The sequence below is a fragment of the Triticum aestivum genome, chromosome 3B (assembly GCF_018294505.1).
Source record: "Triticum aestivum cultivar Chinese Spring chromosome 3B, IWGSC CS RefSeq v2.1, whole genome shotgun sequence".
NCBI lineage: Eukaryota > Viridiplantae > Streptophyta > Magnoliopsida > Poales > Poaceae > Triticum > Triticum aestivum.
Genome location: NC_057801.1, coordinates 5,359,840 through 5,504,018, shown reverse-complemented (window position 1 = coordinate 5,504,018; position 144,179 = coordinate 5,359,840). Strand labels below are relative to the sequence as shown.

The 144,179-nt window shown below is 45.9% G+C and overlaps 7 protein-coding genes across 7 annotated transcripts; 4 read left to right on the top strand and 3 right to left on the bottom strand.

Moving 5' to 3' along the window:
* The first annotated feature begins 2,487 nt into the window (after positions 1-2,487).
* On the top strand, positions 2,488-22,016 carry LOC123064192 (putative serine/threonine-protein kinase-like protein CCR3). The gene is made up of 3 exons (XM_044487724.1): positions 2,488-2,560; positions 10,144-10,264; positions 21,398-22,016. The coding sequence occupies exons 1-3, from the start codon at positions 2,488-2,490 to the stop codon at positions 22,014-22,016; spliced, it is 813 nt and encodes a 270-aa protein (XP_044343659.1).
* Positions 22,017-49,497: 27,481 nt separating this feature from the next.
* LOC123064251 (uncharacterized) lies at positions 49,498-61,894 on the bottom strand. The gene is made up of 3 exons (XM_044487771.1): positions 61,628-61,894; positions 50,045-53,226; positions 49,498-49,936 (listed from the first exon to the last, which is right to left on the bottom strand). Exons 1-3 carry the CDS (start codon positions 61,649-61,651, stop codon positions 49,933-49,935), a joined length of 3,210 nt encoding a protein of 1,069 aa, XP_044343706.1. The 5' UTR covers positions 61,652-61,894; the 3' UTR covers positions 49,498-49,932.
* Positions 61,895-65,639: 3,745 nt separating this feature from the next.
* LOC123064250 (aquaporin NIP4-1) lies at positions 65,640-67,023 on the bottom strand. Its single transcript, XM_044487770.1, has 3 exons — positions 66,770-67,023; positions 66,193-66,609; positions 65,640-66,081 (listed from the first exon to the last, which is right to left on the bottom strand). Exons 1-3 carry the CDS (start codon positions 66,911-66,913, stop codon positions 65,776-65,778), a joined length of 867 nt encoding a protein of 288 aa, XP_044343705.1. The 5' UTR covers positions 66,914-67,023; the 3' UTR covers positions 65,640-65,775.
* A 7,800-nt stretch (positions 67,024-74,823) lies between these two features.
* On the top strand, positions 74,824-89,640 carry LOC123064190 (uncharacterized). The gene is made up of 5 exons (XM_044487723.1): positions 74,824-75,049; positions 82,280-82,414; positions 83,091-83,359; positions 84,677-87,842; positions 89,534-89,640. The coding sequence occupies exons 3-5, from the start codon at positions 83,333-83,335 to the stop codon at positions 89,638-89,640; spliced, it is 3,300 nt and encodes a 1,099-aa protein (XP_044343658.1). The 5' UTR covers positions 74,824-75,049; positions 82,280-82,414; positions 83,091-83,332.
* Positions 89,641-106,573: 16,933 nt separating this feature from the next.
* Positions 106,574-117,939, top strand: LOC123068192 (uncharacterized). Its single transcript, XM_044490680.1, has 4 exons — positions 106,574-106,759; positions 106,843-107,050; positions 114,136-117,293; positions 117,402-117,939. Exons 2-4 carry the CDS (start codon positions 107,009-107,011, stop codon positions 117,403-117,405), a joined length of 3,204 nt encoding a protein of 1,067 aa, XP_044346615.1. The 5' UTR covers positions 106,574-106,759; positions 106,843-107,008; the 3' UTR covers positions 117,406-117,939.
* A 2,397-nt stretch (positions 117,940-120,336) lies between these two features.
* LOC123064249 (uncharacterized) lies at positions 120,337-125,471 on the top strand. The gene is made up of 4 exons (XM_044487769.1): positions 120,337-120,467; positions 121,005-121,200; positions 121,824-124,909; positions 125,004-125,471. The coding sequence occupies exons 2-4, from the start codon at positions 121,177-121,179 to the stop codon at positions 125,005-125,007; spliced, it is 3,114 nt and encodes a 1,037-aa protein (XP_044343704.1). The 5' UTR covers positions 120,337-120,467; positions 121,005-121,176; the 3' UTR covers positions 125,008-125,471.
* Positions 125,472-129,248: 3,777 nt separating this feature from the next.
* On the bottom strand, positions 129,249-130,638 carry LOC123068191 (uncharacterized). The gene has a single exon (XM_044490679.1). It carries the CDS (start codon positions 130,602-130,604, stop codon positions 129,492-129,494), a length of 1,113 nt encoding a protein of 370 aa, XP_044346614.1. The 5' UTR covers positions 130,605-130,638; the 3' UTR covers positions 129,249-129,491.
* Positions 130,639-144,179: the final 13,541 nt, after the last annotated feature.

Genomic DNA, 144,179 nt, shown 5'->3' with positions numbered 1-144,179 from the left:
AGAGGACCGCCAAGGCTGTGCTGGCCTATGGCGCCATCCCTAGGCAGAGGTACTCAGAGGAGGCGTGGATGCAACACCGGTTCCTGCGGGAGCAGGTCAAGTCCGCGGCGCTCCAGGCATACCTGTCGTCCCGCGTCGGCATCCACCTCCTCGACATCGAGGCTGTCATGCATGAGGGCGACCCTTCATCTGCCCCGCCTCTCCGCGTCACGTCTCGTCGTGGGCGGACTGTCCAGCGCCCTCCTCTTACTCCCGCAGCGGTCCAAGTTAGTAATAAAAAGGAGTTCAAATACAGGAGCACGGAAAAAGGCAACTTCAATAAAACAGTAGAGAAATCAAGTCAGATTTAGCTTTGTACTCCTATTTACTACTGTAGAGCTCCTGCTTTCTTTGTTTCGTTGGCCTGTCCGTTGTACATTAGACGACACCAGCAGGGGAAGCGTGAGACGTGAGAGATATTCCCTATTTTATTTGAGTGATTTGATAACTAAGGAAAATGGTGGATTTGAAAATATTGTAGCAAAGTGTTCAAATGTGAGAGGTCGATCAAATCAAGGGGTAGCATTTCTAGGCTACGTAGGTCTGGCTTCTACCTATCCAAAGTAAAGAGAGGTTATTTTATTTTGAAATGGTGGGCGGTAGAGTTTTGGGACGGTCAAAAGGAAACCGGAAGAAAGTGTGTGGGCTTTGGCTGTGTACTTTTGGACGGAGGATTGCCATGCACATGACCGGCTGGAGGGAGGGATATCCTCGGGGGCAAGGCATGCAAAAGCATTACCTTCCCGTAGCCCAAACCCAAACCACCCCTCCTCCCTCTTCCTCCTTCCTACAAGAACCATAAAAGGCCCCCAAATTCCACCCCGCAGAAACCCCAAACCCGCTCTCTTCTCCCCTTCCTCTCCAACGTCAGCCAACCATGGATCATGGTCGTAGCGCCACCATCAAGGCTCGCCTCCGGCGTGCCATGGCCGCAAGGCAGAGCTACGTCATGCGCGTGGGCGAGGACAATCTGAGTGTGGTCATCACCGCCAGCAGGAATGACGCCCGGTGGTGGATCCGGAGGACCAACTCCTCAACGACCAGGCAGTCCGGTCTGGCCACCTCGTGGTCGGCCTCGCCCTCAACAGGCCCCCGCGCGGCCACGGGGACGGGGGACGTCACCTCCCGCCGACAACCATCCAACTGTGCACCGGCAATCGCCGCCTCGTGTTCATGGTCGCCAAGGTCTCGGTCTCCTCCTGAACAGCCTCCAGCGCTTCATGGCTCATACCACCGTCACCTTCATCGGTAATCACGTGGTGTCCGACCAGTGCCTCCTTCGCGAGACCTACCGCCTTCGTGTCACGCGCGTCTTCGACATCAAGGCGGCGACGGGCCTGCGCAAGGCATCCATCGAGAGGACCCCCGAGGCTGTGCTGGGCTATGGCGCCATCCCCAGGCAGAGGTACTCAAAGGAGGCGTGGATGCAGCTGCGGTTCCCGCGGGAGCAGGTCAAGTCCGCGGTGCTCTAGGCATGTCTAGGCCTCCCGCGTCGGCATACACCTCCTCGACACACAGGATGTCGAGTGCGAGAGCGGCCTTTCATCTGCCCCGCCTCTCCGCGTCGCGCCTCATTGTGGGCGGGCTGTCCAACGCCCTCCTCTTACACCCACAGTGATCCAAGGTAGTATAAATAGGAGTTCAAATATAGGAGAACGGAAAGGGCAACTCCAGTAAAATAGTGGAAAGAGCAAGTCAGCTTTCTCCTATTTATTACTGTAGAGCTCCTACTTTCCTTGTTTTGTCGGTCTGTCGCTGTACATTAGACGACACCAGCAGGAGAAGCGTGAGACATGAGAGATATTCCCTCTTTTAATTGAGTGATTTGATAACTAAGGAAAATGGCGGATTGAAAATATTGTTGCAAAGTGTTCAAATCCGAGAGGTCGGTCAAATCAAGGGGTAGCACTACTAGACTACGTTGGTCTGGCTTCTACTTTTCCACAGTAAGTTTACTTTATTTTGAAATGGTGGGCTATAGAGTTTTGGGACGGTCAAAAGAAAACCAAAAGAAAGTGTGTGAGCTTTGGGTGTGTACTTTTGGACGGAGGATCACCGTGCACATGACCGGCTGGAGGGAGGGATATCCTCGGGGGGAATGCGTGCAAAAGCATTTCCTTCCCGTAGCCCAAACCCAAACCCCACCCCTCCTCCATCTTCCTCCTCCCTACAAGAACCACCACGGCGCGCCTCCGACGTGCCACAGCCGCAAGAAAGAGCTACGCCATGCGCGTGGGCGAGGACAAGCTGAGCGCGGACGTCACTGCCAGCGGGAGTGACGCCCGACGGTGGATCCGGAGGAAAAAGCTCCTCGACGACCAGGCGGTCTGATCTGGCCGCCTCGTGGTCGGCCTCACCCTCAACAGGCCCCCGTGCGGCCACGGGGACGGAAGTCACCTCCTTCCGGCCACCATCCAGCTGTGTGCCGGCCATCGCTGCCTCGTGTTCATGGTCGTCAAGGCCGGTCTCCTCTCGAACAGCCTTCGGCGGTTCATGGCTCATCCCGCCGTCACCTTTGCCGGTAATCACATTATACTATTTATAGGTGTTGTCTCTTAGGTATATGTTAATTTAACAATACTATTTTATATAGTTGAAGTTAATTTTGAGATTGGTTACTGTAAAACAATTATACTAAATTTTTATACTTTTCTATAACTTTGTTTTATCATGCAACAATATTGATCACTATAGTTCATTATTTTCATATTTAATGATGCAACTCATTCCTTAATATTAGTTAGTAATATTTGTTATATAACTGTTATGTATATCATTACAAATACACTTGCATTGTGATAGCTTTAAATTGTATTTTGTAACAGAAAATCATCTTTGATTTTTCTTTTGGCAAATTGCTAAACTATATAGAGAAAATTTTCTTGTGTGCGTGTGTGTTCGTCTGTTGTTTATAGTCACATATAATGGTTGAGATATCTAAAGCGTATGATCAAGTAAATACTTTAATGGTAGTTTCTAGTATATGATTAGGTAAGCATATTTATATAAACTTCTAAAGCATCAGTTATAGCGGGTTCAGTAATAAGGGGACTGCATGTGTATACTATGTATGTTGTATTAAACTAATAACATTTATAGTAAACACCAAAGAACTTAAAGCTAGTGTAAACTATATTATTTCCATATACATGCGATTTGATCATCTAACATGCTCACCAGTAATGTTTTGTGTAGCATATGTATAGCCCAATATATATCCCATGTAGTCGCGTCTAAAGACGGTCTGTCATCTCGTGCTTGTAATACTCCTCCATCTTAATGAATTGTGCTTTAGTGTTTCTGTGGTTTTTACCATAAAGGTTCGCACGTAAAATTCTGTGTCTCTTGTGTCTTGTTGATCTTGTTTTATCTAACAAGTGGTATACAAAGCCAAGTTTATACAGATTAGATCGAGACGAGAGTTAGGGTTGTGTTCATCGCGCCGCCACAAGTCACCGAGACCAAAGATGGGCTTTTCCGCTGCAGCCATTGTACTGCAGCAGTCCACCGAAGTCGACACAAACTTCTACTGCAGACCGCCGTAAAATCGCCAGTTGTGCGCTCTACCGAAGGATCCTAGCGAGGCATCACCTCATCCACCGAGTTGTGAGCAATGTACCTTAGGCAATCACAAGAAGGTGAAGTTCTAACACTTCAGTTGTTACAACTAAATGTATTTTTGATTATGTGAATTCTGATTTATGGGGACCGTCTCACAGAAAGTCACTCGGTAGTGCTATTCACATGTTGACTATTATTGATGATTACTCAAGAAAAGTTTGGCCTTATTTCTTGAAGCATAAATATCAAGCATTCTCAGCATTTAAGGAGTGAAAGATTATGATTAAAGGACAAATTGAAAAGATGGTAAAGATACTTCGCACCGATAATGGTAAGGAATTATGTTCTAAACTATTTGAGAATTATTGCAAGTCTGAAGCACACTACATCGTTCCTTTTTACTCCTCAACAAAATGGTGTTGTCGAGGGTATGAACATGACCATTATTTTCAGGGCTCGTTGCATGTTGTCCAATGCATGTTTGCATGGACGTTTTTGGGCTGAGGCCGCTTCCATTGCTTGTTATCTTATGAATTGGTCACCATTTATTGCTCTTAATAAGAAAATTCTAATTGAGATATGGTCTAGTTCTTCTGCTAATTATTCACAGTTGAGACCACACTTTTAAATTGTGATGCAAATTCTATCGTATTGTACTAGATGTAGTACAAATAATGTGGGCGTTGCATTAACGTCGGCGCGTATGAGTACAACTCATTTTACTTGTCCTCCAAGGACTCTTGCATTGCCCTCGTATATACCCCATATAGTCGCACCTACAAAAAGTCTGTCCTCTCGTGCCTGTAATACTCCTCCATCACAGTGAATTGCACCACTAGTAGATAAACCACCATTAGTCCCGGTTGGTAAGGGCCTTTTGTCCCGGTTCCTGGACCGGGACTAAAGGGTCGTTACTAATGCCCTGGCCCTTTAGTCCTGATTCAGTCCAGAACCGGGATAGATGGGCCTCCACGTGGCCGGTGCGCCGAGCCTACGCAGGAGAGCCTTTGGTCCCGGTTGGTGGCACCAACCGGGACCAATAGGCATCCACGCGTCAGCATTTCAGGGGCTATGGTTTTTGTTTTTTTTTTGAAAGGGGGGGGGGGGTTGGGGGTTTTGGGGGGTTGATTAGGTGTTTCATATATTGTGTTAGCTAGCTAATTAATAGGGAGAAGTGTCCTCTCTTATCTCCGTGCTTGGTCGACGCTACGTACTATACATAGAGAGGCCCTCGACATGCTAGCTAGTAAGAAAATGAAGGAAACCGTTAAGTACAGAAGTTCGTCATGCATACCGAGGGAAGTGATCGATCGACCTCTCCTTCTCCGAGAGTTGGTCGAACAACAAGTTTTCGTATTATCTATCCCACGCTACTAGCTACATACATATACAATATGTAAGATCTCTTACAATCCTCTAGCAATTGAAATCAACTTCCACATGGTATTCTCCGGCTTTATTGATGATGTGGTCAAGAAAGAATCCCGCCAATTCCTCTTGAATTGCTTTCATGCGGTCTTGTGGTAGGAGTTCATTCCGCATCTGCCATGTCTAAATTGAAGAAGGGGGTTAATACATATATATGAATGAAACTCAACAGAAATGATGGTGTAATAAAATGAAATTGTGAATATTATTGCTTACGCACTTCATATTGTCTTTTAGAGTAGCCCCGCTTATTTTTCAAAGTCGCGTTGTAGATGAACTCGCACACGTAGTATCCACAGTAATTATTCCCTTGTTCCTGCCACAAGCACTTTACGAGAAATAGAGGTCAATCAAACTGATAATGAAGCATTATAAATGGCATTGATGGAAGTATAGCTATAGAATCAATGGGAGATGCGCGCAACTAGCTAGCCAGTAGTACTTACTTTCGGGTATGTATATTGCAGCTCCTTCAACAATCCCGGAGCTTCTGCGGTGAACTGTTTCCAAACCCTGCAAGACAAAGAAAATAATAATTATTACTTGAGATATCAGGAAATGAACAAAAAGTTGCCGATATGGTGCGATAATGATCGATTGAACTTACCTGTTGAGCATTTTAGTCATGTCCGCATAGGTTTCGGGATCTTTTCGTCTCGAGTCTAAGACGGTTACTAGTCCCCTCTCAAGCTTAATCTCCAGAAGAACATAGTGGAAGCTACGCACGCATGCATAACTCATCAATTACATTACTATAACCTCGCTCGAGTAATAAGGGAAACTGAATATGCACACGACAGTAACACTCACCCGAAGTTGTAAGGAAAGAGTATGGTATCTTTGTTTTGATTTTTGATCAATGATTGTAGCAAGTTGGCCTCGGCCTCTTTGGTGTGCTTTTTAACCTGAATTTCATCTATGATATTTGTGTTAATGAACCCAATATCATACATTTCTTGTTTTCTGCACTCGACGATCTTTAATCTGCATAATATAGTGAGGATAATTAATTATAAATACATGCAATGAAAGAGCTGAGCTATATATAGAGACTTAATGACAGAAATAGTACTTACAGACAGTAGCAAAAGACCGTTAATTCAACAAGGGCCTTTTGATTGAAGAACTCGAAGAACTCCTCAAACGGAACAGGCAACAGATCAGTTCCAATGAGGTCGTGCTCCACTTTAATTCTCAGATACAAAGTATTCGTCCCCCCAAACTCTCTGCAGGTTTTCATGTACCAACTATGGAATCTTTGCATCATCGTTGTTAGAGATTTTTCATCTTTGATGAGAGGCTTCCCGTACTCGTATCTGTGTTCGACCACCTCCAAATCAAAATTTACATCGTCAGGCAGGTAATCTGCAAGATTGCTATAACCGGGCACCGTCCCCAGAGCATTAGCGACGATGTCGCCGCTAGACACATTGAGAAGGGGGCACGATTGATTTGCTTGTTTGCCGAGCTGGGCAATTTTTTTCGCAGCTGCTCGTTCTTTTGACCTTTGATGTCTGACAGTACTTCCCGACCGCTCTGCTTCAAGATATGCCTGTTCAGATGCGCTCATAGTTGGTTCTCGGTGGAGACTTTGGTGGTTTCCTCAGGGCATCGATAGTGCGCTTTGCTTTCACCGGATCTACCTTCTCCTCCGCAGGTGGATGTCTCTTTGCTTTCAACCCTTCAAAGAAGTCCTCCACTTCGGTCCGCATGATCTTCGCGTTTTCCTCCTCGGTCCTCTCGTACGGTAACTTCTCTAGAGGCTTGAGAGAAGGACCGTATCTGTATTGCCTCCCGCCTCTGGCTGTACTGCTAGACGCCGGAGCAGACGGGGCGCCTGCGGCGTCTGTCTTCTTTCGTGCTTGCTTACAAGGCAGAGGAGAAGGACTATGACGTGCCGGAGCAGCCGGGGCAGCGGCAGGTCTCTTCTGCCCTTGCTGACGAGGCGGAGAAGGAGGAGGCTACTGGCTGCTCGGGCGCGCCGGCGCAGGAGGAGAAGAAGGCGGAGTGCCGCCACGCGCCGGAGAAGGAGGTTGAGTGCCCTGATTGTCACTCGTCGGAGGAGGATGCGGTGGAGGAGGCGGAGTGCCTTGACTCGCCGGCGGAGGAGGAGGAGGCGTCCAGTTCGGAAGCTTGATGAACTCCTTCCGACATAGGCATGGAGTCTTTAGAGAGAACCCAGCCGAGTCTCCCCTTCACCGGTAGGGTGGTCAAGCTGGAGGTCCTCAAATCCCTCCGTTATTTTGTCCACCGTCACCCTAGCATATCCTTCTGGAATCGGACGACAGTGAAAAGTTGCGCCGGGTTTTGAAGGTCAAACTTGGCTGACAGCCGCCTTGACTTTTAAGTTCTGCCATTGCGTCATAAGGTGGCAATTTTGAGACTCTGTGATAAAATCCTCAGGGTACCTAGCAGGAGCCGTCAAGACATGCTCCGGCTGAAGCAGCTCGGTGGAAGCCACGCTGCTTCTCCGCTGAGATGGCGGGGTAGCTTCGGGGGAAGCTTCGGCAGTTCATTTGCTGCGATTTGCTTCTCGTTCCTCTATTGCTTGTACCCTTGCGTGCAACGCCTGTAGTTCGGTCTGCTGCACTTTCTTCCTCCTCTCCTGGCATTTGTAACCGCCTGCGTACGGAAAACCAACCTTCCATAGAACGGAGCCTGGCGTGCCTCGTGTCCGTCCAGGGTGCTCAGGATTCCCGAGGGCCATTGTGAGCTCGCCGTTCTCCCTGTCTGGAACGAACGTCCCTTGCTGCGCTGCATCATATAGTGCCGAAGCCTCTTGACTGGTATTTTCAGTTGCTTGTCCGTCCAACGGCACTTCCCTGATACAGGGTCGAAGGTTCCGCCAGCCCCGAAGAACCAAGTCCGGCAACGGTGTGGCCAGTTCATTGTTTCTGGTTCGATCCCTTTATCAAGCAGATCATTCTTAGCCTTGTCCCACTTAGGCTGGGCTTTGAGGTAGCCACCTGACCCTGTGTGATGGCGAAACTTCTTCTTTGCAGCATTTTGCTTGTTTGTCGCCGACATCTTCTTACTCTTTTTCGATGTCTTGTGGGCCACAAATGCGGGCCAGTGATCTCTGATCTTCTCATATTTGCCGGTGAATTCTGGTGTCTCTTCTTTGTCGACAAACTTTTTCAGCTCTTTCCTCCACCTTCTGAATAGGCCTGCCATCTTCTTAAGAGCAAAAGACTTGATTAATTGCTCTATAACTGGCTTCTCTGGATCCTCCTCTGGCGTTAGGGTGAAATTTTCCTTCAGCTCAGTCCAAAGACCATCTTTCTGCATATCATTGACATAAGACACCTCAGGGTCTTCGTTCTTAGGCTTATACCATTAGTGGATGCTGATCGGGAACCTGTCCCTAACAAGAACCCCGCACTAAGCAGCAAATGCGTTATTTTTCCGGATGGGTTCAATCGGTTCGCCATAGCACGCGATTGCTGTGATCTCAAACCTTTCATCCGAGCTCAACTTTTTCTTCGGGCCTCATCTCCTTAGCAAAGTTGTGCTCGATCCGAAGGGCTAGAAAAAAGAAGAAAGACGAGAGTTAATTAATATGTGTACATATACCAAAACAATGAATGCATCAATTAGCTAGTCAGCACAAGCTTAACTAATATATATACCTGGCCAGACTCGGTTCGGTCACCGGAGCCGTCATCACGGTCTCCTTGCACCGTCATTGGGTCACCGGAGCCGTCCTCACAGTCTCCTTCTTGCACTGGCATTGGGTCAAAGGAGCCATCATAATCTTAGCCTGCTTCTTCACCCTGTCCTTACAGACCATCGGTGTTGTTCATAAACGAGAAGACGACATCACTTCCTTGTGCGATTATGTCCCCCAACACCGCTTCTGTTGCTTCGTCTCGGGGGGTGTCCATAGTTTCTGCAAATATTTACAACATGGCAATTATTATTCAAACATGACAGATGGATATATTAGTGGCAAACGTAGAACTAGCTAGCTAATCACAGTAAGGAATCATATTAATTAGTGGCCTCGACGCTGCTTCTCTAGGATTTGGGGTGGCCTCGACAACGCTTCAAGGGGGTAATATCGACAACGACGAGATACATACACGGGAAAATAATGTTATCGGGGAGGGGTATATCGACCCCCCCCACATGTTGAAGTTATCGGGAGGGGGTATATCGACCCCCCCCACGTGTTGAAGTTATCGGGAGGGGTTTATATCGACAACGACAACATACGTACATGGGAAAATAATATTATCAGGGAGGGGGTATATCGACCCCCCCACATGTTGAAGTTATCGGGAGGGGGTATATCGACCCCCCATGTGTTGAAGTTATCGGGAGGGGTTTATATCGACCACCCCTCATGTCGAAGTTATCCGGGAGGGGGTAATATCGACAACGACGACATACATACACGGGGAAATAAGGTTATCAGGGAGGGGGTATATATCGACCCCCACGTGTTGAAGTTATCGGGAGGGGGTTATATCGACAACGACGACATACGTACATGGGAAAATAATATTATCGGGGAGGGAGTATATCGACCCCCCCTCGTGTTGAAGTTATCGGGAGGGGTATATCAACGACGACAGACCCGATAAAACATAAGAAAACGAAGAAGAAATAAAAAGAGGAGAAGAAGAAAGGAATAGAGGAGAAGATCGAAGAAAAAAAAGAAGAAAATATTCTATTTTTTTCTTCTTCTCCTCTATTCCTTTCTTCTTCTCCTCTTCTTTTTCTTCTTTTTTCCTCTTCTTCTCCTTTCTTCCTCTTCTTATTTTCGTTTTTCCTCTCCTTCTTTTTATTCTTCTTCCTTTCCGATATATAAAACTTTTCTTCCTTTTCCCTATTTTACGTTTTCCTCTACACTAACCTAAAATGCACTAACCTTCTTTTTCCACTCCTTTTTTTCTTCCAAATATGAACATATACATAAATTGACAAAAAATATGCACAAAAACATACACATAAATTTTCCTATACATATACAATTGTTTTACAAATATGCACATATATATGAACATATACATAAATTGACAAAAAATACATTTATGAAAAAAATGATATGAACATATACACACACATATACAAAAAAATACATTTATGAAAAAATGTGAAATAAAAATGCAGGGCAGGGGCGGCGTGCGGCGGCAGCTAAGGGCAGGGGTGGCGGCGCGGTGGCAGCGTGCAGCGGCGACGGCGGCCAGTACAGGGGGGGGGAGCAGGAGAACGGGGCGGCGGTCACAGCGAGGTGGCGTCGGTGACGAGGAAGGCTCGGGGACGAAGGACGGTGAAGGCGCCCTCAGGGGCGAGGGCAGGGGCGCGCGGGCTCGGGGACGACTTCGGCGACAGCGACGGCGAGGCATGGGCGACGGCGACGGCGCGGTCGGGGGCGACGGCAGGGGCGGCGGACGGCGTCGGGACAGCCTCGCGTCAAGGGCGCGGGGCGCGGGCGGCGACGGTGGTGGCGACGATGTCGGCGGGGTGTGAATAGGGCAGCATGGCGGCGGCGTCGGCGCAGGCAACTGCAGAGATGACTGAAAAACGCTAAGTGTTTGCTTAATAGCAAAGTCATTGGTCCCGGTTCGTGGCACCAACCGGGACCAATGCCCCCTTTAGTCCAAAACTGGCCTTTGGTCCTGGTTGGTGGCACCAACCGGGACTAAAGGAGGGCATTGGTACCGGTTGGTGCCACGAACCGGGACCAAAGGCCTTGCGCTGCCTGCAGCCAAAAGTTTAGTCCCACCTCGCTAGTTAAGAGGGGCTCGGAGTGGTTTATAAGCCCCACTGCGGCTGCCCTCTCGAGCTCCTCTCTAATGCAGGCTTACGGGCCTAATGTCACATTATGCTGTTTGTGGGCCTATTGGGTTTCTAGTCGTATTCAGGCCGTGGTGGCCCAATAGGTGGCAGTTTTTTTATTTTTTTTCCAGTTTTTTTGTTTTGTTTTTTGCATTATTTATTTTCTTTTGTTTTTTTCTTTATTTTTTAATTCTTTTTTGCTTTTAGGTCAGAAAAATTATAAACTTTCTGTTAGTGCCATTAGTTTTCAAATTTGAATAGTTAAAATTTAAATTCTTTGAAATTTGTGTGAATCACAAGTTTGAGATTAACTTTACTATAAAAATAGTTTTTTTTATTTTTTGTTTTGTTTTTTTTCATTATTTAATTTCTTTTTTTTTGCTTTATTTTTTAATTCTTTTTGCTTTTAGGTCAGAAAAATTATAAACTTTCTGTTAGTGCCATTAGTTTTAGAAAAATTATAAACTTTCTGTTATTGCCATTAGTTTTGAAATTTGAATTCTTTGAATTTTGTGTGAATCACAAGTTTGTGATTAACTTTACTATAAAAATATTTTTTTTCTAGTTTTTTTGTTTTGTTTTTTACATTATTTATTTTCTTTTGTTTTTTGCTTTATTTTTTAATTCTTTTTGCTTTTAGGTCAGCAAAATTATAAACTTTCAGTTAGTGCCATTAGTTTTAGAAAAATTATAAACTTTCTGTTAGTGCCATTAGTTTTCAAATTTGAATAGTTAAAATTTGAATTCTTTGAAATTTGTGTGAATCACAAGTTTGTGATTAACTTTACTAAAAAAATGAGCATAGATGCGCCTATAGACAAAATTCAACCTAAATTCAACCTAAATTTCTATGAATTTCAGAGAAATTCAGTATGAATTTAGGTAAATTCCCTGTATAAGGGCATCTATTTTCACTTTGAGAGGAGCTCAACAAGGCAGAGAGGGAGGGGCTTATACACCGGTGTGAGCGCCCTTCGGTTGGCGAGGTGGGACTAAACTCTGACCGCAACGAGGACCAACCCTTTAGTCCCGGTTTGTGGCACAAACCGAGACTAATGGTCATGGGCCAGGGGCGAGGCGCATTGGTCCTGGTTCGTGCGTGGAACCGGGACCAAAAGGTCCAGATGAACCGGGACCAATGGCCCACGTGGCTGCCCTCTTGAGTGTTCTTGGTGAGAACATAGTTGACAAGGAGCGAACCGGGATTAATGGTATTACGAGGGCCGAACCATAAGACATTAAAGCATTTCAAATGATCTCTGATTGAAAGTTGGCATGGTATCATAATTTCACCCACATAGCATGTGCATGTACAAAACGGACAATGGTATCATACTCGTCTGTTACAAAGTTGGCATGGTATCATCATAATAGTTGCGGGAGAAAGTCTTCACTTTTTCTTCGCTTGTGTCATTTGCTTATTGCGCCGTAACCATGGATAATCTTCATCGTTTATCAGGATGCTTGGGTCAGCCTTGACTTTGAAGGGAGGAATTTCATGAAACTTTTCATAATCTTCAGGCATGTCTGTCTTGCCCTCCACTCCCACAATGTCCCTTTTTCCTGAAAGAACTATGTGGCACTTTGGCTCATCGTATGATGTATTCGCTTCCTTATCTTTTCTTTTTCTCGGTCTGGTAGAAATGTCCTTCACATACATAACCTATGCCACATCATTGGCTAGGACGAACGGTTCGTCAGTGTACCCAAGATTTTTCAAACCCACTGTTGTCATTCCGTACTGTGGGTCCACCTGTACCCCGCCTCCTGACAGATTGACCCATTTGCACTTAAAAAAAGGGACCTTAAAATCATGTCCGTAGTCAAGTTCCCATATGTCCACTCTTGGTTGTTGCATCAAAGTGGACACCGCTGTTTTGGTTGGTGCTCTTTTGATCTTGGTCAATCATGTAAAATGTATTCCCATTTATCTCATATCCTTTGTAAATCAATACAGTCAAAGATGGTTTCCTGGACAACATGTACAGCTCATCACAAACAGTGTTGTAACCTCTGAGACGTGTTTCCAACCAACTGCTGAAAGTCCTGATGTGTTCACATGTAATCCAGTCGTCGCACTGCTCCGGGTGTTTGGAGCGCAAACTGTTCTTGTGTTCATCGACATACGGGGTCACCAAGGTAGAGTTCTGTAGAACTGTGTAGTGTGCTTGAGACCAAGAATATCCGTCCATGCATATTATTGAGTCCCTTCCAAGCGTGCCTTTTCCAGTCAGTCTCCCCTCATACCGCGATTTAGGGAGACCTATCTTCTTAAGGCCAGGAATGAAGTCAACACAAAACCCGATGACATCCTCTATTTGATGGCCCATGGAGATGCTTCCTTCTGGCCTAGCGCGGTTATGAACATATTTCTTTAGGACTCCAATGAACCTCTCAAAGAGGAACATATTGTGTAGAAATACGGGCCCCAGAATGACAATCTCATCGACTAGATGAACTAGAATGTGCATCATGATATTGAAGAAGGATGGTGGGAACACCAGCTCGAAACTGACAAGACATTGCGCCACATCACTCCTTAGCCTTGGTACAATTTCTGGATCGATCACCTTCTGAGAGATTGCATTGAGGAATGCACATAGCTTCACAATGGCTAATCAGACGTTTTCCGGTAGAATCCCCCTCAATGCAACTGGAAGCAATTGCGTCATAATCACGTGGCAGTCATGAGACTTTAGGTTCTGGAACTTTTTCTCTAGCATATTTATTATTCCCTTTATATTCGACGAGAAGCCAGTCGGGACCTTCATACTGAGTAGGCATTCAGAGAAGGTTTCTTTCTCTTCTTTCGTAAGAGCGTAGCTGGCAGGACCTTCATATTGCTTCGGAGGCATGCCGTCTTTTTCGTGCAAACATTGCAGGTCCTCCCGTGCCTCAGGTGTATCTTTTGTCTTTTCATACACACCCAAGAAGCCTAGCAGGTTCACGCAAAGGTTCTTCGTCGCGTGTATCACGTCGATTGAAGAGCGGACCTCTAGGTCTTTCCAGTAGGATAGGTCCCAAAATATAGATTTCTTTTTCCACATGAGTGCGTGTCCCTCAGCGTCATTCGGAACAGCTAGTGCGCCGGGACCCTTTCCAAAGATTACGTGTAAATCATTGACCATAGCAAGTACGTGATCACCGGTACGCATGGCAGGCTTCTTCCGGTGATCTGCCTCGGCTTTGAAATGCTTGCCTTTCTTTCGACGTTGATGGTTGGTCGGAAGAAATCGACGATGGCCCAGGTACACATTCTTCCTGCAGCTTCCCAGGTATATACTATCGGTGTCAAGTACACAGTGCGTGCATTGCTACGTCTTGAGCTTGCATTGGTTTTCCCCGAAGAGGAGAGGATGACGCAGCACAGTAGTGTAAGTATTTCCCTCAGTTTTTGAGAACCAAGGTATCAATCCAGTAGGAGGTCACGCGCAAGTCCCTCGTACCTGCACAAAACAATAGCTACTCGCAACCAACGCAATTTGGGGTTGTCAATCCCTTCACGGTCACTTACGAGAGTGAGATCTGATAGAGATAATATTTTTGGTATTTTTGGTATAAATATGCAAAGTAAAAAGTAAAAGCAAAGCAAGTAAATAAAGTGATGGAGATTAATATGATGAGAATAGACCCGGGGACCATAGGTTTCACTAGTGGCTTCTCTCAAGAGCATAAATATTCTACGGTGGGTGAACAAATTACTGTTGAGCAATTGATAGAATTGAGCATAGTTATGAGTATATCTAGGCGATGATCATGTATATAGGCATCACGTCCAAAACAAGTAGATCGAAACGATTCTGCATCTACTACTATTACTCCACTCATCGACCGCTATCCAGCATGCATCTAGAGTATTAAGTTAAAAACAGAGTAACGCCTTAAGCAAGATGACATGATGTAGAGGGATAGATTCATGCAATATTATAAAAAACCCATCTTGTTATCCTCGATGGCAACAATACAATACGTGCCTTGCAACTCTTTCTGTCACTGAGTAAGGACACCGCAAGATTGAACCCAAAGCTAAGCACTTCTCCCATTGCAAGAACTACCAATCTAGTTGGCCAAACCAAATAAGATAATTCGAAGAGACTTGCAAAGATAACTCAATCATACATAAAAGAATTCAGAGAAGAATCAAATATTTTCCATAGATAAGCTGGATCATAAACCCACAATTCATCGGTCTCAACAAACACACCGCAAAAAGAAGATTACATCGAATAGATCTCCACGAGAGAGGGGGAGAACATTGTATTGAGATCCAAAAAGAGAGAAGAAGCCATCTAGCTACTAGCTATGGACCCGAAGGTCTGAAGTAAACTACTCACACTTCATAGGAGGGGCTATGGTGATGATGTAGAAGCCCTCCGTGGTGGATGCCCCCTCTGGCGGAGCTCCGGAACAGGCCCCAAGATGGGATCTCGTGGATACAAAAAGTTGCGGTGGTGGAATTAGGTTTTTGGCTCCCCTTCTGATCGTTCGGGGATACGTAGGTATATATAGGAGGAAGGAGTACGTCGGTGGAGCTCCGAGGGGCCCACGAGGTAGGGGGGCGCGCCCAGGGGGGCGCCCTCCACCCTCATGACCGCCTCTGGCGCTTCTTGGAGTAGGGTCCAAGTCTCCTGGGTCACGTTCGGTTGGAAAATCACGATCCCGAAGGTTTCATTCCGTTTGGACTCCGTTTGATATTTTGTTTCTTCGAAATACTGAAAAAGGCAAAAAACAGCAATTCTGGGCTGGGCCTCCGGTTAATAGGTTAGTCCCAAAAATAATATAAAAGTGGAAAATAAAGCCCAATATAGTCCAAAACAGTATATAAAGTAGCATGGAGCAATAAAAAATTATAGATACGTTGGAGACGTATCATGCATGCATGGTATCCCTTGTTTGTCTGTCCTGAAAGGTTACTGAGAGCGGGCCAATCGTTGATGGTCACGAACAGCAACGCCTTTAGGTCAAATTCCACCCGTTTGTGCTCATCCCACGTACGTACACCGTTTCCATTCCACAGCTGTAAATGTTCTTCAACTAATGGCCTTAGGTACACATCAATGTCGTTGCCGGGTTGCTTAGGGCCTTGGATGAGAACTGGCATCATAATGAACTTCCGCTTCATGCACATACAAGGAGGAAGGTTATACATACATAGAGTCATGGGCCAGGTGCTGTGATTGCTGCTCTGCTCCCCGAAAGGATTAATGCCATCCACGCTTAAAGCAAACCATACATTCCTTGGGTCACTTGCAAACTCATCCCAGTACTTTCTCTCGATTTTTCTCCACTGCGACCCGTCAGCGGGTGCTCTCAACTTCCCGTATTTCTTACGGTCCTCACTGTGCCATCGCATCAACTTGGCATGCTCTCCATTTCTGAACAGACGGTTCAACCGTGGTATTATAGGAGCATACCACATCACCTTCGCAGGAACCCTCTTCCAGAGGAGCTCGCCATCAACATCACCAGGGTCATCTCGTCTGATCTTATACCGTAATGCACCGCATACCAGGCATGCGTTCAGATCCTTGTATGCACCGCGGTAGAGGATGCAGTCATTAGGGCATGCATGTATCTTCTGCACCTCCAATCCTAGAGGGCATACGACCTTCTTTGTTGCTATGTACTGTCGGGCAATTCGTTATCCTTTGGAAGCTTCTTCTTCAAAATTTTCAGTAGCTTCTCAAATCCTTTGTCAGGCACAACATTCTCTGCCTTCCACTGCAGCAATTCCAGTACGGTACCGAGCTTTGTGTTGCCATCTTCGCAATTGGGGTACAACCCTTTTTTGTGATCCTCTAACATGCGATCGAACTTCAGCTTCTCCTTTTGACTTTCGCATTGTGTCCTTGCATCGACAATGACCTTGTGGAGATCATCATCATTGGGCACATCGTCTGGTTCCTCTTGATCTTCAGCAGCTTTGCCCGTTGCAGCATCATCGTGCACATCGTCTGGTTCCTCTTGATGTTCAGTAGCATCACCGTATTCAGGGGGCACATAGTTGTCATCGTACTCTTCTTCTTCGCCGTCTTCCATCATAACCCCTATTTCTCCGTGCCTCGTCCAAACATTATAGTGTGGCATGAAATCCTTGTAAAGCAGGTGGGTGTGAAGGATTTTCCGGTCAGAGTAAGACTTCGTATTCCCACATATAGGGCATGGACAACACATAAAACCATTCTGCTTGTTTGCCTCAGCCACTTCGAGAAAATCATGCTCGCCCTTAATATACTCGGAGGTGTGTCCGTCACCGTACATCCATTGCCAGTTCATCTGCGTGCATTATATATAATTAAGTGTGTCAAAAACCATTACAGAACATCATGAATAGATAAATAAGTGACCAAATTAATAGAAGTTCATCATCACATTAAAACCAAAGTACATACATAGTTCTCATCTAACAACGTATAGCTCTCCAGAGCATCTAATTAATTAAACCATACATTGAAACTATGTAAAACATTTCAATCCGAAAACCATCGCATTATATAAGATGCAATAATAAAAGTAAGAAAATAATACAAGTATCTATCTAAACATACAAGTAAGAATATTTTTTTCTTTCAGAAAGAAGATAAGAACAAGAGGCTCACCACGGTGGTGCCGGCGATGAGATCGGCGCGGGTGATCGACGGCGGTGAAGACGGGGACGGGGCGTGACGGACCGCTAAACCTAGACAAATATTGAGGAAAATGGAGCTTGGAGGTCGAGCTTGGAGAGGAGAAAGCTTAAGTAGTGTGGCTCGGGCATTCCATCGAACACCTTATGTGCATAGGAGGTGAGCTAGAGCACCACCAAGCCCTCTCCCCCTCGACGGCCAGAAAAAACAGAGCAGTGTGCTCTGCTCTTATGCGAGGGGGTATATATAGGCACCTCATTGGTCCCGGTTGGTGGCATGAACCGGGACCAAAGGGCAGCCTTTGGTCCCGGTTCAAGCCACTAACCGGGACCAATGGTGGTGGGCCAGGAGCGAGCCCATTGGTCCCGGTTCATCCCACCAACCGGGACCAAAAGGTCCAGACGAACCGGGACCAATGGCCCACGTGGCCCGGTCGGCCCCCGGGGCTCACGAACCGGGTCCAATGCCCTCATGGGTCCTGGTTCTGGACTGAACCGGGACTAATGGGCTGACCCGGCCTGGACCTTTGCCCCCTTTTCTACTAGTGCGCCTTGGTGCGTCCGTGGTTTTCCCCATAAAGGTTTCCACGTAAAAATCCATGTCTCTTGTATCTCATTGATTTCGTTTTATCTAACGAGGATGATCATCTCAAGGACGAACATAAGCTGTTGCATCTAAAATATCTGAGCCTTGCCGCAAGTTTCCAGGGAATATTGACAAGTTACACTGCTTAGAGACACTAGACCTAAGGAAGACAAAGATAGAGATATTACCACTGGAGGTCATTGGGTTGCCTCACCTAGATCACTTGTTTGGAAAGTTAATGCCTGGGAAGACTCGAAAGTTGGTGAACTAGAGAAGGTGTTACGCAAAAAAATGCTTGGGAAGACTAGAAAGTGGGTGAGCTTTTTCGATAAAGGATGGATTTATCTAGAGGATACATAACACAATGAGCACATATCCGGCATCTGCATAATTAGGATGCACACAGGCAACACGAACACACACACACATAAAAATATATCAACAAATAGCAAAGTCATATAAGACCAACGCTATGTGTAGACGAGAAAAAGAAGAAGGAAAAAACCTGAAATTTCACATCCGTGACCGGCAAACTAGCGAAGCAACTGGGCCGGCCCGTTTAACCAGTTAATTCGTTCCAGTTTTGGGACGTTTTTTTCTCCCAATTATAGTTTTATTTTTCGTTTTTCTTTTCTTTTCAGTTTTCAACTTTATTTTACTTTCTTCAGGAAATGCCTAGAAATTTTGAACATTGTTTGGAATTCAGAAATTTGTTCCTGTTTTTCAAATAGTGTTCACACTTTTGAAAAATGTTTGCTAATTTGAAAAATAATGTTTGGAATTTCAAAAATATATTTGTGGTTTTTCAATATTGTTGGGGTTTCTCAAAAAATGTTTGAAATTCATAAAAATTTCCGTATATATCGACCCTAGCTCGTCGCCAGTGAGTGCATACGACCTTCTTTGTTGCTATGTACTGTCGGGCAATTCGTTATCCTTTGGAAGCTTCTTCTTCAAAATTTTCAGTAGCTTCTTAAATCCTTTGTCAGGCACAACATTCTCTGCCTTCCACTGCAGCAATTCCAGTACGGTACCGAGCTTTGTGTTGCCATCTTCGCAATTGGGGTACAACCCTTTTTTGTGATCCTCTAACATGCGATCGAACTTCAGCTTCTCCTTTTGACTTTCGCATTGTGTCCTTGCATCGACAATGACCTTGTGGAGATCATCATCATTGGGCACATCGTCTGGTTCCTCTTGATCTTCAGCAACTTTGCCCGTTGCAGCATCATCGTGCACATCGTCTGGTTCCTCTTGATGTTCAGTAGCATCACCGTATTCAGGGGGCACATAGTTGTCATCGTACTCTTCTTCTTCGCCGTCTTCCATCATAACCCCTATTTCTCCGTGCCTCGTCCAAACATTATAGTGTGGCATGAAATCCTTGTAAAGCAGGTGGGTGTGAAGGATTTTCCGGTCAGAGTAAGACTTCGTATTCCCACATATAGGGCATGGACAACACATAAAACCATTCTGCTTGTTTGCCTCAGCCACTTCGAGAAAATCATGCTCGCCCTTAATATACTCGGAGGTGTGTCCGTCACCGTACATCCATTGCCGGTTCATCTGCGTGCATTATATATAATTAAGTGTGTCAAAAACCATTACAGAACATCATGAATAGATAAATAAGTGACCAAATTAATAGAAGTTCATCATCACATTAAAACCAAAGTACATACATAGTTCTCATCTAACAACGTATAGCTCTCCAGAGCATCTAATTAATTAAACCATACATTGAAACTATGTAAAACATTTCAATCCGAAAACCATCGCATTATATAAGATGCAATAATAAAAGTAAGAAAATAATACAAGTATCTATCTAAACATACAAGTAAGAATATTTTTTTCTTTCAGAAAGAAGATAAGAACAAGAGGCTCACCACGGTGGTGCCGGCGATGAGATCGGCGCGGGTGATCGACGGCGGTGAAGACGGGGACGGGGCGTGACGGACCGCTAAACCTAGACAAATATTGAGGAAAATGGAGCTTGGAGGTCGATCTTGGAGAGGAGAAAGCTTAAGTAGTGTGGCTCGGGCATTCCATCGAACACCTTATGTGCATAGGAGGTGAGCTAGAGCACCACCAAGCCCTCTCCCCCTCGACGGCCAGAAAAAACAGAGCAGTGTGCTCTGCTCTTATGCGAGGGGGTATATATAGGCACCTCATTGGTCCCGGTTGGTGGCATGAACCGGGACCAAAGGGCAGCCTTTGGTCCCGGTTCAAGCCACTAACCGGGACCAATGGTGGTGGGCCAGGAGCGAGCCCATTGGTCCCGGTTCATCCCACCAACCGGGACCAAAAGGTCCAGACGAACCGGGACCAATGGCCCACGTGGCCCGGTCGGCCCCCGGGGCTCACGAACCGGGTCCAATGCCCCCATGGGTCCTGGTTCTGGACTGAACCGGGACTAATGGGCTGACCCGGCCTGGACCTTTGCCCCCTTTTCTACTAGTGCGCCTTGGTGCGTCCGTGGTTTTCCCCATAAAGGTTTCCACGTAAAAATCCATGTCTCTTGTATCTCATTGATTTCGTTTTATCTAACGAGGATGATCATCTCAAGGACGAACATAAGCTGTTGCATCTAAAATATCTGAGCCTTGCCGCAAGTTTCCAGGGAATATTGACAAGTTACACTGCTTAGAGACACTAGACCTAAGGAAGACAAAGATAGAGATATTACCACTGGAGGTCATTGGGTTGCCTCACCTAGATCACTTGTTTGGAAAGTTAATGCTTGGGAAGACTCGAAAGTTGGTGAACTAGAGAAGGTGTTACGCAAAAAAATGCTTGGGAAGACTAGAAAGTGGGTGAGCTTTTTCGATAAAGGATGGATTTATCTAGAGGATACATAACACAATGAGCACATATCTGGCATCTGCATAATTAGGATGCACACAGGCAACACGAACACACACACACATAAAAATATATCAATAAATAGTAAAGTCATATAAGACCAACGCTATGTGTAGACGAGAAAAAGAAGAAGGAAAAAACCTGAAATTTCACATCCGTGACCGGCAAACTAGCGAAGCAACTGGGCCGGCCCGTTTAACCAGTTAATTCGTTCCAGTTTTGGGACGTTTTTTTCTCCCAATTATAGTTTTATTTTTCGTTTTTCTTTTCTTTTCAGTTTTCAACTTTATTTTACTTTCTTCAGGAAATGCCTAGAAATTTTGAACATTGTTTGGAATTCAGAAATTTGTTCCTGTTTTTCAAATAGTGTTCACACTTTTGAAAAATGTTTGCTAATTTGAAAAATAATGTTTGGAATTTCAAAAATATATTTGTGGTTTTTCAATATTGTTGGGGTTTCTCAAAAAATGTTTGAAATTCATAAAAATTTCCGTATATATCGGCCCTAGCTCGTCGCCAGTGAGTGCGTCCTGGAGGACCCGCCTCGAGGTGCTGCTGGGCGCGGCCCGGGCCATCGAGTACTTGCACCGTGGTGCGGATCCGCTGGTCATCCACCGCAATGTCAGCTCCTCCAACATCCTCCTGGACGCAAGCTGGACGCCGCGCCTGTCCGGCTTCGGCTCAGCGGTGTTTCAAGAGGCCGGCAGGGAGCACGGCGGCCAGCCCGTCGGGGAGGTCATGGGCACGTTCGGGTACATCGACCCGGCGTACAGCTACACGACGCACATCAGTCCGGCGAGTGACGTGTACAGCTTCGGGGTGGTGATGCTGGAGGCGCTGACGGGGAGGCCGCCGGTCATCTACGGCGTGACCCTCCTCGTGGACTCCACGCTCCCCAACTTACAGAGTGGAAAGCTGCGGGATGTGCTGGATCGCCACCCGGCGCTGCAGCCAACGCCACGTCAGCTAGAGGCACTGGATCTCGTGGCACAAACGGCGATCCGCTGCCTGTGCCCGCGCGGGCACAATCGGCTGGCCATGTCGGAGGTCGTGGCCAATCTCCAGAGGGCACTCGAGATCATACGCAACAATGAGCCAATGCCATGGGGACGCGCAAGCCTCATTTGACCGAAAGTTAATGATACTACCAAAAATATCGACATATATCTTTTAAACTAGTATAATCATGCACGCGCAATGCACGTCTCCTTACAATTCAGAATTTGAATTCCTAGAGATCACAGTTTCAATCTGCCTATATCTACAATCATGCATGTGCAATGATTTTTGTACTCGTTGAGTTTAAATGTCAATGATTTATTCTTTGCTGAAACAATAAAATGTATATTTATCTCGTGATACCTCTATGAGGTATACCAAATCAGTACTGTTAGAATTAATCCGAGGCCATCGTCAATCATCCGAGGATCAAGCAATCACACGAGCACGACACCGAGATTTGTTAACGAGGTTCACCAATATGGCTACATCCCCGGGGCCTGACTATGGGCGCTCCTCCCCATGACACCGCTACAATACCGCACCCGGTCGCCCTGGACTCCGGCACATGCCACCGGCTTCCCCTGCGTTCCGGTGCTATTATGTTGGCATAGGTTACATCGTGTGTCTACCCTCGCTATATAAGAGAGGCCTAGGATACAAGTGTCCTACTTGGACACGACTCCATATCCTATCTAAACACAATACAACTACAAGTCCAACTGTAACCTACCTTGTACACAATATTCGACACAACTCTAACAAACTCCACCTTGGCGAATATTCACCACCATCTTGAATTCGTCCATGCGTCAAACTTCCATGTACATTGGACTTGAGCTTATTCCATGAGTACCGCTGCTACTCCAAAGACTCCATATGACTCCACCTGCAACTTGTGGTCCCTTATTTTCTTGACCACAGTCAACACTCGAGCAAAATTAAGTCCCTTGTTACTCAATTTGGGCTCCCAACTTCCAGAGTATCCGTCCAACGCCATCACACACTGATCACTGACCTGCGTGAAAGTGAACAACTCACATATTTGGTGTCACACATAAGAGTTACCTGAACTCAACGTCACCGCCCCTTTCTTGACCGCCTGTCTGAAACTTGAAGGAATTTCACCATTGCTTGTATTCATTCCGAGTCAAATTCGCAGTTGTCTCACCACATGTATGACCACCAGAGCCCTGGTCCGTCTCCATGCACCGTGCGTACCGCACGCCTCGCCGCTATTTCCGCGTCGAGCCTCCGCTGTCCCGGTCCAGTCTCAAGGGTCGCGTACCCACACCACTCAACCCCCACTGCAGAGTACCATCGATCATCACCGACCGATGACGAGTTTCACGCTTCCATCAGACCACTGGGCTCCAGTCCGAACTACGTGTCACTCGCTTTTTTCCCGCTGAATAGGCTTCAATTCTCTGGATCCTTACACCGTAGCCCCTCAATCCAGCTCCACATTCAACATGACTCCATCGTAGATGATCAGTCCACCCACGCGTCCCGTCGACTTCAAGCTCTCATGTGCACCGTCTTGAATCAACCCCGCGCCATAGTCTTGTCGAAGCCACACAAGCACTCAGGCCCGTGCCACGTGTTTCCACGCCCAGAAGTCGGTCACCATCAGCATCACGCTCCTATGTCGTCGTCGCCGATCCCACCACCGTCTTCTGTACCAACCGACTCACGTCGATCAATCAGACTGTCTAGTCCGATCTAGGCTCCAAGATCATCTTCCACGAATTTCCATCCATCACATGATAATTCCATCACAGCTGACATGACTTCCCGCAACGCCTTCAAGCATCCATATTGTGCCAACAAATCTTTCACCCTTGTCTGTCATAACCCAAGGTTTTTAGTTGCGTAAACTTATTCACCTCAAACCTGGTACCCGTTGGCGCCATGGTCCTTTGTATGGCTGACCCTATGAAAAAATTATCTGAGCTTTCCACACAATGCCCAAGTACACAAACCGAATCTCCATGTACTAATAGCAAAACCAAAAGAAATAAAATCTTTGGCCTCCACGTGGTGGCTCCCTTGCACAAAACTTTCAATGCTAGCTCTCCCTTGCCACGACCTTCTGCTTTCCGATGGATGCGTATCCTTTGATGGATTTTCTCACTGTTAGGAATTAATTAATTAGGTTAATTAACTATTAATCACTGCTATGTCGGTGCCACTTTTGGCAACTGCCTCCTTTTGTAACCGCCTTGTAAACTGGGTATAAATACCCCAATCTTCAATCAATAGAATAACTGTTCATTCATATATCTGTTTTCCATTCGCTCCTCTCTCTCTTTTTCCTCTTTACACGTTATCAGCCCTTTGCCCTAACCTAGAGCGAGCGATTAGGCCACTAGACAGTGCCGGTGGCACCGGCGCACATCAATCCGTCACCGGCGACGTCCTTGATGCCCGAGAGGCAGCCAGATTTCTGCCCAGCCCTCGATGCATCACATTGTCCCCGGCGGCGTATCGCACGAAGGCGCGGCGGCACTTCAGGAAGTCGCAGACATCAGGCGCGAGGCGCAAAACAGCGGCCATGGTCTCCTCTGGAAGCAGAGCGCACGGGCCGGCGTCGCGATCGGCGAATGGCAGTGACTGCGCCCCTCTCCGTCTGGCACGGCAACGACGAGACAGGGTACGGCAGCGGCGCCCTCCGGTGCGGCTCGCTGCAGGCGGACTCGCGTCGCGGCATCCCGGCGAACACAGACAGTGTCCCGCGGCGTTCTCAGATGCAAATCACGGCGACCAACGCCCTTGGACTGCCCCTCCACGGCGAGTCCATCTCTCCAAAATCGGCAGGGGCAGCCGACGCGGCCCTCGTCTTGCGTCGTCGCGGTACGGTGGCGACCGGCGTGGCCTTCGGCCTGCGTCCTCGAGGAATGGCAGAGGCCTCTGCGCAAAGATGCATAACTACTCCATCTTGGCCTCTGTAGCAAACGAAGTGATTTGTGATCTATCCATGATGAGTGGATAACGACAGGACCCTTATCCATTCGGTTATTTGAGACTAAGGCTTTCTAGTTTCTATTATTGACAAATAAGTTCTGTAACTTGCATATAGGCCCACAGGCTCACTCTAATATGCAGTTTAGCAGTACTACTTTCTTTTATTGCCAAATAAGGCCATCAGCCTTAGTAACTATGCGACTTACACTCTTTGGTCTTGTCATATTGTGCATATATCGGAAAACATGAATTCTACATGTATTATGAGCATATTACTACTATTCAAGTGTCCATACATTGCAATTTCATCAAATTGCAATAACATTGTATATTAGAAACGACGGTGCCATATTATACATGTTTGCCTCAGCATTCATTGTAAATATCGGTTTTAGAACAACATGTTTCTTTCTTTAGCAATTGGAGTTAATTTTTCTTGCAAATCTTGATGAAATCCAAAACAAGGATTGTGAAGTTTCATACTTAATATGACTACATCATATTTTATTTGTGAATCACAAGGTATTGATGGCATCTACTGCGTAATTTGCAGATTATCCATCACTACTGTGAGGTCTACGTCTTGTCATTTTGATAAGATGACTACCTTCAAGTGTTCTTCCAAATATTAATGTGACTATTCTAATTTTTTTTTGGTGAATCACAAGGTATTGATGGTATCTACTGCACCATTTGCAGATTATCCATCACTACTGTGAGGTCTACATCTTGCCATTTTAACAAGATGACTACCTTCGAAGTGCTTTTCCAAATATTAATATTTGATGTGACTACCTCAAGACATCATAAGGTAATATTGGCATCTACTGCAAAATTTTGCAGACTATCCACTATTACTGCAAGGTCTACATCATGTCACTTTGACTGATGATTACCTTCAAAGTGATTTCATAAATTTAGCATAACATAAGGTAATAGAATTATGAACATCTACTGACAAAAGTCAGATTATGTTTTCTATCACTGCGAGATCTACACCATCGGTGATTATCTTCAAAGTGTTATCCTATATAAATTGAGGTCTACACATATGAGAGTATAGAATCAGCTATCTTAAAATTTGCTCCTCTGAAGCAATTGTTGTTGTTCACTAAAATAGGTTACTCTCATAGTAATAAATATTAATGCATGGTCATTACATGTTGATTTTTTTTCTACTACTATCATTATTTATGCCTCATTTTGATAGAATAAGTGGTAGAAAATTATGCAGATATATGCATACCATGATAATTACCTTCTATTATATTGGTTAAATACATGGCAGTTGAGCCTATGTCACTATTTCTAATTATACCTAATTATAGTGTCGTACATTCATCAAAATGGATACAATAATTTATTCCAACGATCGAGTGTCTCAAACACGGTTGCAAGATCCACATCACATTGTGGTTATTATTTACATGGTACCTAACCAATGTTAAAAATTACAAAGTCCATGTTTTGGTCGTGACTCTAAAGTCACATCTTTTCCCTCAAGAAAGAAGCCCAAAAGAGTAGCAACGATTTCGTCGCATGCACTTGAAGGTGTACACCCTATGTTCACCAAGCATCACCTTGGTGGATTGTGCTCAACATGATCATTTCATCCATATATATCTTTTACTCCAAGAAGTAAATTAAATAATGCATGATCATTTCATGTAACACATGGCTATTCTATCGATAGCTAAATATGCACATATGGAATTTATATGTCACCAACTTCACTTAGTTCTCAAACTAAGTACATAATGGATGAATATTTATTCATCTCGAATATTTTACTTAAGAGAAACATGCTGCCATGAGCACATCATGAATGATCACCCATTCATGTTTCAAGACCTCAAGTCTATCGCAGATCACAATTCTGTCATTTAATCAATTTGAAGTTGAGATCCATGATCAAATATTTTCATATGTAAATTCTGTTGAAAAAGCCCTTAATACCCTTTACATGCTCATATGATGGTATTACCATTTTCCATGATCAAGAAACATGGAATTTCTTTAAATCATCAGATTCACCCAACGAGTTCTATTCCATTATTTGAAATTATTGCTAGTACTTAGTATTTTGTGCAACTTCATAGTCACAAAATAGAACCATGTGGAATTCAAAAGTAAAGTGGAGGCTAAAAGACAACCGAAGACAGAATTACCTCTTAATAGGGCATAAATCATTTTCAAATGATCACAAAGACAAATATCTAGTTTGTCAAATATGTGGTTATACAAACATCGTACCTATGATTACCAAACCCTCAAACATATGGTCAAACCACACCACAAATTTATTAAAAGGCCAATAAGTTCAATGGGATAAATTTGAAAATTTGCAAATAATAACCAGATTCTGGTAAAGAATTGTTCTCAGAATCTTCATCAGAAGGAGGACCAAAATCTAGTGCAGAAAATGGAGGATGAACTCATTTGCACTCAATAATATCGGAGACCTTAGGTAATCTCCTAATTATTCCCAAAAATAGCATTAACCTGCACTTGTACTACTACATGTAGTAGGATATTCAATATCCCATCACTTGGATACAATATTTAATAAATTTGATAGCATGGTTAAATTCATACTTAGTATTGTTGCGTACGAAATAATTTTCTAAATATTAATAAATTAAATGTCTATTTTGATAGACTTATCCATCCTGGTTTGGGGATGATTAGAAAATTATTGACAATTCTGTTGGTCACAACTTAACAAGTTGCAAAATATCCCAAATCATCAGATTTTATGCGCACTAGATGTGCCATAGGGGAAATCACTTTTAAGGCACTCTCACCTTAAAATTCTAAATGAGCCACTCAATCTTCCTTGAATACATTAAGAAGACATATGTGGATTAGTTAACCATTATGTGGAATTATTTAGATACTTCATGGTACTCATAGGAACATTTATAAAATGATTTCAAGTGTGTCTCTTATCACACACAAACATGCATGATCTTACTAAATAAATTACTCAACTTATCAAAGTAGGAGCAAATTCTCCTGAAAACAGGATCGAAAAACCCATTCGAATGGACAATGTCATTGAAATCATTTCACAAGCAATGTCTGATTATATTTTTGTACGCTATGTACATACCCAGAATGGTTTAACTAAATTTCTTATCAAAGATAGTGAAATGAATTACATGACCAATCTTAAAGAATTGTAAATTTACCAGCCTCTTGCTGGACACATACGGCCTTACACACCATAAGTATGATCTAAATCATACCAACTGCATTTCATACTACTTTCCCCTTGTAGTAACTACGTGGAAATCAACAAAGTATTTCCCATCTGCGATAATTCGGTTACATACCGATATCACCACTCCAGCATACATCAATGGGCACTCACAGAAAATCGGGGATCTATGTGAGGAATAATAATTTATCCGTCAATCAAAATTATTCATAGTCCGTACGCTGATTGCATCAGCAATAAGGATATTTCAAACATTAGGGGGAGATAAGTACCACAAAGAATGCCGAAAAAATAAATTAGAAATGTTATTGACATTTAATCCTTATATCCACGTCTCAAAGAATCTGAACTAGAAGTTTAGAGAATTATATATTTGCAACACATTGCAAATCTGCCACATACATTTACTGATGACAAGGTGTTAGTAAATTATATATTCCTGCAGTAAAGTGTCAGAAGAGTGGAGGTACCTGATAAACCACTCTTCTCCCCAAATGAGAGCAAGAGGGGAGAAAATCTGACAATACGAGATATAACTTCTCATATGCTTCCACGGAAACAGAGGAAATCACATCCTCAACTAGTAAATGTAATTCAACATCAAGTTGAAAGACACCTCACTGGATGCTCATCATCCAATGCCCGGCATAAAGGTGCACAAATGTTTTCGTGCCGGGACATCGAAACACCTTGACTCCATTTGTTGTAGGAAATCACAAGGAGTTAAAAAGGAGTACATATTTTATCCACAAACTTCAATGATTCCATCAGGATCATATAAACTAAAGACTACATTTGTCGACATATATTTCTTCTCAAATTGCTAAAACCTTTTGGGCCCAGAACCAAAATCCATGGTAGAGTGCCTCTTGCACTCATATTGGTTCACATAAAAAGGAAGCAAGTAATGAAGGATAGCACTCGCTCAACAAATGAGTGGTATTTACTGCAGTAATACCTACTCCTCATAAGTATCTTCCATATGGGATACTAAAAACTTCTCATTCATAGACAAAGTCAATGAGGTGGTGAGAAAGCGAGGCTTGTAGCAAAAGGGTTCACGCAGAGATCCGACATCGATCACGATGTGACATACCCTTCTGGTATTAGTGGAATTATGTTTCGATACTAAATATCATAGGCAGTACAAATAATACCATGCAGTTAATGGATGCAGTGACTACATACTCATATGGATCACTCATTTCGGATATCTATTTTAAAATTCCTGAAGGGCTTAAAATTCCGAATCCAAAGATAAATCGTAGCATGTTTTGTGTAAAACTTCAAAGTCACTCTATGACTTGAAATAGTCGGAAATCATATGGTACTACCGACTAAATGAGTTCCTTCTTCAAAGGGATTACTCAAAGAATGATGATTACTTCTGTGTTAATAAGGAAATCCAAAATTTGTTTTCCTTATATCACTTAGTGTATATCGATGACTTCATCATCAATGCCTATACAAGACCTAAACATATACAAAATCATCTCAAGGCGGAAAATTTGGATTAAACCAAATTTAGCTTAAGTTTACAACTTGAGCATTCTCTCAAGAATACATATCAGTCTACATATATCCAAAACATATTTGAGAAGTTCAATGTGGATATATCACACCAACAAAACGTATATGGTCGATATGAGGAATATTAACTTATATCTCAAGTTCATAATAAATCTTGAACAATTCCATCAGGAAAATCAAGATTTGACCATGATATTGGCTCTTTACTTGATCCCAACAAAGCCATATCAATGACTGAATTTGATGGAATAGCCTTCTTATGGAATTCATATAAATAGAATTTAATGGCTACTTCCCCTTATCATTCTGACATAATTACTTTATCTAAAGGCATTGAAAATATGGTTGGCTTAGCAGAATGATTAACCACACTCAAAACCATGTGGTTGAGATTCATCAGAGTAACATAACTTGATTTATCAAGATGCTACCACTTGTATTACTCAATACATACAGGTTATATGAAGAGCAATATCACAAAGCACATTGCTCGAGATCACTTATCCTCATGAATTATAGAAAAGTGATGAAATAGTTTGCAAACAAAATATTGGAAAAACTGACATATTATTCATAATGTCATGATCATGTCAATGTAATTGATATGAGACATCCTCCAGATTTGCAAAGTTTAGGGGGAGTAATCTCCCAAAGTATAACCTGTTAACAAACATCAGATTACATATATTGTACTCTTTTTCCCTTCACGAGTTTTTCCCTAATGGTTTCTCATAAAAGGTTTTTAATGAGACAATATAGATACAAGTGTTCATATATGTCATATCATTTTCTCCTTATATTTTTCCCATTGGGTTTTAAAGGAGTTTTTGATGGCATATATAATCGCACTCTTTTCCTTTATGAGTTTTCTCTCAAAGTTTCTCATAACGGTTTTTAACGAGGCATGTCATACTTTCTTTTTTCCCTATCGGGGTTTTTAAAGAAAGTACTCAAGACATATTAATTGTTCTCTAAACTCATCGATGATTTTTCTCCTTCTTCAAAGGTTTTTATCATATGAGTTATCAAGAGACAATAATCATTATATGTTGCATCATTTTCTCCTTATTATTTTTCTCACTGGGTTTAAAGGAGTTTTAGCAACATATCTGCACTATTCTCCTCATATTTATCCCACAGGGTTTTTGGAGGAGACTTTCAAAATGAAGATGATGAACGTTCAAGGCAAATACATACTAGGAGGAGTCTATCAAGATGATGTATATTCACAAAGACAAGCATTGATTAGGGGGAGTGTTAGGAATTAATTAATTAGGTTAATTAACTATTAATCACTGCTATGTCGGTGCCACTTTTGGCAACTGCCTCCTTTTGTAACCGCCTTGTAAACTGGGTATAAATACCCCAATCTTCAATCAATAGAATAACTGTTCATTAATATATCTGTTTTCCATTCGCTCCTCTCTCTCTTTTTCCTCTTTACACTCACAAATCTGATCCGCTGCCTTGCCTCGTCTCTCGTACGTGGAGTACGTCTTGCATGCACCTGCACGTACTCGCCACGGAGACAAGGTCCCGTCGGGACTCGGCCCCTTTTTTCCAAAACAAAACTCTGTCAGATTGCTCTCGCCTGCTGTACCCGACCTGTACGTGACTCCGCCGCCTGCAGCCGTGCGGCTTTCCGCCACTTGGGCCGCTGCCCACGCGGGTTTCCGCAGCCACCGATCGGTCGATCTGCTGCCTGCCTGCCCATGCGCGGTGCGCCGCCGCTGCTGCCCGTACGCTCGCCCGATCGATCCGCGATCGCCGCACGTCTAGCCGTCGCACACGTATCCTCCGTCGAGAACTTTGCCTGTTTCCAATTGCTTCGCCGAAGATTACAACCGACCAACTCTGCTTTAGCTCGCAACTCACCAACGTCCTTCGTCGCGCATCACGACCGCATCATGCAGATTTCTATCGATATTCTTCCTCCTCTAGATCAACTCTCGTTGTCTTCGAACAACCTAGCTCATGATACCACTTGTTAGAATTAATCCGAGGCCATCGTCGATCATCCGAGGATCAAGCAATCACACGAGCACGACACCGAGATTTGTTAACGAGGTTCACCAATATGGCTACATCCCCGGGGCCTGACTATGGGCGCTCCTCCCCATGACACCACTACAATACCGCACCCGGTCGCCCTGGACACCGACACATGCCACCGGCTTCCCCCGCGTTCCGGAGCTATTATGTTGGCATAGGTTACATCGTATGTCTACCCTCGCTATATAAGAGAGGCCTAGGATACAAGTGTCCTACTTGGACACGACTCCATATCCTATCTAAACACAATACAACTACAAGTCCAACGGTAACCTACCTTGTACACAATATTCGACACAACTCTAACAAGTACCCTACCCAGTGCACACTATCCAAGGCTCATGCACATATATGAACCCTCAAAACTCCACATTTCGATAACATAAAGGATCAAAATAGTTGTTCACCTTATCGTATGCACATTGTCTCATATATGCAATGTGAGATGGTCAAGAGGTTCGAAAGACTCCTTTGGAGCTTGGTAAAATGTTCGTTTAATTTGAAAACAACCCCGAATGGATTAGATGAGTGCCTGGGGATATGGGTCAGAAATTTCAATAAGATTGATGAGAAACTAATTTTAGTTGGAATCTTTGCCTTGTTCTGGTCCATTTGGAAACGCAGAAATGATATTGTCTTTCGTGACAAAAATAATAATTATCCAATGGCTCTTGATAAAACTTACGTGCGACGGGATTTTCATAGAAGGATTATAGACTTCAAGAGTAGATGCATAATTGCATGTCTTACATCAGTTACTTAATCATATCCCATAAAGTAACTTTGTAACAAGATGCTAACAACATTCATATTTCTTCAATGCACGTCTTGACTAATAAAATTCATGATGGATAGCGAGCGCAACATGCGGTCCAGGAAGCGGCGGGTACAGCTGAGGAGGCGCTGGGTGGATGAGCGAGGAGGCGTACATGTGTTGATAAGGCACAATTTTTCAGTGCCCTCATATGCTCTGCCCTCTCTTTCTTGACATATGGCATCGATATACATACAAGTATATGCTAAGATGTTCCTAGTTTAGCAAGCATGTGTGACCGTTTATCTTGATTTTTGTCTGGTTTCTTAAATTAACCAAGCTTTATTTTTATTTTTGTGAGGGGACCAAGCTTTAATTTGTGTGGTTCTCGGTCCGTTTTGTATTCAAATGTAAAAAAGTTGGATCAAACCATTTATGCATCTCACGCATGAAGAGCGAGTAGGACTTTCGCGGTTGTATTATGTGGCCTTGGGGTCATCGAAGCGCGGTGGATCTCGGTGAGAGGGCACCTGCCTCGTTTTTTGGTATTTGTTTAGGTTTTGTGTCCTGGTCAGGAAGACGACACCGTGGTGGCTTCGTAAAACTGAAATAAGATTTTTCCCTCCTAGCTCCCATTCTGGCAGTGCGTCAAGCGCCATTGAATGGCGTTTGAAGGTGTGCTTTCGATGGATCTCGCAGGATTTGATCGGCGTTTGTCTTTTGTGGATCCACTTGGATCCGGTTTTCGTTTGTGTGTGTTCGGGTGTCTATCAAGTTGGATGGTTCTGATCTACAGTTGTCTTCATCGACGACGCTTGATGTTCTGGTGCGCTCGTCCTATTGGGGCTTAGCACGGCAACTCCCCTACTGTCTACGGCAACAAGGTTTGCTTCGATAAGAGAGGGCGATGATGATGGTGCGCCTTCGGCTCGCTATAGTGTTTGTAGTCGTTGCTAGATGGTCTATGAACCTGGATATGATTTTTACTTGTAGTGTTCTTGTGGGGCCTTGACAGGATGTTGAATAAATCGAAAGTTGTTTTAAAAAAAATTACTTTTTGCATAACGAACGAATGATTTTGCATATATATATATATATATATATATATATATATACATACATATAGAGAGAGAGAGAGAGAGAGAGAGGAGAAACTTTCAAACCGTGGGCCAAACCGTTGAAACCGCTCTATGGTTGTGGTTTAGTCTTTAATAATGCCGAGAGAAGGGGTTGCAAGGTCGTGCATGTGGGTGGGTCGAGGGCGATGGATGCATTGCCGGACAAGCTCGACTTTGACAATTCCTCGGGTCGTCGGTGCGGTGCAGAGAGGGAGCCACGGACCAAAACAATGACGCGGAGTGCCCACTGGCGTCGCTACGCGCTCTCGCGCTACCATTTCCACAAACACCTCGAAGGCTACCTCCAATCTTCTTCCTTCTACTACTACTCTATGTGTTTTATAATTTCATCCAATGGTTGTAGGAGTACACATCGGAGCACTACTAATGCTTTAAGATAACAGACTAATTGAGATCCGGACGCCTCTCATCGCGGGCCTTGTCGGCGGCCTCATACTTCACTCCTAGCAAATTCGTTCTTGACGATGGCACAACCTCCTCGTGCCCCCTCTTTGTGTTCTGGAATTTTGACTGTCGATTGAGATCCTTTTGAGTACAGATCTGAGGGCTACTAAGAGCATCTCCAACAGGCGCACTAAAAGTTTATTTTTTTTGGCGCCGGACAGCTCCAGCAGAACCTGTAGCGCTAAAAGTTTTTGGGCGCACGCTAAAAAACGCTATCGCGTGCAGTATATTTGAGGCGCCGGATTACGCGCGCTTCACAATTTACACTGTGTGCTTTTTAGACACGCGTTTTTGGGCACCTACTAAAGCAAAGTTGGTCCCGACGCATTAAAAATGCTACAGTGGCGCGCCATAACGTTTATTGGGCGTTGAATTTTTGTGCTGACGTCGAGGTGGATGATACCGCTGCAGTGCAAGTGCTCGACGGCCCGGGACGCGCCAAGCAGCACCTCCACGCGGGTCCTCCAGCACACCCTCGCCGGCGTCGAGCTAAAGCCGCCGCTCAGGCGAACGCGCATGCGCGTGCGCAGGCCCACGTGCATCAGGTGGCCTCTGAATGTGCCATTGCTCATATGCTCGTGCTGGTAGACGAACATGGGGTCCTTCTCCTCCGTATACCAGCCGACGAGCCCCAGGATGTGATCGTGGCGGAGGGGGAAGAGGATCTCGAGCTCCGTCACAAACGCGTGCTCCACGTCCTGTCGCCCATGCTTGTCCAACACCTTCACGGCCACCTCCGGGCCGTCGCGGAGGCGGCCCTTGTACACCTTCCCCGAGCAGCCTGCGCCGAGCTCGACGGCGAAGTTGTTGGTCGCCGCTGCAATTTCCGCTAGCATGAACATCCTGGGGCAATCCGGTACCACCACCATGTGAGTCTGCTGCGGGTAGCCAGAGCTGGACTCCGACGATGGCACCGAGGCCATCGTCGTTGTCTGCCGCCGGGCGATGATGTTGAGGAGGCAGAGATTGAGGACGCTGATGTCGGACATGATCCTGAGGTTGACTTGGGTGAAGCACTCGGCGTGACGGCGGGACCTGAAGAACAGGTTGGCGGAGCTCCGATCCCGGCAGGCGACCACCATGTCGTGCGCCTCCTGCAGCGTGCTATTGAGCTCCTCGAGCGGCGCCACCACCTCCGGTTCCTGCGGCAGGCTAGACAGCACCCCGTTGATGGTGGGCACGCGCCGCGCGATGAGGTCGCACTCCAGCTTGTTCTGGCGCGCCGTCTCCACCGCCCGCTTGATCTTGCAGATGAGCCCGAACGCGTTGCCGACGAGCTGCGTCACCGCCGCCGCATGCCCCACAACCGCAAGCGTCGCCATGATGGTGGCTCAATGACAGTGTACAATGTAAGTAATGGTCTACGAACACTAAGTACGTGTGGTGTTCCCCTAAGTACTAGCTAATAATCAACAGCCAGAAGAAGTAGTCGTAGACTCGTACTACAAGTGGAGCTAGTTGCTTGGTTTTCTACGGGGAATCTTAGTTTTATTATATGGAGCTACAAGCTTCAGAGACTAAGTCTGTCCCAACTTCCAAGTTCCAACTTACACTGGAATAATAATATAAATTATTGAACGACCTATGGCACTATATAATGCAAGCAGATAGTGGAATAATGCAAACTATATATTGAACCTATGGCACTAGAATCCAAACTTGCACTCCAATGCAAATTATTGAACTTATACCAGAAACAAAACTTAAACTTTAGTATATTTAACATTTGGGCTAAGTCCCTCATCTTTTGGGCAGGGCTCACCTGTGCTGACAAAGACGGCACGCGTCGTCCCCTGAACTAGCTCACGCACACACGTTCTGCATACCACTGGCCTAGCTCACGTACACACGTTCTGCGTAAACCATGACAGCGTGACCGTGTTGAGTACTCCTTCCAAGTGTGCAATAAACTAGCGCATGCATGTAGTCGTGAAAAATATCGGTGTTAGTAGTGTTCAGCGCACCCATATCACTACAATATCTAATAAGCTCCCTTGAATTTAAGGGCTGTGAGCGCTCCGGGGCTAGGAGGGTAAAGTGACCACGTCACTTATTTTCTTAAATCACTTAGTCTTTCTAGGAGAACCGCGGTCTCTTACTAGGCGAGTAGGTATTATTATCTTTAATACGGTACAATCAAAATTGCTCATATACATAAGCATACACTCACTCAATGAATGCATGCACAGTTGCACACCCTATCCATATGAGCTCCTCAAAGAGACTGAGCTGCTACATCATCTTTTGATTGATGAAGCCGTCATAGACGTCTTCTTAGTCGATGAGAACGTCTCCTCCAACTGAACGTACATCGCCAAAATCCTGAAATAAATTCAGGAAAATGCGAGCATCAATGACAAGTCTGGGACTTTAACTCTGGTGATCTAGGAATACCAATGTCCTACTAACCATCCAACAGCAGGTATTGTTTACTGTTTGGGATAACCATCCAACTACGTGTGTCCAACACTTATGGGTTGCGTGTCGCTTAATCCTTGAACTAAAACCATGGCATTTATTTTGGACCAGAGAGGCTACTTTTTTGCCAGAAAAAAGGGTTACATGTCGCTCACACACATCTGGTACGAGGGAAATTAATGACGCGGCCAACTATATCCATGCCTACCAGAGTGATGTATCATCGCATATCGTACGGTTACCGCCAACTTGGCCCATCACCGCCTCCTCTGCGTCACATGGATGCATGAGCCGTAAGTCCATCACCACGCCTCATGGCTCGCACATGTCCCCATATTTCTCCCTTCCCTCATTTCGATACGCCCGAGCCATCACCATCTCCTCCACACCACACGGTTACACATGCACCCAGCCCATCACCTCCTCCTTCGTGTCATATGGTTCCACGGGTGCTGCTAGTCCATCACCGCCTCCTCCGCACCACACAGTTGCAAGGGCGCCCGGCCCACACCGCCTCCTCCGCACCACAAGGCTGCACGAGTTTGCATGTCCACCACCACGCCGCACACCCCGTCTATCGCCTCATATTTCTCCTCTTATTTTGTGCGGTAATTAACATCCAACGACGACGACGCTCGGGGCCTAGAGGAGCAGGTGACAAGGTAGGCCGCCATGGCTAGCAACCGCGCTGTACAAGGACGACGTCTGTCATCTTCGGAACTTGGTCGCCTTCATCGACACGCCATGGTCCACAAGGTCTGCAGTAAACTCCCGATACGTCCTTCCCCTTCCTCTGTCATCTTTTCTTTGGTAGCCTGATTCAAATTCAATCTTGCTCGCTTCGAGGCTAAACAAGTAGCAGATTATCTCGCAGTGTAAGGTTTCAATCTGAAAGCCTCATCCTGCACTGCTTGAGTACCATGTCTGTGCTTGTGGATTAACAAACTCAGGTAGTTTATACATGGCATGCTTTATGCTGCCTATGTTCCACAATGCAGTGCATATTAATCTTTTTAAGTCAAAAGATGTCCATGTTTGACCAAAATTCTAGAATAAACTATCAGTATCTAAAGTACTAAATAAATAAACTATAAAAGTACATGTGGATGTTGATTTTTTTTAAAAAAATTGGTCAAACATTGATAGGCTTGACTTTTCAAAACAAAGTATGCACTATATTTTCGAACAAAGAGAATATTAATTAGCATATGTTTCCATGCCTAAGGAGCACAATCTATAACTGAACTTAATTGGCACTAAAATAATAAAACAAGATGATAACTAGGTTATTCTGTGAAGATAATTTGGTTAATTGTCACCGGGTCGCTTATGCACACAACTGATCATGCCTTATTAGTGCATCAATAATGTGGCAGTCAAATGAAAGCTGAGATCAATCACTTGTACTATTATCTCTTTATCCTCACATTTCTGTCTCTTCCTCTTAGAGGCCGCTATAAACATGCTTCATTCCCTTTCCTATCGTTAGTCAGTGCAAAGCATTGCTTTTATTTGAAATATGTTCTTTCTATTTTGATTCTGACTACACATCTAAATGATCAATATTAAAAACCAGAAGCCATATACTTTGGTCCAATATTGCAACTTCCAAGATTTCTCATTCCCACTACCCTTTTGTTGTTATTGCAGACCATTATTGTTGGTGTTTTGTATTATTTGTATCTAACCAAGGTAAGTTATGAAATATCGGTTGGTCAGATCTTAGAGCTGTATGATTGTTGTAGATGTATACTATAATTAGAAGCCTCGGTTATGCATATCATAGTTTTTGAATTTGTTTTGCAGATGAATATTATCATGTCCATTCAGTATTATATGGTTTAACTATGCAGGTCCGGAACATGAGTGAAGCCAACCACTACTTTGGATATGTTTTTGGCAGTGCTGCTAACACATCAGTAACAAACAAATAAACGGTAGAAAAGTAGAACGACACGGCAAGGCGTGTGTATGCTTCTAGTCGTGTGTAAGGCTCGTGAGTCTGCTTGTTCGTGTAACCAGCCTGGTCGCCAACGATCTTGACATGCACAATTGTTATTGGAATGGCTGGTGTTCAAGGTTAAAAAAATGAATTACTCTAGCTTACAAAAAAAGGGTAAGTATCGGTACAGGTACTAAGCTCCTACGAAATAGGGGCGTCTGGTGCATCGAGGTGGTTTAAGGCGGTATGTGGGCCCTATTTTGGGTATGGTCGGTTGTAAACGTGCTTTTGACTATGAGGCCTCGTTTACCCTAGCTGTCTCTGGCTCCTCGCGTTCTACCTCTGTCGTTCCCTCTCGCGATTGCATAGGCGGCGGCGATCGTGGGGGCTTGCCTTTTCTTCGATTGGCAGAGGAGGACGGCGGTGTTCATGCTGTTGTGCGTGCTGTCGCCGGAGTTTTCTTTCTCGCATCGGCCTCTCTGATCTGCTGGGTGTGTGGAGGCGTGGAGGGCAGTGGCTGGTCGTGGGGTTTACTCTGCTTCTTCGGCTCCCTGTGTCGTGTTGAAGGTAGCGATTTTTTCTTTTTCCTCTTTTAGTTCCTTTGTTGCTGATTATTCCATTGCTTCTGTAATAATGTTGTGTGCTTTGGGGGGGGCTGTGGATCAGTGGCGGCTTCAGGAATTTGCAACTGGGTATTCATGTGTATTCATTTTGCCAAAATCATTGTTGTTTTTGAAAATTGTCACTGTTTTGCCAAAATCAACTCTGTTTTGTAAAAATCATGGGTATTCATATGAAGACCCAAGAATACCCCTAGCGCCGCCCCTGCTATGGATGTGATTTTTTTGGGGAAGGGGGTTTGGATTTTGTGCGGGGAGAGGGTGTCGGTGGTCTGTTGGTTCGATGTTTTGTTCCATGTGGGGATTGCGAGGCTGTTTTGGTGTTGTGGATGAGCAGTATGTGGATTCGTAGGTTTGTCGTCAAAGTCCTCACGCCCCGTGTCCTCTTTGCTGCTTGAATTTGCTCTGCGTTGGCAAAGAGAAAGAAAGAAAGAAGAGAGAGAGAGAGAGAGAGAGAGAGAGAGGGGAGGGGAAGAAAGAGGGATGATTTGTGGGAGGCGATGAGGGCTTCAGTGGTCGTTGGAGAGGGGGTACTGGCTTTTGGGTGGCATGCCGCCATTCTGTCCAAGCTCTGCTGCTGATTTGGGACCGCCTCTTGTGTGGTTGATGGATGGAGTTTCTCTCTGTGCCTTGTCCTAAGTGGTCTGCGAGACGGCCAACGCACATGTCTTTTGTTGCTTCTCGCAATCGCCACACGTCCTCTTCCTGCCACCCCGCTGCTCTTCCCGCGCTCCCGCTTTCTTGTGCTCTCCTGCGCCACCATGTAAAGAGAGTGAGCAGGTTGCGACGAGGTCAGAATCCTTGTTGTTGATGTTCATATGCAGGAGTAAATCATGTAGTTTTGATTGGTCAATGCTTATGAATGTTCATCTGCAATGAAGAATCATGCTCATACTTGCTGTAGGCCAGTGATTGTTCTCATTCAGTTATGTTCTTCTCTCTGGCAATGTCTTTTTACAAATTGCAATGATAGTTGAGGTGTTGCATACACTAGGATATAATGCTTAATGTTTCTTTTTTTCCAGAGTTTCAGTTAGTAGACTGCAGCCTTGAATGTTGCATAATAATGCTTAATGTTTTTTTGGAAAAAAAGTGCTACTGAATATTTTTGTGCCAATGAACTTGTAATCTAAATATTAACTATTAATAGATAGTACATGGATAAACCATAATTCAGAACTACTAGGCAATTTATATTAGTGATGTTTTCCTTTAAACGTTGTAACAAAAGGTGGGTGGCCTGGTGTTGGACTTGCCATGTCGAATTCTAAAAATACAGACTTAATCTGTAAGGGGAGTAGTTTAGAAGAAATTTTTGTTGGCTCGATCAAGTTCTGATGTGCTTATTCACATATTTATTTCCTTGCTTTGCAGGGCAAGTGTTCAAGTCTAGGAGTTGTCTACAAGTCTGCAGCTATGTTGAATGACCAATTTCACGACATTGTTGTGTTTCCAAACCACATATCTGACCTCTCATAACATATATTCTTTTACTAGCAGTATCTTCCTATTGTAGTCAATGAGCTGCCATACCAGTCCATGTTGCTGCCAGCTTCAAGCTTTTCCAAAAATTCACTATCATATATTTTCTGATATCTTCTATAATGCTCTATTCATGTAAATGTACTTGCCCTTTTGTGTCTTGCAGATACGGATCTGTACATACTTAGATGATGGTTTTTGTTCCGTTTTATAAAAGAATTGGCAAAGAAATCATCATGGTCAACATTGTTACTGAATTTTGTTATGGATGTACTGATTACATTGCATATTGTGGAGTCATATGTTCAAGGATCGGAGGAGTCTTCTTCTACATGATTACTGCTTTTGTGGCGGTTTTTTTGTTTAATCTATTGAAAAGTTTGTCAGTTCTCTCAACTTCTCATCCAACAGGAAATTCTCAGCTGGTAAGTACTGCATATTCACCTTAATCTCTTATCTCTTACTTAGGTACTAGCAAATTATGCATGAAACCGTTACCATTATGAATGATTTCGAATGAGCACCTTAAAGTTTAGGGTGTGTGCTTAGGTACTATTAATCTAGCCATTGACTGTTGTAGTTCTTTTGTTCGGATATATGGTATTTGGCAACATCACCTCATTTAGTTTTCATACAAAAACATTGTGTTTCATACTCCCATTCCATGTTTTATGGATATATAATCTGATTGTTTGTTTTCTACAGAAGCTTGCTGTAGTATGGATTTATTATCTACTGAATTGGGCATTGTGAGCTGTTGATTGACTAAAGAGGCAGCCCTCGGAAGATTTTTTATTATTTCTCCAGTAAGTGAATTCCTTCGAGCAACAGTAGTTATTTTCGGGATTTATTTGATGGATGATCTAGATTGTCTCCCTATCTATTTTCTTGCTTGGTATGCCTGGAATTCGGAAGAGGCGTGCGCCCGTGCAACTGTTTGTGTCAGTGTGTGCTTGCGCGTGCATTCGTTCCTGTTAGATCCTTTAAGCCTCTAAGCTCCTTTGATTGCTTTGCGCAATGTCGATCTTAGTATTTGTCCTGTTGAGGTGTTGATTCCAATGTTCGCGTCATTTTTGGCATGGTTGTATTTTCATAGATGGTCGTCGTTTTTCTTGAACAAAGTAATGGATTTAAAATGCCTGGAAAAAGTATTTAGTGCTGCATTGTCTCCAATTACAACGACGCATATGCTCATTGCTACCAGAAGTGCAGATGTTCAGGTCTGTTTGTGTGATATTGCTTCCGGAGCCTTTGCTCACACATTATCTGGTCATCATGTTTAGTTCCCTCCAGCTAATGTAATGATGAAATAACATGTTTCTTTTTTATGCTTATCCTCACCAGTCATCTCAGATCGTATGATGGCTTTGGAGTGGTCTACCTCATGCGAGTGGATCCTAAATAGTAGTGGCTTCGGTGGCGGGATACGTTTTTCAGACATAAGATGAGTTGTATGTTTCCTTGTTTACAACTTCTAAGAGAGGTCTCATTGCTCTGGTTTATGTGTATGCGTGGGCTGAAATATACAGATAACTTGGGTATTGTTCGCACCTCTTTGAAGGTAATTTTGAAATTCTTAAGATTGATGGAAGAAGTATATTTTGTTGTGCGAAACCAGGAGCTCTCGCAACCGCGTCACCCCTGCGGGCGACCGGCCGCGCATCGCCGCCTCCCTCCTCCAGTCCCCACCTCTCCCCTTCCTCCTGCCGCCGTCGCTGGCGCCCGAGGCCGCCCTGGCCCCGGGGTTGCTGGTGGCGGCGGCCCCCTGACCTTCCCCTCCCGGTGGCTCTCCGGCGCAGGGTGGAGCTGCACCGGGGGGTGCTCCTAGGCAGTGACAGACCGGGTGGCGGCGGGGTTCCCTGGCGCGGCGCGGGCGGGCGGCTGGACGGCGACGACGTCATTGGCCGCGGGGTGGCGCAGCGGTGGGTCCTGGTGGCGACGCTCGGCCCAGATCTGGGCCCTACGGGCCCCATCTGGGCCTGGGCGGGCCGTCGGCGGGGCGGATCCATGGTGAGACTTCCGGGAGGCGGGGGAACAGCGCTGAGCCGCGAGGTGCTGGCGGCGCCGGCGCCAGCGTGCTGCAGCATGGCCGGCGGGGCTTAGCGGGCCCGTTGTGGGCCTGGCCGGGCCAAGGGTGGCGTGGTTTGCCCCGCTGCCGTGTCCGGACGGCAACCGAGACTGTGCCGGAGGCGCGGGCCTCTTGCATGACGGCGGAGGAGGTGGTTCCCTCCCGCTCGGCCTTGGTGTTGCTGCTCCTGTCGCTTGGCTCTTCTCTTTGGTCTTCTTGGCCTCGTGTTGGTGCTCGTAGTGAGACAGCTTGGGTTCCGGAGCAACCGCGATGGTGCATGATGTTGGGCGGTGGGGTTGGTGTGCGGGAGAAATCCTTGCCGGTTCGGCCGGCTCCGATGCGATGACACCGACGGGTGACAACATTCCTTCTTAGAGGGTGTCGGTGGTAGCCATCCTCCACTTCCCTCCGTGTACCGGGGGAAACCCTAGGACACGTCCGGGCGGCAGCGTCGTCGGCGTCGCATTCCTTCTTGAAGGTGCCGCTTGGTACTCGGCAGATCGGAGCCTCGGGCGGTGGTGGTTTGTCTCCGGAGGGTGCAGCGGTGGTGGTTCATCCATGCTTTGTCGAGCTGCCGCTGTTGGCATTCATTTCTTTTTTTCTTTTGGGCTTGATGTGCTGCTCGCCCTAGCAATGCTTTGTGTATGGTGTTCGTTGCTTTGGAATACAAAGTGGGGGAACCCTTTTTTGGTAGTATATTTGTTGTGGTTGCATGAAGGTCGTTGTTAACAGAAAAGAAGAACATATGTCAGGTAGACTGGAGCAGGCCGTTGGGCAGATGGCAAACACTAAGGTGGATGTTGAGGAAGATGCCGCTGTAGCCATGATAGGGAAATTGAAGGAATCATATAGGTTTGAGATTCATGGTATGCACTTCATTGAAAGGTAACAGTGGACTACACTTCCTGTTGAAAGTGTAGTTTTAGACGTAGGACTGCATAATTTTTAAGCATAAGAATGCATAAATCATTACACACATTCACACATGAGCTGACTGGAATGTTTATTAGCATGACGGCCAATATAATTTAGGATAGTATTTTGAGATACTAAGGGATGAAGACAAAATAATATATATGGTCTAGACATGGATGTAAGTAGAGTTGGATTGGATGAACCTGCTGGAGATACCGGTACAATCAATCAGATGGCCTTATCTAAAGTAACCAGGGGTCTGAGTAGAAGGATCTAAAAAATAGTGCTCCAAACTATACCAAGATAAGAATATACCCTGTTGATTTTCAGACCAACAAAATGGTGTAGCATCTCTTACAAAAATGCGTGCATCATTTAGCAGACAATTTACAAGGATCTGGAACTGATGTTTTTCTTTCATATTCTTTGTGCTTTGCTTTAAATGTGATTTTCAGACTGCCTACAGATTACTGGAAGAAGTTGAGCACATACAACAGGAAAACCAAGCCAATAGTAAATCTTCAGAGATGAGGTATCCATTTGGAAAAAAAGAGGAGCTAGAAATGAAGAGTATGCTCAAATTTGGTTCTTTCAGAGTCCTTGTTTTTATCTTTTTGAGAATCTTCAGAGTCTATTTAGATATATTATAACTGAGCACTTTTCCTGTCCTCTCAGACTATTAGAGTTTTCAGCCGTTGGATCATCAGTTTGAGCCGTTTGAGGCCGTCCTATTTAATCTTAATCCCGCTTGAATCGCTGCGTTAGCTAATACCAAACGGCTTCGTAGTGGGCCGCTGCTCTAACGACAATTTTGCGCGCTTGCTATGAAATTGGGCCTATTGGGCTTTAACGAGTCTCCCCGCAGCCTGAAAGAAAAAACCCTACCCACACGACCCTTCCTTTCTCTCTCTCTCGCACCCGACCTATCGCCGCCATGTTCTCCGTCTCGCTGCGCTTACCAGACCCGTACCCCGCTCGCGCAGCAGCAATGGCGGTGATAAACTGCTCTGGAGCACGGCTCCATCGGCCTTGCCTGCCTCCACTTTCCCGGCAGAAGGAATTCCTTCGCCGACCACTCCTGTCTCTCATGACTTGGGCAAGCCCTATGTGCGCCGCAGCCATCGCCAGCCCCCCTATACGACAACGGAATCTGCCTTCCAACTCATGCGATGGCGCTGGTGTCCATGAGCTGCTTCTGAGGGAGCATACCAATCCACGAGATCCATGAGGTGCATGGCCGCAAGGGCATCGACACACAAATGGTCTCTATGGACCTCGAGCATGGAAAGGGTACCACCATCCAATCAGCCGCTACCTGCTGTACCTAGAATGACTACTAGGTCCATTTCTCTCCCCTTTTCACTTTTACTGGTCCATTTAGCTCTGTTTGCTTTAGTGATTAAAAAAATACAGTGGGAGCTTTAGTTACAATGGTATGATAAATTTACCGTGAGACAATTATCTATTACCTCATGCCTCTCCACGTTTGAAGCTAACTGTAATTCATTTTGTTAATCAGTGTGATAAGGATACCGTGTTATATTTTATTTACTGTAAGCTTCTTTCAAATATCAGCAGCTTATATGGTTCCTTGCTTAGAAGGTTAATTAGTCAACAAATGCATCGAATTCCTTTAGTAAATCCTAACTGATAAACTTGAAAAATATATACCATGGTTCTGGTTTTTATTCCTGTAAGAAAATGCACTTCTTGGATCTTCTACTGTTCTGCGAAGAATGTTTACCTCTCCATGCTATAATACCTCAAATTCTATTAGCATAACAAAAATACAAAATGCACATTCTCAGTTTCCAGTTAAACTTTCTCCTGACATGAGCAGAAGCTAACATCTTAGCCTCTAAATTCATATGCAAAACCAGGATTGTTACCCTGAATTTAGCAATGGAAGCACACCTTTAGTGCCCACCCATCAAAGAATTGCAGCGTGCAGCTTCTTCTTCCTCTCCTGTATCATCGTTACTCCTGCTCTTTCTTTCCTCCCAGGCTAACGCAGGTCCAGCGACAGTAAATGTAAACAACTTTCTTCATCAGTTACCAAGAATAAATTAACTAATCAGTTACAGATATATGGTGCAAAATGATAATTGAATACTTATAAATGCCTGCACATTACACACCAATTAAACACCATATAATGACCATTAGCCAGACCTCTCACACACTGTTCTTCTATAAGTATAGAGCATCTCCAGTACAGGTTAAAGAACTAACCAATTCGTGCCAAAAGTCGTTTAAAAAGTTCCTTCCCAGAGGTACCCAAGTTCTCAGTTTATGTTTGTTGTGTGGGTTTTTTCAGATCTGACATATTTTCATACTCTTCGTCCAGATGGATAAACCTACCAATCAATACCTCCCAGGTACTGTTGAACATTTCACTTCTGTATCTGGTGACGAATTGAATCACGGTGCTCACATAGTAATCCACACACTGGATCACTTACTACTTCGTACGACCAGGTACAAACAGATTTTTGAAGCCATCAGAAGGCTTCTCTCCTTGGGAAGTTTTTTTTAATGCAAGATTTTCTTACCAATGTTTATTCTCACTTCTTCCTGCAGATAGGTCAATCTCACAATGAAAAACATACAAGGACTCTTTGAACAACAGGTCCTGAAGCTGATACAGAACTAACTACAAAAGGTACAAGGGTACTTCCACGTCCAATTCCTCTGACAATGCCCGCAAAATCTTCACTCGGAAAAAGATTATAGGCCATTCTCGGTGAACTGGATGCAGGACCTACAACCAAATTAATCCATGTACTTGGTGTAAGTTGTCCTTCATGTCCACAGTTACCACATCTACTGCCTAGAAATGACTTTTCATCCACTTTTTAGGTGGCAGCAAAAGCATATGTTTCTGGACATGTAATGTTAATACAGATCGCAAGTGCACTTGGACTCTTTTTTGGGACTTCTCATGAATCTACCCTCGATATAAGAGGTTGGACTGAGATAAAAGTACTCCAAAGTAGGGGAAATGCTTTTGCAAATAAGTAGAGATTCTATGGGGACACTGCACGCACCACATACTACTTTTTAAGTATCTTGACTTTTTGTTGATTTGTGGCTGCTAATTTTGTCCTACAAGTTACTTTGGTAAGAAGAATTGCATGTAGCTGCAAATTAACTCTATCTGGAAGATAGCCAAAAGATCTTAACTTTGGTGTTTGTCAGTTTTAATTTTAGAAATATTTTGAGAGAGTTAAGATGCTTAGAAGTTTCTTGTCGTTTGATCCTGCATTGCATTCAGCTATATTTGCTACAGACAATTGTTTCATCTTCCTCTACATTCCCTATATTGACATCTGTTATATTGTGCTAGAGAGTGAAGATAAATATTTAGCTTTGATTCCAATGCCCAGTTTTTTGTGCTTTTCATGTTGGTAGTATTCCAACACTATAGTAGCTATAATCCATGTGGCAACTCTTGTGTAATTAGATCATCACACATGGACATTGTGAGGGGCTTTCAAAGCATTGGGAGATGCTAAATAGACTTATGTTTTTGTCCTTCCAGCTACCATTAGGTACTACCATTCTTCAATATATAATAGTTTTACTTTTCACATTTTCTTCCAAGTGACTTTATTCTTCTTCTTATACCATTGTACCATCTGCTATCCAGTTAGTGAAGGTTTGATGTGTTAGTTCTCTCTGCTTATGTGAGTAGGCCAAAGTTGATGATTTAAGTAGGTAAGGCCAAAGCCAAAGTTGTTCCTGAAACTTATGCCGGAAGGGCTTCGGCTTTTTAGAGGAGAAAAAATGCCAAGAGTTACTATTATTCGTAGTGTGCCTGTTCCGAAACAAGAATTTAGTGCTGTTGCGTTGGTTCTTTTCAATGTTATTATACAAAAGTTGGATGATGAGACAAATTGAGTGGATTTGAAAGGGAGTACTTGTTTTCTTCCATCAATATCTATTTCTAACCAATGCATCATGTATTGCAGATGGATTGGTGACTAAGGTGACTTGAAGGAAGGGCTCACCCTTGACAGTATTCACCCAAGAATTTTTTTTAATCAAAACCGAGTCAAATGCTCCGGCACAACAGAACTATAGGATTAGTACTCATGTGTACCTTCGCCAACACACTATGAAAAACAATGCGTCACACGTACACCTAATTGTAACTATGTTAGAGATGATGAAAAATTCTACTCCCAATAAGGATATATATTTTCTCGGTTAAGAGTTAAAAGTTGGTTTCCTGGACTGGGTGTGGAAGCAGTCTATGTTAAGCATTATTATTATTTGTAAGAGTCAGATTACTTTAAAGCTTGTCTTGTGTGGTGCTCTGAATTGAGCACCAGTCTTCTAATACATCTTCCAATCCTTAAAACTGAAACCTGTGTCAATCCTAACCTCCAAGTCCATAGCCGATGCCATTCTACATTGCAGACCAAACGAAATTCACCTTTTTTATTGATCAATATTGTGCTCCATTTTTCCATACCGATGAAAAAATGGGAAATGTTTCCAACTTTGATTACTGACAAAACCTGGCTATGTTTACACACATACAACATTTACCTGTGGTAATACCTATCATTCCATTGTAAAGATGGACGGGCGCGGCAACGCGCGCCGTCAATGATCTAGTGTATATGTAAACCCAAAGTGAAGGGGCTCTTTACCCTTTTCTCTTCTATAATATATTACGCACACTCATGCGTATTCGAGAAAAAAAATAACGAGAAAGAGAAGGTGGACGATGGAAATTTTATTGGGCCGCAGCTACTTAAGAGAACCCAAGCCCAATTCAAACACCACAACCCGGTGAACAAGAGGCCGTGAAAGTTGGCTTGTGGAGCAGCAGCCCTTCCACGATCGGCCTATCATGCATACGCGTGATAAGGAGGCCTGTACGCGCGCTTTGGCCATCCATCTGTCAGAGTGGAACCATTAGATCTTCATACCCTTGTCTAAAAAAAAAATTCTTCATACCCTATGGACCAGAACGTCAAAACGCAGTGAGACCTCATAGTTAGCTAAGTTTTAAATTTTTTAATGTGTCGCTCCGCCTATGTGATTTTTTTTAATTTTTTTTTGTGGGTAACTCCGCCTGTGTGATAGATTGAACAAACTTCTGGTTGTACCCAGACCAAGCATCTTTCTGTAGCAATTTTTTTTTGAACATTTTTCTGTAGCAAATATTAGTGCTGCCTCTTTGTTTTTATAAGACATGTCTTATAAAAATGAACAGAGGTAGTAGTAGTGGTGTTTTGTGTGTAAAGATGTTTGTATTTAGGCTGGCCACCCGCGTTGAAGCACATCTTTTTTTGGATGTGCCCCCATCGTTCATAGTGCTGTTTCCATAGAACTGCGTTCAGTGCTGGCCTAGGGAAAAACTACGGTCTAAAAACCAAGCAGTCCGTCACAAAACAAACACTAAACTATAACAAGCAAAAGGCAAAAAAAAACAATCCAGTAAAGAGATCGTGCGGAGAAAAACGGCGCGGCAACGTGCGCGAACACTTCTAGTACATTGTATCTCTAAACTTATCGGGCATGTAAATTTATCCCTTATCTTATTGATGTGTGTAATCCCCCCTCCCACCCTACCCCTAGTTGCAAATGTCAGTCGGCCACTCGGGCAGATTGGGGTGGTTAAACCCGGATTTGTACAACCCATCCATTGTGAGGCCTCATCACTATGTAGCACCACTCAGTACTGAGGAATAGCCAGTTTGCGAGCGATGTGTCCTTGATACATAGTTCACCACCAATGGGTCCAGTGATGGGGCATGTTAGCAGCGAGGACATTGCCGAGGGGCCTTCCGAATCGACCCATTAGTGGTGGCTTCTATAATGTTTTTGGCAGTTAGGGTTGCATTTACTAGGAAAGCTTACAAAAGACACACCGCTAGCCATGGGCGGGGACAAAGCCCCCCCCCCCCCCTCCCGGCATTTCCTATTTGGCTGCAGGCGCCGGTTATAGCTGTTTCTGCAAACTGGCGCCTGCAGCGGCGCTAGCTGGGCTCGGCCCAATTCCCATTTTGCCCCCTGTTTTCGAACTCATAAGTATAGCAAACAGACACACAAGTTCAGGTAATACATTACATGGCAAACACTCTCAAATGCATGTAGAGATACATAGGCAGGCAGTTGTTACAACTCCACATGCATAGCAAGCAGGCACTCATTAAACCACACACACGCCTGCGCAAATGCAGCCTGGTGGATGCACACACATAGCCACTGCAGTCGCAAACCACACACGGGCGCGCGTCGGCCAGGTCTGTGTATGCAGGCACCGACCTGTCCGTCTCTTATTTGAAAGCCACAATATATATAACACAAGGTGAGAGCCACCATAAGCTCCCACATCAGGCATTGGCAACAACGCCACACAATATCATCAGTCCAAGCAAAGCACACAAGAAAACTCAACCCTCGATCCAGCAGCAGAAGCAGGAGCATCCATCCATCGTTTTGATGTAACGACGGAAGAAACGAACGCAGCAGCGCAGAGTTCACCTATGCGACGTGGGAGACGGCGAAACAAAATGGTGAGTAACTGAATGCAACCAGGAACCAGCACAATTGTACAAAGATGGACTCGGTAGTAATATGCATAGAGCGTACCTCAGAACGGAGACCCTGGGCAGCCTCTCCTTGTAGTGGCGCGAGTGGACTGGCGGTTCGAAGTGGTCGGGGCAGTGGTCGTCGTCCCACTCCAGAACGTCCCACACGTCATTCTCGATCTCAATGGTCGGCTTCTTCTCGCCTTGGCCACGGGCGCCCACGGATGGTAGCCTGCGCAGGCTCCAGCACCCCCTGATCTTGATGCTCTCGAGCGCGGGCGCCACCATCTTGACCTCGCATATCTGCTGCAGCTTCGGGAGGTCGTGTAGGTGGATGGTGGTCAGCTTCGGGAATAGTACACCGTCGTGGATGATGTGGGGGGCATTTGCGTACTTTTTATCCAGCTCAAAGACATGCACGAGGTTGCCGCAGTGGATGATGTGGAGGGTTTTCAAGCCGTTGAAGGAGGAGACAAACACCGGGAGCACGAACTGGAGGCTGGGACAGGAGCGCAGGTGTAGGTGCTGTAAATCTTGGAAGGATTCGATGTACAAGTAAATATGGTTGGGATTTTCACTCCAAATCCAGCGGGCCATTAGGAGATCCGATGCCCACAAGGTCTCCACCATAATAAATCCATCAGACAAAACAAAGACGGTATCCAACTTTGGGCACCTCTCCACGCAGCACCACCTAAGGAAGGGACACCCGTAAGGGACACTCGTATCATGAAGAACAATGGCACGAATGGATACGTCATGCACATGCAGGGATTCCGTATAATATCCCATTAATCCACCGAGATCTCCATTCAGTTCTCTCTCCACATAGCAGCTCCCTTTAGCAATCTCTATATGCCGGTCCGACTGTGTAGTCGGAGGTTGCGGGAAAGCCTGCATCGGGGGATCGCTAACCATGCTAAGGACATCATTGTACGGGCCTGCTGGAATAATCTGCTGCAAGCTCTTTTGATCACTGGGGCCAATCTTATTCTTGGGGGTTGCTTCAAATTGAACAACTCCATCATACACAGGTGAGGAGGTGAGGTGGATATTATAAGAATAAACATCTTTAGGTGGGCCTTTACGACTTGGTCCGTCCCATCCTTTAGGTCTCAACACATCCTCAGGTGTGTCCCTTTTTAAATAAGGCCACAACAGACCCTTCAAAGAGCGAGTAAGCCTCGCATCCATAGCAACAACATGCACCTGCAACCGGAAGGATTTGATCCTGTTGATGGATGGCCGAGCACACACAATCCCAACTCGCGTGTCTATGCACACCAACTCCAGGTTAGATTTTACCTTAGAACCACTCTCATCCAACCAAATTATAGCACGAAGATGCTTGCATCCTATTAGAAATAGCCGCTTGAGCCTTGGGACTTGCACCACCATACTCTTGAAATCAAGTATTTTGATTGCAGTTTCAGAGAGGTCCAATTCTATGAGGTTGGGTAGCCAACACAAAAACAGGTTCTTCAATTGCGTGCAACCTTGTAGGGAGATCTTGGACACTCTGATATCCTTATTACCTGTTGTCGTGGATGAACGGAATTGTTTCGGAGGTAGCTCAACGGTTTGCGTCCATTGAGAAGCTGGCCCATGACCATTAAAGCTAAAATATTCGAGGGACAAAGGAAGCCCGCCAACATTTTCCAACCCATAGCAACCATCAAGTACAAGCAACCGAAGGCTACTTGTTGTTGATAGGCTTGCTGGAAGAATTTCCATGTCACTGTTGCCTGACAAGTCAAGTATTTCCATACTTGGCTTATCTATAAAAGAGTTATCAAAATCCTCTGATGTCTTCCATTGGCATGTTGGTTTGATTATTCGGAGCCTCTGGAGGTTAGGGAGCCGCCGTTGTAGGTTAGCTATATACTGCCAACCCCTGACTCCTTCTATATTTAGCTCTCTGATATTAGTCATGAGATCCATCTTTTCTTCACTTAAGATTTGATTCCATTCTGTGTAACGCAGATCCAACACCGATAGGCTATATAAATATGCCCAATCTGTATGATCATCTCCTTGACGTGTTTTATCATCTGTGCAGTTTTCCAATCCAAGGAATTTTAGGCTACGGCATTTTAGGAAAGGAGGTAATGCAAAATCAAAGGCACACCATTTGAGAACTAGCACACCAAGCTTGCTGGAATGTTCAAAAAGTACATTTGGTAAAGTTGGTGGGTGGTCAGATCTTTCAAATGCCAGGAAGAAAGATGATGTCACTGCAGGTATAGTTTGCATACGACGAACTTCTATATTCCTCGATGTGACTGATATCCAACAGTATGGGCCTTCTTTATAGACAACATCATCGTTAATTACGAGAAAAGGAAGCATCAACTGTTCCATATACCATTTAAGAACACCATCTAGCAGAGAAACATCATTGCACTTCCAATTTATCTCTCGATGTAATGCATTACTAATATCCCTTGCTGTGTACCCTTGTATGATTGCATCGCATACCCAATAGTTGGAAGCATGAGACACCCAATCAAAATTAGTGGCCATGTGAAAATTGTAATGCAGAAATAACTCATAGAGACAACAATCTGCCACAATTGTTGGGTTGATGTCCAGCATACATGGGTTGCGGGCAACTATGGTAGCAGCTTCTTGATGCAGCAGACCACAAAACTGTGACAGTGACAACTCTTTGATAGAATCACGGAAACCAAGGATAGCATGCGTATATCTTAGCTTGTTTTCTACCCTTGAACGGCCATGATTCAATTCCAGGCATCTTCTACTGAAGGTCCATATCATTACATTGTTGCCATATCTTGTAAGAGGAATTCCTACGTCAACCTCTTCATCACTTCCGTTAAGGAAAATCATCATCAATTTGGTGTCCCTCAGGGTTTGATCAATCGCTTGTCCAACAATGCCTATCTCATTCCTTGAGCTTTCATCAACTTCGTTAAAGTCATCCTCTTCATCTTGCTCATCTAGACTGGCCATTACTGAAGGGTCAAGTTCCAGAGCCTCTGCAATTGCCCTCTGCATTGCTCTTCTATTTTTCCACTCAGAGCAATCTATATAAATTATTCTGTCAAAGCATAGTTCCGGAGTGGTTCTCCTGGACGGGAGCACTGCTGCTATGGATCTAAGAACAGCGGACGCCCCGAATCGATCCCAACCATCAAAATAGATGACCTTTACGTAGCTCTTGTATTTAAGAAACCGAAATATTTCCTCTCTGGCGCCATCAACATCCGTTGAATAAATGTGCTGTCAAAACATGTTAATAAGTTAGAACACTCATTTGAATCACAATTGTTAATTACAGCCAGGCCGACGGCAAAGTAGTTAGGTGAGTAGTTAGGCATACAGTCTACCTATAAGATATCATATGTAACATGTAGGTGTTTTTTTTTACAACTAAGGACATTTACGTACGTGACCGTGTGCTAGCATGTGAGATATAGTACATTCAGCGGTGGAAGACGAAATAAATATTTGGTGTGGCGAAATCGATAGAGTGAAGTCAAAGAAGAGAGAGTAGAAGTACTGAATGCACTAATCAAATATATGGCATACAATACAATGTATAATAACCAAGAGAAAATGTACAACTCGCGTAACCAATTATGATAATCACACTCAGAAATTGCTTGCGCTTAAGAGATGTCATCTTTCGGTTTCCGTTTGCACGGAATTTATGTATATAGTCGCCGGAGTTTCACTCTCTTCCCGTCTGCCGACTACCGCTCTTCCTGGTATCGCTCGCCTCGTCGGTCGCCCCTGGCGAATTTCTGCAGCGCTGCAATTTCTAGCACATCTGACCGATCGATTTGACCGCTTCAAGTGCGTAGATGGTGTAATTTTGATAGTTAGAATTGATCAAACATGCATGCATTGTTGAAGTATGGCAACAGGTATTTTGTATGGACTAGCAGTTATCTGAGACTAGTCCTGGCCAGATTTTAGGAAGCGTCGAACTAGCACGCTGCTACCAAGGACATGTCCTAAACAGACTTGGATGCTAAGCTGAACCATGGGATTTGCACGGGTTATATATCTACTACATGAGTGAAGAAGTATGCTTAGTACGTGATCGTCATTACTTGTTGTGATTAGCATTATGGCCAGAATATTTTATTGTTTCCCTTGTAGGCCCAAGAGTATTTGTACGTGACATGTACATCTGGGGCTGCTAGTGCAAACTATAAACAACCGAATCATAGGAGGACATATCTTGTTGGGAAACGTTTACAGCCTGGGCACCGGCCGAAACTTCGGCCGGTCCACTCGCTCACCCCGCGCGTAGCGCTAAAGCAGGAGGGACACGTCATCCCGCGAGGGTCCGCACACCGCTCTGCTTCCTTATCCTTTCCAGCGCGGCTGCTGTCCACACACACCACATGTTCTTCCTTTCTTTCCTGGGCTTCCCATGTTGCTGCTTCTGCCTATCTACTTTTTCTCAGACGCCATTGCTGCAGAGTTGCTGCACGGGGCGCCCTCCCCCACGAAGCGCGGCGCGCCCTCCCCCACGAAGCGCGGCGCCGCGGGAGTTGTTGCTGCTGCAAGGGATGCCATCGCCATGGCCGTGCCCTTCGCCATGGCCGAACGCGACGGGGCTGAGCACCGGCGCTACTACGACAGGGGGCCATGGCCTGCGAGCTCACAGGCCAGGGCGGCCATGGCCTGCGAGCTCACAGGCCAGGGCGGCCAGGGCTTACGAGCTCGAGGCATGTTACTACAACTCCAGATTTGCTTCCATGTTTGTTTTTGCTGGAACCAGTGTACTAATTTGTTACCACCGTCTTTGTTTTTTGCTGGAACTAACCAAATTTTGCTGCCATGTCTTTTGCTGGAATCATTTTATACCACTTTTTTGCTACAACAGTTTTGGTTTTTTGCTACTACCGGCACTGTCGTTTGTTACATCCTTTTTCATGAGATTGTCGAGATCCTGCGCTTGTGTGTTTTGCTACAACCTTGTACAGTTTTTGCTACAACCTTCTGCATTTTTTGCTACTACTGGAGAAGCCCCTAGCTGGACCACAAGTTATTTTTGCTACAACCGTTTTGTGGTTTGCTGCAACCAGTGTCAATTTTTGCTACCACCGACTTCTTTGATTTTTCTGGAACCAGCGCTCGATTTTTTTATTTTTGCTACCACTAGCGTTTCGATTTGCTGGAACAAGCTTCAATTTTTTTGCTACCATCAGGTTTTTGGTTTGTTGGAGCGTCGTCGATTTTTTCTAATTTTGCTACCAACGTTTTATTAACTTTTGCTGGAACTGTCAAGAATTTTTGCTACGACCGGTGAAATTTTTTGCTGCGACCGGCAAATTAAGGACAAGGAACAACACGAGCTCTACAACGGGTGCTGCGGCCGGCGACGTGAGGCTCCGCGAGCCGTCGGGGGCCTCGCCGGAGATACGCCGCGGGGGCGTTGCTGGAGCTGGGCCTTGCGCGGAGATGCGCCACGGGGGCGTTGCTGGAGCTGGGCCTCGCCGGAGATGCGCCGTGGGGGCCTTTGTTGGGAGCTGCGTGGTGCTGCGAGCCGCGGGAGTTCTCGCCGGAGATGCATCGTGCTGCGAGCCGCGGGGGATCTCGCCGGAGATGCGCCATGGGGCCCGAGGAAGAAGAAGCTGGGGCGATTTGATTATTTTTTTTGGCTCCAGATTCAACCGCCGCGTGGCTCGCATCCAGCGGCTATGGCTGGACCGGCCGAAAGTTTCGGCCGGTGCGCCGGCGCCTAGCGGTGCCCTATCTTGTTCGGTTTCAGCTTTAGAGTTTTACTAGCAAAAAAGCCCGTGCGTTACAACGGGGTAACTAAAATTATATTTCGCCACTTATCACAATTGCTCTGTCTCCTCATTGTCATCAACCTATTCATCCTTTCGGCCTTTTGCAAGTTTAATTATGTACACGAGTTTGTGCTTTTCATCATCATACTGAGCAAATGCCAGTTAGAAAGGAGAGGTGGAGGTCAAGGGCTACTTCGAGTGCCATCTTAATAACTGGAGCCTCGATCTGTTTTACTCTGAGTGCCATATTCGAATGAATGCGACATAAAAAATTAGTCCGTTGAAAGAAATTTTCAGGTATGCATGTATATATATATTTAAAATATATACACATTTTTTCTGAGGAACTTTTCATATATAACATGTTATATTTGGAGTTAGTGTCTGACAGATAAATATTTTGAAGAGTATTTTAATCTGTCAGAAAAAAGAAAGATTAAACAGGAAAAGGATGTATATATCTAGAGTCATATGTCCACGTTCAACAGATTCAGATAGAATATCGGGGGAGATGAGCGAAAAAATCGTGCATATCGTTTGTGCCTGACTCGGACGAATGAGACGTAAAAAATTAGGCCGGCGAAAGGATTTTTCAGGTACGTATGTATATTTAAAATTTACACACATTTTTCTCATGATTTTCTAATATATAACATGTCATATTTTGAGTTAGTGTTTGAAAGATAAATTCTATTCCGAGCATGTGTTTGTTTATTCGTCAAGCCACTTGTTGACATTCCAAGGAACTTGCCAGCATATATAAATTGATGGGAATTGGTATGAGATAGCAATGCAGGACTATTCTCTTATTAGTAGTACAACTTTTTTTAGACAAATTTGTAGTACAGCTTTTTTTCAAGGGAATTTGTAGTAGAGCTAAAAAGGCCCCCTCTCTTTTTTTTTCTACAGAGCCTGCTTGCCAGGAAATTTTAAAAGTTGCCTAACAGCCCATAAGAGAAGGCCCATAATAAAAGGATCAATAGCCCATAGCTAGCAATCTGGGCCTGGCACTACGAGCGCAAGGGCATCTTCACGGTCAGGTCGGCATACAAACTCATGTCATCCATTAAACAGCAGCGCACGGATTGGCTTGAACACGCCGAGGGTCATTCACGGCCCACGGCGGATCACCGGTCTTGGTCTACACTATGGGGTGCCGCAGTCCCATCGAAGGTACGGGTGTTCGCATGGAGACTAGCCCAGAGTTCAATACCAACTGGAGAAGTCAGAAAACACCGAAGCATGGCTGATTCAGCAGAGTGCGGGATCTGTCATGCGGCGATCGATACATGACATCACTCCCTTTTTGACTGCCGCATGGCACGCTGTGTTTGGGCCCTATCGGACGAGGATCTTACGGAAACAGTTATATCAAACAGGGAGCAGGATGCCAAACTTTGGATGCTATAGTTGGTTGACACACTTCCTTCGGCTGATCTAGCAAGGGTTTTGGTGACAATGTGGGCCATATGGTGGGCAAGGCGCCGAGCTATCCACGACGATCAGTACCAGAGCCCACTGAGCACCCACACTTTCATTGAGAAGTTTCTGCTGGAGCTAGAGATGTTACCGATCAAGAATACATGTACCAAGGACCTACTTGCAACGCCTGGGGACTTGCATGCAAACCCCAGGGACCTGCATGCAATCAGAAGAAGACCAAGGGTCCCACCCCCACATGCGTGGCTCCCGCCTGAGAATCATGATGCAAAGTTCAATGTAGATGCAGGCTTTTCGAAGGTTGGTGATCACGCGGCGGCAGCAGTCGTATGCAGGGACAAAGGAGGAAAGTATTTGGGAGCCTCGGCCATCATCTACGACGGTCGCCTCGACCCAACCATCCTCGAAGCACAGGCATGCTGCCAGGCGCTCCACCTCGCCGCAGATCTGCAGGTTCAATCATTTTGCGTGGCTTCTGATTGCCTGGAGGTAATAAGGAACATCCACGATGAAGTCCCTTGTCGATATTTTTCCATCCTTCATGATATCAAGCACGAGAGAAACCACTTTGAAGATGTAAAGTTTCTTCATGAGAATAGAAAGCACAATGGAGAAGCACATGCTTTAGCAAAGGCAGCAGCCTCTCTTAGCACCGGGCGCCATGTGTGGCTTAGTATTTTGCCCGACATAATCTGTATCCCCATGTGTTTGAACTTCTAATAAAGGATACAATTGCTCAAAAAAAACTAGCAATTTGATTTTGTACGAGCGAGGCTAGCGTGCGACATTGGACGTCCTGGCTAGCGAGGCTAGCCTGCGACGTATTAACTTTTATTAGTACCACCTCGCATATATGTTTTAAATTTAAACCAAAAGCGTAAATTCACGGGAAGAAACGTATTATGACGGTGAACCCGACGGAGTCAATGTGTGCATTATTATGAGGGAAAGATTCTTAGAGCAACTCTAGCAGACCCCGCAAAAAATTCGACCCGCAAAACGCGTTTGCGGTTCCACGAAGATCGCGGTTGCGGGTCGAAAACATGCGTGGCCGAACAGAACCCATATCAAAACCTGCATACTTTGAAAAAACACTTTCGCGGAAGAAATTGCGCAAACATAGTTCATCACATACTACATAGTTCATCATATGATCAACAAACTACAAACATAGTTATACTACATACTACGTTAAACTAGTAATAGAGGGGTCAGATCTGACGGCGGCGAGGTCGCGGAAAAACGACGACGCCGTGGAAGAGCCAGACGCTCAATCCTCCTCGCCGGAGCTACACAGGTCGACGTACTTTGCCGCCTGCTCCGCGCGGATGCGGCGCCACTCCTCAGCCTTCTCGTTGGCGGCGACGTTGGCGGCGACCACCTGCCGCCACTAGAGGGCTTCGAGCTCCTCGGCGTGGCGCCGGCGCTCCTCCTCCTCGCGCACGCTCCGCTCGGCGATTGCGGCGGCGACGGCGTCGAAGTCCGCGATGTAGTCCTCCGGCCCAACGACTCCGCGGCGGCCGAGCAGAGCGGGCTCCTCGGGCTCCTCCTTCACCGGGGTGAAGGCGAACGGCGCCGGCGGCTCCTGCTCCTCCTCGTTGTCCGACCACTCCCTCTTCACGGGGAGGAAGCCCGCGCCGGAGGACGAGGAGGATCCGGCATAGGAAGATCTCGCAGAGGAGAAGGACGCGCTACGGCGGTCGTGCTCCTCCATCTCGCGGCGGTTGAAGCTCACCGGCGGCGACATTCCACGGTTGGTCCACCTCCGGGCGCCGCGCTTCCTCACGCCGTCCGCCCGGACGCGCCGCTCGCGCTCTGGGTCGCGCTCACGGCCGGATCTGCTACCGGAACCGCGTCCGGAGCTCCACATTCGCCCCCACATGGCGGCTGGAGGCGGGGCAGGTGGTCGCTAGCGGTGAGAAATTGGGAGAGGGGAAAGGGGAATCGGGTGGCTCGCGGCGACGGGGGGATATGGTTTGGACCCGCAAAAGGGTCGCGGACGCAGTTAGACTGCTCGGGGCGTGCGGTTTGTCGGCTGCGGCAAAAAAAATTGCGGGCCGGGCGAGTATGCGGTCTCTGTTCTGGCTGGAAAATTTGGCCGAGCCCGCATACTCGCCGGAAATTTTGCGGGCCAGACGTTTTGCGGGGTCTGCTAGAGTTGCTCTTATACGCAAGCCCAACGTGCCATATAAATGTGCCATCGTACAAGTATCGTAGGTGATTCTATCATATGCAAAGTAATTTCATGTCAAGGCCGTGTGGCCGATTGAGAGAGACCAATAAATCTATTTAGAAAAATATACTACTTTCATCTACGTTTGTCACTTGCTCGCTTTCTCTGCTGAGCCCTAGGGTTTGATTGACCTTTCTTGTTTTACACTGAAAAATGGTCGTCTCTCCTCTACGAAGGCAAGGAATCTTCGTTGCTTTGCTCGAAAAACAATTGCCCGTCGTCACGAAAGTACGATATTTATCGTGGTGTTATGCAGAAATTTCGCGTGGCAACACAATTTGGTGACTCCGCTGAGGACCGAGAAGAAGAAGAGGCACACGATGAACTCCGAAACCAGAAATGGGAGCGACATCGACCTAGAGAACATCATCGCCGTCACACTTGACGATCTGCCGAAAGATGATCGGAATGAACTTGAACGGGAGCTTGAGGAAGAGAAGGTTGAAAGGCTAAAACTGAAGTTGGCTGGATACCAGAAGAAGAGGAACGTCGTCGTCAAAAAGTAGCTCTGAGCCCTTCCGGTGCATTGAACACTGAGGTAAAAAAACTAAACCAACGAAATTGCTCATTTAATTGATGTGTCCGTAGCTAGTAACTACAGTTCTGATATAAAAAATACGGCATGTACAATTACCCAAACAGTATTTTTGAGAATTTACCTCGTCGTATTCGTTTGTTAGTGTTGCAAATCAATGATGGATATTCTAAGAAAATGCTGATGCCTCTGGAAAATAATGGATTCATTAATTTCCCTAGTAATATTCATACTGGTGCATTGGCTGCGTAACCTCATGTTCCTTTAGATAATGTTCAAGGTGGCCCGAACTATGCCAGCAGTTCAGCCAATAACTTTGTACCTAGCGTTGCTTCTCTTATTGCTTCAACTTCAGTTCCACAAAATTACAGCAGTGATAACCAAAGCGTTGGCTTAAATTTTAATTTGCAGCCACCTATTTACCAGACATTAACATATAATACACCACCGTTGCTGTCTGTTGGTATCGGGGTTCCGTATGCCGGTACCTAATTCATATTTTAATTGGTCTCAGTTGCAAACATCACATGCTCAAATTTCTTTGCCAGAGTTTTCACCGAGTGCTTGCGTTCCATCTACTCCACAAATCAGTTCTCTATAGCCCAATGATAGTTTTTCAAAGACCAGCTTCCTAGTAGACTTAAGGGTAAAGCACGTGTATATCAAATACCATATCCTCATGGTTTTAGGATTCCAGATTTTGTTAATTTTACAGGGAAGATGGTAGATCTACTTTTGAGCATGTAGGACAATTTTTTAACACAATGCTATGAGGTCCGCACATCGGATGTTTATAGGGTTAAATTATTTCCTTTGTCTTTATCCGGTACTGCATTTACTTGGTTTACATTGTTTGCTCCTAATTCTATTTCAACATGGGCACAACTGGAGCAAAAAATTCATGAGTATTTTTTTGACGGTTTAAACTGAACTTTAACTTTCAGATTTAACAACTACAAAAACCACTTCAAACTTGTATTGTGCTTTTATTTAGTACTCCCTATGTTCCTAAATGTTTGTCTTTCTAGAGATTTCAACAAATGAGTACATACGGAGCAAAATTAGTGAATCTACACTCTAAAATATGTCCATATACATCCATATGTTGTAGTCCATTTGAAATCTTTAAAAAGACAAATATTTAGGAACGGAGGGAGTATATAATAGAAGATTCCGCCTTGGTCACAGCGTTTTGGCTCGGAGGGAGTACTAGTGACCGATCCATTTTTTCACAATACAGTAATTAATCGAGTGGAACTAGAAACATCAAAAGTAACAACAGGATGTGTGATCAGTGATGCGTGCATTTCAAAAAAGGTGAAGAAGATAATTATTATATTTGACTTGGACCCTTCTGGCGTATCAAATCCTTTAGCAGAGAGAGATTTAGTATGCCTACTATTTCAGAGTGAAGTGATTGTAATGCCAGTCAGTCCTCGCCACGCTCTAGCTAGCTATATACTCCCTCCGTCCCAAAAAATAAGTGTCGGTGATTTAGTACAAAGTTGTACTAAATCAGCAAGCTTATTTTGAGTCGGAGGGAGTACTTAGTTGTGTGTTAGCGTGCCAAGGCCATTTCACAGCCAATAATTTCCCTCACAATCAGTGAGAAAGACACTGCATGCATGTACTACTTTGTGACCGTAAAATGCATAAGAGTATTACCTGCGTCAGAAGATGACTACTCATGATGAATTCCTCTGACGAAGATCAAGAGAGAAAGCCAGCAGCAAATTTAATCAAACTTTAGCTGATGAGGACTCATGATGAATCCCTCCATCGATGACCAAGAGAGAAAACCAAGCAGCGAATTTAACCAATATTAAACTGATGAGGACTCATGATGAATATATTCCTCTGTCAAAGACGAGGAGAGGAAAGCCACAAGAGATCCGATCTGTCTAACCCATCAGTCCAAGATCGCTCTTGCCACACCGCCTGCATACGCAACAACAACATGTTACGTTTGTGTTTCACCGTTTTTAACCAGCGGTGGTAAAGGAACATGCGAAGGTTTAATATGGCAGAAGTTTTAGAGGTTACGAATTAACAAAGGAAGATAGCAGATGGTACTATATTACTAATTAGTGATAGGTAAATAAATACCTTGATAGCAGACAAGAGCAGCTTGACAAAACAGAAGCGAAGACCTTCTCACTGCTAATGCACCCCTAATCCAGAGAAGAAATGCGAGAGCAGATCGAGAAGGAGTAGAACAAATTGGCTCCTCCTATTTTGTAATCAAATAGTGCACGAACTATTACTGGCTGCGCCCAGGGTCCTTTGCTTGTAGCTGCATGCATATATACCCTACTTTCTCTTTGCCAAAGCATGACGCAATATATATGCATTCTTTTGCTTTGTTTTTACTTTTGCTTTTCCCTTTTCTTTTCTAAAGATGATTCAGATGCAGATGCTCTTGCAGGTTTGATCGCCGCGGTAGTTTGCGCCAGGGAAAACCATTGCACAGCAAAGCGCAGCAATTCAATCATTCATTCTCCTTTGTTTTTGAAGGTAACTAAACAGCAGCATCATGATGGCTCCGACCAGATCTGAGCACACATTTACCATTCATCGGACAAAGATAGCGGATTTACAGGTGCTAATGTCTTTTTTACTCTCTCTGTTTTAGAATGGATAACATTTGTTTTCGTATTGGCGCGATCTCCAGCAAACATCCTTATCCATTGATACCAGTGAATATATCTTTATTTGGTGCTAGCTAGTGATGTTATCTTCAAATTATGAATCCAATAAAGTTCCATACATTTACAGTCAAACCCGAAGAGATTTGACTACACAAGTATTCTAGGAAGTCATATGTAATTTGGAGTAGAGGTAGTGCTTTGGATGAAACAAAAAATAACAATTGAACGATTTTACAAGTTGCAACATAAAAATTAATCGGTCGATGATTCTTGGAACACATGAAAAGCCTTAATAAAAAATACAAATAAAACCTGAAAATGGATTAAAAATAAAGAAATAATTGACACGAAAACAAAATAACTCATACAAAAAAAATTCATTTCAGGTATAAAACCATTCCCACAAGTAAAACCATTGAGCAATAATTGCATATATTTTTTTGTGATATTACTCCTTTTTGTGGGGGAATTGTCATATTACTTTTACTATGTAAAACTACAGGTTCGTATGGCTCCCTGCATCTTTTTCCTGCAGAGGCCATAGGCAACAAAGTTTCCTTACAAAGTTTGAATGGCGAAAAACAATGCGCGGTTTTCTGTTCCTTAATTTGCACGTACGACGGAGGTAGTTCTCTTCTTTTCGTGCGATACAACATACAAATTAGTCGATTGGCTTGTTCGCACTTTGCAAGCAGGCTCAATATTATGTCTAGGTCAACAGACTTTGAAAACGAAAATACAATATTTTTTTTAATCTTTGTTTTCCCTCGAACAGAAAATCAGATTTTTCTTCTTCTTCTTCTATATAATCTTCTGTTCTTCTTGGAGCATACACTATGAGATCCATCCCACTACACGCCAAAAGTAAACAATACAGCTGTCTGTAGCGCGGTACATGCAGCAACCGATGCCATGCAAGCGGGGTGCACCGTGCACGTAGAACGGCTAACTAGCTAGTTCGTTCCAGGTGCTCCGGCGACGACCACCCGGCTGGACGCGCCCCTGCCACCGCAGAGGAAGCCCACGACCGCGTCGGACTGCCGGACGGCTTTGTTGAAGAGTGCGCCGAGCAGCATGCCGGCGTCGGGCACGATGACGTAGATCCAAATGGAGGTGTACCGGCCGAACACGATCGCCGGGCCCAGGCTCCCCACCGGGTTCATCGACCCTCCCGACACCGGCCCGATCACCAGGGACGTGAATTTTTAGAGCACTTGCACCCCGACTCAACTATCATACCTCTCTAATATCGCTTTAAGATTCGTGCGACACAACTAACTTTTTATATGAATTTTTTTTCTTTTTTGTTTCTCCCACATAGTAGAACATATCTTGAAGTTCAAACCTATGCAGCTTGGCAAAGCTTTCTAAGTAGAATCTAAGATAAATCTTTCAATTTTTTTGTCAAACATAAATATACAAAATACGTTTTTCTATACATTCAAGTACACACTAGTTAGTATTAACTCCGTCTGGGTTTATTAGTTTTCATAGTATTTTGACTAGCAAACAAAATATGAACGCATGTCATAAAAATTGTATTGTTGGATTCATATTTGAATGTAGTTTCCAGTGACATTATTTTTGAACCCTCATCAGTGCCGCGTGACTGTTAGTGCCCGCCTTCTGGGTCTCGTCGAGGGCAAAGAGTGCCTCCGGGCTGATGAATTATATAATACTTTGATATTGTGAACAGATGAAATTTAATGTTTTTATTTGAGATAATTTTTATTTAAAATGAGTAAATAGCATAAAACTACTACTACTTTACAGGCTAGGGTTCCAAAAAACTACCGGCTTTTAATTTTTTACAGATAACTACCAAACGAGGGGTCGACTGTTTCAAAAAACCCAAAAAACTGAGTGCTTATCAATTGATTGTGATTATGACAGGTGGGCCCTATGCGTAAGAGCTCTAATTGTTTGACCATTTGTTTGACCGTTAGGTGTGGGCCTGCACACAAATTTAAGAAAGCAATCTGGTCCCTGTTTTTTTTTGTAAAAAGCAATCGGGTCCCTGCTCTCAGACAAGGATCCATTGTTGCTCCTCTCGCTCCAGAGCTGGACCTCGCGGCTCCGCCTCCTCCGACCGGTGAGCCGCCCGCCGTCGGCGCTCACCGGGGCTCAACCCTGGCCGTTGCCCCGCCTCACCTCCTTCTCTCCTACCTCTCTACGCCCGCCGCCTAGCCGTGTTGCACGACGCCGCCGGGCCAGTGGCTGCATCTACACCGGCTCCCCATGGCGGGCTCAGGCCATCGCGAGCCGCACGCCATGGCTAGGGGCTCAGGCCGTCGCCAGCCGCGCCATGGCCAGTGGCTCAGGCCGCCACCAGTCGCGCGCCATGGCCAGGAGCGCGCCAACGAGCAAGGGCGCCGCCAGCCGCGCCATGGCCAGGGGCTCGGGCCGCCACCAGCCGCGCGCCATGGCTAGGAGCTCCTCCACCTAGCCCGTCGGCCGACTAGAGAAGCCCGCCGTCGCGACGAGGAACGCGATGGCCGAGCCGCCGCCTTTCGCTTGGCCAGCGATCTGGCCGCCGGCGAGCTGCCGGCGCAGTTCTTGATTGCTTTTTGCAGAAAATATCAAGGACCCGATTGCTTTTTTCAGAAAACATCAGGGACCTTATTGCTTTTAAAAAAAAGAAATAGGGACCTGATTGCTTTTTTTAAAACTTACATAGATACTGACATGTGGACCCTACATGTAAGGTAACAGTCAAACAAACGGTCAAACAAACGGTTCTCTTATGTGCGGGTCCCACCTGTCATAATCACGATCAATTGATAAGCACTCAGCGTTTTGGGTTTTTTGAAACAGCCGACCCCGTGTTTGGTAGTTATCTGAGAAAAATTAAAAACCGGCAGTTTTTTGGAACCCCTAGCCTGTAAAGTAGTAGTTTTATACTATTTACTCATTTGAAAAGGTGTGGCTGAAGTCTGCGGCTGTAGCATTGCTGCCGCGTGACCGTTAGCCCTTTTTACATCATCTGATGGGGCACTAGGTTTAGATCATCAATTATATAACATTATCTGTTGGAGACGAAAGTTTTTTGAGACGATGTAGTAAAGTTATACATTTAGTGCTTTTTGGTGATGTATTTTACACCATCCATGCTCTTACAAGTGGACTACAGCAACCGATGCCACTTCCGAACAGCTAGCTGGCTGGCTAGTTCGTTCCAGGTGCTCCGGTGACGGACCGGCCAACGACGACCACCCTGCTGGACGCGCCCCTACCGCCGCAGAGGAAGCCCACAATCGCGTCGGACTGCCGGACGGTCTTGTTGAAGAGCGCACCGAGCAGCATGCCGGCGACGGGAGCGACGACGTAGATCCAGATGGATGTGTAGCGCCCGAAGACGATCGCCGGGCCCAGGCTCCTTGCCGGATTCATCGAGCCTCCCGACACGGGCCCGATGACCAGGCCCAGCGTCCCGACCGTCGCCCCGATGGCGATCCCTACCACCGCCTTGCTCTGCATGGAAGCCAAGCATCAATAATGGAAGCGATGGATCAGGTACCCGCCTAAAGTTTCCTCTCCGGCTCGCATGTATGTAAATGTAAATGTTTGGAAACGTGTAGTTACGGCGTTGCTTGTGGCGACGGTGGAGATGACGATCATGAGCACGGCGGAGGCGAGGAGCTCGAGGAGGAAGGGGAGCCGGGCGCCGGCCTCGGGGGGCCTGGGCACGGTGCCGTAGAAGTTGTCGTCGTGCGGCCTCATGATGGCGTTGACGGAGAGGCAGGCGAGCACGGAGGCGCCGATCTGCGTGGCGACGTAGAGCGGGAGCTTGCGCCAGGGGAAGTAGCGGAAGGCGGCGAAGGTGAGGGTGACGGCGGGGTTGAGGTGCGCGGGGCCCATCCAGCCGAGCACGAAGGCGACGGTGAGGGCGACGACGAGGCAGACGGTGGGGAAGGTGAGGCCGTGGTGCATCTCCTGCATCAGCGCCGCCACGCACGACCAGAACACCATCAGGAACGTCGCCACGCCCTCCAGCAACAGCTTCATCATAGTAATTCACAGAGATCAACTGTTCATTAATACACTGACTGATGACGCTGTCAGATTATTATGCTCAGAAACGCTGTAAATTAATTGACGGTCTCGATGCTCAGCTCGTCCCTCTGCAAGGCGTGAACGCAGAGCATTGCGTCACTAGTACCTCCCGGATGAGGTGGCCAACGGCTAGGCCCTTGGTGGCGTGTCCGGCAGCCGGCGCCGACTCCTGGCCGCGGCGAGCCTGCTCTAGGTCCGGCCCGTTCGCCGCGCCGTCGCCGCCCACCGTGTTCGTCTTGTCAAGATCCATCGTGGGTTCCAGTGCACCAAGAGCTAGCTAGCTAGCTAGCACCGTCAGTTCATTCTCTCGTGTGTTCCGTTGCTCCCCACGCCATTGATCCGGCCGCCAATATAGTCGTCTCGTGTCGACCACCCACCGTGTGTGATGGGCAAATTGGTTGCGTTGGAACAGAGCAGCCCTCGCACGCTCTTGGCATGTGGAGGAGGAACTGATGCTACGGGAGTGTACGTACGTGCCGGATCGATCAACTGAATTAACCGACCCACCGCTGCACTCGCTTTGTGTGGATCCTTCTTCCACTTGTTCTCAGAACAGACTCCTAGTCGTCTCACAAGAGAAAAAAAAAGTTAAATATACCATGAGTGCTTTAACTTGTCCACAACGGTCAGTTTGGTACCCAAAACTTGCAAAATACTACATAAGAGTGGCCTCGTAACTTGTTTTACCAATAATGCTAAACATACAAAGAGTTACATGCAATTACATGCTGACTAGGATTTTTTCCATCTACTAACCAATCACAAAGTTGCCCCCCCCCCCCCCCCGATTTTTAGGAAGGGGTGGGCCGCCTCCCCACCTATTGACCAATCAAATTAACCCTCTTTGTAAAACCTTGTAACTCGTTTGTATGTGTAGCATTACTCCTTGTTTTATTGTGCAAATACGGTGCCTCCATAGGCATCCGGGTGTATGGCCTACTTGCGTGGCATGCCAGCGCGACGTTGGTCCACATGTTAGTGGCTGGCAGAGCGAGCGAGGCGCTGGTTGTGCGTATGATGTTTTTTTTTCAGAAAGCACCTCGTATTTAATTTAATTATGTAAGAAAGCACCACAAATTAAAATATGGGCCCCACAGGTCAGTATGACTCGGAAAAAAAGAGTAAAATAAAACACCGGGGCCTAGTTTCGAACCTGGGACCTCCCTGTCGGTGGTGCACATCCCGCCCAAGGTGACCAAAAAAGCCGGTATTAAGACAAGCTAGAAGTCTATATATCAAGCTTTGTTTATCTTTAAGGGCATGTACAATGGTTGATAAGATAGTTTTATCTTAAATCTTGCATGTAATTTAGAGATGACAAAAAATATGTGTACAATAGATCATCTCTTAGCCTTATCTTCAATAACTAGCTATTCCTAAAAATGTGGTGAGACATATTGTGCTAAGAGATCATCTCTTGTCTTCTCTTAAATAAGAGAATTCAAGCTTTTTCTTATGATTTCTCTCTCTTCCACCTCATCAGTTATCCTACGTGTCATTCCTAAGATAGAACCATTGTACATGCCCTAAAAGCATTTCTCTTATTTCTACTTTAATACGGGCGTGCACGAGATTTTTTATTTATTTCCAATTTCATGTTTAGTTTTTGATATTATTTTTCCCGGTTGAAAAAAAATGCTAGAAAAGATAACAACTACCGTAAACTTATATAAAATGTTAGTGCATCTGAAAAAAAACTACGGACTTGGGCCTCTCGGGGGGACGAGTCAGTTTCAACATATTTTTGTAAAATTCTCACGTGCATTAAGAAATTGCAAGAGTGTTTTTGAAATCCGTCATTCACTCAAAACATTGACAACGTCTATTTCAGAAAAATGTTCAACTTGTATTGGAAGATTTATTGCGTGCAATTACTCTTACTTTTCTACAAACATGTTTAACATGTTTCAAAACATTTATCGAATTTATTGTTTTAACACAATTGTTTTTAATACATATAGAACAGTTTTGAAAATACTATGTTTTCGAAAAAAAATCAATAATTATTTGTTCCGAATATACACGAAGATACCAAATAATTGTGCGTGCTTGTGGTCCTGTATTAAGATACAAAAAAATTACACAACATTTATAATATACCTTGTACTGTTTAAATCCACATAAATTATAGAAAAAGTTCATGTTTGCCTCACTATTTTATTTTTCTTGTGAATGCATGTTTACCTCTTTAAACTACACAATAATGAGAATAGAATAAATATTTAAATAGAAAATAATTGTATATTGATAATTATTGTAGTTTATATGGGAAAACTTATATATCATATATATTAAACAATAACTTAAAAAACACAAAAAACCTAAACGGAGAATGCAGAGCGATAGGTAACTTTGATCTATATAAAAGTTCCAGCTAACATTAGAACACAAAGAACTGTTTCTCCCGGCGAATGCTGGCGAAAATACTAAAAAAGAAATCTAATGTAAGCCCTCCGAAAAAATGATCCTTCACGACTTAATCAAAGCCGCGCCGGGGGGGGGGGGGGGGGGGGGGATGTCCCCTGAACCTGAAGTGCACATAGCTCTGCCGGAGTGCCGATGATGTTGGTCATGTTATCTGCGGTGACTTGCGAGTGTGACTATGCATTTGCAAGTGTTTGCCATGTTTATCGGAGCTGGTTATGTGTGTGTAAACCTGGGAATGGTTTGGTCTCAAACCATAGTTTTAATTTGGTTTATTCATTGGGCTGCTTAAGTTTGGTTGTAATGGGCTGAGGCCCTGTTTCAATTTGGTTTGGTCTGGGCTTTAGTAATTAGTAGATTGGTTTGGTTTGGTATGGACCGAGACAAATCGGTCTCAGACCGGTTTCTGTCTACGTAGAAAACCGGTAGAGCAACCAAATCTACCTTACACGAGACGTCGGCCAATACTTCCAGGCTTCCAGTTGGGATAGGGATCGCCGGCGCCGGCCGCTGGAGCTCCGTCGCAGCCTCCCCCACCCATCCGCCGCTGCCGAAGCGCCTGCCGACTTCACCGTCGTGCACGTCCACTCATAGCTGCCGTCGTCTCCCCGCCGATGCGCGCCAGTAACAGAAGCTGCCGCCGCCTCCCTGCCGGTGCGCCGGCCGGAATCGAAGCTGCCATCGCCTCCACGTTCCCCGGATGCTCCATCCCACCTTGGTCCTCATCCCTCCCTCCGTACCATGTTCTTTTCATTTTTTTCAGAAATTTGGGATTAGTCTGTACAAAATTGGACACAAGTTGTACTAGTTCAGTTTACTGAGAAGCTGTACCAATTTATCCATGGTTTGAGTTTGTGGATTTAATCCAGAAATGAGAAACAGTTTGAATTGGATTGGGTTGAAAAAATCTGCAGTTTGGTTTGGTTTGGGTTCTAGCTGGCTCTTTTTGGATCGGTTTAATTTGGATCCTGGGCGTGTATTCATATGGACTGGGCTGGCTTTGGTCTCGATGTGAAACTATTCCCAGGCTTATGTGTGTGTGCTTGTGCATGCATTGACGTGATAATTAGCTGCATGTTCTGTTTGATATGCTTACAAAAAATAAGAAAAAGCAGCAGCTATCGTGTTGGTTGTTGTAATCGCCTGGCTCTGTGTGTGAATCATGCATTGATTCATCTGTGAAATCTGTTCAAGGCAACCATCAAAGTTATGGCTGATACTGTATTTATTATTTCCGAGTATTGAAATACTGGTTTCAACTATTGCACCGATCGGCACTACTGATTATGAACAGATTACAATGGTCACGTGTTTAGATCGTACTGGGAGAGAATTCAACGTACAACTGCTATTTTTAAACACAAGCTATATTTTGTTCAGATATACACTATCCGCACTATGTGTTATATTTATGTTCTAATTTCTTAACTTATTTTCACGGTACATTTCCACAAGAGATGTTGATGGCAGGAGAGAGGAAATATTTCAATTTCTTCAGAACGAGAGCGACACAAAGGTCATGCATTTTTATGGTTGGGATGGGTTTGGATTGTCCGCTGTTCTTAGATCCATTACAACAGTGCTCCCATCTCCCAGAACCACTCCACAACTATGCTTTGACAGAACAATTTATACACTAGATTGCTCTGAGTGAAAAAATAGAATAGTAATGTAGAGGGTAATTGCAGAGGAACTGGAACTTGATCGCTCAGCAATGGCCATTCTAGATGAGCGGGACGAAGAGGATGATTTTAGCAAAGTTTCTGAAAGCTCGAGGAATGAGCACAATGTCGGGCAACTGATTCATCAAATGCTGAGGGACACTAAATTGATGGTGGTATTTCTTAATGGAAGTGATGAGGAGGTTGATGTAGGCACCTTTTGCATCCCTCTTAGAAGATTTGACAGCAATGTAACGATTTGGACCTTCAGCAGAAGATGCTTGACCATTGATCTGGACCGTTGAAAGGTAGAAGGCGAGTTAAGATATACTCATGCTTTGCTTTGCACCAATACTTCTATTGTATCACTAACAAGGGCACAACTTCTAGAATTGCTGCATCAACAAGTTGCTACCTAGTTGCTTGCAATCCGTTTAGTGCAAAGCCCATCGAAGGCAAGCCACATTAGATTGCTTGTACTTGATGGTCACAACCATAGTTGATGCAGCTGTTCTAGAAGCTGTGCTCAGAGTGACTAGGATCTCCTTACAAGGTTGCATATAATTGAAGAATCTATTTTTGTGCTGGTTACCCAACCTCGTGGAATTAGACCTCTCTGAAACTGCAATAAATGTACTTGACTTCAAGACTATGGTGGTGTAGGCCCCGAAGCTCAAGAGACGATTTCTTGTAAGATATACGACTGGCAAATCAACACGACGAAGCACGAAAAACAAGCAGGAGACACGAGATTTAACGTGGAAAACCCCTCCAACACGAAGGGAAAACACCACGGGCGCCAGCCAGCAAATCTTCACTATATCGGTGGAGGTTACAAGCGTCGGGGATTTACAACTGATCAACTCATCCCCTGCAGCGGTTTACGAAGGAGCTGTTCAATTTGGGGCAACCAGCAAGAATAAAGTTGACCCCGGCGATCAAGAGAGTTTGCAGACGCATATTAGAAGCAGGCACGTATAGTGATGTCCTTTGCATGGTTGGCAGTCCCCCGATGCATGATTTCCCGGCTTCCCGCAACCTCTGACCACATACAGAGATTGCTAAAGGGAGCTTCTATGTGGAGAGCGAACTGGACAGAGGACTAGGGAGACATACTAAATCCCTGCGTATGGATGTTCCTCGTGGGTTTAACCAACGGATCGTACTTTATGGGTTTGGCTTACTTATTAAGTGGTGCTGTGTGGAGAGGTCCCCAAAGTTGGATGCTGTCTTCCATTTACAAATGTATGGAGTTGATGATCCGGAGATCTTCTGGGCGTCGGATCTACTAATGGCTCGCTGGATTTGGAAGATTTGGAGTAAAGCTCTACCTGTTTTTTTTAGAAAAGGAGGATGACCCCCGGCCTCTCCATCTGGACGATGCATACGGCTACTTTATTAATTATTCTCACAAAACCTTACAAAGTCATACAACAGTAAGACTAAAGCCGCCGTCTAAACAACAAATGTCGCTACACCTATCCAGTTGATGAAGGGGCGTAGATAGCCTGGGCCTAATACCAAACAGACATCGCAGCCAAGCCTAACATCTAAGACCTGAGACCCCAACCTAGCCACTTGCCGGGTCTGGGGCACACACTGGTCCGGCGTGCTCTCAGAGGCCGCCGCCGCCAACTGCCACCGCTCCATCTTCAAAACTGTACTGATGCATCAACCTTGCTCGGTCTAGCTATCGTCGACGCCACCACGGCGCCCAACGGCACCTCCTCCCTGCGCGCAAACAGCTGAGCACGTCGCGGCCGCCTTACACCTCAGCGCCATTGCTGCCAAGTACCACCAGCCGACACAGCTTGAAGTCTTTTGAAAATCTGTCGTGCATAGCAGCTGCCGACCAGGCATGACAAAGCGTAGCACCTGTCGGTACGACTTGACATCTTCACCAAAGCTCCATGCAAGACGAAGCCGCTCCACCTCCTGCCTCTGACTTCCAGCGCTGCTCCACAAACGATGCTCCCAAGAGAGAAACGACCCCGCAGTGTCGCCATCGTCCGATCTGGAATCCCAGATCCTAGGGTTTCCCCCGGAGCAGCACGAGTGGGTCGACAGTAGTTACACGACGATGCCTTCATCAAGGTAACGGCATAGAACGCCGCCATCGCCTGCCATCGGCTCGGTTTTCACCGGCAACCATGTCTCCCCAACTCGCAGCCGGGACTAGATGATGGATCTTGAGATCCGATCACCAAGCTTCTGGCCGGCCACCACCGACGAAGAAGATGACCACCACCACTGGCTACACTGGCCAGAACAGATCTGCCATGGGTGCCGCCAAGCAGTCCACCAGGCCCTCAACGCCGCCGCCGATCTAAAGCCAGATGACATGCCACCGAAGACCGCATCGCGCCGCTGCCCGTGGCCCGAGGCAGGGCTGACCGCTGCCGCCGTCAAAGCCAACGCCGTCGCATCTAGATCGGCCGCAACTATATCATCCCTAGTTCCTTTGGAAATCTACAACACTTACACCTGCGTTCTTGCCCCAGCCTCCAGTTCGTGCTACCAGTGTGTGTCTCCTCCTTCCCCAGCTTAAAGACCCCTCTACATCATCCACTGCGCCGATCTCGTGCATGTCTTCGAGCTCAACATAGATCATCACCAAGAGGAAATAGCCACCAATGGTGTACTATTCCCAAGCTGACCACCATTCACCTACACGACCTCCCGAAGCTGCAGAAGATATGCAAATTCAAGATGGTGACACCAGTTCTCGAGACCAATAAGATAAGGGGATTCTGGAGCCTGCGCAGGCTGCCATCCATGGGTGCCCGTGGCCAAGGCGTGAAGAAGCCGATTGTCAAGATCGAGAAGAACGTGTGGGATGCCCTGGAATGGGACGCCGACCACCACCACGACCACTTCGAGGCGCCGGTCCACTCGCGCTACTACGAGAAGCTACCCAGAGTCTCTGTTCTGAGGTACGCTATATGCATATTACTACCGAGTCCATCTTTGTACAACTGTACTACTTCATGTGGTTGCATTCAGTTACTCACCATTTTTCTTCACATCGCCCTAGGTGAACTCTGCACTGCTGTGCAAATTTCTTCTGTCATCAAAACGATGGATTGATGCTCCTACTTCTGTTGCTGGATCGAGCACTTGGTTTTCTTGTGTGTTTGCTTGGATTGCTATTGTGTGGTATTGTCTCCAATGCCTGATGTGGGAGCTTATGGTGGCTCTCACCTTCTGTTATATTGTGGCTTTCAAATAAGAGACAGACAGGTTGGTGCCTGCATTAAAGACCTGGACGACGCGCGCGCGTGTGGTCTGCGACTGCATGAATATGTGTGCGTGGCTTTCATGAGTTCTTGCTTGCCATGTGTGTGGAATTGTAACAGACAGCTTCCCATGTGTGTGTGCCTGCGTGCATCTGTAAGCTGCTTGTGCGTGTGACTTGCATTTGCATTTGAGAGTGTTCGACATGTGTGTGCGCTTGTGTTTACTTATGAAAAATAAAAAAAGCAGCAGTTATATGTGCTGGTTGTTGCAATGGCCTGGCTCTGTGGGCGAATAATTGACCTATCTGTGAAATTTGTGCATCAGAGTTATCTATTACTACTTCTGAGTACTGAATTGTGGTTTCAAGCATTGCGCCGACACTATTGATTATGAACAGATTACAGTGGTCTTAGATGTTACTGAGAGAGAGAGAGAGAGAGAGAGAGAGAGGGAGGGAGAGAGAGAGAGAGAGAGTTCAGCAACTTCTATTTTTAAACACAAGCTATTTTTGGCGAGAAGCATTAGCTTTAAACATTGGAGAATGAATCAACTGATGCACTATGGTGTGCAATGGCTTTACGCAGCGCAAACTAGCATGGAAATCAAACCTGGAAGAGCATCTGCATCTGAGTCATCTTTAGAAAAGAAAAGGAAAAGCAAAAGGTAAAAAACAAACCATACTTTTGCTAATGGCAATTTTTTTACGTTCAAAAATAAATCTGTAAGAGCATACATATGCTTTGTCAAGAAGGAATCGATCGATGCACCGAAATCAAACATGCAAACAGCATCTCCATCTTAATCATCTTTAGAAAAGAAAAGGCTAAAACAGAGCAGCAACATATATACATACGTTGCTTCATGCTTTGGCAAAGGGAAAGCAGGGCACACATGCAGCCACAAGCAAAGCACCATAAGCTCGGCGCTCGGATAGAGGAGCCAATCTGTTGTACTCCTGCCTGCGTGCATCTCTCGGCTCTCGGGTTTCTGATCGGAATTGGCAGTGTAAAGAAGCAGAAGCTTGGCCCTTCAGTCTTCTCAAGCTGCTCTTGTCCGCTGTCCAGGTACGTACCTATGATTACCACCCTCCCTTGGTTTCCTTTCTTCGTGACCTCTAATGTCACTAAATGAGCTTAGATCACTTGAGCTCGTTTTGAAAATAAATTTCGAAAGCCAATTTTAGAGGTCTCTTAACTTGATCTTCACGAGTACATTGTTGGATATAATCACGATTAGGCAAAACTGAGTCCGGCACGGACATGTAGCCCTGGCCGAGTCGGCCGTGTATAGGTAGGATAGATACTATATATACCTGTACGGAGGCATACCCTTGTAAGATATAATCAGATCAAAATCAATAAAGTGCAAAGGCTCGACACGAGCCTCTTGGCCAACTCGGCGAGTCTGCGTATTGGGTTCCGGCGACTTGATCTACGCTAGCTAGCTAGACACGAGAATCCATCCACAAGGGTGCTTGCCTGCTTGGTGTGTACCTGCAGCTTCCGTGTACGTCTACGTCTACCTCTCCGATAGAATCGGTTAGCTCGGAAAGTACTCGAGCTAGTCTTGCACGTGCGTCTCGCCGGAAAGTACACGGCGGATCGCAGTGTCGAGGCCGGGCCTTTGCCAACAATTGGTATTCAGAGCTTGGTTTGTCGGTCGTGATCTTCGGAAAGCACTCGAAAGATCATGTCGAACACAGGCAAGGATATCGTGACGGCAGCAGCGGGAGCGTCGATGCCAATGGTGGGGGTGTCGCAATTCCCACGTCTGGATCGAGAGGACTACGCACTATGGGCGATGAACATGAAGGTCGCGATGGAGGTAGCTGAGTTCTGGGAAGCCGTGGAACCCAGCGGTGCCGAGTACACGAAGGGCGCGGCGAAGTACCGAAAGGATCGTCAAGCGTTAACGGCGATCTACTCCGCCATGCCGAAGGATGTGCTGCAACACCTCGTCGGAAAGAACTCGGCGAAGGAGGCATGGGAGACCATCAAGATCCTGCACCAAGGTCATGACCGTGTCAAGGAAGCACACCTTCAGTCCCTAATGAGAAGCTACGAGTGCCTGAAGATGGATGAAAGTGAGACGGTCGATCAGTTTGCCTCCCGTCTCAAGACACTCGTCAACGGCATACGCAACTATGGTTCAACCCTAGAAGAAGTTGCGATCGTCCGACAATTTTAGCGCGCCGCGCCAGCACGCTATATTCAGATCGTCACGTCGATCGAGCAATGTCTCACCTGAAAACTCTCACGGTTGAGGATCTCGTCAGAAGGTTCAAGGCCCACGACGAGAGAATTCGTCTCAGTTTCGGCGACGCGGAGGCGAGTGAGCACCTGATGTTGACAAAGGCGCAATTTACCGCCCTGTTGAAAGAAAAGCAAGGCGGATCCACGAGCAGCGGCAAGAAGAAGGGGAAAGGGAAGCAGCGCTCGGCGAGAAAGAACTTCACCGACTCGGATGACGAGACTACACCTGAACCACCGAGGAGGAAGTTTGACATCAGAAAAGTAAGGTGTTATAAGTGTGGCCTCCTCGGGCACTTCAAGGCTGACTGCGAGGAAACACCGAAGCAACGGGCGCTCATGGCCGAGGAAGGAGACAATGGGGATATGATGCTGATGTGCGAGCTAGTGGACGAGGAGGATCCAGATGATCACGATCAGCTGGAGATAGGTCCGGTGAGTGCATCCGTGTCGGTAGAACCAGGCGAAGTCGTGGCGCCAGAAGACCATGACCCAAGGCGTGACAGTATGGTTACGTCAGTAAACCTGGCGAAGTCGTGGCGCCAGAAGACCATGACGCAAGGCGTGACGGTGTTGTCACGTTAGAAGCAGGCGAAAAAGTGGCGCCAGAGGTCCACGACACAATGCGTGATGATACGGTCACGCTAGAAGACGGCGAAGATGTGTCGCCAGAAGAACATATCGCAGGGCGCGGCGGTGTGATTGTGCTAGAACCTGGCGAAGTAGTGGCGCCAGAAGACCACAACGTATCACGGAGCAAGGCGCATACAAGGCCAACGACACGCCGAGGCCCGCAAGCGTCACGTCAGAGGATGGCAATGCAAGGCGGGAAGCTCCACATGCGATTGTCACTCTGGACAGTCCACGCGCTCGTCCGGGTCACCACGGACGAGGGCCAGTAGTTGTAGTACTCGAAGACAGCCGTAGTGAGATAGACGCTGCACGGTATTGTACTCCTCCGCACAGGCCAGAAGAAGGAGCCGGCCACTCCAGTAATCTAGTCGGAGGTGGCAACTATAAGTTGCATACAGCAGTTCCATCAAAGAGCCTACGTGGAAGCCTAGTGGAAGTGCTAGAAGTTGGAAACACTCCAGAAAAAGGTGACGGGCAGCAGGGATGCAACCCAGCAAGTAGTAGAGTTGGAAAATCGCCAGGAAAAAGAACTATGGCAAGTTCAGAAGTAAGTGTGTCTTCTCCAATAGCACAAGAACAACGCGTGTTGGACCTCTCTCCAGAAGCAAGGCTTCAGGTAAATTCGGTGAAGATGAAAAGTAAAGGGCAACGAAGTTTGCACATCGAGGAATCGGAAATTTTTGAAGATGCAAATATGGAGGAGTGTTGGCGTCGTGCTATGGATGAAGTGCTGGGGTCGATCCGAGACAACAAAGCATGGGAGCTCGTGGATCTTTTCAGTGGACATAATGCAATGGAGCTCAAGTGGGTGTACAAAGTCAAGAAAGATGCCGAAGGGAACTTGGTGAAGCATAAAGCAAGGCTCGTAGCTAAATCATGTGTGCAAGAGCAAGATGTGGACTTCGAAGAAGTGTTCGCTCCAGTTGCAAAGATGGACTCGGTGAGGCTACTTATAGCTCTCGCGGCTCAAGAATCTTGGAGGCTACATCACATGGATGTGAACTTCGCGTTTTTGACTGGGGAGTTGGAAGAAGAAGTATACGTGCAACAACCACCTGGGTACATCAAAGAAGGAGAGGAACACAAGGTATTGAAGCTACACAAAGCGTTGTACGGGCTACGACGAGCTCCTCGAGCATGGAATATTAAGCTTGACCGTACATTGATTTCTCTTGGATTTGAGAAAGCCCCACTAGAGCATGCTATGTACAAGCGAGGTGAAGGCAAGAATCATCTTTTAGTGAGCATCTATGTGGATGATCTATTGATAACTAGAGCAGACGAAGAGGTGATTGCAAACTTCAAGCTACAAATGGAGGAGCTATTCAAGATGACTGATCTAGGGCTCTTGAGTTACTACCTTGGGATAGAGGTACAACAAAAGCCGGAGGGGATTACAATATGCCAGCAGGCATATGCAAAGAAGGTACTTGAAAGCTGTGGCATGAAAGATTGCAATCCAAGTCATGTTTCGATGAAGCCTCGTCTTATGCTAAGCAAGAAAAGTGAAGCACCCGCGGTCGGTGCAATGGAGTATAGAAGTGTGGTCCGAAAGTTGAGGTATCTCACGAATACAAGACCGGACTTGGCCTATGAGTCGCTTCATGGAAGCACCCACGACAGAACATTGGGTAGTTGTAGAACATATACTCAGGTACATCAAAGGGACAACAAACTTCGATTGTGTCTATTTAAGAGAGAAGGAGATGATGGAGCTACTTGGCTATAGTGATAGCGACATGGCAGGAGATGTGGACGACCGTAAAAGTACCTCGGGCGTGGCATATTTCTTGTGAGGAAGCATAATGAGTTGGCTATCACAAAAGCAGAAGGTGGTCGCATTATCATCTCGTGAAGCAGAGTATATTTCAGCTGCAACCGCGGTGTGTCAACGCGTTTGCCTAGGAAGACTACTCGGTAACCTCACAGGTAAGCAACCAGAACGAGTGATGCTCAACGTTGACGACGATTCTACAATCTCTATTGAAGAATCCAGTGCATCATGGTAGATGCAAGCATGCCGATACAAGGTATCGTTACATAAGGGAGTGTGTGAAGAAAGCAAGATTGGCGTCAACTATATTTGCACCGATGATCAGCTTGCAGATATCCTAACCAGATTTTTAGGATGACAGAAGTTCATGAAGATGCGGCGAAGGATCGGCGTCCAAGCTGTGAAGTAAGGACACCGTGCTTAGAGGGGTGATTGTTGGATATAATCACGATTAGGCAAAACTGAGTCCGGCACGGACATGTAGCCATGGCCGAGTCGGCCGTGCATAGGTAGGATAGATACTATATATACCTGTACGTGGTTCCCCTGTAAACTTAACTCAGATCGCAAAGTAATAAAGATCAACGGGAGCGACACGCTCCCGTAGCTATCCATCAGCGCCTCGTATTGTTTCGCGTGTGTGCGTGAGTTTCCGACGAGAGCAATCGATCAAGTTTCCGGCGGTGGTTTGCTATACGTGCATAGCTAGCTAGCTTTGACTTCGTCAAAAGCATCCACCAGCCTGTGTGCTTGGTTGGTAGACTTATACGTGCCTATCTCCGTGAAGAAGCCAGCTTGTGTGCACGTGTGATCGACGGCGAAAGCATAGGTCGCCGCAAACGTATTGTACGAGGTACGCCGGAAAGTACTCGGCGTACGGGCCTGTGCCAACATACATATACATATCGGTAAATTTCCATAAATGCATATGTTTATTTGCGAGCTAGAAAAAATATTATAAGTATGTGTACCTATAATATATGTAGACTCACTGTTTTAGATCCACGCATTTGTTTCTTGAGAAGCTCATAATTAACATTTTCATAAGAAAAAATTACAGTTAAGTATATCACATTTAATTAGATGTATATGTATGATTTGTTCCAAAATATTCTGAAACTTCGAGTACCAAGAGAGGAGCTAAGACGTATCTCTCAATAATCCTGCCATGTTAGGGTCTCTTTGATTCAAAGAGTTCTCATAGGAATTTGGAGTCCTTGGGAATTTTTCCTATGATGGTCGTTTGATTCGTACGATTGAATCCTATAGGGAATTTTCCTAAGGATTCATTTCTACTACATTCTATTGAAATTTTAGCATCTACTCATGACTTCTTGAAAATAATCATTCGTTTTTTCTGTAGAGGCAATAAAAGAAACCAAAATCCTATAGGACTCAAATAAGCATGACATTGCAATCCTCTGATTTTCCCATTCCTACGTTTTTGGAATCCTTCAAATCAAAGAGGCCCTTAAACTTCGCTTGTTAGTAAGCCGTGCTGGACCACTGTTTAATAACGGTGAAACACAAGTGTACAGTCGCTCGGAACGGGTCGCAGCTGTGTGGCTTGAGAGAGGACCCCATGTATTGAGGAACTATTCCAATGGATTGTAGCTCTATCATATTGGAATAAACTACTATTGATCTCGCGGAAAAAAGGTGAAACACAAATGTAACATGTTGTTGTTTATATATTCAGGTCGTGTGACAAGAGGGGTCTTGGACTGATGGGTTAGACTCGGCCAAATCTGTTGCTTTTCTCTCCTCTCCTGGCTTTCGACAAGGCATATATACTCATCATCAGAGCGGTCTTGTAGTAGTATTTTTTTTAGCTCGTGCTAGTGGCCCAGCCCGCTCCCGCGAGCGGGGGGGCGAACCCACGCGCCGCCGCCTCCAACCCTTCCCCGTCCCCTCCCTCTCCCCGCCGCCGCCGGCTCGCGCCGCCGGGCAAAGCCCGGCCAGCGTCGGTGGCGGCGGGCCCTCCTTCCTTCGGCGCGGTGTGGGGCTGGCGCGGGACAGCGCCCTCACGCGGATGCGCGCAGCCATGCAGGGCGGCGCGGCGCGGATGCGTCCAGGGCGGCCGGATGGCGGCTCTCTGGCGCGGAGGTGCGGGTGGCTGCAGATTCGCGGCCAGGCGGGGCGTGCCGGCGTGGGGCAGCCGTGGTCAGCTTCTCGGTCCAGATCTGGATCGGGGGGGCTCCTCCGGCCTGCTACACGTGAGCGGCGCGCCTTGTCGGCGGCGGCTGGATCCCGGGGCGGCGGCCCTGGAAGGTGGCGGCGAGTGAAGCTCTGGCTTCCCGCGGCGGCATGGCGTGGTGTAGTCCCTATCCAAGGCGGATCTGCATCGGCGATCTCGTGGTTTGGCCACGGATTGGTTCAGATCAGAGATGGTGATGAGCGTGCGGGATCCATCCCGGTGGCTCTCGCGGTTTGGCGAGGTGGGGTGGGAGCCCTCCTCCCAGGCTCTAGTGGTGGCACATTCAGGCAGTGGCTGGTGCGCTAGGGCTCCTACGGTGGCACTGCTGTCGCGGTTGGTCGCTGGATCTAGGAGGCTAGGTCTGGGGCTTTGAAGGCGGTCGAGATAGTGCACAGGTTGTCGGGTGGATTTCTTGGAATGGATCCGGGTGAAAACTTGGTCTTCGGTCATTGGCCGGAGCCGGTGATGACGATGCTTTATCATCGTTTCCTTCATGAAGGCATCATCGAGGTGAAGTTCCCAACCCCACCCAATACCTCCGGGGGAAACCCTAAATCAGTTGATCGGATGACGGCGGCATTCATATGTCGTTACCCCCTTGGGGGCGGCATTTTTGGAGATGCACTCGGGCTCGAAGGACCAGCGGATGGCAGCTGCGGTGGAGCGGTGTTTCTTTCTCCATATTCATGGCGGCGGTTCTCGACGGCATGGAGCAGTGGAGGCTTGGCGTCAGATGTGTGGTGAGGGACACGCGCAGGAGGTCGACGTTGTCTGGCGCCGTGGTGGCGTCGATGGCAGAGAGGCCTGACAAGGTCGATGCGTCAGTACATGCTTTGAGGATGGATCGAGGGAAGATGGAGATGACGGCCCTTTGCAGCGTGTGCGTGTGGTACTCACTGATAGTGTGCCGGACCGGAGTGTTACCCAGCCCCGCCTATGTGGCCTGGACGGGGCATCCGGCGTTAGATGTTAGGCTTTCGTGCGATGTCTGTTTGGTATTTGGCCCGGACATTCGGCACGCTTTCATCAAGAGGATAGGAGTAGCGACAGGTGTCGTCTAGATGGTCGCCTCGGGCTTACTGTTGTATTACTTTGTAAGGTCTTTGTGAATAATAAATAATATGGCCGCATGCATCATCCGGATGCAGAGGCTGGGGGTGGTTCCTCCTTTTCTAAAATATATACTCATCGTGAATCCGTCCTCATCAGTTGAAGATTGATTAAATTCGCCAATGGCCTTCTCTCCTGGTCTTCGTTAGAGGAATTTGTCACGAGAAGTGGCCTTCTGGAAGAGAAAATACTCTTGTGCACTTTATGTTCACAAAGTAGTATGCATGCAGTGGCTTTCTCCTGAGATTATAAGGGACATTCTTGGTTGTGAAATTGGCCATGGCATGCTAACTCACTGAGCAGCCAGTAATCGTGCACTCTTTGGTTACAGATAGGAGGACCCAATCTGCTCTACTACTGCGTGCATCTCTCGGCTCTCCGTCACATTTCTTCGCTGAATTAGCAGTGTGCAGAAGCGGAAGCTCGGGGTTCCCCTTCTGTCAAGCTGCCGTTGTCTGCTGTCAAGGTACCATCAATTTGTTTCCTTTCTTCGTAACTTATAATATACTCCCTCCGTTTCTAAACATAAGTCTTTGGAGACATTTCACTATGGACCACATACGGAGTAAAATGAATGAACTACACTCTAAAATGCATCTATATACATCCGTATATGGCCCATAGTGAAATCTCTACAAAGACTTATATTTAGGAACGGAGGGAGTACATTATTGAATACCCCTAAATGATCTCGGGGCACTTGGAGCTCATTTTAGAATAAGATTCGGAAAAGACATTTTGAAGTTTCAAAAAAACAAATTGCCACTACTACATATACACTTGTGCTACATACACGTAAATTCCATGCACAAATATGTCCTCTTTTGCGTGCTAAACAAAGGTACAAATATGTGGATCTATACTAGATGTACTACTCCCTATTGTAGACCCACACTCATTTTTTTGGTGCAGCTCACAAGTGAGCATATATTTGGACAGATAAATCACGTCTAGATGTATATATGTGTGGTTCCTTTCAAAATCTTCCGAAATTTCCAAATATCGAGAGAGCAGTTAGAACGCCTCTCTCAGTAATTCTTCTATACTATAAACTTTGCGTGTTGGTGAGTAGCACTCCACTGCTGGTAACCAACAGGGAAACACAAATGTAACATGATTTGCTGGTCAAAATATATATGCAGGCAGTGTGACAAGAGGGGTCTGATGGGTTAGACTGGTCGAAATCTGCTGCTGCTTTCCTCTCCTGGTCTTTGACAGAAGAATTATTCATCACGAGTCCCCATCAGTTTAACATTGGTTAAATTTGCTGCTGGTTCTCTATATTGGTCTTCGATGGAGGGATTAATCATGAGTCCTCAACAGTTGAAGATTTATTAAATTTGCTGTTGGCTTTTTCTCTTGATCTTTGTCAGAGGAATTCATCATGAGTAGGGATCTTATGACAACATGGGTAATACTCTTCTGCATTTTACGTTCACAAAAGTAGTACATGGACGCACGTAGTGGCTTACTCACTCATTGTGATGGACCGACGTTATTGGTTGTGAAATGGCCTTGGCACAGTAATACAAAACTATAAATGTATAGCCCGGGCGATCCAGTATGTATAGCCCGGGCGATCCAGTGAGGGCGCCATGGCAACCCCTCCGAAAATGCAAAAAATATTTACTATATACTCCTCCATTCACTATTATAAGATGGTTTAACTCTTTTTCTGAATCGGATGTGTATAGACACGATTTTTATGTGTTTGTTCACTCACTTCAGTCCGAATGTAGTCCATATTAAAACATCCAAAACATCTTATAATAGTGAATGAAGGAAGTGCTAGTTATGCTAACAGTGAGGGCAGCCCTGTCCCGCCAAAAAAAAAAGTCAGGGCAGCCTGGCCTTGCCCATCATCGACCAGCTGACGTGCACCACTGCCTCACGTCTTGACCACGGCATCGAGCGCCCAAGGGTGACAAACTACTTAACAAGTTACTGGACCAGTTGGTTGCATTTTGAAGTTGTCATACCTAAAAACGAAACAGAACATACACAGGTAGCTCTCCTGAACCTATAGATTTCCGTAAGCTAATGTACTACTCCGTTCCTAAATATTTGTCTTTTTAGAGATTTCAACAAATGACTACATACGGAGCAACATGAGTGGATCTACACACTAAAATATGTCTATATACATTCGTATGTGTAGTCCATTTGAAATCTCTAAGAAGATAAATATTTAGGAACGGAGGGAGTATCTCACATGCAAACACACGGCCACGTGTGAAAATGTTGTTAGTTGGTAAAAACCCTGAACTAAACACGTAGATGTGTACATAAGAAGAATGTAGATGTGTACGCAAGAAAAAGATTGTTAAGCTCAGCAGACAGCGCGTAAACTAGCAGGAAATATGTTACCCAGTAGGTTGACCGGATGCCTAAATACTGAACTTTTAAATAGCGCACAATCTCGACGCTGTAGCATTTGGAGGGGCATCACGCAAAAAACGGCATCGTGTATAATTTTTTCGCTTTAGCGCACTATAATGCCAAGTTAGCATGCTATTGACTATTGAGCCTGCCAGTATTTGCCATAATATCTCGCTATTTAAAACTTTGCTAAATACACAGCATAGCTACTTTGCCGTAGGCCTGACTGTTAACAGTCATTGTGATTTAAATGAGTGTTCAAACAACAATTCTTCTGTCCAATAATGGTATAAGTTATATTAGTTCTGTATCTAGCAAAGGTGTTCTAACTTATTAACATCTTTGACAGCACATTTATTCAACGGACGTTGATGGTGCCAGAGAGGAAATACTTCGAATTCTTGAAAGAGGGAGCTACGTAAAGACCATCTATTTTCATGGTTGGGATGGATTCGGGGCGTCCCCTGTTCTTAGATCCATAGCAGAAATGCTCCAATGTAGTGGGACCACTCCAGAACTATGCTTTGACAAATTAATTTACATAGATTGCTCTGAGTGGAAAAATAGAAGAGCAGTGCAGAGGGCAATTGCAGAGGAACTGGACCTTGACTGCTCTGTAATGGCCATTCTAGATGAGCAAGATGAAGAGGACGATTGTAACGGAGTTGATGAAAGTTCGAGAGATGATATAGACAATGTCGGGCAAGTGATTGCTCAAGCACTGATGGACACCAAATTGATGATGATTTTTCTTAATGGAAGTGATGAAGAGATTGACCTAAGCACCTTTGGCATTCCTCATTTTGGAAGATATGGCAACAACATGATGATATGGACCTTCAGCAGAAGTTGGCTGACCATGGACCATGACCTTGAACAGGCAGTAGACAAGCTAAGATATACTCATAATTTTGTTTATGTCTATAAAGGAATCAGAGAATTGCCAGGTTCAAAGTTCTATGGACTGCTACAACAACAAGGTGCTGCCATAGTTGCTCGTGCTGCATGTATGATGGACATCGATCTAGCAGTTGTTGCAAATTGTTGTCTATATGAGTTATTCTTGCGTTATAATTTCCACAATGCCACTAAAAGAAAGTTTGATTGGGCCGCTCATGCTTCCAACTACTGGATGTCCGATGGGATCATAGAAGGAGATAAAGCAAGGGATATTAGTAATGCATTGCATCGAGAGATAAATTGGGAGTGTGATGCTACTTTGGTTGATAATGTGCTTAAAAAGTTCATGGAAGATTCAGAGCCTCCTTTTCTGGTACTTAAAGATGAAGAAATCTACAAAGAAGGGTCATACCGTTGGATTTCAGTCACATCTAAAAATATAGAAATAAGTGGAATGCAAACTATACCTGCACCGACCTCATCTTTCTTCTTGGCATTTGAATGCTCTGACTGCCCACCAAGTTTACCAAATGGCTTCTTTGAACATTCCAGCAAGCTTGGCGTGCTAGTTCTCCGTTGTTGTGCCTTCAATTTTGCATCACCTCCTTTCCTAATATGCCATAGCATAAGATTCCTTGGACTGGACCACTGTACAGATGATAAAAAATGTGAAGGAAAGGATCATATAGAGTGGACATATTTATGCAACATATCAGTGTTGGACCTACGTTACACAGATTGGAATGAGATCTTATCTGAAGAAAAGATGGATATCATGACTAATATCAGAGAGCTGAATATAGAAGGAGTCAGAGGTTGGCAGTATATGTCTAACCTACAACATCGGCTGCCTAACCTCCAGAGGCTTCGGATAACAAAACCAACATGTCAATGGATAATATCAAAGGATTTTGATAACTCCTTTATAGATAAGACAAGCATGGAAATACTTGACTTGTCAGGCAACAGTGACATGAAATCTCTTCCAGCAAGCCTATCAATGGCAAGTAGCCTTGGATTACTTGTACTAGATGGTTGCTATGGGTTGGAAAATGTTGGCAGCCTTCCTTCATCCCTCGAATCCTTTAGCTTTAATGGACATGGGCCAGCTTCTCAATGGACACAAGATGTTGAGCTACCTCTGAAACAATTCCGTCCGTCGACCACATCAGAATATAAGGATATCAGAATCTCAAAGATCTCTCTAGAAGGTTGCACACAATTGAAGAATTTGTTTTTGTGTGGGCTACCCAACCTCCTGGAGTTGGACCTCTCTGGAACTGCGATCAAGGTACTTGACTTCAAGACTATGGTAGTGCAAGTCCCAAGGCTCAAGCGATTGTTTCTAATAGGATGCAAGCATCTTCGTGCAATAATTTCGGTGCGCGAGATTGATTCTGATATAAAACCTGACCTGGAGTTGGTGTGCATAGACACACGAGTTGGAATCGTGTGTCCCCAGCCATCCATCAACAAGAAGAAACCCCGCCAGTTACAGGTGCATGTTGTTGCTAGGGATGCGAGGCTTACTCGCTCTTTGAAGGATCTGTTGGGGCGTTGTGACAGTTGGTCGAGGAGGGTGACAAATATGAAGTATCTTTGTTACAATATCCATGTCACCTCCTCGCCTATGTACGGTGGAGGTACTCAATTTGAAGCAGACAGCAAGAACAAGATTGGTCCTGATGATCAAGAGAGCTTGCAGAACCTTATTCGAGCAGGCCCATATAGTGATGTCCTCAGCATTGTTGGAGATCCCCCGATGCAGGCTTTCCCCCAACCTCCGAGTACACAGCTGGACCAGCATGTAGAGATTGCTAAAGGAAGCTGCTATGTGGAGAGTGAACTGAAAAGAGGATTACGTGAATTGGTTGGATGTGCTAAATCCCTGCATGTGCACGACGTCGACGTATCAATACGTGCTGTTGTTTCAAATCAAGGTTATTCGTGTGGGTACCTTAAGTGGTGCCGTGTGGAGAGGTGCCTGAAGTTGGATACCGTCTTCCAAGCGGCTACTTATGATTTTGGTCGTCTGGAGACCTTTTGGGCGTCAGATCTCTTAATGGCCCGTTGGATTTGGAGTAGACCTTTTAACCGTAATTACACCCGCTACATCTCCTTTGAAAATCTACAACACCTACACCTGCGCTCCTGTCCCAGCCTGCAGTTCGTGCTTCCGGTGTGGGTCTCCTCCTTCCCGAGCTTGAAGACCCTCCACATGATCCACTGCGGTGACCTCGTGCACGTCTTCATGCTGAACATAGAATACCCAGAGGAAATAACCATCCATGGTGTACTATTCCCGAAGCTGACTGCCATCCATCTACACGACCTCCCAAAGCTGCAACAGATATGCGAGGTCAAGATGATGGCACCCGCGCTCGAGACCATCAAGATCAGGGGATGCTGGAGCCTGCGTAGGCTGCCATCCGTGGGCTCCCGTGGTCAAGGTGAGAAGAAGCTGGCTGTCGAGATCGAGAAGGATGTGTGGGACGCTCTGAAGTGGGACGCCGGCCACTGCCCCGACCACTTCGAAGCGCCGGTCCACTCGCGTTACTACAAGGAGAAGCTGCCTAGGGTCTCCGTCCTCAGGTATATCATTTATTTGCATATTGGTGAATCCATCCATTATTATTTTAGTTCAGCAAAACTAGACAAGCAGCTGCAACCCCCGCGTCGTCCTCCTCCTAGGGCGACTCGGGCGGCCAGAAACCTAGCCGCCGCCGCCGCAAACTCCCTCCTCCTCTCCCTCCACCGCCGCCGAAAGACGCCGCCGTGCTAAGCCCGGGGACCGATGGCGGTGGCAGGGGATCTCCTCTCTCGCGCGTCTCCGGGGTGGGGCGGACCCCAAGGCGTGTGGTGGCGTGACCAATCTGGGATCTGCGGCGCGGCGGATGGCTGCAGGCGGCGGGAGGCTGGCCCGTCCTCAGAAGGCGATGGCTTGGCGCGGCGGAGGCCAGGGCTGCGGGCGCTGTGGATGGCCCTTCGGGCGGCGGCGGCGGCTGCGGTCGCCGGCGGCCGGCTTGGCTGCGGTGGCGTGCATGCTGCCTTCAGATCAGCGACGGCGGCGTGGAGGTCCTGGTGGTTTTGTCGGCAACACCTCCGATCAGATCTGTTCTGACCGGTGCAACCGGCGGTGGTGGTCATCTCTTCCGTCAGAGGTGGTCGGCCTGAGGCTGGGTGTTCGGATCTCTGGATCCGTCATCTGGCACCAGCTGCGAGTTGGGAAGACGTAGTTGTCGGTGAAAACCGAGCCGACGGTGGGCGATGACGACGTTCCACGTCGTTACCTTGATGAAGGCATCGTCATGTTACTACCGTCGACCCACTCGTATTGCTCCGGGGGAAACCCTAGGATCTGGTGTTCCAAACAGGACTATGGCGGCACTGCGGTGTCGTTTCTCTCTTGGGAGCATCGTTTTGTGGAGCAGCGCTGGAAGTCAGAGGCAGGAGGTGGAGCGGCTTCGTCTTGCACGGAGCTTCGGTGGAGATGTCAATTCATGCCTGACCGACAGGTGCTACGCTTGGTCATGCCTGGTCGGCAGGTGCTACGCACGACAGATCCTCCAAGGGCTTCAAGCTGTGTCGGCTGGTGGTACTTGGCAGCATGGCGCTGAGGTGAATCAGTGGCGACCGTGACGTGTTCAGCTGTTTGTGCGCAGGGAGGAGGTGTCGTTGGGCGCCGTGGTGGCGTCGATGATAGCTGGACCGAGCAAGGTTGATGCATCAGTACAGTTCTGAAGATGGAGTGGTGGCAGTTGGCGGCGGCGGCCTCTGAGAGCACGTCGGACCAGTGTGTGCCCCAGACCCGGCAAGTGGCTAGGTTGGGGTCTCAGGTCTTAGATGGTAGGCTTGGCTGCGATGTCTGTTTGGTATTAGGCCCAGGCTATCTACGCCCCTTCATCAACTGGATAGGTGTAGCGACAGTTTGTTGCTTAGACGGCGGCTTTAGTCTTACTGTTGTATGACTTTGTAAGGTTTGTGAGAGTAATTAATAAAGTGGCCGTATGCATCGCCCAGATGCAGAGGCCGGGGGTCATCCTCCTTTAAAAAAAAATAGTTCAGCACTTGACCTGCTCATGATTGTATTCCGTTATTCACCATTTTGTTTCTCTGTCTCCAATGTTATGTTGCCTAGGTGAACTCTGCATTGCGGTGTGTTTCTTCCATCACTGTTTTGAGAATGATGAACGCTACTTGTGCTGCTGGATCATGCGTTTGGTTTGCTCGTGTGCTTGCTTGGATTGCTATTGTGTGGCGTTCTCGCTGAAGCCGGATGTGCGAGCTTATGGTTGCTCTCACACAGACCTGGCCGACGCGTCATGCGTGGGTGTGGTTTGCGATTGCAGCGGCCTGTATGGCTGCATATCTGTGTTGGATGAGTGCTTGCTTGATATGCGTTCGGAACTGTAACAGCTGCCTACTATGTGTGTGTGTGCCTGCGTGCAACTACATGGCTAGCTGCTTGTGAGTGTGACTTATAATTTGAGAGTGTTTGCCATGTATTATCTGAACCAAAACAAAAAAAAAACAGCTCGGCTGGTTGTGTGTGCGCTTCTGCATGCACTAACCTGCTAGCTGCGTGTGTTGTTTGTTTGGTATTGTATGAGATTATGATTGCACGATGTATTGCTCTCGTGCATAGGCACGTATATATGATGTACAAGGTGGGGCCTCTACCTCAATCTATACAACAAACTAAATAGGTGGGCCTAGTCAATATACAACAAACTAAAGAGGTTGGGCGCCGTGTTAGAGCCCTGATGATAGACGAAGAGCGAGGCGTCCGAGCTGGTAGAGCGGAACCCAAGCTGGTGGAGAAACGCCGCGATGCGCTGGTACCAAGCACGCGGAGCCTGCTTGAGTCCGTACAAGGACCGCGAAAGCAGGCACACGTGGTCGGGAAGCGCCGGGTCGACGAACCCGGTGGGCTGCTGGCAGAAGACCTGCTCCTCGAGGTGACCATGGAGGAAGGCGTTGGAGACGTCCATCTGATGCACCGGCCAAGCACGGGAGACCGCAAGGTGGAGAACCGTGCGTATCGTGCTGGGCTTGACGACCGGAGCAAAGGTGTCGGTGAAGTCGATGCCAGCACGCTGTTGGAAACCACGAACGACCCAGCGCGCTTTGTAGCGATCAAGGGTACCATCAGGACGGAGCTTGTGTTTAAAGACCCACTTCCTGGTAATCACGTTGGCGTGTCGGGGACGGGGAACAAGCTGCCTCGTCCGCTTGCGCAACAGGGCGTCAAACTCCTCTTGCATCGCAGTCATCCAGAGCGGGTCACGAAGAGCGGCTCAAACGGAGGACGGCAACGGCGACGGCTCAGAGGTGGACGCCGCATGGACGTAGTCATCCGAGGCGTAGCACGAGCTCGGGCGAAAAACGCCCGTACGGGCGCGGGTGACCGGACCGGCCACAGGCGCCGGGGGCCCCGAGGGGGCCGCAGGCGCCGGAGGGGCCGTTGGCATCGGGGGCACCACGGGCACCTGGGGTGCCGAGGGGGCTGGGGGCACCGGGGGTGCCGAGGGCGCCGCTGGGGCCGCGGGCGCCAACGTCGGGGGCGCCGGGGGTGCAAGCGCCGCGGCTGTAGGAGGCGTCGTATGCAGGGGCGCGCCTCAAAGCCAGGGGCGGGCCAAGAGAGGCGCGCGAGTGCCCTGGGAGAGGCGTCAAGGAGCCCTCGTCACCGGTGGCGGGAGGAACAGCCGGGGGTACCTGGTGAAACGGAAACACATGCTCATCAAAGTAAACGTGTCGGGAAGTGAACACACGGTGGGAGACGGGATCGTAGCACCGATATCCCTTGGAGTTGGAGGGGTAGCCGATGAAGATGCAAGCGATAGAACGAGGTGCGAGTTTGTGAGGAGCGGAGTCCGCAATGCTAGGATAGCAAAGACACCCGAAGATACGCAAGCCATCATAAGATGGGGCCGTACCGAAGAGAAGATGGTGAGGTGCATAGTTCCATCGTGGGCGGCAAGGGCGAAGGTTAAGGAGAAGAGAAGCAGTGGCGAGTGCGTCCGGCCAGAAACGAGGCGGCAGATTAGCATGGAACAGGAGCGTGCGAACGCAGTCGTTCAGAGTGCGAAGGACGCGTTCGGCTCGACCGTTCTGCTGGGAAGTATACGGGCATGTAAGACGAAAAACTATGCCGTGATGTGACAGAAAAGTGCGGAAAGCAAGGTTGTCGAACTCTTTTCCATTGTCAGTCTGAAGAGCAAGGATGGGACGCCCAAACTGCGTGCTGATATAGGAGTAAAAAGCCGTCAAAGTGGAGAGTGCATCTGACTTTCTGCGCAAAGGTAAAGTCCACATATAACGAGAATAATCATCAAGGATAACCAGATAATATAAATAGCCCGAATTACTAGGAACCGGAGAGGTCCACACATCGCTATGAATCAACTGAAAAGGAAAAGAAGCTATGGTGGTGGAGTTATTAAACGGGAGGCGAACATGTTTGCCGACACGACAGGCATGACAGGTGTGATCCTCCATCTTATGACAACTGAAACTGAAACTCTTAAGAATATGATGAAGTGTGACGGGGTTGGGATGACCCAAACGAGCGTGCCAGAGATCGACGCCGGCGGAGAGATCAATCGGTGCGGTGGTGGAGGTGGACGGCGAATGCACTGGATAGAGCTCGTCGAGGCTGTCACATCGGTGAAGTACCATCCTGGTTTGAGCGTCCTTGACACAAAATCCAAGCTCGTCAAATTCAACAGTAACAGGATTTTCACGAGTTAAACGACGAAGGGAAACAAGGTTTTTAATAAGATGAGGTGACACAAGTATGTTAGACAAAGTAATAGGCATGGAATTAGACGGAAAAGAAGTGTGCCCGACATGTGTGATAGGGAGTGTGGAACCTTCGCCGACAATGATGCGGCTGTCGATGGTGACGGGAGTAAAGGAGGCAAGATTATCAGGATGAGCAAACATGTGAGCCGTAGCCCCGGTGTCCATGTACCACTCATCACCTCTGGTGTAGTTGTTCGGCGTAGGAGCGGCATGCAATGCGGGAAGGAGCACCGGGTCGCATGGCGCCGGCGGTAGAGCCGGCGAGGGGGACGGAGACGCCATGGGGAGGCCGTAGCCACCGCTCGGCAGCGGCGATGGGTACTCTCTAAACGGTATGGGAAGCAGCCCTGGCTGCGACTGCGGTGCCGGGTAGGCTGGATGGCCCGCCGAAAAAACCTGCTGCCCAGCGCGCGAGTGCTGGCCTGCTGACGACCCCCACCAGTACTCGGGAGCCCCGTACACGGGCGCGTCAAATGCCCTGCGCAACAGCAAGGGGTCGACGGGCAGAGTCGGCGCGGGCGGCGGGGCGACGACGGACTGGCCGGAGAGCGCCGGTGGTGGGGCGGCGGCGTACACCAGCGGGGGCAGCGGAGCCGAGCCGTGCGGCAAGTCGGGGCGGGCTGGCGAGGCCGCGCCGTAGGGCGTCGATGGCGGAGCCGGGCCAGAGGGCGTCAGCGGCGGGACGGCAGAAGTGGCGAGAGCAGGCTGGCCGGCGACCAGCTCCGCGCGGCCGGACGTCTCCAAATCCAGTACACACGGTAAGCTGGCTGCATGCATCTTCACATGAGGTTCTTTTTTCATGCAAACTGAAATGGCGCACCGTAAGCTAGCTACGAGTCTGGATGAAGCAAACGGCGGGGCTAGCGATCGCGCGCTGGCGATGCGATGGTGCAGCGGCGCGGGCCTAGCGATTGGTGGAGCGGCGGCTCGCGGGCGATCACGCGCGTGTGCTGGAGATGCGGGGCAAGTGCGGGCGGCTAGGGCAGCACGCACGCAGGGAGAGGAGAAGCGGCGGCCGGCGCCTATGTCGCGCGAGCGGCGGCGGCGGCGGCGGCGGCGGCGCAGAGGTGGTGCGCGGCGGCGGCGGAAGCGAAAAACCTAAAAACTGATACCATGTATGAGATTATGATTGCACGATGTATTGCTCTCGTGCATAGGCACGTATATATGATGTACAAGATGGGATCTCTACCTCAATCTATACGACAAACTGAGATGGGCCTAGTCAATATGCATGCACAAATAATATACTCAACAGGTATGCTTATGAAAAAAAAGAAAAGAAAATGCAGCACCTGGTCGTTGCAATTGCCTTGCTCACTATGTGAAACACCGGCCCATTTTTCAGATTTGTGCACGACAAACCGTGCAACAAACATTATCATCCCCGTTAAACCATGATTGATGTAATGCGCAATACAAGCGGCATCTTTAATGCCAGGGTGGGCAGCAACGACTACCTCAACAACCTTTCATTGGTTTAGTTCATCTTACAGCACACAAGGAATCATTCATAACTACTCCCTTCGTTCCATAATGTAAGACGCTTTTTGACACTACACTAATATGAAAAAATGTCTTACATTATGGGATAAAGGTAGTAGGAGAGAACATACAAAAGTGTAAAATCATAAGACAATCAGACCTGCCCCTTATTTATGTGGTAGCTGCAGTTCTCCCCTTCTGCCTCTGCACCAACCCCCAGGTGGGCATTCTGAGCAGCTCTCCCTCGTCAATCTGTGCGACTAAGAAACAACAACACAGCTCATACATACATTAACTTTAACACTTTGGGTACAACTCCTCTTAACACATCAATGGACGAGATCTGTCCATAACCCTTCATAATAAAAGATAGGATAGTCTTTCTAGAAAATAGATTTGTCACATTCTGAATCCACCTTGGGCCGGCCCATTAGAGAGAGTATGTGCGGCACGGATCGGATCGAAAATCCAAAAAATAGTGCGCCTATTAGGCATCGAACACAGGACCTCCAGTGGTTGGGAAAATGCTAATAGCCACCAGAACCATCTCAATTTGGTGATAATTATGAAGTGCAGCTGACCGGACGTACTGTAGGAGTTTCTTTTACTAGAAATACTGTAACAGGTCAGAATTGGTACTGTACAACTGGGCCGGACATTCTAGCTAAAGCATTTTTTATAGCTAAAAAACCTAATGTGTTTTTTCATCTTTTGGAATATTTTTAAAAATATGAAACGTTTTCCAAATTTGGACTTTTGGACACGTGTTTTTTTTTCAAATTTCCGAACCCTTTTTTATGAAAAATACTTTGATTTTGTGAATATGTTTGAAAGTTTAAGAACAGATTTTCAGAATTGTTAACATATATCTGAAACTGCAGACATTTTTTTGGAAACATGAATAATTTATCACATTTGTGAACATTTTCTTGAAAACATAAACAATCTTTAAATATCTGACCATTTTTTGAAATGCAAATACTTTTTCAAATTGGCGAGCACTATTCAAAAACACAAACAATTTTTCAAATTTACGAATATTTTTTCAAATATACTAAGATTTTCTTAAAACATTTCTTATTTTCTTTTTTTTTTGAGCAATCCGCACCCTTTTATTGAAGGTTCAAACATAATGGGATACAGATGATATCGGGCATAATGCTAAGCCACACATGGCGCCCGGGGCTAAGAGAAGCAGCTGCCCTTGCCAAGGCATGGGCCTCACCATTGTACTTTCTATTTTCATGTATAAAACTGAGGTCACTGAAAAGCCTACTTTGATACTTTATATCCTGTAAGATAGGGTAGTATCCGCATGGAGCTTCCTCCCGTAAGTTCGTTACAACCTCAAGGCAGTCAGTAGCAACACAAACGGACCGGAGATGAAGATCGGCAGCAAGTGAGAGAGCTTCGCTGCATGCTTCGGCTTCAAGGATTGTCGGATTGAGGCGGCCCTCATAGATGATCGCCGATGCTCCAATGTACTTGCCCCCCTTGTCCCTGCATACAGCAGCTGAGGCAGCCCGATCTCCTATCTTGGAAAAGCCGCCATCGACATTGATTTTGAAATCATGGCTCTCGGGTGGGAGCCATCCGATTCCTGCCGCCGGCGCCACTCGTAGTCCTGTATTTACATGCAGATCCCTGGCCTTCACATGCAGGTCCCTGGGGTGTGCAGCTCGCGCCTTTTGCTGCGTACCCTTCTTTGGCAACATCTCTAGCTCTGCCAGGTACTTGTTTACGAAGATATGAGTGGATAACGGGCTCTGAAACTGGTCATCATGTATGGCTCGGCGCCGCGCCCACCAGATGGCCCACATAGTAACAAGGGCACGGGCCAGATCATCGGTGTTTAAAGTATCTACCAACCATAGCAGCTAGAGCTTTGGATCTTCCGTTCTGTTAGAGATGATTGTATCCGTGAGGTCCTCATCAGCAAGAGCCCACACACAACGCGCCATGCGGCAGTCAAAAAGAGAGTGGCGCCACGTATCCACCGCCGCATGACAGAGCGAGCACTCCGCCGAGACGGCCATGCTTCTGTGCTGTCGAACCTCACCTGTAGGAATTGAGCATTTGGCCAGTCTCCAAGCGAAAACGCGAACTTTAGCAGGGACTGCAGCTCCCCAGAGTTTCGCCCAGGATCCACGATCTGCTTCAATCTGCGAGTGTCCATCCTTGTGCTCGATCCAGTCCGTGCGTTGCTGTTTGGTGGCGGACAGAAGTTTGTAAGCCGAACGCACTGTGAAAACACCCCTTCGTTCATAATGCCATGACCAGAAATCTTGGCGAACTCGAGAGCTAAGCGGGATATTGAGGATTGCCTCCTTGTCCATTGGGTACAGATGTTCATCCAAAGTCTCTATATCCCATGCAAAAGTGACCGGGTTAATGAGGTCCGAGACAAGTTGCGGTGGGTTCAAAGTTTTCGGGCACACCGGCCGCAGCTTAAAATCACGTGGTATCCAGTGATCCGTCCAAATATTTGTTTCCGCTCCGGATCCAATCCGTTTTATCAGCCCTAGCTTGAGCGTATCTCTGCCTTCAACCAAAGAGCGCCAGACCTGTGACGGGTTCTTCCCCAGCTCAGCGTCAAGGATCGAAACCGAAGGGTAGTACACAGCCTTGAGGATGCGTGCACTGAGAGAGTTTGGTTCCTGGAGTAACCGCCAGGCCTGTCTGGCCAGCAAAGCAAGATTAAAAAGCTCGATATCACGAAACCCCATACCTCCCATAAACTTCGGCTGTGTCATCACATCCCAAGAAACCCACGCTGTCTTCCTCTCGCCCTTTTTGGATCCCCACCAGAATTTCCTCAAGAGGCCATTTATATGCTGACACAAGCCTCGTGGTAACTTGAAGCACGCCATTGAGTACGTCGGAATCGCTTGCGCAACTGACTTGATAAGCACCTCCTTCCCTCCCACAGAAAGTGCCTTCTCCATCCAACCCTGCACCTGCTTCCATATCCTGTCTTTAAGATACTTAAAGGATCCTTCCTTTGCTCTGCCAACGTCCGCCGGGAGGCCAAGGTACTTTTCAGACAATTTCTCATTCTGGACTGAAAGGATGAGTTTGATTTCGTGTCTGACTCCTTCCGAACAGCCTTTACTAAAAAATATTGAGGACTTCTCCTTGTTGATGCGTTGCCCTGAAGCTATAAATACTTATGCAAAAGATTCTCAACTCTGTTGGCCATATCAGCTGTGGCATCAAAGAATAGCAGGCTATCGTCTGCAAAAAGAAGGTGGTTTACCTGTGGGGCACCCGGTGCCACTGTTATACCATTGATGCTCTCACCTGGCGTTGTGGATCTCAGTAGGCAAGAGAGGCCTTCGGCGGCCAATAGAAAAAGATATGGCGATATGGGATCGCCCTGCCTGAGTCCACGAGAGGGTCTAAACTCCTCTTGCTTACCACCGTTAAAGATAACAGAGAAGGATACCGAGGATACACACCTCATTACTGTTTGCGTGAACTGTGGGCTGATTCCCAACTTGAGCATAACCTTCTCTAGATAGTTCCACTCGAGCCGATCGTAGGCTTTCATCATATCAAGCTTCAAGGCACAGAACCTGTTACTCTTGAGCTTCCTGGATTTCATATAGTGGAGACACTCATAAGCAGAGATAAAATTGTCAGTAATGAGACGCCCTGGAACAAATGCTGACTGTTCCTCGGAGATGATATCGGGGAGAATAAGTTTGAGTCGATTAGCCAACACCTTTGATGCAATCTTAAAGATCACATTGCAGAGGCTTATCGGTCGAAACTGTGCCAAATTTTTCGGGCTAGCAATCTTGGGTATTAGAACGATGAACGTCTTGTTTATCTCCTCCGGAGAATCTTCTCCAGTAAGAACTCGAAGCACCATCTCAGTAACCTCATCACCACAGAGCTCCCAGTGTCTCTGAAAGAAATGTGCCGGGAAACCGTCTGGCCCTGGGGCCTTTGTCGGAAACATCTGGAACAAGGCCTCTTTCACCTCTGTCTTACTATACTGTGCATCCAGAGTTATGTTCATAGGTGCATCTACCCTGGTCGGTATATGGGAAAGGACCTCCTCAATGCCAACCGTGGGTTCAGAGGCGTAAAGATTACTATAAAAAGAGGTAGCCATGCCAGCCATCTCATGCTCCTCCTTACACATGGTTCCATCGGGTCGCTGCAGCTCAACAATCCGGTTCTTTGCCTTCCGGGCGCTAGCTTTGCGATGAAAATTTTTTGTGTTACTGTCTCCTTCTGCTAACCACTGAATACGCGCCCTCTGACGCCACATAATCTCCTCCCGTAAACAGAGCTCGACCATACGGGCTTCGACCCTGTCTTCCTCAGCTGACGGCCCCACGCGGCCAGGTAGTAAACGCAGCTCCTCCAAATGTGTGCGGAGATGACGCAGTTCAGATCGCACCGCGCCAAAAGACGCTCGGCCCCAGCTCTGTAACTTCTCAGCCACCACAGTCAGCTTATGGGAGAGCGCAGGAACACTCTGGGCCCGCCCCGCATTATTCCAGGCATCGAGTACCACCCCTCCAAAACTTGGGTCTCTTTCCCACATGCATTCATAACGGAACTGTTTTTGTTTTGCGCGGATACTTGTATCAATCAGCTCGGTCTCCAGAAGAATTGGGCAATGATCCGACTTTGCAGCTGTGAGGTGCTCGACATATGCGAAGGGAAACAGAGCAGACCAACACGGTGAGGCCAGAACTCTATCCAAGCGAACGCGACAGTAGCTCCCTCCGGCAACCTTCTTCTCCCACGTCCAATCCAGACCCCGATACCCCAGGTCGGCTAGGCCGCAGATATCAATGGCTTCTCTGAACGCATCAATCTGCGAGCTATCACGATCATTTGGTCCATGCTGCTCTTCGGGCCGCAATATCTCATTGAAGTCCCCAATGCACATCCATGGGAGTGTACTCTCTCCCCTCAACCGCTTCATAGTGTCCCAAGTTTTATACCGAAGGCTCCTGGTAGCTTCACCATAGAAACACGTCAATCTCCATTGCTCCTTACCCGGTTCAGTGACCCAGGCATCCACGTGATACTCCGAATAGTTCTTTATTGAAACATCCAGAGAATTTTTCCAAAAAATACAAAGACCTCCACTACGACCACGACTACCGACACCAAAGCTGAAATCATACCCTAACGACGTACGTAAACCTTCGACACGACCCTTCTGTAACTGGGTTTCAACTAAACACAAGATAGAAGGCGAACTGATCTCCACGAGATCACGTAATTCACGAACTGTCGCGGGATCGCCTATCCCATGACAGTTCCAGCATAAAATTTTCATTGGGCCTGGCGGCGCCCCGAGTCGGAGCCCGCCAATAACGCCATCTTGTCTGGGTTTTGCTTCACTGGTGATGCTGATTTCTTCGCTTTCTTTGCATCTCGAGGGGACACATATGTTGGTGGTGGTGGGGGTACCGCCATGAATGCCAGGCCTAGGTCCGGGCCGACCCCGCATCCGGTTTCAGAGCCCTTAGTTGCATCCTTTTGCTGCAAGTGACTATCTAGGTTGTTACCAGCCAAAGCAAAATTCAGGTTTCTGCGAGCCCCCTGTCCTCCTACATACTCCGTCTCCGTAGTGGCAGCCGGCTTCAGTGGACTAGTCACCTCATCTTCCTCTCCATCTTCGGCTCTCGGATCCAGCCCAGCCTCCTGAGACGAGCGCTTGCGCACAGGTGAAGTTTGCCGAGGCGGTGGTGCACTCCTTCCTGATCTACCTCTTCCCCAGCCTCCAAAGCGACCACCCCGTGAGGCTCGGCCTCCTCCTTGCTGCTCCTGTACTGTCTCCCGTCTCTGTGCCAGCATCCAGCTTCCCCATTGCTTGTCCTTGGCCTCCCAAACTCCATCTCCACACTCCTCATGATTATGACCCATGAGTCCACAAATTTGGCAGAAGTACGGTATCTTCTCGTACTTGACAGGGAGGAGTCTCCTGCCCTCGCCCACCACGTTCAATGGAATAACCCTCGTAAGTGGTTTGTCCACCAGAACCCTAGCTCGAATTCGGACGTAGTTACCTTCATAGAAGAGCCTTGGAGATAGTTGTGTTTCCTTCACCCGACCGATCCGCCTAGCTAGCTGATCAACAATTTCAAGTTTCCGGTAGAGCTCCGGTATATTGTGTATTTGTGCCCAGACAAACAGGCCATCGAAGCTGACGGATTCCGGATCTTGCTTACCATCATAATCTTCAATCAGCATCCCCATCCCTCTGAACAACCACGGACCACCATGGACAACTTTCTTCCAATCTCCCAGGCAAAACATCTGAAAGATAAATAGGTTTTCCCCTGCCTCCCTATACTGCGGCACATGTGCTAGGCTCCAGATCGATTTCATGGTCTCAAACATAGCGGATGCGCTGAAGATCCGGGTCGTGTTTACCTTCGCGATCGCTAGCCATCTCGCATCTGCTGCATACTTCTTAGATTCCTCCACCCCCACGATCACGTCGTCTAGTTCATCGTCCTTGAGATCCAAGTGTTGCAGCAACTCCTCCAACTTCTTCCCGGACCAGCCCTCCGAGGACGATCCTGCTCCTGTCGCCATGCTTCACACTCGCGCGCCGGTGCGAGGAAAGGCGTCCGGCGATCGGCCGGAGGAAAAGCTCTAGACGGCGGCGCAGTCGCCGCCAGAGACGATAAACCCTAAACTAGAGGGTAGAAAAAACTTTTAAAAGGCGTGGTACTACATTTCTTATTTTCTAGGGCCTAAGCATTTAATAAAGTGGCCGTATGCATCGTCCAGATGCAGAGGCCGGGGTCCTCCACCTTTTCTAAAAAAAAGAAAAAAAAGAAAAGAAAATACAGCACCTAGCTGTGCTGGTCGTTGCAATTGCCTTGCTCCCTATGTGAAACACCGACCCATTTTTCATATTTGTGCACGACAAACTGTGCAACAAACACTATCATCCCCGTTAAACCATGATCGATGTAATGCGCAATACAAGCGGCATCTTCACTGCCGGGGTGGGCGGCAACGACTACCTCAACAACCTTTCATTGGCTTAGTTCATCTTACAGCAGAAAAGGAAACATTCATAACTAGGAGAGAACATACTAAAGTGTAAAATCATATGACAACTAGACCTGCCCCTTATTTATGTGGTAGCCGCAGTTCTCGCCTTCTGCCTCTGCACCAACCCCGGCCCCAGGGTGGGTACTCTCAGCGGCGCTGCCACATGCAGTTGCTGCTCCAGCAGCTCTCCCGCGTCAATGTGAGTGAATAAGAAACCACATCATCTCATACATACATTAACTTTAATCGGGATATGCTAGTGATGAAACTTGCAAAAAGGCAGGAAACCAGAATACTAGATATGCATCCAGATGCAAGTGATGGAACTGGCACCCATTTTTTCATCCCCGTTTTGCAAAGAGCGCAACATACCATGTAAACTAGTGATGGAACTTGCAAAGAGGCAGGAAATCATATATGCACCAGAAAATAAATCATGGGATATACTCAGAAAATAAAGGATCAGTTTACAGGGGCTGTAGCTGCACTACATGTTCAACTTGACAGTAAACAGCCATCAATTGAGCGAATAAGAAACCACATGCATACTCAGTAAAATCTGAGCCATCAGGATAGACAGTTGTTAAATTGTATTGCAGCTTAATGCTCAGAAATGTCTTTTAGTGCTCGGGTGCCATGAAGCCCATTCTTTTTTCTAAAAAATGGGTCAGTATTTCATCATGAAAATTTTCACACATGTAGTATACATCCATATGAATATGTCAATTTTTTTCAGATTTGTGAAAATTTACAATATGATTTTTGGAGAAAAAAAGGGTCCATAAATCTTGAGACCGCAAATGCCGACTAGCAATTAAATATCTAAACGACAGGCAGTGATCCAGGTTTGTGAGAGTTAACAAGCTAGCTATCATGTCACACTGTCCAGACTCAAGAAGCATTATATAACACCTGAACTTCTACTCGAGTTTTGTTAGCTGGAACTGAACTGCATTGATAAGTTCCAGCCTTGTAAGTAATTTGACAGTAGGAATTGTGGATGTACAGATCAACATACAACAAAAATTTCACGAACATCTTTTGTTAGCTGGAGCTTATATTTTTTGTTTTCTTTCTCTTTTTCTTTTTCGTGTTGCAAACATCTTTCGAAATCATGAACATTATTTTGATTTCATGAACATATTTTTGAAATGGAGAATATTTCCAAATTCACGATTTTTTGTTGAATTCATGAACATTTTTTATTAATTTGTGAAAAAGTTCAAATTGGCGATTTCTTTTCAAAATCACGAAAAACAATTCGGAAATTGTTTTTGAAATTTTTGAACTTTATTTTGAATTTATGAACTTTTTTATGAAACAGTGAACATTTTTAAAAATTGACGAACATTGTTTTTGAAATTATGAAAATAATTTGTATTGATGATTTTTTTTTGAATCAGCCAACTTCATTTTATTTGTAAATATTTTAGCAAAATTATGAACACTTTTTGAATTCTCAAGAAATGAAATTCATGAACATTTTTTCAACATCCGAGCTTTTTCTTGATCTACCAACATGTTAGGAACATCTTTCCAAAATTCACATTTTTTTTAGAAACCAGAATTATTTTAAGGAAGAACAATAAAACAGTAAAAAGAAAGAGCAAAAATACAAAATTAAAAAAGGGGGGCCGTCCCGGCCCGCTCAAGGGCTCACTTAATAGGGGTGCACGGGAGGGGACGGCGTGCACGCTGGCTCGCTCGCCAACGCATGACGTGTGGTATAGGAGGTCCAAAAAGAGACGAGGGATCACTCGAGAACCTCGATCTGGTGGGACCGCAACTTATTTAGGCCTCATTCGGTTTGGAGGATTTTCGTAGGAAAAATATAGGAACAAGGATTCCGTAGGAAAATTCCTACATATACATTCGGTTTGTAGGAAATGCGTACAGGATTTTCATAGGAATACTACTCATTTTCTGTGTTTTTTAAGGAAACTACACATCCACTTAAAGCTCATTTTGCGCGTAGGAACGAGGCAAGTCAATTCCTTAGGATGGCAAATGCTATCCTATCAAATTCCTGTATTACTCATAATTCCTATGTTTTGATTTCCTCCAAACCGAATGAGCCCTTAAGGAGCTAGCACCATCCATCATCTCCCATTCACCGCCACCATGCGGGAAGAATAGAAGATGCTGTTAAGCCCTCTATTCGTGCCTAGCAGTAGGGGTAGATTATCGAGCAGCTCGACTCGTTAAGCTCGTGCTCGTTAAGGCTCGGCTCATTTAGCTTGCTAAGATTAACGAGCAGAAAACTCTGCTCAGCTCGGTTCATTCGAAGCTCGTTAAGCTCGTGATCGCTCACGAGCGCTCGTTAAGCTCGTGATTCACGAGCGCTCGTTAACAGATTATAATGTGTTACGGTCTATAGGATGAATGCGTAAGTGTGGTTTTCAAGATGAAATATGGTGACTACAAAAAGAAATGCACTATTTTGTTGTCTTCTATGTCGATTAGATTGAATAGATGGGTTGAGGTGCTACAAAAAGTTCGTTACGTAAGATGAAAATATGTGTTGTGTTGTTACTAAGAAGCTTAACGTGCAACTCGTGAAATTCGTTAGCTCATTCGTTAAGCTCATTAAGCTTAACGATCTGAAATCAATGATTGAATCTGTTCATTAAGAAGCGAGCTAGAAGCATAACAAACCGAACTATCGAGCGCTCATTAAGCTCGTGAGCTACGAGCTTTTGGTCCAACCCTACCTAGCAGGCTAGGCTTGACAAGGCCACCAAGCCCTCTATGCTAGCCTTGGAGGGTAGGCATGATAAGGCTGCCAAGACCGCTTCATTTTTGCGGCTCGTCCGCAAGCTCGAGGGTAGGCATGATAAGGCTGCCAAGACCGCTTCATTTTTGCGGTTCGTCCGCAAGCTCATAAAAAATGTTGATTTTGCGGCACGGACGAAGCAGGCACCTCCATGACTTCACCTTCTTTTAGCACAATACAAAATACCCATACATACACACCTACACTCATCCATGTAAATACACGCACGTGTACCTTACTCCTATGAGAGACTGAGCTGAATGTCCCCACCCACTGAATGCACATCACGGTAAGGCATCCAGAAAAATACAACCATCAATATCAAGTCTAAGATTTGAACCCTGGTGGGTTGGTTCCACCACGAGAAACCTAAGCATCTAAGCTACGCTTAGTTCGCTGCATGACTGCATCCTGATAACAACAACATCATATTGGGTTTCTACAATGCCAGCATTCACAACATGCTGAACAACCTCACTGTTGGCTACACCCAGCTCGTCTACGTACGTTTTGAACAACTACTAGGTCGGAAAGACGGCGGCGTAAGGCCGTGGCAAACCCAAGAATATAATAGAGGTTAGGCAAACTCTAAAAATATATACTACCTATTACAATTGTCATACAACATATGGAAAAATAGCTCAATTCAAGGCTCACAACAACTTAGTTCAACAAGAAATATATTTCAAATGTGCTCAATTATAATAAGAATAGTCTTACATGAAAGAAACACAAGTAGAATATTATAACACTAGGTATCTCTACATTGTTGCATTGCCGTGAAAGCATCAATTATGTCATGTTGACTTACTTTCAAGAACACATCTCGTTTCATAAATGTCACTAAGCAATCATTCAAGCAATCATCATTCATACTAGTCCTTAACTCACTTTTCACTAGATTCATTGCCCAAAATACTCTTTCAACACCGGAGTGTCTATCTACAAGCAGTTTCCAGTAGTGTGACAGCCGACATAGATTTGTGTGGAGCCTTGTGCCTAACGGCTTGGTTTACTTTTGTCCAAACATTTACCACTCACAAGTCAAGCTATTTCATAGGCTCCGTGTTCACCAGTCATTTGCACAAAATAAACATCTAATGTGTTGGCATGGCCCATCGTAGAGTGAGTTGTTCTGTCTTTTGGTTTTCGTTTCTATTTTTTCCTTTCTTATCTACCTGTTTTATGATTTTATCAATTTTGTTATTATATATGTTTACTTCAATCTATTAGTTGTTTTCACGTGTTACACATGTCATCAATTAATTAATTTCTATGTTAATGCTTGTAGAATTGTTCAAAGCGTTAATTTTTCTTTTTGTTAGAAACTTTCAATCTATTCATCTTCAATCGTGAAAGTCCAAAGAATACGAGGTAATAAAAATTACAACCAGGTCCGTGGACCACCTATCGACTACTACAAGCACTAGAGCGAGCCGAAAGCGCACCACAATGATCGCCCATCCCTCGTCGGAGTCAGGCAAACCTTGTTGCAATAGACAGTCGGGAAGTCTTCGTGCTAAGGCCCCACGACACCAATGCACCAAAGCAGCAATCATCGCTGATGAAGAAAGTCATAGATTGGAAGGATCAAACCTGTAAACTTCCAGTCAAAAACGAACAAAGGCCGGATCCAAACAGATCCGCCGACGACCGAATCCCACGAGATCTGACAAAGACCGCCTTCACACTCCCTCCGACGATGCTAGACTCACCATGAGGACGGGGATAGAACCTGAGAGACATTATTCCTACTGAAGGACATCGCCACCGCCACACAGCCCCAACGAAGATGTTCAACCTAACGAGAAACAAGAACTCCCGCCGGCCGGAGGGGGGTGGGCGAGGTCCTTCTCACCTCCATGGCCCAAAGGACCGGACTGGCGCCAGCGCCAACGGGAGAAGGAAGAAAGGCCGAGATCTTTTCTTGTGGGGGAGGAACGTGAGGCTATACATTAGCATATATATAATTTTAACATCATGATCGCTTACAACTCCCTCAGTTCCAAATTGTAATGTGTGTGCCTGATTAAGAATCTCCTCAAACAAACAGATTTTACGCTAACCAATATGTTCTTTGTTGTAATAGTATAAGTTGTTATAGTTCCATCCAAAATACTATCTTCATTCCAAATTACTGGACTTCCTAGAATAAGTGTAGTGCAAGCTTTTTCAACATTGCCTATAAATATACGAAAACATATTTGTATGTGTCATTTGAAGATAAATTGACTACATTTGTAATGGATAATATCTTCATGGCATAATTTTTAATAACTTTCTACCTACCTATATCAATTTGGGAACAAACAGAGTGAACAATTAATTCTACAATGATTTAAACCAGTATTTTTCTGAAACATGAAAAATGTGTTGGTCAGCTGGCGGCATGAGCTAGAGAAAATTAAATGTTATATGATGCTAGTTATTAATTAGTTTTTGTCAGCGGTGACGTATACAACGCGGAAGAAAAGGGAGAAGCAACATGTGTTTGGATGGAATTGTATCTCTGATTCCCAAGGGATCGTAGCTTAGGTTTGATCCCCGCAAAAAAAAAAAACAACTTAGGTTTGACGTTGGTGGAAAGGCGCTTCTGGTTAGTTCATGTTAATCTTTAAAAAGCCACGGCTATGGTCTTCAGTAGACGTCGTGTTAGTGCGTGCGCGTGTCATGGTGGTAGACATGCCTATGTAACGTCTATGTCATACTCTGTGTTTCTAAAGTATATAAAGAAAAAGATGAAAAGCAATGGGACAGATGCGGAGACGGAGACTGATGCACAGTGCCAGCCCGCCATGGGCTAAGGGCCGGCCCTGATGTAGACATGCCTATGTACATCTACATTGTACCTTTGTGTTTCTGATATAAAGGAAAGAAAAAGACGAAAGCAATGGGACATATCACATCTACGGAGACGGACACCCATGGTTAGAATGAGCAAGGAATTGCCGGAGACAGAGCCAAACAGCACTCCGGCGTCTTTCACCATGGAATGGGTAAGGAATGACGGGGACATGTCCGATTTTGGGGTTGCTACATTTTACCATGGAACAAAGGGGAAAGGGACTGCTGCACTTTGCTCTAGCATGGAAACCAAACCGGCCGGCAAGAGCATCTGCATCTCCATCATCTTTCCAAAAGAAAAAGAAAGCAAAAACAAAGCAGCAGCTAGCATACATGCATACGTCGCTTCATGCATATATGCTTTGGCAAAGAGAAAACATGGCATGCAACCACAAGCAAAGGACCCCTCCTCTATGTAGCCAGTATTCATTCGTGCACTCTTTCGTTACAAAATATAGGAGGAGCCAATCTGTTCCACTCCCTTCTCAACCGGCTCTCGCATACCATCGGTGAATTAGGATTGCCATTGATTAGCAGTGACAAGTTCTTCGCTTCTGTTTTGTCAAGCTGCTCTTGTCTGCTATCAAGGTCAAACTTCTGCCATATCAAACCTTCCTTGGCATGTTCCATGGTTAACAAACGTAACATGCTAGCAGTTGTTGTGTATGCAGGCGGTACGTGTGGCAAGAGAGATCTTGGACTGATGGGTTAGACTGATTGGATCTGCTGCGGCTTTCCTCTCTGGTCTTTGAAAGAGGAATCAATATGTTCATCATGAGTGCTGATCAGTTTATGATTGGTTAAATTTTCTGCTGGTTTTCTCTCTTGGTCTTCGATATGGACGAGGAATCCAGCATGGGCCCTCCTGAAAATGAGCTGGTAATTCTCTTGTGCATTTTATACGTTCACAAAGTAGTACGTACATGCATGCAGTGGTGTTCTCACTGAGATTGTAAGAGACATTCTGGGTTACGAGATTGTGAAAATGGCCATGGCACGCTAACACACAACTATATATAGTAGTGGGCATGTCAAATCTCTCTGCTAAAGGACTAGCTAGATACGCCAGAAGGTCCTAGATCAAATAGAATACTTCCTCCGACCCATAATGTAAAACGTTTTTTGAAGCTACACTGGTGTAAAAATTGGTCTTACATTCTAGGACCGGGGGGGGGGGGGGGGGGGGGGAGTACTTATCCTTCATGCATAGTGAAAAAAAAAGGATCGGTGATGCGTACTTTCTTGGTTTGCCTGAGCCTACGAGCTCATCTCCTGTAGTGCACCAAAATTGTGTCGCTGGGCTAATTTGAAAAGAGTAGCTGAGCAAACTCAGTTCATTCTTCGTGCCAACATTCTTCTTCTTTTGTTTTGAATTATTATATATACTAGGTTAGTGGGGTGGCTTGCCACCTGCTAATCTCAATGGTGTCGACGTCTCCGTGTAGTGGTTGACGTTTCATCAGGTATCTGTCTGGTCTTAGTAGTCATGTGCTGATGGATATTTCAGCCGATACATCAAACTGTAAACACAATGTTCACATATTCATACATATATCATTTGAGAAACAAAACATGGCATGAGGGAGAGGCAGTAACGCAGCATTAGCAGGTACACATGACTTGGATAAAACCGAATTTACGTGACAAAATAAGCTTTCTACGGTAGACCACATATATGAGAAAAGACGTTCCTGTGACATGAACAGAATTTTGTAGGTTAAGAGACCATAAGAACCATAAGCTGATTAGTGTTACATACTCTGTGGGCTGAAATTAATGATCAGTTTAGTGATGCTCAGAAGAATATGCTTAATATAGCTCGCTTTCTCATTAATTTGGCTCAGTAGGAAAAAGAGGGCCCCAGATTGCACTGCCTTCGGAAGGGTGGTTCTTTTTTTCTGTTTAAGATGAAATTAAGTGTCAACTTGAAATCAAAATAAGACGAACCTTGCTTTTATCGTAAAACTGCACAAGGAGTGGAAAGGGTGTGGAGTCAAGCAATGTATCAGCCAAGTCATAGTTTTTTTTAATGGAGGCCAAATATTTGACTCTTTCATTAATTAAGAAGAAGAGAACTGTCTAGTTAATTAACGAAAAAAGGGCAAAACCGTCACAAATTCCAACATAGGAAAACCCTGGATACATGTACATGCAATTGTGATTATGGATGTGTCCGTGGCCCACTAACTTGAAAGGAAGAAGGCATAACAATACAAAGCAAGGCCTGAATGTACTATATTTATTTAAAAATGGTACGACTAAAACTAAAGCATAAAAATAATCCGCCTCTAAATATATGCAGTGTCAATTAATTTGCTGCTAGCACAAAAACTAGGGACCATACTAGCCCAATAGCAATGAATTGTCTCATGCAACACATCAATATATATTAATACATCTGCTCAAAAAACAATATCAATCAAGGCAAATATATGTTTTGATCGCTTTTAGCATATAGGAAATCAAGAGTCACAATTAATCCATGGTAATTAAGTAACAACAAGTAATAGCTCTGTCACCTTACATGCAGATGTAAAAAAGCTCACCAGGAAATGAAAGAAAAGGGCTCCAGCCTTCAGTAACCAAGATCACGTTCTTTACTTCATACTCAGTTAATTTTTTGAATTGGAAAATATAAGCTTGAGTGGCAAATGAATAATTTCTGAAATTGGTATGGCTATATAGCAATACTATTGTATACTACAACAGGTAAAAACAAAGCAACTACAAAGTGCCATCTTAGTCTCTACGTGTGAAGTCTGAAAGCTATACCCTTATTCCCATACTGGCAAACTGATTTAAATCCAGATGCAACAGCTGAAACCGTGAACTCATAATCAAGTTTGCATCCTAAGTTTTAGGAATATCATAAGAAACCAGGAATGAAAGCTGCTTACATCATATATCATATGGATATTAAAAGAAGCCTAAATCCAAGAAGCAAATCTATTCAAAGTACAAATTTCCATATCAAATACTTGATGCACCATATTCCACGCTATAAATAATTTCTTTTTTATTTTTCCCCCTAAAAGAAAGAAAGATTTGGATTTCCAAGCTATCAAATCCCCTCCCCATTGATCCTAAAAGAAAGCAAGATACCAAAAAAAAAGAGATAAGTCTATATAGATTACGGTGTGTACCACTAACCAAGCTTTCAATTGAACGGTAAATGTAGTAAATTTCAGACTATGAAATTCATCCTTGGACCACATTTGAGGCATCTAAGCGTATAACAATACTCAACAATAGCAATCACTGGAATCACCTTTCCTACCAACTATGCTGACGGAGGCCTATTGTAAACCCAATAATGCATAGATGGTGACATCAGTAAATTCAGTGTATTATAAGCACATTGTAGAAAGGCCTATTGAAATTTCTGGATCAATGACACAGTATTATGAACACCGTACTTCTAAGAAAAAAACTCGCAAACTAATACGTCATCTGAACAAACTAATTCGACCAACTTACATGCTTCCACTCCCACATCACTTCCATGTGGTAGAGAAAATGATGAAAAGCTCATGTAAATGTGCAATAACAAAATATTCAATGCTGAATGATTTTCTTGTCTTCCACCGGCTCTATAACAAAGGTCAATACAAAGATTAATGCAAGCACTATAATAACTTTTTTTTCTCACATGTCCACAACTCTGACACAACCATGAAGTAGGCAAAAACACAATATTGATATGTTAACAATATAGATGTATCAGTGATATTTACAAGCCTATCTATAAGCATAAAGGGAGAATGTAGTATCAAGGCTCATGTCCCTAAGCTCAACACCAGGAACCATATAATTTGAATTTATTAAGTTCAAGACTTATGTGCTATTTAAGTTCCATCAGACTCACCAACACAATAATTTTCAGGAAAAGCGCCTCTATCTTTTTGCACCGAATTATATAAGAGTTATAAATAATTGCTTGGTCTGTGGATTTGCAGAATTAGCAATTTTAGTGCCTTGTGGGTATTGGGTAGCTTTCGTAGTGACTTATCCCCCTATCCGGACTGAACTACAGTAAGAAATCTCTCCAAGATTCTAAAACAAAACATCCATAAATGAAAAACCATGAAGTGGAAGCGAAGAAAGGAACCAGGAGAGGTCTTCTATATCACAATCTTTATCATCTCTCAAACTTCTCTCTTTTTATCCCAAGAACTTTTCTCAAGCTTCGAGCTCAAGTAGTGAGGCCAGTGGTGGTTCGAGCGGGCGGCGATCCTCGTGTGCCAATTCCAGGGAAGGTTTTCATGTGGGCGAAAGGCTTGCTCTGACCTTGGCCGGAGCTGATGATAGTGACGCGTGTAAGAATCACACACCATCTTGAAGACATTGTTGCTCGAGGGCCCATACCCCCCTTCCTCGCACTCTAGGAGAAACCCCAGTTCGAGGTTACTGGAATGGGTGATGGCGACACTCATGTGTCGCAGTCCTCCCTGGAGGCATCGTCTTTGGAGTGGTCTTTAGTTTGCGGGAACATTCACTGCTTGATGCAGGGGATCTAGGATGGCGCCCCAGATCGATGTGGCATGGTTTCTTGTTTGGCGATAATAGTGGCTTCAAGCGGACCTTGGAATTTGAAGGGTTTTGGTAGTCGGTTTCATCTGGCATGTTTGATCGGTTGTCGTGCCTCACCTTATCTTTCTAAAGTTAGGGCTGCTGAGGAGGGCCATCGCGACAACGATGATACATGACAACTAGTCAGATTCATTGTTTGCTCGACGAAGGCCAAACACTTTTCTCCTACAATCCTCATCGATGGAGTCGGAGATGACTGGTTGCCGACACATGTGATTAACTGTTTGGCATAGGACGACATGGGTCTCTATGCTTCTTTGAAGCGAGGGCTACATTGATGGTCGTCGATGGTAGAGTCAGAGTGGCTGGCTCATGAAGATGTGATAATGATGACACCGGATGTCAACCGAGACGGTGATAATTTTCTCCTTCACAACATGTGTGTACTTTTGTGGGTAGCCACGTCAGTCGAAATGCCCTGCAGGGTGTGTTGTTTTTCATCCGGTTGTCTGCTAATTAACCGGACAACACTCTTCTTCTTTTAGTCAATAGAGATCCTCGTAGGGAAACTTAAAACAAACACAAGAACACAAGCATCAAGAGAGAAACACTCTAGAAACAGCCTTACGCCCCGCTTTATATATAAGGAAACAACCAAAGTACACGGCCGAATAATACAAGATGGTGAGGTAGCCCTCTTACAAAGCCGACCGTGAGATATGCGGCACATGCAGAACACACTCGACTATGCTACTAGCTACGAGCACCGGAAGAACTAAACACCCCTACGCTATGACCTAGCACACCTAAGCTCCACGACAACGCCCCCAAGAGGGAGAACAACACATAGTGTCGCCGCTGCCGAGTCCATACCGGACAAAGTTCTTCATTCCGAGCCCAGACACTGAGAGAAGAACCACAACGACATCTTCAATAAGAGTGGGGCACCCTCGGGTGACGTCGTCGCCAAGGCACGGTGCATTCCCTCAGTAACTCACTCGTGCCACCACGAGGCCGCTAGGAGGAGCGTGACAAAGTTAGAACCCCATATCCGGATCAGGACACCGCCCACCAAGAGGGAGGGCATGTTCGAGCTACCCATCGCAACATGTCCCGTTGCCCACACAACCCGGGAGGAGAGCCGCCAACACCACTGCAATGATGCCCGCCAAAGAGAAACCATGTGGTCCGCCATCCAGGGCTGCCGGCCTAGCGTACCAGTCGCGCGATATCATGCACCGCCCACACCACAACACACTCAACCATGGTAGGAAGAGTGACGACAATCTATCTACTCCTAGCCCAGCATAAGTCCCCGAGTCTGGGTAGATGCTTACACCGTAGGAGGCACCCACACCTACGTCCCCAGCCAATACCTGATGCACTAGGGGGCATGACTCTGAGACTGCTAATGGTCGCCGGTGAGCCAGCCCCTAGCTCTTGGTCAAGTGAGCTCACACGATGCCATGTTCATGGTCACCGGCGCCGATCCGGGCACCAACGCAGCGGTAACACCACCACCACCATGAAAAACCACCCGGACGGTACCAAGGCCCACCTACCCCGGACGATGGCCCCGATCTGCCTTGGGCCCGGATCAGGTCTGCCTGAGCACAACAACCCTAGATCAAAAAAACCTCCACCACCACCCATGCATCCGGTACCATCGGTGCCCACCCAACCCCGTGCGTCGTTGGTTCTGATATAGGAGAAGGGAAGGTGCTACCTCCACCCACACCGTACGTCGAAGACCGTCCAAGATCCGGACGCATCCAGCCCGAACTGAGGAGCACACACACACCACCTCCAGCCATCCAGGAGAAGGGAAGGTGCTACCTCCATCCTCGTTGCACGTCGACTTCTGAAGCGTGTGCAAGGTGGTGTACGCTTTGGGTCCGCTGCACCGGGTGTTTGCTCCTGGTACGCCATGCAGGCGGATTGACGGTGAGTCCGGCTCTAGATGGTGGGGTGTTACGGCATTCCCCATTACCGAGTTTGTAAGTGTGGGTGATGACTTTGTGTTGTTTGATGCTGTATGTTCTTGCAAACGTTTGTTGAATAGTTAATAATATGATTGTGTGCATCGCTCAATGCAAAGGCCGGGGCTGCTCCCCTTAAAAGTAACTCACTAGCTTTTAGTTGTAATAAGTAATTACGGTTTAGTGTGGTTGGAAGTATTTTTGTATTTTCGGTTGTAGAAAATAAAGTTATATAAATGTGAACAGAATTGGAGCGTTTTAGTGGATCACACGCAAACATGCTCCGATACTACTTATGGATGTTAACACACGCAAACATAGTGGATCACACGAGAGAGAAGGATTTTGTGCAATGCAAGACCTGCTGCTTTTCAATTTTTTCTCGCCCTTTTATTCAACTATAAGGGAAATTGATCATGGGGTACTTCTCACATTAACCAATCATGACCGGCAGGATGGCGAGAGCGCTCTCGGGCTCCATTGAGCCCTTTATTTTCAAACATTCAAAAATCAACGTTTTAGGTTTCAACAAAATCTGGAAGAAAATACACAAGTACTTATAGATGTATACTAGATGTGTGTCAAATTTCATCATGAAATACGTTTTTATGTGGCTTGTACAAAAAAGACAAAATCATGTGATTTTATAGTGAACAGTACATGTGTTAGAAATGCGTGATTTTGTCATTTTTCTGTAGCTCGCATAAAAACATATTTCATCATGAAACTTCCCAGAGAAGTAGGATACATCCATATGTATATGTGTGATGTTTTTCAAATTTTTCTAAAACTTAAAATTTTGAATTTCAAAGTTTTCAAATAAAGTGCTCCACCATGGAGCTCGAGCTCCATTGGGCATTTCCGGTGACTAGGTCGTGCAGTCAGGCTACTTCGAGGGATATCTAAACGCAGAGCAAACAACACACACATTAGACCGTGCCCTCGTGTGGAAATACAAAGCTAACTGAACAAAAACCAAGATGCTAACTGAACATGTAAAATAGAAGTAGCTAACAACGTGACTGAATGAAGTAGCAGGGATTGGACTAGCTCTAGGGTTTCTACCGGGTGTTCTTATCCCACACAGTGAAAAAACCAGCGGATGAGATCAAACACCGGTCTCATTCAGAACACGGCATCCAAGTCAGTGCGGAGCCACCTGAGTCGACCACCATTCATCTATTTAGATACTAAAATCACAAAAATGAGAAAATAAATAAAGATAGTTCTCAAACAGAAGCAAAAGATTCAGCCTTTGATCTGGTGGTCCAGCATTAACTAAATAGATAATAATCATTAGATTTTCATAACTGTACCTAAACAGTACTAATTATTCTGATTCAAATGAGTGTTCAAACAGCAATTTCTTTGTCCAGATATGCACTAATGGTAGTATACATTATATTAGCGGTGCAGCTAGCAAAGGTGTTCTAACTTCTTAACATGCCTTAACAGCCCATTTGGTCAAAGGATGTTGATGGTGCCAGAGAGGAAATATTTCAGTTTCTTCGATACGAGAGCAACATGAAGGTCATCTATGTTGATGGTTGGGATGGATTCGGGGCGTCCGCCATTCTTAGATCCATAGCAGAAGTGCTCCCATCTAGGAGAACCACTGCAGAACTATGCTTTGACAGAATAATTTATGTAGATTGCTCTGAGTGGAAAAATAGAAGAGCAGTGCAGAGGACAATTGCAGAGGAACTGCAACTTGACCACTCAGTTATGGCCATTCTAGATGAGCAGGATGAAGAGGATGATTTTAACAGAGTTGATGAAAGCTCAAGGAATGAGATACGCAATGTCGGGAAAGTGATTAATCAAACCCTGAGGGGCACCAAGTTGATGATGATTTTTCTTAATGGAAGTGATGAAGAGGTTGACATAAGCACCTTTGGCATTCCTCTTGCAATATTTGACAACAATATAATAATATGGACCTTTAGCAGAAGGAATCACGTCCATTCAAAGGATGCACTAAGATATACTCATGCTTTCTCTCATTTCTATCATTCTATCAAAGAATTTTCATGGCGGGAGTTTCTTCGACTATTGTATCAACAAGCTGTTGCCATAGTTGCTCGCAATCCATTTGTGCCAGAAATCGACCCAACAATGGTCGCAGATTGTTGTCTCTATGAGTTATTCCTGCATTATAATTTCCACACTGTCACTGAGTTTAATTGGGTTGGTCATGCTTCCAACTTCTGGATATGTGATGCGATCATACAAGGGGACAGGGCAATGGATATTAGTAATTTGTTGCATAGAGAGATAAATTGGGTGTGTGATTCCTCTTTGCCTGATGGTGTGCTTGAAGAGTTCATGGGAGATTTCGTGACTCCTTTTTGGCTAGTTACAGATGACCATGCCTATGAAGAAGGTCCGTACCGTTGGATATCACTCACATCAAGCAAAATGGATTTGCGAACTATATTGATGCGCAAAGAACAAAGCAATATGGAAATACAGGGCTTGCGAACTATACCTGTAGAGACATCATCTTTCTTCTTGGCATTTGAAAGTTCTAGTCAACAACGAGGTTTACCAGACGGCTTGTTTGAATGTGCCAACAAGCTTGGTGTGCTAATTCTCAGTTGCTGTGCCTTCGATTTTGCATCACCCCCTTTCCAGAAGTGTCAGAGCCTAAGATTCCTTGGATTGGACCATTGTACAAATAGTAAATCAGGTGAAGGAGAGGATAATGCAGAATGGACATATATATGTAATGTATTGGTGTTGGACCTACGTTACACAGAATGGAATGAAATCTTATGTGAAGAAAAGATGGATCTCATGACTAACATGATAGAGCTAAATATAGAGGGAGTCTGGTGTCAGCAGTACATAGGTAACCTACAAGGTCGACTACCTAACCTCCAGAGGCTACGGATAACCAAACCAAGATATAAGTGGAAGCCATCAGAGGATTTTGATAACTCTTTTGTAGATAAGACAAGTATGAAAATACTCGACTTATCAGGGAACAGTGAAATGGAAATTCTTCCAGCAAGCATATCGAAGGCAAGTAGCCTTCAGTTGCTTGTACTTGATGGTTGCAATGGACTGGAAAGCGTTGGCGGGCTTCCTTCCTCCCTTGAATCCTTTAGCTTTAATGGATATGGGCCAGCTTCTCAATGGACACAAACTGTTGTGCTACCTCCGGAACAATTCCGCCCGTCCACAATTGAAGACTTTAACATGGATATTAGAGTGTCTGAGATCTCCTTAGCAGGCTGCACACAATTGAAGAACCTGTTTTTGTGTTGGCTACCCAACCTTGTGGAATTGGACCTCTCTGGAATTGCAATCAAGATATTTGACTTGAATACTATGGTGGTGCAAGTCCCGAAGCTCAAGAGAGTATTTCTAATTGGATGCACGCGACTTCGTGCAATAATTCCGATGCACGAGAGTGGCTCTGAGATAAAACAAGAATTGGAGTTATTGTGCATAGACACCCGAGTTGGAACAGTGTCTTCTCGGCCATCCATCAACATGACCAAATCCTTCAAGTTCGAATTGCATGTTGTTGCCGCGGATGCGAGGCTTACTCGCTCTGTGAAGGGTCTCTTGTTGCCTTACGTACAAAAAGGCATAATGAAGGATGTTTCTTATAATATCCATGTCACCTCCTCACCTGTGCACGATGGAGTTGTTCAATTCGAAGCAACCAGCAAGAATAAAGTTGACCCCAGTGAAGGTGATCAAGGGAGCTTGCAACAGCTTATTCCAGCAGGCCCGTATAGTGATGTCCTTAGCATGCTTGGCAATCCCCAGATGGAGGATTTCCCGCAACCTCCGACGAATACAAAGCGGGACCATCATATAGAGATTGCTAAAGGGAGCTGCTATGTGGAGAGCGAACTGCTAGGAGATCTAGGTTATTTGGTGGGAACTAGTGCTGAATCACTGCATGTACACGACGTATCGATGCGTGCAATTGCTCTTTATGAGTTTTATCAGTTTGCTCTTAAGTGGTGCTGCGTCGAGAGGTGCCCAGAGTTGGATGTCGTCTTCCCTTCGGTATCGACTGGATTTAATGTACTGGAGACCTTCTGGGCGTCGGATCTCCTAACGGCCCGCTGGATTTGGGGTAAAGCTACATACAAGGGTTTCTTTTCCCACACCGCCAATACCTTTCCAAATTTACAGCACCTCCACCTGCGCTCCTGCCCTCGTCTCCAGTTTGTGGTCCCGCTGTATGGCTTGTCCTTCCCCAGCTTGAAGACCCTCCACATCATCCACTGTGGTGACCTAGTGCATGTCTTCGAGCTAAACATGGATTACCCAGAGAAAATAACCGCCCTCAGCGCAAGATTGCCGAAGCTGACCACCATACACCTGCATGACCTCCCGAAGCTTGAGAACATATGCGAGGTCAAGATGGTGGCGCCGATGCTCGAGAGCATCAAGATCAGAGGGTGCTGGAGCCTGCGCCGGCTTCCATCCGTGGGCGCCCGTGGCCAAGGCGAGAAGAAGCCGGCGGTCGAGGTCGAGAAGGACGTGTGGAACACTATGGAGTGGGACGACGACCACCGCCCCGACCACTTCGAGGCGCCAGTCCACTCCCGCTACTACAAGGAGAAGCTGCCCAGGGCCTCCGTTCTGAGGTACACTCTATGCATATTACTACCGAGTCCATCTTTGTACAATTGTGCCGGTTCCTGGTTGCATTCAGTTACTCACCATTTTGTTTCGCCGTCTCCCACATCGCCTAGGTGAACTCTACGCTGCCGTGTTAGTTTCTTCCGTCGCTACATCAAAACGATGGATGCTTGTGCTTCTGCTGCTGAATCGAGTGCTTGGTTTGCTTGTGTGTTTGCTTGGATTGATATTGTGTGGCGTTGTTGCTAATGCCTGTTGTGGGAGCTTATGGTGGCTCTCGCCTTGTGTTATATTGTGGCTTTCAAATAAGAGACGGACAGGTTGGTGCCTGCATACATTGACCTGGCCGACGCACGCGCGTGTGTGTGGTTTGCGACTGCAGCGGCTATGTGTGTGCATCCACCAGGCTGCATTTGTGTGAGTGTGTGTGTGGCTTTAATGAGTGCTTGCTTGCTATGCGTGTGGAATTGTAAGTTTGTAACAGCTGCGTGCCTATGCATCTCTACATGGCTAGCTGCATTTGAGAGTGTTTGCTGTACTTATGAGTGTGACTATGTAGTATTATCTGAACTTGTGTGTATGTTTGTTGTACTTCTATGAAAAAAATGAAAAAGCAGCAGCTATCTGTGCTGGTTGTTGCAATTGCCTGGCTCTGTGTGTGTGAATAATTGGCCCATCTGTGAAATCTGTGCAAGTCAAGCATCCGAGTTATGGCTAATTTTTATTATTTCCGATTATCGAAATAGTGGTTTAAAGTATTGCACTGACACTACTGCAGATTACAGTTCTCATGTGTTTCAATGATCTTACTGCTATTTTTAAACACAAGCTATTTTCTTAGGAGAAGCTCAATTGACTACGGTTGCAGTTATTCCGTTGTGAAACTAGCTAGTGCTAACTACTGAGAAATTTTGAGTATTGCCAACATGCAGCAGCATATCATTAATTCATTATCAGCACAGAAACATGATTGAGCGATCAATGTAGACAGATGGTATTAAATATCGAACTTAATTACCTTGTTTGCATTTGCCATCATCTAGCCGGGCTGTGGAAACTGGTCAGTAGCAAACACCAATCCAACGCTGAATACAACAGGTACGGTAGTCAACTCTGAATACAACAGGTATGGTAGTTGAGTTTACAGATTCAGAGAAAGAACACACAAATGAACCGAAGAAACATACAGGGTTCAATTCAGATCTCACTGCAGTTTCCCATTCATCCACACCAATCCATACATCATGCAACCATCCGTCCATCGTCAAGTCATCAGTCACCAACTCATCATCCATCCATACATTGCGCATTGCATCAAAAACAGAAGGGGGTGCGGAGGACAGAGAAGCTTGCACTAGCTAGACATCTCGTCCACAGCGAGACATCTTGCCTCGTGCTAATCCGTTTCCCTTCTCTGTTTTTTTCTTCTTCTGTTCGTATTTTCAAAAATGTCCTAAATACATATATTACAAAACTGAAATTTATTTAAATGTATGTGATTTTTTTTAAATAACGCAGTGTGAAAACATTGTTACCATAATTTTTAAATATTGTTGATAGCATTCCAAAAAGGATGATTGTAACATCTAAAATAATAATCATGCATTTAAAAACAATGTATGGAGAACATGACATCTTCGACTGCAGCGGCCTGTGTGGCTTGCAAATGCCTGGCTACTGTTTCTTTATTCCCCGGGTATTGAAGTAGTGGTTTCAAGTATTGTGGTACTGCTGAGTGATGAACAGGTTATAGTGGTCACATGTTTAGATATTAGTGAGAGAGAATTCAAACAACTGCTATTTTTAAACAGAAGCTACTGGCGACGGATGCTACTAGTTTAACTGCTAGTAATAGATATATGATGCAAAGTGCCAGCTGAATGAACTAGTAGCACATTTGAACATGCAACGACTTCTAAGTTCTTGGTTTGTCCTATATTTCGTAACGAGACTAATTTGGTGTAGATGTTCGTTTGTTTTTTCCAAAGTTGGCGAACATTTGGCTGCAAATGATGCAGCAAATCCAGCAGGGTCAGCACAGAATACTCAGCTTCTGAACAAGCTCTCCAACCATGAACTCTAATTACAAGATTATTACATGGAGATACTGAAGAAGAGATAACAGTATTGCCTGCAATGAGCCAATGATAACCATGTACTCCAATTAATTTCACTCACTTTCAATATTTGATTTTCAAGAAACACTTGATTGATTCCAAGGACCAGTTCAGTTTGATGAACAAGAATGAATGTTCCTAGTTATGCTCAACCACCTCAGATGCATCCAGGATCCAGCAAAGGGAAAAATTACAGTACCAAATCAAATAGGTATACAACACAGGTCAAAGTGCAGAGTATGAGCATGGAATACTTGTATTCAACAATATTGCCGTCACTTAATTAATAAAGAAACTCCAACTTGTATTGAACCATCCATGCATAGCTCAGTTCAGTATTTTCACCTTGATTGAATTATTAATATGTATATTTTATATCTAAAATGTTTAAACGCATATTTCAAAAAACTTTAAAAAAATGATTTTTCAGGGAGCCAAGCATTTCAACTCGGCTCAAACCGAGTCACAATACATGGGACCTGGATGTCATATTTCTCATTAAACGGCTAATCAGAGTAATTGTTTGGTTACTTATTAGTCCTATCTAGAGTAATCATAAGTTAATAACACATGGAACCTGCTCACATCTGGCCGGAGCCAAGCATCCAACCAAACAATCTCTCTGTGATGATCTTCTAGGGAGGCATCCGATTTCGGGGTTGCACACTTTACCTTTGTAAACAAGGGAGAACGAATGATTTGCTGCACTTTGCTGTGCAATGGCTTTCCGTGGCGCAAACTACCATGGAAACCAAACCCGCACTGCAAGAGCATCTGCATCTGAATCATCTTTACTTCTTTAGAAATGAAAAGCGAAAGGCAAAAGAAAAACAAAGCAGCAGCAAGCATATTTGGCAAAGAGAAAGCAGGGGCATGCATGCATGCAGCCACAAGCAAAGGACCATGTACTCTTTGGTTACAGATAGGAGGAGCCAATCTGTTCTACTCAAGCAAAGCATCTCTCGGCTCTTGATCGCATTTCTTCTCTGAATTAGCAGTGTGAAGAAGCAGAAGCTCGGCATATCCGTTTTTCCAAGCTGCCCTAGCTTGTCTGCTGTGAAGGTACGTGCTTACTTATCTTTTTCTTTTTTTTGGTTTCCTTTCTTTGTAACCTCTAATAAATTCTCCAATATCACTAAGTGAGCTCGTGTTGCTTGGAGCTCGTTTTAAATCAAAATTCATAAAGCACATTCTAAAGTTAAAAAAATGAATATTTTGCGCGGACATATATACAATTATATTACATATATATACCAGTAAATTTCCATAAAAATAGGGATATTTGGGGGCTGCATATAAATATGTGGATCCATAATAGATAAACTATTGAATATTATGGATCCACACAATTTTGTTGTTGTACAGCTCACAAATGAAAATATTTTTTAACAAAATTGTACAGGTACGTTTATCACATCTAGGTGTATAAGTGAGATTTGTTTCAAATAAAATCAAAACTTCAAAATATTAAGAGCGGAGCTAAAACTCCTATCTCAGTAATTGTACGTACCATATTAGTGAGCAGTAGTGCACCACTGCGGGTTAACAACGGTGAAACACAAACGTAACCGTATGTTCCTGTTGTGTATATGTATGCAGGTGACGGGACAATAGGGATCTTGGACTGATGGGTTAGACTTGCCAAATCTGTTGCTGCTTTTCTATTCTGGTCTTCCCAGAGAAATTTATTCACCATGAATCCTCATCGGTTTAAGATTGGTTGAATTTGCTACTAGTCTTCTCTCTTGATCGTTCGTTTGAGGAATTCATCATGAATAATGATCTTCGCACGGAGGTAATATTCCTGTGCCTTTTACATTCACAAATTATTACATGCACACACACACACACACACACACACACACACACACACACACATACTGAGGAGTACTTATGTTAAGCCATTCATGGCCGTGAAAGACATTTTTCTACATCAAGCCTAAATCATGCACTATATATATACAAAACCTGAGTACCTATATATATAAATCATGCACCAAAACAGAACAGGTCGACGTAGATCTTAGGAACCTAGGGCCTTTTTTTGTAGCCTAATGTACCAGTATCTCGCATTCTAGCCCGCAATATCGATCAAATACGTACATGTCATTGGTTGGTACAACAAACCTAAACTCATAGGCGTGTAAATAAGAAGATAAGCAGACTGTACGCAACAAAATTCGAAGCTGAGCAGACCGTACTTAAGCTAGCAGGCCGATACACGATATACAGGTAGACAACTAGCCATGGTCCTTAAGTTACCACTCACCGTAACTAATTTGCCGTGGGCCGAGCTGTAAACAGTAACTGTGACTGAAATGACTGCTCAAACAACAATTCCTTTGTCCAGATATACACTATCGGCACTATAGACTATATGTTACATTGCTGTTCTAATTAATTTACTTGTTTTAACAGTACATTTTCGCAAGAGATGTTGATGGCGCAGTAGAGGAAATATTTCAATTTCTTCAGAACGAGAGCGACACAAAGGTCATCCATTTTTATGGTTGGGATGGGTTTGGGTCGTCCGTTGTTCTTAGATCGATAGCAGAAGTGCTCCCATCTAGGAGAACCACTCCAGAACTATGCTTTGACAGAATAATTTATGTAGATTGCTCTGAGTGGAAAAATAGAAGAGCAGCGCAGAGGGCAATTGCAGAGGAACTGGAACTTGATCCCTCAGCAATGGCCATTCTAGATGAGCAGGATGAAGAGGATGATTTTAATAAAGTTGCTGAAAGCTCGAGGAATGAGTTAAGCAATGTCGGGCAACTGATTCATCAAACCCTGAGGGACACCAAGTTGATGATGGTTTTTCTTAATGGAAGTGATGAAGAGGTTGATGTAGGCACCTTTGGCATTCCTCTTACAAGATTTGACAGCAATGTAATGATTTGGACCTTCAGCAGAAGATGCTTGACCATTGATTCGGACCCTTACAAGGTAGGAGGCAAGCTTAGATATACTCATGCTTTGCTTCGTACCTTTTGTTCTCTCACAATGCTAAGGAGGGCAGAGTTTCTTGGACTGCTGCATCAAAAAGTTGCTACCATAGTTGCTCGCAATCCATTTGTACTAAAACTCGACCCAACAATGGTAGTAGATTGTTGTCTCTACGAGTTATTCCTGCATTGTAGTTTCCACACCATCACCGAATATAAATGGGTTGGTCATGCTTCCAACTTTTGGATATGCGATGGAATCATACAAGGAAACATAGCAAGGGATATAAGTAATTCTTTAGATAGAGAGATACACTGGGAGTGTGATTCATCATCGGGTCGTTGTCTGCTTTATCACTTCATGCCATGCCGTTGGACATCAATACATCCAGATAATATACAAGAACATGAATACGAAGAACTACCCGTGGAAACATCATCTATCTTCTTGACATTTACAAGTTCTCGCAGACCAGTGTTTTCAAATGGTGCTTTTGATTATTACAAGAACCTTGGTGTGCTAATCATCAGTTGTTGTGCCTTCAGTTTTGCATCACCTCCTTTCCAGAAGTGTGATTCTCTAAGATTCCTCGGATTGGACCATTGTATAGATAGTGAAACAGGTAAAGGAGATGAGACTGCAGAGTGGGCATGTATACATAGCTTATTGGTGTTGGACCTACGTTACACAGAATGGAATGAAGTCTTATCTGAAGAAAAGCTGGATCTCATGACTAATATCAGAGAGCTAAACATAGAAGGGGTCAGGGGATGGCAGTACACAGCTAACCTACAATATCGGCTACCTAACCTCCAGAGGTTCCGAATAATCAAACCAACATATCAATGGAAGACATCAGGGGATTTTGATAACTCTTTTATAGATAAGACAAGTATGGAAATACTCGACTTGTCAGGCAACAGTGACATGCAATGTCTTCCAACAAGCCTATCGGAGGCAAGTAGCCTTCGGTTGCTTGTACTTGATGGTTGCAGTGGGCTGGAAAACGTTGAAAGACTTCCTTCCTCCCTGGAATCCTTTAGCTTCAACGGACATGGGCCAGCTTCTCGATGGACACAAACTGTTGAGCTACCTCCGACACAATTCCAGCCGTCCACCACAACAGATAATAAGGATGTTAGAGTGTCTAACATCTCCTTACAAGGTTGCAGTCAATTGAAGAACCTGTTTTTGTGTTGGTTACCCAACCTCGTGGAATTGGACCTCTCTGAAACTGCAATCAAGGTACTTGACTTCAATACTATGTTGGTGCAAGTCCCAGGGCTCAAGCGATTGTTTCTAATAGGATGCAAGGGACTTCGTGCAATAATTCCGTTGGCCGAGAGTGGTTCTGAGATAAAACACGACCTGGAGTTGATGTGCATAGACACGCGAGTTGGAATCGTGTGTTCTCGGCCATCTGTCAGCAGGACCAAGTCGTTCCGGTTCAAATTGCATGTCGTTGCTATGGATGCAAGGCTTACTCGCTCTTTGATGGATCTGTTGTTGCCTTATGTACAAAAAGGTTTAATGAAGGATGTTTCTTATAACATCCATGTCACCTCCTTACCTGTGAACAATGGAGTTGATCAATTTGAGGCAACCAGGAAGAATAAAGTTGACCCCGGTGATCAAGAGAGCTTGCAACAGCTTATTCCAGCAGACACGTATAGTGATGTCCTTACAATGGTTGGTAGTCCCCCGATGCAGGATTTCCCGCAGCCTCCAACGACTACGCAGCTGGAGCAACATATGGAGATTGCTACAGGAAGCTGCTATGTGCAAAGCGAACTGGACAGAGGACTAGCGAGCTACTATGCTAAATCCCTGCATGTGCATGACGTATGGATACGTGCCTTGAGTGGTGTTCCTGGTTGGTCTGACAAGTATATGATACGTTATGGGTTTAACTCCCTTAAGTGGTGCTGCGTGGAGAGGTGCCCAAAGTTGGATGTTTTCTTCCATTTACAGATGCATGGATTTAATGATCTGGAGATCTTCTGGGCGTCGGATCTCCCAATGGCCCACTGGATATGGAAGATTTGGAGTAAACCTCTACCTCTTAACTATATAAGCCCCAGTTCCTTTAGAGACCTACAGCACCTACACCTGAGGTCCTGCCCAAGCCTCCAGTTGGTGCTCCCGGTGTGGGTCTCCTCCTTCCCCAACTTGAAGACCCTCCACATCATCCATTGTGGCGACCTCATGCACGTCTTCGAGCTGAGCACAAAATACCCAGAGGAAATAGTCACCCTCGGTGTTCTATTCCCCAGACTGACCACCATCCACCTGCACGACCTCCCGAAGCTTCAGAAGATATGCGACTTCAAGATGGTAGCGCCCGCACTCGAGAGCATCAAGATTAGGGGATGTTGGAGTTTGCGTAGGTTGCCATCCGTGGGCGCCCGTGGCCAAGGCGAGAAGAAGCCGGCGGTCGAGGTCGAGAAGGACGTGTGGGGCGCTCTGGAGTGGGACGACGACCACAGCCCCGACCACTTCGAACCGCCGGTCCACTCCCGCTACTACAAGGAGAAGCTGCCCAAGATCTCCGTTCTGAGGTACGCTATCTGCATATTACTGCTGTGTCCATGCATCTTTGTACCAGTTCCTGGTTGCATTCAGTTACTCACCACTTTGTTTCACATCGCCTAGGTGAACTCTGCGCTGCTGTGTTAATTTCTTCCGTCGCTACATCAAAACGATGGATGGGTGCTCCTGCTTCTGCTGCTGAAGCGAGTGCTTGGTTTGCTTGTGTGCTTTGCTTGGATTGCCAATGCCTGTTGTGGGAGCTTATGGTGGCTCTCACCTTGTGTTATATTGTGGCTTTCAGTAACAGACGGACAGCCGGCTATGTGTGTGCCTGCATACACAGACCTGGCCGTTGCGCGCGCCTGTGTGTGGTTTGCGACTGCAACGGCTTATGTGTGTGCATCCACCAGGCTGCATTTGTGTGTGTGGCTTTAATGAGTGCTTGCTTGCTATGCGTGTGGAATTGTAACAGCTGCCTGCCTATGTATCTCTACATGGCTAGCTGCTTGTGAGTGTGTGAGTGTTTGCCATGTATTATCTGAACTTGTGTGTCTGTTTCTTTGCTATACTTATGAAAAAAATTGAAAAAGCAGCAGCTATCTGTGCTGGTTGTTGCAATCGCCTGGCTCTGTGTGTGAATAATTGGCCCATCTGTGAAATCTGTGCAAGTCAAGCATCCGAGTTATGGCTAAAAAAAAAGGGCAACCTGGTGCATGTAGCTCCCGCTTGCGCAGGGTCCAGGGAAGGGTCCGACCACTTTGGGTCTATAGTAATTTTTATTATTTCCGAGTATTGAAATACAAGGTTTGGTCTTTTGTCCTCCTTTATCAAGCTTGGAATATTTGGTAATCTTGCATAATTATTTGAGTTTGATGCTAAATGTCAGTTTTCAGATTGATCATAAACTCTTCAGATGATCATAAACTGAAGTTGCACCTGTCAGTATGATTTACAAGGTTTAAAGTATTGCACCGACAGTCCGACACTACTGCAGATTACAGTGCTCATGTGTTTAGATCTTACTGCTATTTTTAAACACAAGCTATTTTTTGGGAGAAGCTCATGTGCCTCAGATGCATCCAGCAAACGGAAATTAACGGACTAAATCAAATAGGAATAAAACACAGGTCAAACTGAAAAGTGACCATGGAATACTTCTGCTTGACGATATAATTATCTACTAATTAACAAAGATATTTAAACTTAGATGAACCATGCCTTGCATAGCTCAATTCAGTATTTCTCTTGGATTACCTGATGAGTGGGAACTCTAAATTACCAACAAACTAAAAAAGAGAGTACCATGGTGGCTTCTCCAGAAGCTAGCTATGTGGCCCCATTCAGCGGTTTTATATAAATCATAAAAAAATGTTATACAATCAGGCATCATATATATAATACTCCATCCGTCCCAAAATAAGTGTGGTATAAAGTTGAGACACTTATTTTGGGACGGAGGGAGTAGGTCGCAATCTTCTAGTTTTCAGAAAATTGGCCATGTTATTTACTTATATGAACCATATAATATCGTTATTCCCTTCTGAAACTAGTGCTAACTACTGAGAAATCTTGAGTCTTGACAACAGGCAGCAGCATATCAGCACATATCTTGAATCTTGAGTCTTGAGACAGATGGCATTGAGTATTTAACTTAATTACTAGATTTAGGGCTCCTTTGATTCAAAGGAATTGCATAGGATTTTTAGAGGATTTGAACCCTTAGGATTTTTTCCTGTAATGCTTGTTTGATTCGTAGGATTGACATCCTTAGGAATTTTTCCATAGTATCCATTTGTACTACATTTTGAAGGAAAATTTCCATCCACTCAAACCTCTTTGTAGAATTCTTTTGTTTTTCCTGCGCTATCAAACATTCTTTCAAATCCTGTAGGATACTATAGGACATGCCATCCTATTCCTACATTTTCCCTATTCCTTCATTTTGACAATCCTGCGAATCAAAGAGGCCCTTACCTTGGTTTGCATCTGCCATCTACTCCCTCCGTTCCTAAATACTTGTCTTTCTAGACATTTCAAATGACTACTACATACGGATATATGTAGACATATTTTAGAGTGTAGATTCACTCATTTTGAACCAAAGAATGTGGAAACCGGTCAGCAGCAACACCAATCCAACTCTGAAGTCTGAATGCAGCATGCAGGGTAGTTGAGTTTGCAGATTCAGACAAAGAAGACAAATGAACCAAAGAAATATACAGGGTTCGATTCAGATTTCACTGCAGTTTCCCGTTCATCCATACCAATCCAATCCATGCATCACCAATCCGATGGAGTTTGGCTCATGGTGGGCCGTGACCCAGCGGAAGGATTCGGTGATGGCTGGGACTGGCTCATGGTCGCCGTCGACGTAGCCGAAGCAGCCGCACGACGCAGCTGTGTCGCCGGAGCAGTAGCTGGCGAGCTAGGAGACTGGGATCTGGAGCAGCGACTTCGTCGGGGATCTGCATCGCAGAGTCAAGCAGCCATCGCCGTCCGCAGGTCGACCCCGGGCCCTGCCATTTTTTTTATTTTGAGAAGAGAGAGACGATAGAATGGGTACGATTCAAGATAGATTTAGGCCCACAACTTTTGGCCCACGCCGCGATTTTCATTTTGGATAGAAACATTTAGCACCAAACGAGGCCCAAATTTAGCACGTCCACAGCGAGACATCTCGCCTCATGCTAATTAGTTTCCCTTCCCTGTTTTCTTATTTGTTTTTTTCTTCTTCTGTTCATATTTTCAAAAATATTCTAAATACATATATTACAAAACTGAAATTTATTTAAATGTTTGCAAAACAGCCAGTTTTTCTAAAAAAAAAAACATAACGCAGTGTGAAAACGTCATTACGATATTTTCTCAAAATTGTTGATCGCATTACAGAAAGGATGATTGTAACATTTAAAATAATAAGCATGCATTTCAGAAGGAATGTGCGGAGAACATGGCGTTTTGTGACATTTTCTGAAACGTTTATACAATATACATATTTGTCGGCGTAGTTTAAAAAATGATACATATCATTCAAAAATTGTTTCCATGTGTATTCAAAAATGTTTCACACGTATTTATAAAAATGTTCATCACATATTAAAAGAGTCCTGCTTGGTTTACTTGGATGGCTAGCTGCTTCTGAGTGTGACTTATTTGAGTGTGTTTGCCATGTATCTGAATTCTGAACCAAGAAGCAGCTAGCATATGTGTTTGTATGAAAACAAGGACACACACATGTATAGCTGCTGCTTTTCTCAGGTTTGCTGGCTGTTGCAAATGCCTCCTGGCTCATTGACACACCTCAGAAACTTGTGCGCGACAAAGCGTCCATCATGGCTACTGTTTTTTTATTCCCCGAGTGTTGAAATAGTGGTTTCAAGTATTGCACTGCTGCTGAATGATGAACAGATTGTAGGGGTCACATGTTTAGATCTTAGTCACAGAGAATTCAAACAGCTGCTATTTTTAAACAGAAGCTACTGACGACAGATGCTACAGTTTAACTGCTAGTAATAAATCATGTAAAGTGCCAGCGGAATGAACTAGCTCATTTGAACAATACGGCGACTTCTAAGTTCTTGGTCTGTCCTGAGTCAGTCTTCTGTAAGCTAATGTGTCTACAGCATGAGAATATATTTCATAATGAGACTAATTTGGCGTAGATGTTCGTATATGTTTTTTCAAACTTAATGACACATTGTGACATTGGGCTGCAAGTGATGCAGCAAAACCAGCAGAATACTCAGCTTCTGAACAAGCCCTCTAACCATGTCCTCTAATTACTCCCTCCGTTCCTAAATATAAGTCTTTCTAGAGATTACACTATGGACTACATACGGAGCAAAATGAGTGAATCTACACTCCAAAATATGTCTATATACATCCGTATGTAGTTTGTAGTGGAATCTCTAAAAAGACTTATATTTAGGAACGAGGGAGTACAATATTATTCAACACATGGAGATACTGAAGAAGAGATGAAGGTATTGCCTGCAGTGATAACCATGTACTCCAATTAATTTCATTCACTTTCAATATTTGATTTTTCAGAAACACTTGATTGATTCAGTTTGATGAACAAGAATGAATGTACCTAGTTAAGCTCAACCGCCTCAGATGCATCCAGCAAAGGGAAAATTTACTGTACTAAATCAAATAGGCATAAACAGAGCATCCAGCAAAGGGAAAATTTACTGTACTAAATCAAATAGGCATAAACAGAGGTCAAAGTGCAGAGTATAAGCATGGAATACTTGTATTCAACGATATCGCAATCAATAATAAAGCAACTCCATCTTGGATTGAATCATCCATGCACAGCTCAGTTCAGTGTTTTCACCTGGAATGGTTTATGAGTGGGACTCTAAATTATCAACAAACTGAAAAGACATAGTATTTGGAGTTTGGATATGAAAAGCACTGCTTTTACACATTCGTTTTTAACTGATACAGATGATACACATCATGTAAAACGCCAACAGAAGGAACCACTACAATTTCAGAATTACGGCAACGATTTGCTGGAGCACATAACTCATCACTGCAACCAAAAATTCTAGGACACCAGCAACATCAGAACTAGTACCAAAAGTAAACATACAGTTTAATCTCTCACACAGCCCGTGGCATACGGCGCAGCAAGTCGAGGATTGGACCGGAAGCTTCAGCCTCGGCAGCCAGCTCTTTCGCCATCACCCCCGCGGCCAACAGGTCCTGCCGCAGCTCCGGGTTCAGCACGAGGTGGGAGAAATGCTGGTCCAGCACCAGGCCCATTGCCCTGGCGACCGCCACAAGCGACGGCACGCTGTCGCACTGTTCCAGCTTGTGGATTTCCACCGCCTCGGGGCAAGGCTGGGCCTCCGGGAACCTGGAGTACTTCCCCACCCACTTGGCGAGGTACCTCAGCAGGCTGGCCACCTCCTCCCCGTCCAGCTCGGACACGGCCGCGGCGAGGACCAGCGAGTCCTCGACGTTCCTGGACGCAAAGAGGTAGTGCAGGCACACCTCCGGGGAGGTGAACCCGTCGTGGCCCATCATGAGCAGGATCGCGGCACGCCTCGTGACCTGGGCGCCCGTGCGGGGCTCGTCGACGGCCATGTTGGCGACGGCCAAGGCGGCCTCCTTCCAGCGGGTCTTGACGGCGACCATGGCGTCGTAGGCCCGGTCGGTGGCCGGGCAGAGGAAGCAGCGGAGCGCGGCGAGGAGCTCCGCGGAGCGGAGGTCGGCGGCCTGGCGGATCACGGCGCAGAGGATGTCCGGGCGGGCGGCGGCGTCGAGGGCCGCAACGAGGCCCTGCGGCGGGTGCGGGAGCGCGCGGGTCTCCGCGAGGGCGAGCAGCACGTCGTACTCGGCGAGGCGGGCGGCGCTGGAGGCGACGACCGGGACGAGCGTGGCGGGGATGTAGGGGGCCGCGGCGCGGACGGCGGGGAGGAGCTTGGCGGGCGGGGCCGGGAGGGCGAGGGAGCGGGAGAGGGTGGTGAGGAAGGAGCCGAGCAGGGCGCGGAAGCGCGGGGCGGTGAGAGTGTCGGCGGAGAGGGAGACGGCGAGGAAGGAGGCGGCGGTGGCGAGGGCCGGGTCGGCCGGGGCGAGGGCCCAGTCGGCGGGGTCGATTGGGGTGGGGAGGGCGGTGGTCGCGGCGGGTGGCGGCGCCCCCGGGGTGAGGACGACGGGGTGGTTGGCGGCGGCGGCCGCGGCGGGGGTGGTGATGGCGGCGAGGAGCGTCATGGCGCCGCCGCGGGGGAGGAGGGGAGGAGGTGGGGAGAGGGGTTAGGGTTTATGGACGGATGGATGGATGATTCTGTTTTGTGGGGAATGAACCAGCGGCGGATGGGCTTCTGGGCTTTTTTGTTGGGGGTTTGGGGCCTTCATGTTGCATGCGTGCATGTCCTCCGGCCCGGCAGCACAAAACACCTCCAAGAGCTTCTATATCCAGCCCTAAAAAAAGAAAAAGAGCATCTACATCCGGACGTCTTGAACCGGTCTCACACGCTCAGGCGGGCTGCTCGGTCACTGGCCAGTAAAAAAAATACGACCGCCCGAGCGCCTAAAACCGGCATCTAACGTCCGGACTGACCGACACCCCTTGTATCCAGTCCATCTGTGACGGCTATGGGAAGGCCCGGGCGCGTCCACGATGTCAGACTCATGGCCGGGTCCCATACAAAGTCTCCCAGATACCAAACGGTCTGACGGGTGTCTCCTTGGGTAGAGGTGTGAACGCCATGTGGCGCCGCTCCGGCTCGCCGCCCGAGGGCTAAAGTCTGGCTATTTAAGCCGGACGGCATCCCTCAAGCCTAACCACATCCGCTTGCTCCCTCTCAGCGCCGCCAGCCCAAGACTATCTACTTCTCTCCCTCCCCGCCTCCCTCTTCCCTCTTTGTCCGCCTCTGCCATGTCCCGACAGAAGAATACCACTATGCCATGGCCCGGAGTAGTGATTCCAAATTGCGGACTTGTCGGAGCCGGAGGAGGAGGAGGAAGAGGAGGGGAAGCAGCAACCTACGATGGAGCAGCAGCCGGAACCCATGGAGTGGGCGAAGTAGGAGCCGGTTGCGGGCTTCGCCATGGAGGACGCCATGGCAGATTACGAGACCGTCCAAGCATCGAAGATGGCGGAGCAGACCGCCATCTTTGAGTCCATCCAAGATGAGGCCGTCATGCAGGCGAACTGGACCTTCATTCAACAGCATCGGGTAGAGACCAATGCGCTTTTTGTTGAACTGGAGGTGGAGGAGGAGGCGGAGGCCGACACGAAGGAGCCAGAGTAGGGGGAGGAGTTGCGGTTGATATCTTCGGCGACAACGAGTAGGATAGTGTAGGTTTTCATTGATCTACGTAGTACGTAGATCATTCTTCTGGATGGTTGGATGGTTTTAAGATTCGAACTATGAGATATGTGAATGCAGAGAATAAATTTTAAGGGTTGCCTGGTCAATGCCCGTGAACTGTGTTTAATGCATGAAATAGAATTTGAACAGCAGGTACATGAAATCATAGCTAGAAGTGGATTAAAAATACTATATGTGGTCATTAGTCTAGGTTTAGCCCTTTTACAAGGAACGAAGAGGAGTCCCATGCATACACGGGGGGGGGGGGGGGGGGGGGGGGGGGGGCAAGACCCAGCCATCGACATGTAGGTTATTACCGCATGCAATCAAAAGCCCAACACACGAAATATGCTGGCTCACTCGATCGAAATCCTGCAAAAAGCAGAGTAGTACGGTTTCTGAAAAGAAAGAGAAAAAAACAGAGTATTACTATGCAAAACAAACACAAGACAGCAGAGCAAAAGAAAGAAGACAGTACTCTCCTTGCTCGCCACCTGACTCTCCGCCCACGCCTAACTGGTGTGCACGACGGGAGGCGTGCCTCGCCGCCGCCAGGGGAGGTACCTCACCAAGGATTTTTTTTTTTGAAACTATGATGATTTTTATAGCAAATTCGGAAACTATACACCCTAATGCAGAAAAGTCAAAAGTATCACCCCGTCGGCCTCCTGTTGGCCGAAGAGGGACTTTTCGGCGTACCGTTGGCCAAAAAGGACCAAAGACTCCTAAAATTCACCAATTAATTACTACTGATAAACAAAGTCACAAAGAACCAGTAGTAAAAAAGAATCATCTAAAAAAAATACTCCTAGCTCAAATTATAGGCAATCTAGTGATTTGAGAAAATTCATGAAAATTCAAATTCAAACTTTCAAATATAGTCAAACTTGATATCTACAGAAACTTCATAAAATTTCTAATGTAATACAAAAATAATCAAATTAAAATACTAAAAATCCTATTTGATATGAATTTTCTAAAAAGTAGAGCAGGTGTTGGCCGAAGAGGGACTCTTTGGCCAATTGTTGGCCGAAAAGTACTACTTTTGGGCAACGGTTGGCCGAAAAGTCCTTGTTGGCCAACGGTTGGCCGAAAAGTCCCTCTTCGGCCAACAGGAGGACGAAAAGTCCCTTTTCGGCCAACAGGAGGCCGACGGGGTGATACTTTTAATTTTTCTCCATTAGGGTGTATAGTATCCGAATTTGCTATAAAAATCATCATAGTTTCAAAAAAAAAAATCCCTCGCCAAGTGGGTAGGGAAGTAGTGCAGGTCCCCGGAGGCGAAGGGAATGCTGGGGGTGGATCGAGCAGTGTGAGAGCGTGCCGTCGCTGGTGGTGGTGGCCACTGGCCAGGGCCATGTGTCGCCAACTTTGTTTACTTCTCCTAGCTAGTGACCATTGTCCAATTGTTCTGCAGATCAGAGCGATGTTACTAGCGAATTGTTGCTACAATTCTCAACTCTGCCGCCGTTCGCCTAGTTCCTTTTGTTGGTAGGCACGTTGGATGCTGAATTGCGTACTACTATCAGTTATGAATAAACTAGTAGTAGTAGGCATTCGTGATCAGAATCCTGTGCTGAATTCGTTGTCAGTAAAACCAAAACATGTGATCGCTGCATTCCTAATCACTAGCTAGCTAGTGTCGACGTAATAATGTACTTGCACAAATTTGACAGCAACCAACACAGATAGTCGCTGTTTTTCCCGTCAGTCTGTTATTGAAATCCACAATATAATAAATGGTGAGAGCCACCATAAGCTCGCGCCTAACAAGGCCAATAGCAATCCAAGCAAGCACACAAAGTAAACCAAACGCGTGATCCAGAAGCAGCGTCCCGTCCATCACTTTCACGTAGCGACGGAGGAAACAACACAATGCAGAGTTCACCTGGGCAACATACGTGAGAGACACGGAGAAACAAGATTGTCAGTAACTGGATGCAATCAGGATTCAGGAGTAGTGGCAGATGTGACTCACAAGTCATTTACATGGATAATCAGTACCTGAGGACGGAGACCCTGTGCAACTTCTCCTTGTAGTAGCGCGAGTGGATGGGCGCCTCAAAGTGGTCGGGGCGGTGACCGGCGTCCCACTCCAGAGCGTCCCACACGTCCTTCTCGATCTCGACGGCTGGCTTCTTCTCGCCATTGCCACGCGCACCCACGGATGGCATCCATACTTGCCTTATCTGTAAAGGAGTTATCAACATCCTGCGATGTCTCCCATTGACATGTTGGTTTGATTATTCGGAGCCTCTGGAGGTTAGGTAACCGGCATTGTAGGTGAGCTATGTACTGCCAGCCCATGACTCCCTCTATATTCAGCTCTTTGACATTAGTCATGAGATCCATCTTTTCTTCGGATAAGATTTCATTCCAGTTTGTGTATGGTAGGTCCAGGACCCACAAGCTATACAAACATAACCACTCTGTATGATTGTCTCCTATTGTTTTCTTATCTGTACAGTGGTCCAATCCGAGGAATCTTAGTCGAGGGCACTTCAAGAAAGAGGGTGATGCAAAACTGAAGGCACACCAGCAGAGAACTAGCACACCAAGCTTGCTTGAATGTTCAAAGAATCCATTTGGTAAAGTTTGTGGATGGTCAGATCTTTCAAAGGCCAAGAAGAAAGATTTCGTCATTGCAGGTATAGTTTGCATACCAAGAAGTTCTGTATTCCTCCATGTGACTGAAATCCAACGGTACGGGCCTTCTTCATAGATATCATCATCTTTGATTACCAGAAACGGACACTCCAATTGTTTCATACACTCTGTAAGAACATCCTCAAGCAGAGAAGCATCACACTTCCAATTTATCTCTCGATAGAATGCATTACAAATATCCCTTGCTCTGTCCCCTTGTATGATTGCATCGCATGTCCAATAGTTGGAATCATGAGAAACCCAATCAAATTTACTGGCCGTGTGGAAATCATAATGCAGGAATAACTCATAGAGACAGCAATCTACAAGAATTGTTGGGTTGATGTCCAGCATACAGGGGTTGCGAGCAACGATGGAAGCAGCTTGTTGATGTAGCAGTCCAAGAAACTGTGAGCTTGTCAATAGTTTGATATCGCAATAACAGAAAAGCTGAGTATATGTTAGCTTTTTTGCTACCTCGGAATGGTCGTGATGCATGCTCAGGCAGCTTCTGTTGAAGGTCCATATCACCCTGTTGTTCTTGCTGTCATATCTTCCTAGAGGAATACCCATGAGACCTACGTCAATTTCATCATCACCCCCATTAAGAAAAATCATTACAAATGTGATATCCCTCATGGTACGATAAATCACTTGACTAACACTATCTATCTCATGCCTCAGGCTTTCATCATGTCCATGAAAATCATCATCTTCATCTTGCTTATCTAGAATAGCCATTACAGAGTGATCGATTTGCAATTCCTCTGCAATTGCCCTCTGCACTCCTCTTCTGTTTTTCCACTCTGAGCAATCTATATAAATTATTTTGTCAAAGCACAGTTCCGGAGTGGTTCTCCTAGATGGAAGCACTGCAGCTATGGATCTAAGAACAGCGGATGCTCCAAATCCATTCCAACCATCAAAATATATGACCGTGTAGGAAAGCCCGGAGAGAATATTAGTTAATATTCCCTCCGTGGCGTGGTCAACATCTTTGGCAGAGAACTTCTGAAATAAAAACACGTCAATAAGTGAGAATGCCTTTGGTAGCTGCAACACTAATAATTTAACATATACCAATGACACATCTCTGAACAAGCGAATTTGTTGGAATAATCTTTGGTTAGATGCTGAGTCGAGTGTGATAGGTATTGTTTTCTGTGTTCCATATGACGTGGTCTTAGTTGAGTATAGGAATCTGTTTGAGTCTGGAAGTCCTACTTGATTAGGCACTAGCTGTACGTGTGTATGTGTGCATATAAGCACATGAGCTTTGAGGAGTAAATAGAAAGAAAAGAAAGAACCTCTGGCCAAAGATTTTCCAGCGTGTTGTGTTTCGCGTGACGGCGTGAGCATGTGTTTATGATCTTGGATCAAATCCAACAGAGTTGGTATTCCATCACGAGACCCCCTTGTTGGACTTTCTCGAGCGTTGCCCACCTGGGCGGGGGGCTGTTTTCGAACACTCTCGTTTAGGGTTTCTTCTACTCCGGCGGCGCCGCCGTCGTTGAGTCTTACTCCCTCACTGGTGGAAAAAAGGCCTTTGGTCGCGGTTCGCAACTGCCATTAGTCGCGGTTGCGCAACCGCGACCGACCGGGCGCGACTAAAGGCCCCACCCTTTAGTCGCGGTTGCTTAAGAACCGCGACTAAAGGCCCGTCCACGTGGGCGCCAGGTGGCCGTCGGGGCGGAGGACCTTTAGTCGCGGTTCTTCTGGCCAACCGCGACTAAAGGCCGCCGCAGGTTTAGGGTTTTAGCCCCCCCCTAAACCTCCCCCCTTAAACCTGTTTTCTGTTTAATTTGTATTGTTTTATTTCTTTTGTGCTTTATTTTAATTTTGAAGGAGTTTCATATATTCTACGGTACTACATACATGCATATGAATGTACAATTTCAAATAAATTTGAAATTAGAACCGAAAAGAATTCAAGAGGAATATACAATATATATTCAATATCATCGGATGACCATATACAATTTTGAACAAGTTTCCATACATGATTTAATGCATATAAAGTTCTACGTCCTCGTAATAGTGTTCTCCTTTAGGATGGAGGACTTCCCTGCTGAACCATCCAGCTAGTTCCTCTTGAAGTGGTCGGAAGCGAGCTTCTGGACTAAGCATCCACCGGAGGTTATTCCTCTTAGCATTGGTATCACTCGGAACCCGCTCAGAGGTGTATCTCCGGATCATCTCACAGACATAGTATCCACATAGATTGGTCTCCGGTGGCTGAATATCCCCAGCATTCTTAGCCTTTAACATTTTGAATTCTAGCTCTTTTTTGAATTCACCGACCTTTGTATCTACGAACCGTCTCCAAACCCTACGAGGCAAAGAAAATTAAATGAACAAGAGAGTTATTAATTAGTTACTTGATATTAGGAAATGAACGAAATAGGCCGATCGATATAGAGCGCAAATGAATGAAAATAATTACTTCTGCAGCATTCTTCTCATGCCGCCCCAAAGCTTTGGATCCATATTCACAGAGTCGTGGACGAGACATTCTGAGGTGTTAACTTTAATTACTAGCAGAATCCAGTGGAACCTGCGGACACGATACATGCACAGTACGTCATGCATAACTCATCGATTAGCCGGCCACATACCATGCATGGAGTAAACAAAAGAGAATGTGCTCAAGACAGAAACACTCACTCAAAATGGTAAGGAAATAGAATATCACTTTTGAGTTCCTGCTTTGTAAGAAACTGCCACAGGTCTGCCTCCACGTCGGCGGGGTAACGCTCCAACACATGTCCATTAACGATGTGTGGGTCAATGAACCCAACATCATGGATGTTCCTTACTCTGCATTCCTTAATCTTCATTCTGCATGTATAATAGCGGACACAACAATATAGTTAGGACATATATATAGTGCAGGCAATATGAACGAGATGGGATAGAAATTAATAAATCACTTACAGAACGTAGCAACTGATGATAGATTTATCGAGCTCGCGCAGATTGAAAAGCTGGAACAATTCACTCAGTTCAATTTGTACATAGTAATGTTTGAAGTGATGCTCATGTCTAACTTCCGCATAAATATATTCTTTGGCGTTTTTATTTTTTATGTAACCCTTGTACCATTTCAGCAGACCTTTCATTTGTGGAGGTAGATCCTTTTCCTCCGCAGGCTCGACGAGAGGCCCATTCTTGACATATGTAATTACTACCTCCTTCACTGGCGCCTCATCAAGGCCTAACAGTTCACGAAGAGTAATACCTAAGTTGGCCGCTTGTTCTCTGGCACTCGTTACAGTCAATCCCTGTGCTGCCGCAGCTTGTATGATCTCGGGGGCATCAGGACAGAAGGCTTCCACTATAAGCGGGGCAATCGATTGTTTACTTTGTTCCCCGAGCTGGGCAACTTGTTTCCCGCTTTTTTTACTTTCGGCCTTCTCCCGCTCTTTGTTCTCCTTAAACATGAGTGCCTGCCTGCGAAGTTCACGTGCATAGTCGTTAGGCAGATTCTTCGCGGCTTGGGACGGTGTGCTCAAAAATGACTTAGCCCACTTCTTTTGCTCATCAGAAAATACTGGCTTGGGCTCGGGCTCTGTTTTCTTCTTGCAGTCCGCCTTCCATTTCTCCAAATCAGCAGCCGCGGCCGCGTCGACTTCCTCGGCACTACGTTCCCAAGGCCTTGTGGGGAGAGGCTTCAGTGATGGCTCCGGTACCTTTGTGGTCTTAGGTACATAAGGGTCCGGGTTAATAATCCAGGACTGCTTCTGCTTCTTTGCCGGAGGTGGATTGGGGGGCGGCGTCTGATCACCCGCCGGACGAGGACTGGGGGGCGGCGGCTGATCACCCGCCGGACGTTGTGGACTGGGGGGCGGCGTCGGCTGACGTGACGGAGGTGTAGGTGAACCGCCACCACCACCACCACCACCACCGCCACCGCCACCACCACCACCATAGGGGGGTGGACTTGTTGTCCTTGGCGCCTCGCCTGGAAACTTGATAAACTTCTTTTGCCATAGAATGAAATGGCGCTTGACATCTCCAAGTCTTTTCTCCCCTTCAGGTGTAGCAATGTCAATCTCCAGGTCCTCAAACCCTTGGACTATGTCCTCCACCGTGACACGAGCATAGCCATCTTGAATGGGGTTGTTGTGGTGGAGTGCTCCAGGTAAACATGGTAAAGCACTGCCGATGGCTACCTTCATGGACATGTTCCCGATAGGATAATACAGATGACATTCTTTCATCTCCTTTATATCGTCCACGGGGTAGCGAGGAGGCTCCGATGAAGTAATTTCGACCACCAGAGGCTCCGGTGCAGTAATTTGGACCACCAGAGGCTCCGGTGGGGCCTCCGTGGAAGCCACGCTGCTTCTCCGCTGCTGGCTTCCGAGATCCGCTGGATGATCTTCATGCTGCACCCGAGCTGCATCTCTTTCGGCTACTAGTACACTCATGGTTTTCTTCATCACCTCCATTTCCGATGCCAACCGCGCCACAACATCTGCTTCCTGATCCATCTTTCTCTTACGGCTTCTGTAACCGTACGGGTCATCGTTCTGGGGGAACCCTATTTTCCACGGAATGTGCCCCATGCCTCGTACACGTCCTCCGTGTTCAGGATTCCCGAGGGCTTTTGTCAGCGCGTCGTTCTCTCTGTTGAACTTGATCTTCCCCTGTTGAGCATCCCTCATTGCGTTAATAAGGGCTTGGGTGGGTTTAATTAATTTGCCCCGGTAAACACACTCCCCTGTCTCCGGGTTCAGCCCTTGGCGATGCTTCCTTCTGGCCTAGCACGGTTACGAACATATTTCTTTAATACTCCCATGAACCTCTCGAAGGGGAACATATTGTGTAGAAATACAGGACCGAGAACGAAAATCTCTTCGACTAGGTGAACCAGGAGGTGCGTCATAATATTGAAGAAGGATGGCGGGAACACCAACTCGAAACTGACAAGACATTGGATCACATCGTTCTGTAACCGTGGTAGAACTTCTGGATTGATTACCTTCTGAGAGATTGCATTGAGGAATGCACATAGCTTCACAATGGCTACTCGAACATTTTCCGGCAGGAGCCCCCTCAAAGCAATCGGAAGCAATTGCGTCATAATCACGTGGCAGTCGTGAGACTTCAGGTTTTGGAACTTTTTCTCCGCCATGTTTATTATTCCCTTTATATTGGACGAGAATCCAGACGGGACCTTCATACTGCTCAGGCATTCAAAAAAGATGACCTTCTCTTCTTTGGTCAGAGCGTAGCTGGCACGACCTTGAAACCATTCCGGATGCCGGTCATCAGGGTCTTTCAAACGTTGCTGGTCCTGCCGTGCTTCCTTTGTATCATTTGTCTTCCCATACACGCCCAAGAAGCTTAGGAGGTTCACGCAAATATTCTTCGTAATGTGCATCACGTCGATTGCAGAGCGGACATCTAGGACTTTCCAATATTCTAGCTCCCAGAATATAGATTTCTTCTTCCACATGGCTGCGTGCCCGTCAGCTCCCTTCGGAACTGATTGTCCGCCAGGACCCTTTCCAAAGATGACTTTCAAATCCTTGACCATATCAAATACCTCAGCACCAGTGCGTTCCGCAGGCTTCGGCCGGTGATCTGCCTTGCCGTTGTAATGCTTGCCTTTCTTTCTTACTGGATGAATTTTCGGAAGAAATCGACGATGCCCAAGGTACACGTTCTTCTTACAATTTGGCAAATGTACACTTTCAGTCTCATGTAAGCAGTGCGTGCATGCATTGTATCCCTTATTTGACAGTCCCGAAAGGTTACTAAGAGCAGGCCAATCGTTGATGGTTACGAAAAGCAACGCTCGTAGGTCAAATTCCTCTTGTTTGTGCTCATCCCACACACGGACACCACCCCACAGCTGTAAAAGTTCATCAACTAATGGCCTTAGGTACACATCGATGTCGTTGCCGGGTTGCTTCGGACCTTCGATGAGCACTGGCATCATAATGAACTTCCGCTTCATGCACAACCAAGGAGGAAGGTTGTAGATGCATAGAGTCACGGGCCAGGTGCTATGGCTGGAGCTCTGCTCGCCAAAAGGATTCATGCCATCCGTACTTAGAGCAAATCTTATGTTCCTTGCGTCAGCTGCAAAATCTTTGAACCATCTGTCGATCTTTCTCCATTGCGTTCCATCTGCGGTGTGTCTCAACTCCCCGTCCGACTTACGGTCCTCTTTGTGCCATCGCAACAACTTGGCATGCTCTTTGTTCCTGAACAGACGTTTCAACCGTGGTATTATAGGAGCATACCACATCACCTTGGCAGGAACCCTCTTCCTGGGTTTCTGGCCCTCAACATCGTCACCAGGGTCATCACCTCTGATCTTATAACGCAATGCAGTGCATACCGGGCATTCATTCAAATTCTCGTATTCACCGCGGTAGAGGATGCAGTCGTTGATGCATGCATGTATCTTCAGAACCTCTAAACCTAGAGGGCAGACAACCTTCTTTGCTTCGTACGTACTGGCGGGCAACTCGTTATCCTTTGGAAACATATTCTTCAACATTTTCAGCAAGTTTTCAAATGCCGAGTCAGCTACACCTGCCTCTGCCTTCCATTTCAGCAAATCCAGTGTGCAGCCCAGCTTTTTCAGACCATCATCGCATCCGGGGTACAGCGCCTTTCTGTGATCCTCTAACATGCGATCCAAATTCTCCCTCTCCTTTTCAGTTTCGCAGCGTCTCCGTGCATCAGCAATGGTCCGACCAAGATCATCAACGGGATCATCACGTGCCTCTTCTTCACCTTCCCCTTCACCTTCAGCATCCTCCATGAAAGTATCACCGAAATGAGCAAGATAGCTTTCATCGATGAAATCATCCCCTTCTTCATCTTCTTCCATTATAACCCCTCTTTCTCCATGCTTGGTCCAACAATTATAGCTTGGCATGAAACCGTGCTGAAGCAGATGCATGTGAACATCTCTTGAGGAAGAGTAACCCTTCTGATTCTTACAGATAACACATGGACAGATAACAAAACCCCCCTGCTTGTTCGCATTAGCCACTACGAGGAAATCTTTCAAACCCGTAGTGAACTCGCCGGAGAGTCGGTTACCGTACATCCATTGCCGATTCATCTGCATTATTATAATATAAAATATATAATTAACCATCATGCATTTGTTAAACTAACTAGCTACAAACAATATAAATTAAACAATGAACTGCACACATGCATATTTTATCAATGACACACATGCATGAAAGGTTCAAGTTGCTAACCGCGATCGAGGAGGAAAAAATAAATGAGGAACCTCAAGTGTGGCTCCAACACTTCATATCATGTTTGTTTCACCCTCTTAGGGCATTTCATCAAACACCTTGTGTGCATAAGAGGAACCAAAAGCAAACCTACCCCCCTTGTGAAGCTTGTGAAGAGAAGTGGCACCAAATGGCTAAGTGAGCGCGCTGAACTGGTATATATAGGGGAGGAGCTTTAGTCGCGGTTGGCCTGGCCAACCGCGACTAAAGGCTTTAGTCGCGGTTGGCCTGGCAAACCGCGACTAAAGCCCGCGAGCTTTAGTCGCGGTTGGCCAGGCCAACCGCGACTAAAGGCCTTTGGGCACCTTTAGTCGCGGTTGGCCTGGCCAACCGCGACTAAAGCCCGCGAGCGCCCTGGGCCCAGGCATTTGGTCGCGGTTCATCTGCCGAACCGCGACTAAAGACTTCATTAGTCGCGGTTCCTACAGTTTCGCGACTAATGGGGCTGGACGGAAGCCTCTTTTTCTACTAGTGCCTGTCCGGCTGCTCCAACTGCTGCCTGCTCGGGCTGATGAAGGGGGGTCGTGCACCCTTTCCCAGCCTTGGTAGACCACGTTTGGGACGCTGGAGAGGTGAGCCTATGGAGGCTTTGTCAGATCGGATCGGTTCTGGCAGAGCCATGGCGACAAGTGGTCAGGGATCGTCAGCGGGCAGGTCGGTGAAGGACAAGATCGAGGCCATGTTGCATGTGCTGGTTCTCACCGAGGAGGGTCTAGATGACCTGGTTTTCGAGGAGGAGAAACCCCCTGACGGAGAGGAGATGCGGTGGATGATTATCATACAAGTACACATGGCAGATTCAGTGAAGAACGTTTGTAAGAGATTGCCGATGGACAAGGCAGGAGTTGATGAGAATGGATTACTTGAGGAACTTGATCCAAGGGGGGTGACAGGGGCTCTTAATATTCCATATGAAGGGCAGCAGCAGGAGCAATCTCCGGCTGTGAATTCAGAATCAGAGAACGAACGACAGAATATGGGTGGGAATGGTACTACAAACTCTGCAGGATCGGCGGCCTCCTTCGAGGGGGACCGCCGGGCACAATGAATATCTTAATGTTGAACTGTCGGGGGTGCGGGCGACCCGAGACAGTTCAGGAGATAGGCAATCTGATTAGATTGCATCGCCCGTCACTGGTCTTTCTCTCGGAGACCAGATTGTCTGATAAGAGAGCTGAAAATCTCAAATTTCGTTTTGGTTTTAGCAATGCTTTTGGAGTGAAAAGTGAAGGATTGAGTGGAGGCTTAGTCCTTTTCTGGAATAATGACTCGGTGGTCTCTCTAAAGTCATATAGTCAATCACATATTGATGTGTTTGTGCAAAATGGTTTGCTGGGGGAAAGGGAGTGGAGATTCACTGGGTTCTATGGTGAACCAGTGCGATCGCGTAGAAAACGCAGCTGGGACCTCATGAAGTACCTTCGTAAGGAATATAACAACCCATGGTTGATCGCGGGGGATTTCAATGAGATTCTAGATGCCTCTGAACAATTTGGAGGTAATGTTCGAGAAGAATGGAAGATGGAAGGATTCCGAGAAGCAGTCGAGTTCGGCCGGCTGTGTGACTTGGGCTATTCAGGGCTCCCCTTCACATGGGACAATAGACAACATGGTATGAAGAATATAAAGGTCAGACTAGATCGTGGTCTTGTGGATGACACATTCATGGAATTGTTTGACAATACCAACGTACAGCATGTTCAAACAACAGAGTCTGATCATTGTGCCCTTTCAATTGTTATCAAGAAATCAGAGTGGATGGACCCTGCTGCTATGGGCAGGCCTTTCCGATTTGAAAACGCTTGGACAAGACATGATACTTACGACAAAACTGTGCATGATAGTTGGCTCTACGGGGCAAGTGATATGGCCTCGGTGCACTTGGCGCTTGGAGGGGTAAGAAATAAACTGAAGAGGTGGAGTACATATGAGTTCGGCTCGATTAAATGTCAACTTAAGATCCTGCGGGAACGACTTGAGAAGCTGCGGGCAAACACACTGTATACGGGGCCATCGGACGAGGAGAAAAAACTCATGCGTAGGATTTCAGAATTACTATCAAGAGAAGAAATAATGGCCAAACAGAGGTCAAGAGCAGATTGGCTTAAGGACGGTGATCGCAACACTGAATTTTTTCATGCACAAGCAAAGGAGCGTTTTAGAAGAAACAAAATTAAGTCTTTGAAAGATGTTGATGGATCGGTTAAAATATCACAGGAGGATATGGAGAAGTTGGCTAATGAATTTTATACAGCACTCTTCACGGCTCAGCCCAATACTAGACCCGAAGTGGTCACAAATTGGATTCCAGGGAAGGTTACAGATCCGATGAATGAGCGGTTATGTTCTCCAGTTACGGATACTGAAATTGAACAGGCTTTGTTTAGTATGCATCCAAACAAATCGCCTGGCCCGGATGGGTTTACAGCCGGATTTTATATCCGACACTGGGATCTGTTCAAAGAATCAATTTGCAGTGCAGTTCGAAACTTTTTGGAGGGCGGTGTAATGCCTGATGTGGTGAACAGCACCGTGCTTGTCCTTATTCCTAAGGT

Coding starts and splice junctions, on each gene's coding strand:
- LOC123064250 (XM_044487770.1), bottom strand. CDS start 66,913: ATGGATCTTGACAAGACGAACACGGTGGGCGGCGACGGCGCGGCGAAC. Junction 66,610..66,769: donor TTGGCCACCTCATCCGGGAG/GTACTAGTGACG, acceptor ACTATGATGAAG/CTGTTGCTGGAGGGCGTGGC. Junction 66,082..66,192: donor CCGTCGCCACAAGCAACGCC/GTAACTACACGT, acceptor GCTTCCATGCAG/AGCAAGGCGGTGGTAGGGAT.
- LOC123064192 (XM_044487724.1), top strand. CDS start 2,488: ATGGTCGTCAAGGCCGGTCTCCTCTCGAACAGCCTTCGGCGGTTCATG. Junction 2,561..10,143: donor TCCCGCCGTCACCTTTGCCG/GTAATCACATTA, acceptor ATAAAAATGCAG/GGCAGGGGCGGCGTGCGGCG. Junction 10,265..21,397: donor GGGGCGGCGGTCACAGCGAG/GTGGCGTCGGTG, acceptor TATCGGCCCTAG/CTCGTCGCCAGTGAGTGCGT.
- LOC123064190 (XM_044487723.1), top strand. CDS start 83,333: ATGAGTAGGGATCTTATGACAACATGG. Junction 83,360..84,676: donor GGGATCTTATGACAACATGG/GTAATACTCTTC, acceptor CATCTTTGACAG/CACATTTATTCAACGGACGT. Junction 87,843..89,533: donor TATCATTTATTTGCATATTG/GTGAATCCATCC, acceptor GCTCTCACACAG/ACCTGGCCGACGCGTCATGC.
- LOC123064249 (XM_044487769.1), top strand. CDS start 121,177: ATGAATAATGATCTTCGCACGGAG. Junction 121,201..121,823: donor ATAATGATCTTCGCACGGAG/GTAATATTCCTG, acceptor TTGTTTTAACAG/TACATTTTCGCAAGAGATGT.
- LOC123068192 (XM_044490680.1), top strand. CDS start 107,009: ATGGACGAGGAATCCAGCATGGGCCCTCCTGAAAATGAGCTG. Junction 107,051..114,135: donor GCCCTCCTGAAAATGAGCTG/GTAATTCTCTTG, acceptor ATGCCTTAACAG/CCCATTTGGTCAAAGGATGT.
- LOC123064251 (XM_044487771.1), bottom strand. CDS start 61,651: ATGAGTAGTCATCTTCTGACGCAG. Junction 53,227..61,627: donor GTAGTCATCTTCTGACGCAG/GTAATACTCTTA, acceptor ATGTTTTGACAG/CACATTTATTCAACGGATGT.
- LOC123068191 (XM_044490679.1), bottom strand. CDS start 130,604: ATGACGCTCCTCGCCGCCATCACCACCCCCGCCGCGGCCGCCGCCGCC.